Below are 121,896 nucleotides of genomic sequence, written 5' to 3' on the forward strand. Positions count from 1 at the left end.
CGGCACCTGTTAGTGGGTGGGATATATTAGGCAGCAAGTGAACATTTTATCCTCAAATTTGATGTGTTAGAAGCAGGAAAAATGGGCAAGCGTAAGGATTTGAGCGAGTTTGACAAGGGACAAATTGTGATGGCTAGACAACTTGGTCAGAGCATCTCCAAAACTGCAGCTCTTGTGGGGTGTTCCCGGCCTGCAGTGGTGAGTATATATCAATAGTGGTACGAAGAAAGAACAGTAGTAAACCAGCGACAGGGTCATGCGTGGCCGAGGCTTATTGATGCACGTGTGATCCAACAGACGAGCTACTGTAGCTTAGATTGCTGAAGAAGTTAATGCTGGTTCTGATAGAAAGGTGTCAGAATACACAGTGCATCACAGTTTGTTGTGTATGGGGCAGCAAAAGGGGGACCAACACAATATTAGGAAGGTGGTCATAATGTTATGCCTCATCGGTGTAATATCAGATCATGTCTAATATCAACAAATATCTGCAACTATATAATCTATATAAATGCTCTAAGTTACAATAGTAAAAATATGTACTAAAAGAAATTAATCTTTTAAAATATTTTAAATTAACTCACACTCTATCGGCAGCCCAGGCATTTATACAGATAATGATTGGCTTGTCCAAAGGTGGGAAAGACAGGGAACAATGGAGAGTAGTGCTTTACTCTCCGTGCATGATATAATATGAACGCACTTCATGCCGGTGTAAAAAAACAGTCGACTAGTTCACACATGTCAGAGGGGACGTGTGTTAGTTCTCAGCAGAGGAGAAATGTGACTGATCTGAAAGAAAATGAAAAAAGTAAAAAGTTTAAATTCAATTCTAGGAAACAGCACATTAAACTTTACTGAAAGCTCTTGGGAATTAGTTAATAATTACCTATTGTTGTAGCCGCTCAGGTAGTGCAGCGGTAAAATACGCTAGCACACCAGAGCTGGGTTTTCGAATATATCGTATCAAATCTCAGCTCTGCAATCCGGCTAGGCTGGGCGGCTGCATGAACAACGATTGGCTGTTGTTCATAGGGTTAGGGACAAGCCGGATCATGGGTCCTCATAACTGGTGCAATTACGACCCCTGCTGGCTGACTGATGGCGCCACTGATCAGGGTGTGGCTCACCGTGCACAGTGCTGATCGGTATATATGAACTCAACTCGTGCAGGCGAAAAATGCACTCTGTACTGAGCACGTGTCGGAGGGGACGTGTGTCAGTTGAGAAGCATCCTCGGTCAGCGGTGGAGAGTCGAATCAGTGGAGGATGCAACCAGGGTAATTGGACACAACTAGATTAGGGGAGAAAAATTGGGGGAAAAAGGTTGGAAAAATAGAAAATTCATATATAAATAAATAATTACCTATTGTTACTAAAACTAAACTTGTTTAAAATGTTATTTATTATTATTTTATTAAATGTATTTATAAAATGAGGGCAAAATAAAATGAATAAGGTGGTCGGGTACCATGACAAAATGTTTACTGAAATAGCCTCTTATGAATAAATTCTGTTTTATGTTAACAGTTCATGATCATTAGTGTGCCATCCCTCCAAAATCAAATGGCATGTCTTAAAATTTGGTTTAGGTGGAGGATTGCAGCATTTTGTCAATTTGTTTTGCATTTGAATTGTCACAAAAATGCAAAACTTGTGTACTGACTCCACATGTATTTAAAACAGTAAGTATGCAAGTCTAGTATAGCAGAGGAGATATTTCAGTAGTGCACGTACAATAGGTGTAACTTTCAGTGAATATGATCACAAAAATCAAGCATAGCAAAGAGGATAGCACGCTATATCTTGTCCATTTGGCTATAATAAATGCTTTTCATGCTCCATTATCCTCAATCTTCCCAGTGCCTGGTGCTGCATCTGTGGTGCTGTTTTTTATATATGAAAGTGAAGGATGCAGTAACCATGGTGATAAAAGAATGCAGACGTGCTTTAAGTCACCAGGCATCTGATTTTTCATCCTTGATCTTCTTGAACAGGTGGATATGAAAAAAAGCCCTAGTCATAAAGGAGACATATAAAGGAAATATATTTGTTCTTCCTAAAAAGTTTATTCTTGACTTGTCATTTCTACTGAAAGACTTTACAGGTGGTTCATTTTGATTCAATGGTATAATGACTTTAATTTTTATAAAAGGTTATATAATGACAGAGGCAGTAGGGAAAAATAAGTGTTTGATCACATTTGTTTTATTTCGCAATTAGTAAAAAGTAAGACTTAATTCTATTGTTAAAATTTTCAAAATATGGTTTTAAGTAAAATAATAGTAAAATAAATATAATATATACCGATCAGGCATACCATTATAACCACCCTCGTAATATTCTGTTGGTCCCCCTTTTGCTGCCAAAACAGCCCTGACCCATCGAGGCATGTTCTCCACTAGACCCCTGAAGGTGTGCTGTGGTAACTGGCACCAAGATGTTGTGAGGCAGGGCCTCCATGGATCAGACTTGTTTGTCCAGCACATCTTACAGATGCTCGATTGGATTGAGATCTGGAGAATTTGGAGTCCAAGTCAACACCTCAAACTCATTGTTGTGCTCCTCAAACCATTCCTGAAGCATTTTTGCTTTGTGGCAGGGCGCATTATCCTGCTGAAAGAGGCCACAGCCATCAGGGAATACTGTTTCCATGAAAGGATGTACATGGTCTTCAACGATGCTTAGGTAGGTGGTACGTGTCAAAGTAAGATCCACATGGATGGCAGGACCCAAGGTTTCCCAACAGAACATTGCCCAAAACATCACACTGCCTCTGCCGGCTTGCCTTCTTCCCATAGTGCATCCTGGTGCCATGTGTTCCCCAGGGAAGCAACGCACACACACCCGGCCATCCATGTGATGTAAAAAAAAATGTGATTCATCAGACCAGGCCACCTTCTTCCATTGCTCCGTGGTATAGTTCCGATGCTCACGTGCCCAATGTTGGTGCTTTTGGCAGTGGACAGGGGTCAGCATGGGGACCCTGACTGGTCTGCGGCTATGCAGTGTATTCTGACACCTTTCTATCAGAACCAGCATTAACTTCTTCAGCAATTTGAGCCACAGTAGTAGGTCTGTACAGTAGCTCCCCACGTACATTAATGAGCCTTGGCTGCCCATGACCCTGTCGCCGGTTTACCACTGTTCCTTCCTTGGACCACTTTTGATAGATACTGACCACTGCAGACCGGGAACACCCCACAAGAGCTGCAGTTTCGGAGATGATCTGACCCAGTCGTTTAATCATCACAGTTTGGTCCTTGTCAAATTTGCTCAAATCCTTACGTTCCTGCTTCTAACACATCAACTTTAAGGGTAAAATGTTCACCTGCTGCCTAATATATCCCACCCACTAACAGGTGCCGTGATGAAGAGATAATCAGTGTTATTCACTTCACCTGTCAGTGCTCATAATGTTATGCCTGGTCGGTGTATACATGGTCTTAAATTACAGTCCCAGAACGATATATAAAAATGGCCAAATGATTGTGGACACCTGGCCAAAACCTACCCCCTGTAGCTATAAAAGCCTCCACTTTTGTTGCTGAGCTTACCACCAGAACTTGTGTCTGTTGGTATTTGTGCTCATTCAGTCAAAAACACACTTGTGAGGTCAAACGCTGATGTTGGACAATCTCGCCTGGCTTACCATGAAAGTTTCCGTCCATCCCAAAAGGTGTTTAATTGGATTGAGGGCACTGGAGTGTATCCACACCATCTCATCAAACTGTGTTTTTATGGACCGTGCTTAGTGCACAGGGGCACCGTCATGCTTTAACAGGAAAGAACCGTCCTCGGAAGGTCGCCACAAACTCAGAAGAACATCATTTATTTTATAGAACTGATTTTATAAACTATTACCGATGGATGTGGTTGAAACACCTGACCTTATTAATTAGGAAGAGTAAGTACATATACTTAAAAATCATACTTAAGTGCAGTACCTATACACTGATCAGCCATAACATTAAAACCACCTCCTTGTTTCTACACTAACTGTCCATTTTATCAGCTCCACTTACCATATAGAAGCACTACAATTACTGACTGTAGTCCATCTATTTCTCTACATACCTTTTTAGCCTGCTTTTACCCTGTTCTTCAATGGTCAGGACCCCCACAGGACCACCACAGAGCAGGTATTATTTGGGTGGTGGATCATTCTCAGCACTGCAGTGACACTGACATGGTGGTGGTGTGTTAGTGTGTGTTGTGCCAGTATGAGTGGATCAGACACAGCAGTGCTGCTGGAGTTTTTAAATACCGTGTCCACTCACTGTCCACTCTATTATACACTCCTACCTAGTTGGTTCACCTTGTAGATTTAAAATCAGAGACAATCGCTCATCTATTGCTTCTGTTTGAGTTGGTCATCTTCTAGACCTTCATGTGGTCACAGGATGCTGCCCACAGGGCGCTGTTAGAGAAATAGATGGACTACAGTCAGTAATTGTAGAGCTACAAAGTGCTTCTATATTGTAAGTGGAGCTGATAAAATGGACAGTGAGTGTACTGTAGAATCGGTGTATTAGTGTAGTGTAGTTTGAATTGCACTCTTCCTATCCATACAGGAATTTTGCTTTCATCCCCTTTTCCAAGGAACATGCTATTAGTTGTATTGTATTTGCCCCAAGGTCAGAGTGAGTATAACTAAAATTGTAAGTATCGAATACCCTGCAGTGTGCTGTACAGAGGGTCATAAAAAATGGATAAATTTAGGTTGATACAAAAAGCCAGTGATAAAAAATTCAATGCGAGCATGCTCCTGGGAAGGACCTTGAATACACAGAAACCCTGACAAGTGCTAAATAAAAGCAAGAGTAAGTGACTGGTTATAGACTCTCTCAGTTTATCCCATGGATTCCCAATTGTAACCATCTCAATCCACTTCCATCCACCCAATAATTTAAATTCTTTTTTTAATGCATTCACCCCAATCTGTCTGATACAATATAATCAATTTTACTTTCCAGTGATCTCTGTGGTCAAATTGTGGCAAGGTGTTGATCAGGGCAAAAATATAAAACAATATTTGACAGGAGTACAGCACAGTCCTGAACCTTACTAGAGTTGTGTCTGTCCTGTGGAGAGATGGGGAAAGCTGTTAAACAGACAACAGGCCCGCCTGCGATACAGCTCAGCATTATCATCAGGCAGATTTCAGTATTATGCCCACTTACCATTAATGGCCAGCAGAGGGGCATGGAGGCACATATGCCTGACAGGGTTTTTTTCTTTAATCAACAGTCAAGCATTAATTCATTTCAGGTAAAGGAATGTATTTATAATCTGCCATCAGAGGTGCTGTGACAGCACCCCTATGAGCCTACATATGGTTTCACACTGAATGTGGGCAGCATCAGCTGGTGGAGTGGCTACTCTTCTCTATTTATAGCTGCTGCTTGTTTTTACTGAAATCATTTATTCTTTTCTTAGAGAATTCAGGCTGTCACACATTGGTGGACTGAGCAGCTGGCACATTTGTGACAACAGCTCCTATCTTTCCCCATTTCTCTTCTATCTCACTCTGTTTGGGCGTTGAATCATGGTTTGGTTTATTATATTTGATCAGTGTTCCCTCTTTATTTGATGGTTTTTACTTACAGTATTGTTAGTTAACCATCCTGCAGATTGAGTACATAACAAGGTGCCACCCACCCCATTACTGCAGCACTTTCTAAGTCAGGTAAATGGAACTGGTAAGAATTGAGAAATGAATGAATGCAGCCAAATACAGGAACATCCTTAAAAAACGTTGTAGAAAACTCAAGAGCTCAGGTCAGAGGGCCTTGTTGCCCAAAGGGCAACACAAAGTACTGAAAAAAGAATCTGTGTCTCTTCTTTGTGGAGTTTGCATGTTCTCCCTGTGTCTGTGTGGGTTTCCTCCAAAAGCTCCAGTTTTTTCCCACAGTCCAAAGACATGTAGTCAAGTTCCAAAGGATACTAAAAACTGCTCTTAGTGTGTACATGTTAAGGTGTGAATGTGTTTGTGTGTCTGCCCTGCAATGGACTGGTGCCCTGCGTCTATTGTGAGCTGGGATAGGCTCCAGCACCCCCTGGGACCTTGGTTATTATAAGCAGTTTAGAAAGTGAGTATGTGAGATTTTAGTTTATGATTTTAATATAATCATAATTTTTATTCTGTCATTTTAAGTGATCAAATGTGATTGATGTGAACTGCAATTATATCAATTAAAAATCAAAACCACAGCACTAATAAGTGTGAACTACTTTTTGAAGCCACTGTATATCCATTCATTTAGCAACAACAAAAAAACTAGAATGTGTCATTGCAGTTTTTCTTTTATCTGTCTCCATCAATCACACATTACTAGATCTGTGAGCAATTTCTGATGTCTCAGGCAAAAACATTGTGTATTTACTTTACCAATGTTCACTTTGTTGCAACATCTCATTATCTTTAGCAATGAATCACTCTTCTAGACAGAATGATAACCGCAAGAGGAAAATAATGATGCATGCATCATCCTTCTTGTCTTTTATTTTATTGAACTGAAAAACATTCAGTAGTTAATATGTTTTGTTTTTTTTTTTTCTGGTTAACAGTCCTGATTTATTTTCAACTGTTCTAACTGTTTTTTACATTTAATGTAGAATTACACTGATCAGCCATAACATTAAAACCACCTCCTTGTTTCTACACCCACTGTCCATTTTTATCAGCTCCACTTACCATAAAGGAGCACTTTGTAGTTCTACAATTACTGACTGTAGTCCTGCTTTTACTCTGTTCTTCAATGGTCAGGACCCCCACATGACCACTACAGAGCAGGTATTATTTAGGTGGTGGATCATTCTCAGCATTGCAGTGACACTGACATGGTGGTGGTATGTTAGTGTGTGTTCTGCTGGTATGAGTGGATCAGACACAGCAGCGCTGCTGGAGTTTTTAAATACCGTGTCCACTCACTGTCCACTCTATTAGACACTCCTACCTAATTGGTTCACCTTGTAGATGTAAAGTCAGAGACGATCGCTCATCTATTGCTGCTGTTTGAGTTGGTCATCTTGTAGACCTTCATCAGTGGTCACAGGACGCTGCCCATGGGGCGCTGTTGGCTGGATATTTTTGGTTGGTGGACTATTCTCAGTCCAGCAGTGACAGGGAGGTGTTAAACAATTCCATCAGCACTGCTGTATCTTATCCACTCATAACCAGCACAACACACACTAACACACCACCACCATGTCAGTGTCACTGCAGTGCTGAGAATGATCCACCACCCAAATAATACCTACTCTGTAGTGGTCCTGTGGGGGTCCTGACCATTGAGGAACAGGGTGAAAGCAGGCTAAAAAAGTATGCAGAGAAATAGATGGACTACAGTCAGTAATTGTAGAACTACAACGTGCTTCTATATGGTAAGTGGAGCTGATAAAATAGACAGTGGGTGTAGAAACAAGAAGGTGGTTTTAATGTTATGGCTGATCAGTGTATAATAGATGGATTTTAATGAATCCTCAAGCTTAAGATGTATTTTATCTTTTTAATGGAATTTACAATTTATATAATTACAACCCAAGAAGGGATGTTATCTTAGACAAATTTTCGTACAATGCATGAACAGTATATTATTACATATTTTAATCATAGGTTTCATCACTCATTCTAGAAGAGTGAGTAAAAGCAAAAACTAGTCAATGCTTGCAACCATGCATCAAAATACAAGAAGTAAAAGTCTGTTCTGCACTGATCAAAAGATAAAAGATTTGGCCTAACCAAAATATCTCACAATGTTAGTCACAAGCATCTGGTATGGGTACATAGCACACTTTTCATTTGTGGTTGCAACAATGCATATTTTTTATTGCCTAATCTTCAAAAGTAGTAGAAGTAGGTTAATGTCCTGTTTCCTGAGCGGACCCCACCTGTAAAGCCATCTTATGCGCAGGCAGAGCCAGTTGGTGAGGCTGGGGTGCTGCTCGTACATCGCCAGTCAAGTTCTAAGGATTTTTTTTTTTTTCCTCTTTTTCCCCCAATTTTTATCCCCCGGTCTGGTTGTGTCCAATTACCCTAAATGCGTCCTCTATACTGATTTGACCCTTCACCGCTGACTGAGGACGCCTCTCAACTGACTTGCACCTCCGGTACGCACAGTCAGTGCATTTTAGTGCATTTTTCACCTGCACGAGTCGAGTTCATACACTTGACGGGCACTGTGTATGGAGGGCCACACCCCCATCAGCGTTATTCCTCAGCCCTGTGCAGGCGCCATCAGTCAGCCAGCAGGGGCCGCAGTCGCACCGGTTATGAGGACCTATGATCCGACTTTCTTACCCTCTAACTCTGAACAACAGCCAATCGTTGTTCATACAGCCGCCCAGCCCAGTCGGAAAGGCAGAGCTAAGATTCGATACGATGTATTTAAGTTCTAAGGATTCTTTATCTTTCCGACGTTTTCCATAGATAGCTTTCATTTTATACTTTGTTCCCATTATTTTGGCCACATAAATTATTTGCAACTAACCCGTTTTTGTTAGTGACTTTTTAGCCACAGTATTGTTCTACCTTGGTCACACGTCTTGCGCTTGGACTCATTTTTCTGTACTTGCAGGAGCGGGGCTTCAATTCACGCTTCACACTTCACTCATAAGACACGACCTGATCCATCACAGAAGGAGCTTGCCAGGACACTGGCAGAACTTTTCTTCTCTTCGACTGTCTTTGGTTGCACTGATGATGTCGTACTGTGCGTTTCAAGACTGCAAATTATTAATCTTTAATCTGCTATTGCAAGGTTTGTCAAATTATTGCAGTGTAACACTTATTCAGGGTATACTTTAAGGCTGTTATTGTAGTTAATTAGATAAACAAACATAGCCTAATCATGGTTATTGATTGTCTTCTATAAAGAAAGCCTTAAACAGCAGGAGTTAAGATGCTAAGAGTAATTTGTAGGCAAAATACCCTCACAAGAGTCTCATGTATAATCAGTTTTATAGGCTTTGAGTGCCTGAGTATTACTGCTGCCTGATGGATGCAGACTACTTCAGTTTCTATATTAGCAAAGGATTTAAATTCATTCATGGTCTCGTGTTTTTCCATTATTCATGCCTTGCACCCAGTATTTTTAAGTAGTGCTAGACTCAGAACTTAAAGGATTAGTAAAACAGACCATACATTATATCACAGACACTCACCTTGTCCATACATTTATTGACAATTTTATGAGCTACAGCTATTATGTAGAGGCATTTTGTGGGTATATAATTGCTTTAGCCATGCTGTTGCTATGTGCATTTTATCAATGCCCCCTACTGGATCAATCAATAGAAATGGACCCCAAGTGGACTCTCCTATTGATCAGATATTACATGGGCAGTGCACCTTTCTCAGCATTGCAATAATACTATCAAAGCAGTGACTTGGAAGTATGTTTCTATATAGTCTTTTTCCATTTACAATGTGTTTTTCTAGCCTCTTATCAGTGGACATTTTCCGATATGCACTGATCAGCCATAACATTAAAACCACCTCCTTGTTTCTACACTTCATTTTATCAGCTCCACTTACCGTATAGAATCACTTTGTAGTTGTACAATTACTGACTGTAGTCCACCTGTTTCTCTGCATGCTTTGTTAGCCCCCTTTCATGCTGTTCTTCAATGGTCAGGACCACCACAGAGCAGGTATTATTTAGGTGGTGGATCATTCTCAGCACTGCAGTGACAATGACATGGTGGTGGTGTGTTAGTGTGTGTTGTACTGGTATGAGTGGATCAAACACAGCAGCGCTGTCACTGCTGGACTGAGAATAGTCCACCAACCAAAAATATCCAGCCAACAGCGTCTCGTGGGCAGCATCCTGTGACCACTGATGAAAGTCTACAAGATGACCAACTCAAACAGCAGCAAGAGATGAGCGATCGTCTCTGACTTTACATCTACAAGGTGGACCAACTAGGTAGGAGTGTCTAATAGAATGGACAGTGAGTGGACACGGTATTTAAAAACTCCAGCAGCGCTGCTGTGTCTAATCCACTCATACCAGCACAAGACACACTAACACACCACCACCACGTCAGTGTCACTGCAGTTCTGAGAATCATCCACCACCTAAATAAAACCTGCCCTGTGGTGGTCCTGTGGGGGTCCTGACCATTGAAGAACAGGGTGAAAGCAGGTTAAAAAGGTATGTAGAGAAACATATGGACTACAGTCAGTAATTGTAGAACAACAAAGTGCTTAGAAACAAGGAGGTGGTTTTAATGTTATGGCTGATCAGTGTATGTAAAAGAAAGGTAAACCTAATAAAGTGGCAGTTGGGGCTCTTAGGTGGAGCAGCAGTAAAACACACTAGCAGACCAGAAATCGTGAGTTCGAATCTCAGCTCTGCTACCGGCAGACTGGGCACATACACAGACCATGATTGGCTGAAGCAGTTATGACCTGGTGAGGGATAACTGAGATTAGTGCGTGACTCTCCATGTGTGAGACTGACCTCCATATGAACTCATCTCGTGCAGGTAAAAAGATGCAATTGGCTACTGCACATGTGATGGAGGGGTTGTGTGTTAGTTACGACTCTCATTGGTCAGGAGTGGAGGTTAGCAGCAATAGAGAGGGTAATTGGACATGACTCCATTGGGAGGAAACTGGGGAAAAATGCAAAAAACATCGCAGTTGAGACACTTAAAGTCATCCCAAAAGAATGAAGACTTTTATATTTGCGGTGGGACACGTGATTCTATAATAATGTTCATGGTTTTGGAAGTATGTTCAACCTACTCATGGTCAGGTGTCCACACACGTTTGGTCATACAGTATATTTATCTGCAGGTGCTACTTTCTCAAGACTGTGAATTGGCCCGTTTTTAAATGGAGTAACTTCTTGTTTTCCCTAACAAGAGGTTTGTACTGATGAAAACTCTTAGAAATAATTATCTCACCAAGATAAGAACGTTTCCTTTCAATGTAAAGGCTGCAAACAGATGAGAGCTGCTGAATAAAGACAGTCCAGACATGCAGAATAGATCAGTCCAGCTGTTTAAATGAAAGCACTACTGGTTCACAAGGCAGTTCAATAAATGCAGGCAGAAAGAAGAGAAAACTGAACACCTGCATTAATGCATGAAGGCTCAACACTGCCCCCTGGAGTTACAGGGCTGGAATGGGAATTAAAAACACAAATTCAGAAGTGAAAAATGATTTTCATTTGAAGCCTGACAGCATTAGAACAGTACAGTGGCAGAGTAGGAACTGTCGGTGCCTTGCAGCTCCAGTGTCTAGGATCTGATCTCTAATTACTGTCTTTTTAGATCTGGATTGTCCTTTTTTACTTGTCTGTGTGGGTTTCCTGGAGTTCAAAGTTTCTGCACAATGGAAGTTAGTGTTTCATCAAATCAATATTAATATTATATATTTTTACAATGAAAAGCAAGGTTAGATACTCGTATCCATAATTCTATTATTTAGTTTTATATATATATATATATATATATATTTTTTTTTTTTTTTTTTTTTTGTAGGTTTTTTATATATAGTTTTTATAGGTTTTATATATATATATATATATATATATTTCTAGAAAATAGAAACCTGGGGAAACCTCAGCCAATAATATCTGTTCCACACTCACTACAGCCTCTTTCTCCCAGGATCCCTTGTGGTAACTCAACCTACTAACCTGTTTGTTGTCTGATGTGCCTAACCTAAAAAACATAATAGGAAATTCCACTCATTCTTTTGATTTGTAACTCACAGAATGGTGCCCATGTGTTCTGGTGCCTTTGGCAAATGCCCATTCTGCCCTGCCCACAATTGAGGAAATTTCAGTCAGGATTTTTTTTTTGGACTCTGAAATGTTCTGGTTTGAAGTAGCTTACCACTGTTTCCTGGCAGCTGAGGTTATACATGGCAAATAAATCCTTTTTGCATCTTTCTGGCATTTTCCATGATCTCTAATTAACAGCTGAATTGCATTTTTACTTCCATCAATACAGGCCATGTTTTTTTGTTAATTTCACAGATATTACTACACAGAAACAAAACAGTCCAGAATCTCAATATTTTCTTTTAATATATTATAATGTGTGTGTGTGTGTGTGGGGGGGGGGGGGGGGTATTTATTCATTTATTTGAATTTTATCATCATGTTTTACACTTTGGTTACATTCATGACAGAACTGATATTCAATACACAAGATTCATCAGCACACAAGTTTAATATCAAACACAGTCATGGACAATTTAGTTTCTCCATTTCACCTCACTTGCACATCTTTGGACTGTGGGAGGAAACTGGAGTTCCCGGAGGAAACCCACACAGACACGGGGAGAACATGCAAACTCCTCGAACCTAGGACCTTCTTGCTGTGAGGCGACAGTGCTACCCACTGAGCCACCGTGCCGCCCCAGGAAAGTGGGATAAGATGAGCCGATGGGTAAGCTGTCTCTCCATCTGTATCTGAGCAAACATTATTTTTATCTTGCTGTGGAAGTGTGTACCATATGGAAGAAGAGGCAAGCATATTTTTGCACAAAAACTTTTTTTGGCATATCAGGTATCATGTGTTAGATGTGTTGATGAACTGGCAGTGTATCAATATTTGAGTGAATTAAGTGTGCAGCTCTGGGTTGCTAAACTAAGCACTTTTCCCAAAATGGTGATTGTGGTAAAAATGAGCCAGAGCCTTGGCATTAAAAGAGCATGATGAAGTTTTCTATCCACAGAATGACATCATGGAAAAGCTACCTCAGCCTCAAAAAGCAGGAGGATTTTACTGTTTTCAAAGCATTTTTATATCTTATATTAATACACTAAAACACTGTATAAATGTGAAGGCAAAAAAAATCCTAGCACTATATATAGACTTTTGTTTAATGTTAGTATCATGTGATGTTTGTGGAAAAATGACTGAATTGTGTTACTTGCAAATTCCTTCTTTTTGCTATATATTTCATTTATATTACCTTCAAACCCTCAAGCAATTTTAATTTAAATTGCTATATTTTGTGTTCTACGTTTATGACTGTGGCACGCTGTAAATAAATACATTTTTGGCACTTAGCAGACACTTTCATCTAAAGCGACTTACAGTTGTGACAGTATACGGTCTAAGCAATTAAGGGGTTATAGGCTTTGCTCAAAGGCCCACCAGTGGCAACCTGGCAGTGGTGGAGTTTGAACCGGCAACCTTCTAATTACTGGTCCAGTACCTTAACCGCTATGCTACAGATGCCCTATAAATTCACTGAAAAAGTAGGAGGAACTGCAAGGAGGGAGAGACACTTCAAATTCCCTGCAACCTAGAACCAAGAAACAAGTCTGATTGCTGCCATAACCAAGTAAGCCAAATTTTTGTTCATCTCAGATCCCTGAATGCAAATTGCAGTTTGATTACCTCGTTGTGAATAACTTGGAAGCATCACTCTTTGTTTTGCCCTTTTGACTGGCATTTTCCACACGTGACATGTTAGTGTTTGTCATTGGCTACAAAGCTTACAATTATACAGACGATTGTGACGGTGGAGTTTTTAAGCCATGTTTGCTATTATGCCAAACATATAGTTGAGAGTAGTGTCTATACTGAAAATGTAAAAACAAATCATCTGTAAATATTTCTCAAAAGAATAAAAGTTCATTCAATTTAAGACTTCCATGTCTATCTTAGTCCTTGAGACTTGGTAAATCAACTTCAAGTTTTATAAACGTTGAAAAATTGGTTGTAATGTGTATTTAACGAAGAACCAATAAAATGTAGCTTCTAATTATTAGATTTAGAATCACACTTTTAAAATATGTTTAATACAACAGTTACTTTTCCCAGATGGCTCAACAGCTGGATCAAGTTAAGTCATAAGACGTTTTTGGGAGGACCCATATTTTTTTGGGTTAGGGCACACTGCTAAAGTTTCAATTGATGTCACACATCCTGAACTTGTGTTGTATGCATTCATTTTATTTCTGTCTCATATTTTCTTGTGTAAAAGAAAGAAAAAGTCCCTTTCTGCCCCTCTACAATATTATGACACTATACCTTTCCTGCACTGTATAGCATACATAGGCAACGTTTTTGTATAGAATAAACACAGTAAAAAAATATACACACACTATATACACACTATATACACATATACACACACACACACACACACACACACACACACACACACACACACACACACACACACACACACACACACACACACACACAACTCCAAAACAGAAAAAGCTGGGACAGTATGGAAAATGCTAATTAAAATGCCATTTTAATTTGCCCACTTTGTTTCATCAGGCGAATTTGACTTTCTTTGACAATAGAAAAACACAAGTAAACATTTATATTGTTTTCCTAAAAACATGTGAACACACAACAGGTCGTACTAAACTTTAAACTGGTGAAGGTGGACCTTCTGAGAAGCACTAGGGGGCAGTGGTAGCTTGGTGAATAAGGTACCGGACTAGTAATCATAAGGTTGCCAGTACATGCCCCACCATTGCCAAGTTGTCACTGTTGCAAGGCCCTTAACCCTTAATTGCTCGAATTGTATATAGTGATAATTGTAAGTTGCTTTGGATAAAAGCATTTGCTAAATGCTGCACATGTAAACATAATGTAAATGCATTAGTCATTCAAAATCCCCTATTGTATTTCTACTGCTGCTTGCACCACCTCCACTGTGGCCAAAGAGAACTGCAAACTATCACTCACCCCTACAACATATGCTTTTTATTATCAGGTACAAAGAGAGAGCCCTATGAATCTCGCCTGACTCGTGCCAGCACCCAAGCCAGTGATCTTCCCTCCCGCAGTCATGGTCAACTGTCCAACCTGATATCCAGCCAGGTTGGTAGCACTGCTGAGACTAGCACGTGAGCTTAAACACTCATTTAAGGGTCAAGCTGGGACAAAGTGTCTGTGGACTTATACACTGATATGACCCAACTGGACAGTGCTTTTTACTAACACAGACAGACACAGACACACACACTACAAGTACATAACGCCATTTCAAACAAAATCCCTTAAGAGTTACAACAAAAGCCCAAATCAGAATAATTTTACAAACGATCCAGTAATTTACTGTGCTAATTTAACATGGAAGCTTTGACAGAATGCTTGTGTCCCAGCTGTATTCCTCGTGCAGGTGGCGGGCGTGGAACAGCCTGCTTTCGCCGTGACAAATGGATATCTTCTAAACTGGCCTACCTGTTTAATATGCAGATTTATGTAGGATGTAATTAATTTGCCATTATCTCTTGATTGATGAACCGGAGCGTTTTGACGTGAAAATCAGCTATAATTACTTCCCATGTTATGATTCCTGCATTGTTCCATTAGAATAAACAGATGCTCGGTTTTAGCAAGCCAAACGAATAACTGTTCAACAGAATAAGTGGATAAAACAGTGACCAGATGCCACTGACTCACTTTTACATCCATTAAACAGTTACATCTGCTCAACTATAATTATTTCAACTGGCCCTAATACAAATAGTACAAAAAGGAAAGAACACGAGCTATCACAATGTGCTATTAGATGTCATTAACGCAGTCACACTTTGCGCGCTCGTTTTTTTGGCCGCTGGTTGAACGGGGAGGTGCCGATCAGAGAGTCCGGAGAGTGGGAGCCGTAGCTGGCTTCTGAGCTGCCGGGTGACTGAGCCATGCCCGACTCGCTCATGGTAGACATGGGTCCCTCCTCAAAGACGTCACCGCTGAGAACACCGTGCCCTGAAACCTGGCCCTCCTCGCCCTCCTGCGGCTCCATCTTCACCTGCGGTAACTGCCAGAGAGGGGAGCTGGTACCTGCTGCACCTGCTTAAACCAACACAGCAACACCACAGATAGATAGTTAGTCTTTAATGCCAAACACAGTCATGGACAATTTGGTATCTCCAATTCACCTCACTTGCATGTTTTTGGACTGTGGGAGGAAACCGGAGCTCCCAAAGGAAACCCACACAGACACGGGGAGAACATGCAAACTCCACACAGAAAGGACCCGGACAGCTCCACCTGGGACGGCTGGTTATCAGTTTAAAGAGACTGGGTAAGGCGCCCAGGTGGTGCAGTGGGATATTCCGCTAGTACACCAGCGCAGAGATTCTGAACTCCTCGGTTTGAAACTCGGCATTGCCACCGGTCGGCTTGGCGCCATCTAGCAGGCATAATTGGCAGTGCCTGCAGGGAGGGATGCCCGGAATATGTGGGCGGGGTCTTCAAACGCAGTGTAAGGCCCCTGATTGGCGGATAGAGGCGCCTGTGCAGAGTGCATATGTGGTAAAGGGTTACGTTAAGGGCTGCGCACTCCTCGGTTCGAAACTCGGCATTGCCACCGGTCGGCTTGGTGCCATCTAGCGGGCATAATTGGCAGTGCCTGCAGGGAGGGATGACTGGAATATGTGGGCGGGGTCTTCAAACGCAGTGTAAGGACCCTGATTGGTGGATAGAGGCACCTGTGCAGAGTGCATGGGTGGAAAAGGGTTCCGTTAAGGGCTGCGCGCAGGTCAGAAGAAGCGTGAGCAGCAATATACCCTCATTAGTTGTAAAAAAAAAAAAATCGGGGATCCACAGCAGCGGAGGACAAATTGACTGCACTAAATTGGGAGAAAATGGGTGAAAGACGCATAAAATATATATACAAAGAAACTTGTTGATCCCTCTGCAGCACCTGAGGTGTGTGGGGAGTGTCCATCCTCCAGCCCTCCTGCCAGTCTTTCAGTGGTCATGCCCAGCCCAGCAGTGGATGGTGCCTGTTCTCCTGATGCCAGGTCACCCTCACGCTCCTCTTTCATAGGGAAGCCAACATCGCTCACAGGTTCCTCCTTTACTTTAAATGGTTTGGTGTCTTCCTGAGCTTTATCTGGATTTACCAGTCTTTCATATTCCTCTGAGAGCTCTTTACTGACCTGTAAGCAAAAAAAAAGTCTCATGCAGATTTTCATACTATTTTATAAGTGCAAAATTAATATCTATTTCCTTAGTGTAACAATCAAAAAAACAAAATAATGTTCCATCAAGTTCACACTACACAGCTGGATCTCTTGTGTATTTCACACTATATGACTGATCACCGATAGGGGTTCACACACTACACGATCTACCATCTGGAGGAGTCACAGATGAGTCTATCTGGTCTCCCAAAGTATGTTTTGCCTCGAAAACACACACAAGAAGTGACGAGGGGTTTAATAATACCACTTCCAAAAATGCACGTCAATAAGAAGCGAGCGATCAAAGTTGTTTGTGCGCTGATGTGCAGCAGGAAAGCAAGTAGGATTGGGCTACACGGCCAGCAGGGATTGTCTGTTCTGTAGTGAGTAGGAGGTTTTGTTTGGTTTTATTAGGATTTTAACGTCATGTTTAACACTCTTTGGTTACATTCATGTCAGAAACGGAAGTTTTTCATCACACAAGTTTAATGTCAAACACAGTCATGGACAATTTTGTATCTCCAATTCACCTCACTTGCACCATACTGGACTGTAGGAGGAAACCGGAGCTCCCAGAGGAAACCCACGCAGACACGGGGAGAAAATGCAAACTCCACACAGAAAGGATCCGGACGGCTCCACCTGGGGATTAAACCCAGGACCTCCTTGCTGTGAGGGGACAGTGCTACCCACTATGCCACCGTGCCACCCCCGTCTGTGCTTATATCGATCTGAAGATTGTCAGTTTGAATCCAGGCTCTACTATGCAGCCCTACAGGGGCCCTTGTTGGGCCCCTGAGCAAGGCTCTTAACCCTGTCGGCTCCAAAGGCACCGTACGATGGCTGACCCTGTGCTCTGACCCCAGCTATCAGACAAGTTGGGATGTGTGGAAGAATTTCATTGTACTGTACTTGTGTACATGTATAAATGACAATTCTTCTATTCTAGAATTTACCTGTACATATGGGATTTTTACCTGTACATGTGGGATTTTTACCTGTACATATGGGATTTTTACCTGTACATGTGGGATTTTTACCTGTACATATGGGATTTTTACCTGTACATGTGGGATTTTTACCTGTACATATGGGATTTTTACCTGTACATATGGGATTTTTACCTGTACATATAAGATTTTTACCCATACATATGGGATTTTACCTGTACATATAAGATTTTTCCTTGTACATATGGGATTTTTACCCGTACATATAGGATTTTACCCATACATATGGAATTTTTACCTGTACATATGGGATTTTTACCCATACATATGGGATTTTTACCCGTACATATGGCATTTTTACCTGTACATATGGGATTTTTACCTGTACATATGGGATTTTTACCTGTACATATGGGATTTTTACCCGTACATATAGGATTTTACCTGTACATATAAGATTTTTCCTTGTACATATGGCATTTTTACCTGTACATATGGGATTCTTACTTGTACATATGGAATTTTACCTGTACATGTGGGATTTTACCTGTACATTTGAATTTTTACCTGTACATATGGGATTCTTACCTGTACATGTGGGATTTTACCTGTACATTTGGATTTTTACCTGTACATATGGGATTTTTACCTGTACATATGGGATTCTTACCTGTACATATGGGATTCTTACCTGTACATATGGGATTCTTACCTGTACATATGGAATTTTACCTGTACATATGGAATTTTTACCCGTACATATGGCATTTTTACCTGTACATATGGGATTTTTCCTTGTACATATGGGATTTTTACCTGTACATATGGGATTTTTACCCGTACATATAGGATTTTACCTGTACATATAAGATTTTTCCTTGTACATATGGCATTTTTACCTGTACATATGGGATTCTTACTTGTACATATGGAATTTTACCTGTACATGTGGGATTTTACCTGTACATTTGAATTTTTACCTGTACATATGGGATTCTTACCTGTACATGTGGGATTTTACCTGTACATTTGGATTTTTACCTGTACATATGGGATTTTTACCTGTACATATGGGATTCTTACCTGTACATATGGGATTCTTACCTGTACATATGGGATTCTTACCTGTACATATGGAATTTTACCTGTACATATGGAATTTTTACCTGTACATATGGAATTTTTACCTGTACATATGGAATTTTACCTGTACATGTGGGATTTTTACCTGTACATATGGAATTTTTACCTGTACATATGGAATTTTACCTGTACATGTGGGATTTTTACCTGTACATATGAGATTTTTTTGACCAAGGTTTCTATATTTTGCCAGTTCATTCAGCATGTCTTACCTGCAGCATGTAGCTGTGGTAATCCTTGATGCGGACCTGCCAGAAGTGCTGCAGTGCCAGCACACTGCCGATGCCCGCTTCGTGGAAGACCTGCTCCACCACGTCAGGAAAGGGGGTGGAGCCGAGACGAGCCTCGCGATCCACGGCCACGCGCAGGAGCTGAGTCAGGCGCAGGTAGTGCTCATGCACCAAGTCAGTCAGCGTCTCTAACACACTCTCCATCGCCGACTCAAAACCTGCGTGCGCCAACACTGTGGCAACCGACTGGTACAGGAGCTGACGGCATGAGGGATAGCTCAACTCCGTCACTGGCTCGCCTTCTCCCCTGCAGCATAAATAAAGAATATGGTTAAGATGCTATAGCATTCTAAAGCTAAACCAAGACAGTCTGTAAATCATATTACTTGTAGAAGTCGCTCTCTGGGTCACTGTGCCGCAGCTGGAATGGCCCACAGGAAGCCTTGTTATCAAGAGGGAGCAGATCATCCGGTGCTGCTGGTGTGACCGGCCGTGGTGGCAGTGAGTCCCCCTCCTCTGTTTTAAAAAGACCCTGCGATTCAGAACCAGCACTCAGAGTCTGCTGGCCTGGCTGAGCAGCTGTGATTAGGTTTCTGAGGCGCCGTGCATGCTGGGAAAGCTGCACCGTATGAATAGTGAGGCTGCATGGTTCCGAGGGGACATCCAGCATGGTGGTGGGTCGTGGACGGCGAGCTGATGGCTGATGCAGTGGAGGATCTTGCATCTCTACCTGCCGAAATTCACGCTGCAGAAGATCGAAGGAGCTGCGGCCTGGTGGGGCCGAGGCTACCGGGAGCTCGCCCCAGTAACGCATCATTCTTACTAAATAGCTTCAACTGCTGAAGGTCTTTGTAGTATGTTTTAGGAAAATTATAAGGGTAACCTAAAAACAAAAAAAGGTTTTTGCTTTATACGCTGATCAGCCATAACATGAAAACCACCTCCTTGTTCCTACACTCACTGTCCATTTCATCAGCTCCACTTACCATATAGAAGCACTTTGTAGTTCTACAATAACTGACTGTAGTCCATCTGTTTCTCTACATAGCATTTTAGCCTGCTTTCACCCTGTTCTTCAATGGTCATGACCCCCACAGGACCCCCACAGAGCAGGTATTATTTAGGTGGTGGATCATTCTCAGCACTGCAGTGACACTGACATGGTGGTGGTGTGTTAGTGTGTGTTGTGCTGGTATGAGTAGATCAGACACAGCAGCGCTGCTGGAGTTTTTAAATACCGTGTCCACTCACTGTCCACTCTCATTAGACACTCCTACCTGGTTGGTCCACCTTGTAGATGTAAAGTCAGAGACGATCACTCATCTATTGCTGCTGTTTGAGTTGGTCATCTTCTAGACCTTTATCAGTGGTCACAGGACGCTGCCCACGTGGCACTGTTGGCTGGATATTTTTGGTTGGTGGACTATTCTTAGTCCAGCAAGGGCAGTGATGTGTTTAAAAACTCCATCAGCATTGCTGTGTTTTATCCACTTCAGCACAACACACACTAACACACCACCACCATGTCAGTGTCACTGCAGTACGTACGTACTCATTTCCTTTGCTTAGTTTGTCAAAATGACTAAAATACAATAATAATAAGACCTGGCAACAATGCTATGTGATACCATCATACCTACCAACAATTCACACCAGGGTCAGTGCTGTGCTGACAATGGTCTACCACCCAACTAACTGGGCAAGGCCTTTTTTGTATTTATTGTACTGTTGTTTATCTGCACTGTGTACTGTATTGTCTTGCACTTTTGTTCTATGTTGCACTCTGGTCCTGGAGGAACGTTGTTTCGTTTCATCATGTACTTGTATATAGATGAAATGACAATAAAGCCTCTCTTGAACTCTTGTAGTTGTGGTAGCATAGTGGTTCATAAACTAGTATTCAGAGGTTTGCTGAATCAAGCTCCACCACTGTTGGGTCCTTGAGCAAGGCCCCTAAACCTTAATTGCTTGGATAAAGTGACACACTGAATAAAAGCGTCTGATAAATGTCCTTAATATAATAATGCCCACTGTTGGTCCTGTCCTCTTTAATTGATGAACAATGTAAAAGACAGATCAGCAGCCAGTACTTGTAAACAAACAGGCCACGTATAATATATATTTTTATATCAGTAATATGTAATTATTTATAGATATTTCTAAGCTTTGTAAATGAATTTGACATCTGTGTAATCTGGCTAACCTAACTCATCAATTTCTAAATGATTTAGATGTCTTTGACTCATCAGATAAATCAAACAAATGAATACTAGTTATTTTAGTCGAATACATGATCCATAAATAATACGTACCTACTCCAGTAGCGAACAAAATGATGTAAAGATCAGCGATTCAGCACTTAGCTTAGCCTGTACTTTACAAATAAACATGATTATTTAAGTTGAACGTTATACAAATATACTTAATGACGCTGAGAGGAAGCAGTAGACAAATTTCATCCAGTATCTTATATTATTTACATTACTCATATGAACTAAACTGTATTAAACGAAAGTTAAAACTTAACCAGAAAACTCAGAATGAACGCAGTTTACCCGTTGTGTATGTGTACAGCGCTAAATACTTCCGTGTAGCTACTGGAAAATAGTTCCTAGTATCAATTCACTGTATGTATATTAAATTATAAACTCTTTAATAATAATAGAAATAAGTATACGTGTCATATATAGTTTTAATTAATTATTTATTTATTCTTAATTTCTAAAGAAAAGCGTTATTCTCTGAAATTTTACTTAAAATAGGTCTCACAGTGACGTGTGTGTTAAATGTATAATTTAAAAACATTTAATTTGCTAGTGATTCAATAATTGTTTAGCAAATGTACTTTTAACTTTACTTATATTAATACAGCTATTACTAATATAAATCGTATATAAATTTAAAAGCATACAGTCTGTTCGTTATTAATATTGTACAATAAGTCGCGTGTGCACTTGAAGGAAGCATTTGACATTGGCGTTTCGTTTGTATTATGTTTGTGTTATAAATAGTAAATAAGATTAGAGTCTAGATTAGATTAACAATATTAATAAATTTAGTTGAGACTCTAAATGTAAAGACTTTGTAATTACAACTTTGCAGGCCGGAAACAGTGCGATCTATGGGGGAAATGGACATTTGAGGAGCACTTGAAGGTAGCGTTGAACAGGCGGATAGGAAGACTTACACGGACGCACCAAACAGACATGGCGGACACCGTGGCTACAACGATGGAGTCGGAGAGCAGCACAGAAAAGCCTGAAACAAAGACAGAAACGGCAGCAGAGGAGAAAAGTGGAGATACAAAAGATCAAGACACAAGTATGAAGGACTTCAATGCTGATCCGTTTAAGAAACCTGCTGCGTTTGCGGTTCCTTCAATAGCAATGAAGATCAGAAGTGTGCAGATCACACAGGTGTCTGATAGCAGTGTGATCAGTAATAATCAGACTAAACCTGATCCATCAGAAGGTCAGGAACCTGCTTTAAACAAAGATCAGACCAGTAAACCTGGGTCTAATGTACTACCTGAGAGTCAAATCCAAACTGATGGAGCTGAGAAGCCGACAGGAGAGAAGCAGATCCATGAGAAACCCAAGAAACCAGAGATCAAACCTAAAATATTAGCTAGAGTGACTAAAGTGCCACCCAGTGGTAAATTCCCACCCCTGCCATACTCTGAGCCCCCATGGGCAGGGGTGACTACTATCCCATACTCCTTTGAGCTGCTTAAGAATGGTGCCATCCAGGTCACTGTTCCTCTGACTAAGCAGAGTTATTTTGTGGTGGGTCGATTACCTGTTTGTGACATTTCTCTGGAGCATCCTTCCATATCGAGATACCATGCTGTTGTGCAGTATCGTGGGCAGGAAGTGGAGGACGGTGGTGTTGGGGAAGAACTGGGGTTTTATGTGTATGATCTAGGCAGCACTCATGGTACGTTTGTTAACAAGAATAAGATTCCACCCAAAACCTACATAAGGCTACGGGTCGGTCATGTGGTCAAGTTTGGTGGGAGCACCAGGCTGTTCATTCTTCAGGTAAGGAAACAGATGGGCACATACACCGATCAGACATAACATTAAAACCACCTCCTTGTTTCTACACTCACAGCTCCACTTACCATATAGAAGCACTTTGTAGTTCTACAATTACTGACTGTAGTCCATCTGTTTCTCTGCATGCTTTTTTAGCCTGCCCTTACAGAACCACTTAGATGGTGGATCATTCTCAGCACTGCAGTGACACTGACATGGTGGTGGTGTGTTAGTGTGTGTTGTGCTGGTATGAGTGGATCAGACAGCAGTGCTGCTGGAGTTTTTAAATAACGTGCCCACTCACTGTCCACTCTATTAGACACTCGGCCCACTTGGCCCACCTTGTAGATGTAAAGTCAGAGATGATCGCTCATCTCTTGCTGCTGTTTGAGTTGGTCATCTCTGAGATCTTCATCAGTGGACACAGGATGCTGCCCACGGGGTGCTGTTGGCTGGATATTTTTGGTTGGTGGACTATTCTCAGTCCAGCAGAGCCAGTGTGGTGTTTAAAAACTCCAGCAGCACTGCTGTGTCTGATCCACTCATACCAGCACAACACACACTAACACACCACCACCATGTCAGTGTCACTGCAGTGCTGAGAACCACCCACCTAAATAATACCTGCTCTGTAGTGGTCCTGGGAGAGTCCAGCATGAAGAACAGCATGAAAGGGGGCTAACAAAGCATGTAGAGAAACTTGAAAACACTGAGCCTCAGGCTGTGTTACACCCTGTTGGAATTACCAACACATTACAGTACAAAACATTTACTAGCTTTCTTACGTCTAGGGGCAATTTAGTGAAGCCAGTAGACCATTAAAATATAAAAAGAACATGGAGTCGACAATTGAACCCAGGTCCTCAGGACCCATGTCATGCTGCATCTTCTCTACTAGCTGTCTTTGTGCCACCAGATAAATAACATGTATCACTCATTGAGATTTTTGACTATATTGTTTGGCCTTAATGCCAAGTGTCAAGTAAACTGGTGTAAAGAACATGTTGGATCCTAGATCAGTTTAAATCCATTCTCTATACTGATTAATCACATCACCACCTGGCAGGCAGTTGAATTGATGTTTAGCAGATGCCAGCAGAATTTAAATTGTATGAAAATGTAACACCAACTGTAACTTTTATTAACAGAGGAGTAATAATCTAGTACTGTTTTTGATTATTTGGGCAAAACTCAACCCTCCTTCAACCTCATCCAACACCTCTGGAATGAATTAGAACACTGACTGCAAACCAGGCCTTATTGCGAAATGTCAGCGCTTAATCACACTAATCCTTTTGTGGCTGGTTAGACGTGAATCCCTGCAGTCATGTTCCAAAGTCTAGTGAACAGCCATAACAGCAGAGTAAAGGCTGCAGATATTGAAATAGTTCTGTATTAATGCTCATTTTCACTAGTGTTTAATAGTGACCTAGAGGTGCTCGGGGGGCACAGCGCTAAATCACGCTAGCCCACTGAGATCCAGGGTTTGAATATTAGTGGTGCTATGAGCTGTTCGGGCACATGCACAGAATAATAGGAAATCTGACGGGGGATGGTCAAACAGCCTAGCCATTGTGAGGTGCACTTGTTAGGACGCTCTAGGTTCCAGTCCCAGGCCCAGATAAGAATGAGAAAGGTTGTGTCAGTAAGGGTATCCGGCGTAAGAACTGTGCCAAATCAGGTATGCAAACCAGAATTATCCACTCTGGTTACTCCTAAATATGGGAGCAGCTTAAGGAAAAAGCTTTTTTGTAGTGATCTAGTGGTTTAGATTAGTGAAATGATCTGTAACTCCCTAAAAAGCTCAATCTTGTGTTTCGGGTCTCATGCCTCTGGTCATCTCTGCTTTGTCAGGGCCCCGAGTCAGATGAGGAGGCTGAATCCGAGCTGACCGTAACAGAGCTGAGAGAGCGAGCCAGAAAGCAGAAAGAAGAACTCGAGAAGAGGATGATGGGAGACGGTTCAGACGACGATGATGATGATGATGATGAAAAAGAAGAAAAGGATGGAGAGAAGGAATCTTGTGGAAAAAGTTCATCAGAGGACAGAGGCTGCTCTTGGGGAATGGGTAAAAATAAGATATGAGATCTGATGATTGATGTCTTTGCTTGTACTGTAATATCAGATTCCAAACAGGATTATTACAGTGTAAATATCAACCGTGTCTTTCTTTTAATCCCCTCAGGAGAGGATGCAGCGCCAGAGGAGGGGGAAAATGAGGAGAACCCTTTTGCAACAGAGTTTCAGGAGGATCAGGAAGCAGCCTACCTGAAAGATCCTAAAAAGGCTCTGCAGGGTTTCTATGATAGAGAAGGTAGGTTGGGGTGCAGGTCTATAGGTCTAGTTTATAAACCACTTGAACTACAGACAGTGTTCAGAAAAAAGGGCCTGGTTAAGGGCCTTGCTTAGGGGCCTAACAGTGACAACTTCAGTTGAAGTGTTTGAACCAGCAACCTTCTGATTTATAGTCCAGTTCTTTAAAATGCTTCCAAATTCACGAACTCCCTTGGCAAGGCTTTTTACAAGATTTTTGAGTGTGTCTTTGGGAATTTGTGCCCCGTTCAGTAAAAAAATTATAAGAACATGCACTGCTTTTTTACCACAAGGCCCTACTTTCAATCAGGGTTCAGTTTCATCCTAGCAGTGTTCAGTGGTGTTAAGGTCAGGGCTCTGTGCAGCTTGTCGTTATGAACCTTTGTGGGTGGCACAGTGGCTTGGTGTGTAGCACTATCGCCTCACGGCAAGAAGGTCCTGGGTTTGATTCCCAGGTGGAGTCAGGTTCGAGTCTTTTCTGTGTTGTTTGCATGTTCTCCCCGTGTCTGTGTGGGTTTCCTCTAGGAGCTCCGGTTTCCTCCCACAGTCCAAAGACGTGCAAGTGAGGTAAATTGAAGATACAAAATTGACCATGACTCTGGTGACATTAAACTTGTGAACTGATGAATCTTGTGTAACCAGTAATTACCTGTTCTGTTGTGAATGTAACCAAAGTGTGTAAACATGACGTTAAATCTTAATAAATAAATATCCAAGAGGCCTTATTGCCAAACATCAGCGCTCAATCACAGTAATGCTTTTGTGGCTGGTTAGAAGTGAATCCCTGCAGTTATGTTCCAAAGTCAAGTGAACAACTCGAACTCTTGCTTCAAACCAGGCCTTATTGCCAAACGCCAGCGCTCAATCACACTTATGGCAGCTGTAACCTAGTGGTTAAGGTACTGGACCAGTAATCAGAAGGTTGGTTTAAGCCCCACCACTTCAGGGTTGCTACTGTTGGGCCCTTGAGCAAGGCCCTTAAGCCTCAATTACTGCAAGTCGCTTTGGATAAAAGTGTCTGCTAAATGCTGAAAATATAAATGTGGTGAAAAGAATTCCGGCAGTCATGTTCCAAAGTCAAGTGAAAAGGCTTAACAGAATAGTAAAGACCGCAGATATTGCAATGTGCCCAGTATAACTATAATCATTTTGTAATTTCAGGAGAAGAACTGGAGTTTGAATACGATGACAAAGAACACGGCACCTGGCTCTGCAGGATCAAGTACTTATACATGAATTCTCTCTTGCTAAAATTTGGAATTTGGTTTAAATTACACGCTTATGACTATTTTCTGAATGCAGTTAAAAAATATATATTTTAAAGATGCTTTTTTTCTTTTTAAGGTTGCCGGTGGACGATGCCATGGGCCGGCAGCTGGTTGCCGAGGTTACACATTCAGGCAAGAAGAAGGAGGCGGCCGTGCAGTGCTGCCTAGAGGCCTGTCGCATGCTGGAGGCTCGAGGCCTGCTGAGACAAGAAGCAGGTTAGTGACCACCAACAGCTGTCTGATAATAATAACAGCATGTCCTGGGTCAGTGTGATTATCCAGTCTGTATGCAAATACAGCGAGCTGAGCTATCGTGCCTCCAGAACTATGGTGTCATCCACTAGGGCTGCAAGATCATATGCACTTAAATCAGAAGTTCATTAGTTTTATTTTATACATTCGCTGTTCGTGTTCGTTCACCATTCTGGTTCAGTTATCAGTTTAGTCGAGACTAAAACTGATCAGTTAATGTTGCTTGTTGCTGTCTGTTGATCGTAGTCTCCCGTAAGCGTAAAAAGAAAAACTGGGAGGACGACGACTATTACGACAGTGACGATGACTCCTTTCTGGACCGGACGGGTACAGTGGAGAAGAAAAGGACAGAACGAATGAAGAAAGCTGGCAAGATTCAGGAGAGGCCAGAGACTTTTGAATCACTGGTAAAGACGAGTTGCTTACTACATCCACTTCATTATAAAAACTACACGTCTGATTAGTGCTGTAAAAATGTATATTATGTGTGTATGGTGTGATCATTGTACCACCATTATTAACCCATAATTGAAAACAATAAAAAATTTCCAACAGTGGCGGTTCAGCAGTTAAGGTTCTGAACTGTTAATCATAAGGTTCAGGGTTTAAGTCCTATTACTGTCAAGCAGCCACTTAACTCCTAGCTTGAGCTGAATGAAAAGTGTCTGCCAGATGCCTAGATGTATAGTGTTTTTTATGTTTGGACAGGAGAGTCTTTACCACCTTCGCACTTTGTTACATCACAAACACTTGATTATTTCAAACACTGACTAATCCTCTTTTTAAAAAAAACACAATCTCTTGCCATTCTACTTTTATGCAAGTTTTTAGCTGTGCATCCTTAAGGAAGGCAGATATGGACTGCAGGCAATCTAGTTTAGCACCTGCACTCTTGTATTACTCAATCATGCTGTTGTGCTCTGCTGAGTGTGGTGTGGTGTTGTTCAAGAAAACAACACAGTCATTTCAGTTTGATTACACAAAATGTATTTATATAATTGATTTCATATATATCTGGTAGCAAAGGGAGTGTCTAGAATACATAAACTCAATAATTAGGAGGGTTGTCCACATACTTTTGGCTAAATAGTGCAAATACAAATCAAAAGAAATATAGAAGACCCAACAGCTAATAATCTCACATTGTAGGGACAGTGGGTAGAGCTTTTGGCTATCAATCAAAGGGTTGTGAGTTCGATTCCCAGCCCTTGAGCAAGGCCCTTAACCCTCTCGGTTACAGGGTTGTAGTACAATGGCTGACCCTGCGCTCTGACCTCAGAGCCTACCTATGTATATATGACAAATGAAGGTGTTTTGTTACTCCAGCTAGTAATATAATGTAAATATAATGTGTATGATTTATCTTAGGTTTCTAAACTAGCTGAAGTGGAAAAGGAACTGGCAGAAACTGAAAGAACACTACGTTCCTCTGATAAAGGTGAGATAAATCTTTGGTGTCCCTTTCTCATTCTTGTTCTGTTCCCAGAGGTGTAACTCTGTATCTATTTTGTGCTTTAACTTGTACATTTCTGGCCCCACTAGCTGGCTCCAGCTCATCCACGGAGGATTCTCTGGATGCGTTTATGAGTTCGGTCCGGGGTCAGGCAGCTATGGACGGGGTGCAGAGAAAGAAACTGCACCTACATTTATCTGAACTGAAGAAGGAACAAGAGCGACTGAAGAATCTCATCGAGTTAACCAGACCGACACAGTTACCCTCCCTGCAGGGCAGGTAAGAAAATGGAAAAGTCTAATACTTGAGTGGAAAAGCTAACAAATGCTGATGTTTGGACAGGTGTACTGAATGTCACTAATGATGCTAAAGATTCTGAGCAGGTCCACTTGATCTAGATTACCTTTGGATTGGAATCTCACTTAATATGGTGGAATACCCTATGTAGTGCACTTCACAGGAACAGCTGATGTGAACGCTCTTAAAGAATTGGCGCTAATGGTTGAAAGAGCGCTTTCTGAACCAATCAGACCTTCTGATTTAAATTTTTAGTAAGAAATGCTGCTATTTGCATTTATTCAGTTTGCGTCACACAGATGATTTGTCAATAAAACGCTTCATTGGCTTTTTAACGAGTTAGTGTTTTACTTCACAACCTGGAAAAGTTTGGAGGTTTTTAATTATAAGCACATTTACAAAATAACGGATTATGGGAAACACGGTTATAAATTTAATAGCATCTGGAAGAACATAAGATAAGGTAAGCAGTGGTTATGATTTTTTTTGCTGTGTTTTGGATTTTGGCCGCTGTGCTGTGATTTATCGTGCACTTTTGTTTTACAATGAAAACAAAACGTATCAGTTTAAGCTTTTAACTGGTACCTTCTTGTTACGGAAATTACATTCATTTACACAATGACTAGGAAAGTAAAGGCACTAAGTAAAACGGCAAAATACAGTCGCTAATCTGTTTTTACTTGAACCTACATATTATTTGTTTATTTCTACGCTACATTTCCAATATATGTTTTGTGTATATTATATTGACTCGTGACTTGACTCGGACTCTAGCCTAAATACTCATGACTTGACTCGGACTCGTATTTTGTGACTTGTGAACATCTCTGATCTGAAGTCACAAAGGCTGCTCACATGGCTCAGTTGGTTGTTGCTTAACTTAGGAATTCCTTTACCTCTTGTGCTGCACCTTGACCAGACAGTAGGAGTCACTGTTGCAGATGAATTAGGTAGGTCATCTGTAACTCACTGTTGCTTCCTCTGTGCCTCTCTTTCAGATCTGCCGGTGAATCTTCTGATCCAGAAAAGCCCAAAAAGTTAGCTCTGCCTCTGTTTGGTGCAATGAAAGGTGGCAGCAAATTCAAACTGAAGACAGGAACCATTGGGGTGAGACCTCTTTTTTAGAAGACTGACAGACCAGCTGTGATCTCGAATGAGATTCAGTACAATTAAATGATTGTTTGGAAGCTAGGGACAAAGCTTAGGGTCAGCCATTGTATGGCACCTCTGGAGCCAAGAGGGTTAAGGGTCTTGCTCATGGACCCAACAGTGGTCCATGAGCAACCTTCAACAAATCTTCTGATTAATAGGCCAAAGCTCTACTCCATAGGCTACCATTGTCCAACTACACCCTCAAGCCCCTAGGCTACCCCCTCTACTCCCTAGGCTACCACTGTCCCACTACCCAGGCACAGGCTACGGACAACTTATTTTTCCAAAATCCACTGGAGCTCAGGGGATTTTGGAAAAATAAGTTGTCCGTAGCCTGTGCCTGGGTCACTGTGGATTGTAATTGATCCATTTTGGACGCAGCGAGAGCAAATCTGTGGTCAGCGCATGTAGCATCACATGCTGTATAGTATTACACTAGTAATATAGTTATTGTAGAACAAACAGCCACTAATTGTTAAAGAAATTTGTTGCCAACTATTTTGATAATCACTTATAATCGACAGTTTGACAGTTAGTTGTTACAGCTCTACACCAACCCAAGCTTCATCTAGGAAATAAATAGATTGGCATTTAACTTTAACCAAGCTTGCTTTTGCCCTTTAAACCAAAATCCATCACATTTCTCTAGACTTTTGATCCTGTTGAACATAAAGTCTGGCCATACAAACACACTATTCTCAACATACTGTATAGTCATCAGCTTACAAATAAAAGCATTTTCTCACCTATGATCCACCCTCAATTTTCAAATGTCCACTTTGCTGTTCATTAATAGAAGCTTCCTCCAAAGAAGCCCAACCTGCCCTCTGAACTCTTCAACATGAAAGAACTTCCCCCTGGAGAAGAAGAAGAGGAGGAGGAAGAAGAACCAGGTGAAGATACAGAAAAACAGGACCAAGTGGAGGAGAGTGAAGATGCTGTGGAGTTGGAGGAAATGGAGTCTGTCCAGCACGATGAGATGGAAAGCACTGATGCCACTGGTGGTGACCGGCACCCTGAAGGGCCCTGTTTAAAGAGCCCTAAAGGTCAGTGAATGAGCAAACAGCTATAAGATTACAATGCCAGAAAAGAAATAAATTGCCACTGACACAAAAAGCAGTACCTTTAGTATTGTTTAATATCGATTGGTTGTGCATTTGGATGAATGTAGGACAAAACCAGGTGGTCAGTGACCAGACTATTGATGTGTGTCCAGAACACTGCCCCTAAAACACATTGCTCAAGGTTTAGGGATCTAATAACAAATGGGTCCGGAATTACTCTAAGTGATGATCAAAGACCTCTCTGCATTGGGAACTGCGTTCCTTAAACTTGAGCTAAATCTCTTACCCAGTTAGTTAAAAAGGGGACTAAAACTGACTAGCACTCAAAAAAATGTTGGGGGAACTTGGGTGGCGCAGTGGTCTAGCGTGCTAGCACACCACTGCAGAGTGCTTGAACTCATGAGTTTGGATCTCAGCAGAGCCACTGACCTGGCTGGGCATCCGAACAAGCACAACTGGCCGTGTTTGAGGGAGGAAAGGTCGGACGGGGTCTCTTCTTTGCTTCTGTGATATGCAGACTGGTGATGGGAACGTATGTGAACAAAATTAATTTCACTGGTTAATTATTGTGGAAACATTATAAGGAAAGTTTGCTTGTATGAACAGTAGATTCAGAAAGTATCTGGACCTAGGGATGTAACGGTAAACTCTACCCACGATGCAATGCAATTCACGATACTGGGTTTACGATACCTTTTATTATTTCTCTTTAAAAAAAATAAATACTGTATTTGTGCTTATCTTTTATTTATCTAAATAATGAATGCCCTTTTATTTCTGAGGTAGGTACAAACTATGCAAAACAATGCTGCACACAGAAAAAAACTGAAATGAAACAAATCCCACATGAAATAAATAAATTAATAATACAAATAAAGGAAGTATCCTCATTCCGAATCTGGCAACCCTGTAGTGACGTCAACCAGGCGAGGTGAATATCAATTCATTATACATTAGGGATGTCCCGATGTCGATCTTTGGGCCGATCAAGGCATTTTTAACTGATCGGAAATCGGCTTTACTAATGCCGATCATAACCCGATCTTTTGTTTTACGTCAGCATGTCCGCTGTGTGGAAATACTTTAAATTGGAAAGTGAAACGAGTCCAACAGCGGTGTAATGTCTGTAATGCGAGCGTTTCACGAGGCGGTATTTTACTGTTTATATGGCGTGTGAGTCGAGGATCACTCCGGTTTACAAAACAATAACTTTTAATCCGAGTATGAAAACTTCAGGACCATAACATACAGCTTTTACGAGTTTACGTGTTACAAGACTGAACGACATCTCCGTATCAAGCACTCTGATTGGCTTAGTTATGTAACCGAGCGTCGTAGTGATGCACTCGCTTAATAAAGAAATAAAATACACAGTATATTCACAAATAGTCGGGAGCATAACACTTTATTAACTTACTGTTACTGTACTGAATCGTGGACAGCTAGAGCCGAGCACACTATCCCATGCACTATGGAAGCCCCAAAGGGTCAAAAGGGCTTTCCTTCATAACAAAAGAGTGACTTTCCATTTTATTTTGTCAGGTTTATCAGGTTTTACTGTAATGCTGTTAAGTAACTTATTAGTTTTTTTTATATTCAAGTTAAGCTGCTACACCACTTGTGAGTGGAGATTTTTGTTCATTTTTAGTGTATCACTGCATTAAACAGAATTATGTTCTTTGAATATAAAGTTCAAAGTGAAACTGTAATTATCTCACTTCATTTTCACTACAATGCTGCACTAGGTTTGTTTACTTTTATTTTGTAAAAGAACATTAAGCAATAGCTTGGATGCAGGCAATTTTTTTCCTACAGCACTGCAGAGCTATTCAGTTGTTAAACATGTACATTGGATTAATTTGAATAACTGTAATGTACTTGAAGTGTGCACTGTGTGAACAGTATTATCTAGTTCTTATCTAGACAATATCTAGAAAATTTGAGAATCGGTATCGGATCGGGATCAAAATTAAAGATCGGGAACAAAAAAACGTGATCGGGACATCCCTATTATACATGTAAACTGATTTGAATTTGTGTTGTGGTGCATTGTTACATCCCTATCCTATCCAGACCCCTTGTGTTCACCTCATTGTGTAGGTATTTGATTTTCAATTGATATAAAACGTTTCAAAATGTAATTGTATTCTTTTATTTGATTAAGTATTCAGGCCTCTTTGTACCATGTAAGTTTTTTATGCCTTTTCATGCATTGTGCAACCAGAAAAATAAGAATCAGTTGATGGGCGAATTGTTGGCATGCCTGTCAGTATAGTCAGACACTAGGTTGCACATTCATCATTTCCTGCTTCCCATGTATGGTCTCCAGAACCTTTTAGCGAGCTTTATGATTTGCAAGATGAAAATTTTTCTAGTCTGCAACACAGTTATGAATTCACAGTGTATGAGTCGTTAATGAAGTTTAGCTGGGTTAGTTTACAATAAACGATACAGTCTGTGCAAGCTAAGCAGTAATGGTTATTAATGTATCTAATTAACAGTTATAACATTTGTAAAAACAGAGTGATACATATAGTAAAAAGGTGGCTCAGTGGGTAGCACTGTCGCCTTACAGCAAGAAGGTCCTGGGTTCGATCCCCAGGTGGGACGGTCCGGGTCCTTTCTGTGTGGAGTTTGCAAGTGAGGTAAATTGGAGATACAAAATCGTCCATGACTGTGCTTGACATTAAGCTTGTGAACTGATGAATCTTGTGTAATGAGTAACTAACGAATGTAAAGTGAGCAAGTGTGTAAAACATGACCTTAAAATCCTCATAAATAAATATCATATAGTAAAACGTTCCGGTGCTGTTCAAGTGTGTATCAGCCCTCCTCAGATTACTTGGTCTGGAACTAACTGTTGTATAATGTTTGTTTGAATTGCTAGTAGAAAAGAAGTGTCAACTGTTTCATTAAAGAGCCTTGCTGCTGGTTATCCTTGTCCTGAAACATGAATCGAGTTGTGGCTCAAGAAGTAAGAATTACAGATTCTTTAGAAGGAATCTTACAGAATCTTCAACCTTAATTTAGCAACACCCTTAAAATCATGTTTTTTAATCTAAACGCAAGGTGCCTTATGTTTTTCCTCAGACGTTTATCTCATTAAGAGTTAAGAGTTAAGAGTATCAGTTTTCAATTCTCTTTCCTGTAGAAATTGAGCACATGCTGTGTCAGACTCTGACCTCCAGGCTGCAGTGTTTCACACGTTTTCACTTCTCTGCTTCAGCAAGCATTTGATGAAACTTCTGTTATGCATTAGTTCATAACCAGTGGGTAGAGTTTCAATTTTAAAGGTGTGTGTGTGTGTGTGTGTGTGTTTTGTTTTAGCAGTGGAGTCAGAAAGACAAACAGTGAAGAGACCGTCTCCACATGGAAAAGCAAAAGGTAATTCACTTAATGCTAAACAATTCTCCACATGCCTGTTTAATTTTTAAAAAATCATTATCTTAAACAGCGAGAGCTTTTTTAAGTTTAATTAATTCATTCATTCATATTTCTCAGATGAAGACACACCTCCTGTAAAGAAGAGTGGTAAGAAGATAATCGGCCCAAGCAGGGTATGAACTCCACTATTTTACCCCGCATTCACACTAGCAGTGACAAAAAGCAACAAAGCAGCTTATGTGCAGACTAAACAATATTTTAAGAGTTTAGTATTGTACAAAGCGGCACGGTGGCTCAGTGGGTAGCACTGTCGCCTCACAAGCAAGAAGGTCCTGGGTTCAATCCCCAGGTCGGGCGGTCCGGGTCCTTTCTGTGTGGAGTTTGCATGTTCTCCCCATGTCTGCGTGGGTTTCCTCCGGGAGCTCCGGTTTCCTCCCACAGTCCAAAAACATGCAGTCAGGTTCATTGGAGACACAGAATTGCCCTATAGGTGTGTGTGTGTGTGTGTTTGCCCTGCGATGGACTGGCACCCCGTCCAGGGTGTTACTGTGTGCCTTGCGCCCATTGAAAAGCCGTGATAGGCTCCCTGATTGGATTAGCGGTTAAGAGAGTGAGTGAGTGAGTGAGTATTATACAAAGGTGACATGATAGTGAACTATATGGCCAAAAGTATTTGCACACCTGTCCATGAGCTTGTTGGACATCCTATTTACCTCTTATACAGTACCTATGACCCCTGTTTGTTTGTTTTTTAGCTAACAACAACTCTTCTGAAAAGTCTTCTCACAGGACTTTGACATATATCTGTAGGAATTTGTGCCCATTCAGTCGTTCCAGTTTATTCCAAAGCTGTTCAGTCAGGGTCAGAGACTGAGGTCAGGACTGGAGTTTCTTTAAACTCAGCTTTTAATATAGATCTTTATAGGGCTTGCCTTGTGCACAGGGGCACAGTCATGTTGGAACAGGAAAGGGCCTTCCCTAAACTTTTGCTACAAATTTAGAAGCATATAGTTTCCTTTATATCATTGATTTCTTACACCTATTAGCAATTGCTTTGGCTTAAACACATGAGTTTAAGAAGAATGTTTCTCAGTACTTTTACATTACATTACATACATTATAGTGTACAGTATCAGTGTTAATGCTGGGAGGAGAGTATTGCTTCAACCAAAAGTTCATCTGCATTTTGGGTGTAGCATTTGTTAATGAAATAAAAGTAGAGAGAACACATGGCTGATTTAAATTTGGCTTTTTGTTTTCTTTATTGTATTATTATTATTATTTTACCTCCCATTTAATTAGTACCTAAAAGCTTGTGCTGTTGTTCAGAAATAACATATTTCATTGCTTGCTTTTACATAACTCCTAGTGAGTAGCTTCTGAAGCCTGAGTGTATTCTTAGCACTGATGATGCACATATACACACATACTGTAGTTTTATGAAATAAAATGGAGTAAATATTTTAATGCATTGTGTTTGATCTGTATACACTTTTCATGAGCTCGTTTATAAGGTACACCTACCATGTGGTACAAAACTGATTGTAGCTAATTTGTTGGTATGGTCAGTTGTCACAAACTCCCATACATATAAAGAGGGGTGACAAGCCTGGGCATAGCAACAGATAGTCATGACTAAGGTGCGGGTGGCACGGTGGCTAAGTGGGTAGCACTGTCCCCTCACAGCGAGAAGGTCCTGGGTTCGATCCCCAGGTGGGGCGGTCCGGGTCCTTTCTATGTGGAGTTTGCATGTTCTCCCCCTGTCTGCGTGGGTTTCCTTCGAGAGCTCCGGTTTCCTCCCACAGTCCAAAAACATGCAGCCAGGCTAATTGGAGACACTGAATTGTCCTATAGGTACCTAGCCACTAGGAGGCATAAACCAGTGCATTGTAGTGCCGGTCCCAAGCCCGGATAAATAGGGAGGTTTGTGTCAGGAAGGTCATCCGGCTTAAAAACTGTGCCAAATCAATAATGCGGATCACGATGCGCCGGCGACCACTAACGGGAGCAGCCGAGGAAATATAGTCATGAGTGAGGTGCCTTTTTGTGTAGTTTGCATGTTCTCCCCTTGCCTGTGTGAGTTTCCTCCAGGAGTTCCGGTTTCCTCCCACAGTCCAAAGACATTCAAGTGAGCTGAATTGGAGACACTAAATTGTCCATGACTGTGTTTGACATTAAAAACTTGAACTGATGAATCTTGTGTAACCAGTAACTACCTGTGCTGTCATGAATGTAACCAAAGTGTGTAAAACATGACATTAAAATCCTTATAAATTAATATGTAAATGAGTGAGGTGGGTGTAGGTATACCCATAAAATATCAATTCATCTACTTAAGTAAATTATACACTAATTATATACTAACTAATGGATTTCCTCTTGCTATCTTGTTTTATTTTCACCACAGCCTCCAAGCATTGTATCCAAGCAGTACCCAGAAGACGACCCAGATTACTGTGTGTGGGTACCTCCATCAGGTACCATTACCTCTTCTGCTGAGTCTTAATGAAATGTGTTCATTTTTTAGTTTTTCTTGAAGACCTGGAAACAAATGTGTAATCTGTTGGTTCAGGATAGGCGGCATGGTGGCGCAGTGGGCAGGGCTGTCACTTCATAGCGAATAGGGCCTGTGTTTGAGTCTCCAGTCGGAGGGCCAGGGTCTTTTCTGTGTGGAGTTTGCATGTTCTTCCTGTGTCTGTCGAGGTTTCCTTTTGGTGCTTCACTTTTCTCCCACAAGTCTGAAAACATGCAGTAAGGCCAACTGGAGCTAATACAAATTGCCTTGAATGTGTATGTCTGCTCCGTGATGGACTGGTGATCTGTCCGGGGTGTTTCCTGTCTTTCGCCCAATAAATCGGACCCACCATGACCCTGACTAAGATAAATCAGTGGTTAATTAATTAATGAATGAACATTCATTCAGGCTGACAGTCAGTTCAATATGTTGGGATTCTTCTATAATGTTATAAAATCACTTCAAACACAGAGTTTAAACAAATCATGCCCAGCCCTAAAACATTTCCAGCTGAGGTAAATACCTCACCTAATGGACCTGGATGGAAAGAAAAGAATAAAGGATGAATAACACATCTGTAAACCACAGCTATTAGTAGCTTGAGGTGAACACATTTTTCTTTAAAGAATTCCAGTGAAGTCCATGAAGTTACAATCCGACTGTGAACTTACTGAAATAAAAGCTAATAAAGGCCTAATAGTGGTCATTTCATTCTGTGATGTTGCTTAAATGGTCTTTAATGACTTAAATGTAAGCAATCAACAATTAAAATAGCAAAAAGCTATAATGATTGAGCAATCTACATACAATGAACACTGTACTGTTGTGATTTAGGAGTTTCCATCGATAAGATATTAGGATGTGCTTCCAACTAAGACGCAACGTGACACATTTGGACGTATCCATGCATGTAAATAGTTGCCATTCTTAACAGTTCATTCTCCTATGGTCTCCTGTTTTAAATTAAGTGGGCATGTTAAACCTACACTGATCAGCCATAACATTAAAACCACCTCATTGTTTCTACACTCACTGTCTTTTATCAGCTCCACTTACCATTTAGAAGCACTTGTAGTTCTACAATTACTGACTGCAGTCCATCTGTTTCTCTACATACTTTTTTTAGCCTGTTTTCACCCTGACATGGTGGTGGTGTGTTAGTGTCAGCAGTGTTAGCAGCACTGTCACCTACCAAAAATATCCAGCCAACAGTCTCCCATGGGCAGCGTCCTGTGACCACTGATGAAGGTCTAGAAGATGACCAACTCAAACAGCAGCAATAGATGAGCGATCGTCTCTGACTTTACATCTACAAGGTGGACCAACGTGGTAGGAGTGTCTAATAGAGTGGACAGTGAGTGGACACGGTATTTAAAAACTCCAGCAGCGCTGCTGTGTCTGATCCACTCATACCAGCACAACACACACTAACACACCACCACCATGTCATTGTCACTGCAGTGCTGAAAATGATCCACCACCTAAATAATACCTGCTCTATGGGGGTCCTGACCATTGCAGGACACGGTGAAAGCAGGCAAAAAAAGTATGTAGAGAAATAAATGGACTGCAGTCAGTAATTGTAGAATTACAAAGTGCTTCTAAGTGAAGCTGATAAAATGGACAGTGAGTGTAGAAACAAGGAGGTGGTTTTAGTAATGGCTGATCAGTGTAGACAAAACCTAATTAGTGTTCATTTCAAACTAATTGTTCCTCATGTTTATTTCAAACAGGTCAGACTGGTGATGGCCGAACTCATCTTAATGACAAGTACGGCTACTAAGAACAGGACAATCATCAATGTGAAGAGAGAACAGGGGTGGCGGCTCAGCTGAACGTTCAAAAACAGCCCGGGTTTTGTGTTTGGATTGGTTCAGAAGACCCCACATTTTGCGTCTAGAGGAGACGTTGTGAGCCGGACGTCTTAATGGATCTTTTGGCTTGGTGGATGTTTCACGTTGATCTGGATTTGCACTTACTTACATTGTACAGCATGTTCTTGATTCACTGAGGAACTTGGTTTGAAAGAAAGAGCTGGAACATTACACACTGGGACTGTCACTGAGACAGCACAGTAATGAAGACAGATAAATGAACATTTGTGTAGTTTTCTGGATTCGATCGATCACTTACTATGTGTACTTTGTTGTTTCATGCACCGTGTATCTGGTTTGTATTGTAAGATTTTAGCCACATTTAATTTACACACGTTTATAAATTCATGTCTTCAGTTAGCTGGGGTACTCTGCAAATAATCTCTTCATTAAAAATTCCATTTTGTTTTTAAAATCCCTTAAATAGCAACACTGGTAATAATACACACAAATATATTGATAGAGGCTTTGTTTTTTTAGATGGAAATATGGATATACTTACTTACACTTTGGATATCCAATAACATTGGATAAAATGTGTCTCCAGGCCGCTCAGGTTGCACAGCGGTAAAACACGCTAGCACACCAGAGCTGTTATTTTGGATACATCGTATTGAATCTCAGCTCTGCCATCCTGCTGGGCTGGGCGGCTATATGAACAACGTTTGGCTGTTGGGAGCCGGATGGGGACCTCATAACTGATGCAATTATGACCTCTGCTGGCTGGTTGATGGCGTCTGCAGAGTGGAGGAATAATGCTGATCAGGGTGTGGCTCTCCATGCACAGGGCTGATATGCACAGGCATATGAACTCGGCCGGTGTTAGCATAATGCAATTTGGTAAAAATTGGACGTGCTAAAGAAGGCATGTATATATAATTAAATATATATAATTATATTATTATATATATAATTAAAAATGCATTTCATTAAACTGTAGTTAAATGTTAGATTTAAATTAGGTTAAAACATGAGAAACTGAAATATTGCCTCCAAAAACACTAAAATAAACGTACAAAAAATATTTAATTGAACATTCCATCTAGCTCACTTTTCCACAAAGCCTCATAAATAATGAAAAGTAGAGCTTTACACCAAAGACATTCCTAAAAGTTTTTGGGTCAGGGAAGACGTAAATCATTTCCCTCTTCACAAGATTTTATATTTTCATATTATGCCTAATAATAATCAGCAGTAATGTAGATGACAGAAATGCACTCTCATGCAAGCATTTAATTAGCCATGGTTAAATGCAATGTTGTGGGTGGCTCGGTCTCCTCACAGCAAGAAGGTCCTGGGTTCGATCCCCTGGTGGGGTGGGGCGGTCCGGGTCCTTTCGGAGATTGCATGTTCTCCCTGTTTCTGCGTGGGTTTCCTCCTCGTACTCCGGTTTCCTCGCACAGTCCAAAAACATGCAGCCAGGCTAATTGGAGACACTGAATTGTCCTATAGGTACCTAGCCGTGAGGATGCATAAACCAGTGCATTGTAGTGCTGGTCCCAAGCTCAGATAAATAGGGAGGGTCATGTCAGGAAGGGCATCCAGCTTAAAAACTGTGCCAAATCAATAATGCGGATCATGATGTGCCGGCGACCCCTAACGGGAGCAGCCGAGGACATAGAGAGATAGAGTTTAAATGCAATGTTTTGATTATTTTCTAAATGAAAATAATTAAACCAACTTCAGCACAATTTTCAAAAATTTGACAAAAGTTATGGCTTAATTAATATTTCTATTTAATTTTAATATGGTCTTTTTTTTGCAAATAAATAGAAAGAGTGCACTAAAATGCTTAAAAAAAAGTACTTTTATTTGATGTTTTGACCATAAATGACACAAGGTGCATGGTGTATTTATGTTCATCTCCCACAAAAATGAGCTTCAAAACATTTTTTCTAAAACTAGGCAGTAAAATACACTAGCCCACCAGTGCTGACATCTCAAACTCACATGTTCAAATCTCAGTCCTGCTGTCGACCAGACAGGTGCTAAGATACAATAATTGTACAATAATTGGCTTGGAGATTGGAGATCGGTGCTTCATATGAATTCTTCATATGAATCTGTCTGGTGCAGGTAAAAAGAAGTGGTCAGCTACTGCACTCATGTTGGAGGTGCATTCCTCATTCAGGAGTGGAGGTCTGTAGCTGTAAGGGTGAAAATGCTCTTCACCAATGCCGATCCCTGCTCTGATTGAGGAGAACGAAGCTAACCCACGCCCCCTCCGACACGTGGGCAGCATGTCGTATGCATCTTATCACCTACACTGACAAGTGCAGTGCAGCTCAGTGTTGTGTATGGAGAGAGACACCCTGAGAGCACTCTTCTCATCTCTGTGCAGGCGCCATCACTCAGCCAGCAGAGGTTGTAATTGCACCAGAGACCCCATCCGGCTTATTCCCACCCATCTGAACAACAGGTCAATCGTTGTTCATGTGGCTGCTCAGCCTAGCCGGCAGGCAGAGCTGAGATTGGATACAATGTATTCGAGATCCCAGCTCTGGTTCCAGCGTGTGTTTTTACCGCTGCGCCACCTGAGTGGCCCAACTACTATTGGTTTAATTGTTTCGATCTGTTATATACATCTTAGATGCATTTACACCTGCTTTTTTAAGCACACTCTTACTGCATTAAATGACCTAGTATAAACAGAATCATTCAGCGTGTTGGCTTCTGTTATTGTGCTATACATATTATGTATATTGTATACCGGTATCTGTCATTAGTACTCCAACTAGCAACTGCTGCTCTTCTGCTCCTCCATTAATGTAAGTAGGTAATACAGATTCAGCGCTGACTCACTCCACTGTACTGGTCACTCCAGTGTAACACTAGCTGTCCCGGGTGAGCTTATTAAACCTCTCAGCTAGATGCAGCAGTGTTGGGCTGGATCTGCTCGGCTTATGTTACCTTTACAGACAGAGCAGCAGGTACAGGCCGAGTGTATTCACCAGCCATCTGGATACTGACTGAGCTCTGCCATTAAAGCCAAGCAGTTCATGTAACACAGCACAATCTGGGTGTTGGATCGAGGCAGTGTGTTACGTAAATGTGTGTGTGGCTTCTTTAGTTGACGTTGATAATGATGTTGGGGTGAAGGTGGTTAGGCTTTGCATGTTAAAGTTCTTTATTTTGGACAAGTTGTTAAGCAAAGCATATTTTATTACTGTTTATTTGTAAAATAAATGTGTCAATATAAATAATGTTGTTTTGTTCATTTTTACCAACTTTCTGTACCTTTTTTATGTATTTTCTCCCCGTATTCCCAATTTAGCACACTTAATTTGTCTTCCGCTGCTGAGGGATACCCGATTGCATCCGAGGAGAGCATGTCGGTGCCCACGCCTCCTCCGACACGCCCTCCTTTTCTCGCCCCTGCATTCTGCACTGGCGTCTCTTCTGTCAATCAGGGTCCTTACACAGCGTATAAAGATTCCACCCACATAGTCTGGTCGTCCCGCCCTTGCAGATACGGTGGCCAATTAGTATCTTCTGCCAATTATGCCTGCTAGATGGTGCCCAACCGACCGGTAGCAAGCAGAAGTTCAGAATCTCGATGCTGGTGTGCTAGCGGAATATCCCGCTGTGCCACCTGGGCGCCCAACCTTGTGTACTAACAGGGTCTGATGCCACGCAAAATCAGTTATGCGATTTGAGTACATACACGAAGAGCAGAAAAAGTGTTTAACAGACAGTGACTGGAGGTGAGGATTGAACCCACTCTTCCAGCTGCACCGTTATGGCACTACTTTTTTTTCTGGAATATGTAACAAACTACAGTCTAGTCTATAATAATTTAGCCCTGTAAAACAATTACTGGATCTCCTTATGCAAAGTTCACACTACAAGACTTCTGGAGCTGTCAGATCGCTGTACAGTTTACACTACACAACTGGATCTCTTGTAATCGGGAGTCTTTTAAGTCGTGTATTTCACACTACACGACTGATCGGCGATAGTCAAGTCAAGTCAACTTTATTTATATAGCGCTTTTTACAATAGACATTGTCTCAAAGCAACTTTACAAAATCCAGGACCAACAGATACAAAAACCCTTGCACTACACAATCTATCACGGGGAGGAATCACACATGAGTCAGTCTGGTCTCCCAAACTACGTTCTGTCATGAAAACATACGCAAGAAGTGATGAGGGGTTTAATGATACCATGTCCAAAAATGCACATCAACGAGAAGCGAGCGATCAAAGTTGTTTGTGTGCTGATGTGCAGCGTAAAAGCAAGTAGGAATCTGTCTTGTAGTGAGTTGGAGATTAATAATATTTTTTGCAATGCAGCGTGGGTATTATGGTTTGGTGTGGATGATAAAATACTGTAAAGCTTGTGTGTGTGCTGATGTATTCTGATACTCTGAAACTATAATATGCCCCTGTATCATGTTTTTACTACTACTACTCCCCCGGGTCTCCCCTCACCCCGTATCTTGCGTTCTTATTGGCTGTAGTTCAACGCCGCACTCGCTGCCACTCACAACCTGCTCACAGCGCCTTTCACTCTACAGGATTTTGAGTCGGTGACTGGTCCAATTATTTACCATGATAGATATTTTTCTTCAGTCATGGATCGAGTTGTTCAATACTTTACACATAGTGATCGAGAGCAGAGTTTTGATCCCTGAGCAAATGCCGAGTTGCTTCTGAGCTGCCACATCTCGTGGCGACCATTTGGCTAACGAAAATCAGGGCAAAAGTTGTGAAGTGTAAAGTAGGCATTAGGATACTCCAGATTGCTTCCACCTTCCTAACAAGTAGGTGGATTGACTGCTTTAATTTGCCCCATGTGTAGGGTGGCCAGAAGTCCGGTTTTAGGTCGGACAGTTCGGCTTTTCAGCTGCCAGTCCTCCATCCACGCAACGCTAGGATGGACACTTAAAAATCCTCCTTTTGGAGTGAACTGGTTTCATTTTTGATCAATATTATCTGTCATTGGCTTGGGTACACATCAAAACAAATGCTTCGTATTTAATTGGTTTAACAGCCTCATTTGACTGCTTATAGTGCTACCACTGGCCAATCGCAGAAGGTCCGCCCTCTAAATGCTAGTCTGTGATTGGGTGGTTTAATTCCGCCCGCCCGCTCTGTTCTGTATACACCTCTAATAGAGTCAGTTAGTCAGTTCTCATGCTCAGGAACGCTGTGAAAATGCCAAAAAGTTAACTTTTGGTTGACAACGTGGAACGGACTTAAATATCATAAGTAGACACAACATTTAGTGAGTAAAACAGTAATTTGTTATAGAATTCTTGCTTAAATTGGTCAAAAACTCTGTTATATGGGTTCTGGTTTCATTCTGTGTGTTGCAGTATCATGTCCCCCTGTTCCTGGTATGATGTCCTCCTTTTTGGGGTGTAATGTCCTCCTTTTTGTAGCTATGAATGTGGCCACCCTACCCATGTGTCATTTTAAGTTCACGTGTGGGCAAGTCTAAATCGGCAATTGACTGACGCCCTGTTCAAGGTGTTTTTCTTGTGCCCAGTTTTTCTAGTCAAGTCAAGTCAAAAGTGACTTTACAGGATTCAGGACCAACAGACCAAACACCCCTGCTGAGCAAGCCGAGGGCAACAGTGGTGATAAAAATTACAGGAAGAAACCTTGAGAGGAGCCACACTCAGCAGGGACCCATCCTGCATGGGTGGCCTGGAGACTAAGACCCCTAATTAGAGCTTTTGTGATGACTACAGGTGACCATGAGAGTGCATTTGTGTCAGCATTATTTGTCTAATCTAGTCCACCTTTTTATTTTTCGAGTGAGCCACAGTTCTGAGTATCTCTAGATAAAGCATCAGCTAGTCTGAGCCTCTCATGGCTGCCTTCCTCTGGTTTCTCACCACAGCAGCGTATTGACGTCAGCCTCGGTGCTCTCGCACAGCTTATCGCTCTGTTTGGGATTTGGCAAGCACAAGCCTGTGGAATCGGCCCACGCTGAAGCCAGTATGCAGCCCGAGGGTGGGTATCGAACTTCTAGCACTGCCAGGCTCATGCATCATGCATAATACACTGCACACAGTCAGGTCCAAAAACCTGAGGCCACTAGCAGGACGTGTGTTATTTAATTAGTTCTGAAAGTTGTGCTTTATTGTACTCAGCCTGTGCTGCTTATTGTGGAATACATCATTTAAAAGTGAGGTCGATACTTTCGCTGTTTGGGAAATTCCTGAATGAATCTGGACAGTTTTTACTTTATGGCAAACTTTATTGAGACCAGCCTTGACATTTCCATTCCAGCTGGCAGTAGGATTGGTCATATTGAAGAGTTTATTGACTTGGAATTCAGTTAAACCAGGTTAACCAGAACAGTTCGAGCAGGTCAGAAATTTTAAAGCCTGCTGGAAAAGTAGCATACAGGTTTGGCTATGATTCATTTATATTAGGGCTATCGTTAATTGCATTTAACGCATTAACATTGTAATCGCGATAAAAAAAATTAATCAAGAATATAATTTTTAATCAAAGGATTTTTATTGGGCTATGTTTGTGCCACTTTAAACATACGTCACTGTGGTAATTTGCGCTGCTTTAACACAGCAACATTGTGTTTATACTGCATAACCATAACACCGGTCTTTTTCCAGTTTGCAGTCGTGAGAAATTACTTGAGCTGCTGCTGCTACATATTATATATAGACTGCGATATATAGGGTATTTTAAATAATCATTTTTGTTTTCAAAAAGCCTGAGAAATCACTAGACAAAATTACAGTTTTTAATTGACGCACGAATACGCATTACAGGCTAAATGAGCTCAGACTCAGTCTAACTTTATTTCAGATGAATTTGGATAGAAAGCCCATGAACTGTACACGTCGTGGGAACATTACAAACACTGGTGTTAAATGGATCGCAATGGAGTGGGTCTACATGACGTTATACGTGTTGCATCTAGAAATGATTCATTGTAGTACCCTGAGCGCCTGTTTTCAGTGGCAGGATTATGAACAGGAAAAGATCCTCACTTTTGCCAGATAATGTGAACAGACTTGTCATTTTATATAACTGGCTGAAAGATGGGTAGCTGTTAACAACTCTATATAGGCATTGACTGGCTTTCTAAAAATATTTTGAATTTAATAATTGTATCATAATTTTTTTTTTATTGGTAAACATTTTCTTGCAATAAAAATGTGCATAACTGTTCAAATTTTGCTTAGTTATTTTTGCAGGCGATTAATCGTGATTAAACATTTTAATCGTGTGACAGCCCTAATATATATAGCTCTTTTGATCAAGAACATAGCCGTGAATTAAACATAGAGGGGGCAAATCTACAGGGCAAAGGAAGGGGGGTCCTTTGGAAAGTGTGCATTTTAAGCATATTAAGAATATTAGAATGTATATTGTGATTACAACCCTGCTTTTGATGACTTTGTGATGCATCCCAAAATGCTAATTCCCTTGCTCTTTTGTCATTCAGCCCCATGACCTGAAAATCAACTGAAGTTGATTAAGTCCGGCCATCATCTTTAAGGATGTCTAGGAGGTGGAAGTCAAGGTCCATTGCTGTATCGTAGTCCAGGGTTTTTCAAAAAATGGGTTGCAGAGAAAAAATATTAATAATTAAATAAACTAATTTTAACAGGCACATAAACACGAAATAAACTTGTACATATACAGTATGTCCCCATGTGGAGGCTTTAAGTTACATCTTGTAAACCACAGTGGGACCAGATTGCCACAATCTTCACTAATTAAGTATACTTCGTTTTGTGTTTGTTTTGATGCATTGTTTGTTGCCTGGGTCATTGTAAAAATCATGGACGAAATGTGGGTTGCTTGAAAAACCCTGTCCTACTCACACCTAACATGGCCTATAGTGTTCACATCTAGAAGAGTTTGCAAGCAATAATGGGACCAAATCAGTGCAAATATAGGTGCTTGCAATCTAGTAATTTCCAAATACTTATTACAACTCAGATGTCGCTTGCATTACCTCCATTTTGGTAAAGGAGCACTGTAGACAATAATGTGCCAAATCACCAACCGCTTCTTCTCACCCGCCAGTTTGGATTCCCACACAGCCGTAACAAATACAGAGAGCCACGCTGTCCTCCATGTGACTTCCCCACCCCCACTCGAGGCAGGCCCCTGGACCAGTCCCGAGATCGCATATTGCGGCGGCAGCGGGAATAAATCCTGTCCGACCTTCCCTCCCTCAAACATCAGTTACTGACCTCACAAATGCTCATTTAACTAAGTCTGTCCAAATTCCCACAGACCCTCTAAGAGAGGACACTCCATATTACTGCACGTGTTTTGAATAGGAACCCGAACAAGGAATCAGTCTTCATATCTGTGTCCTAATTCCTGTAATTTTTTCTTTCCTTCATGCTCATAGAGAAGAGCTAGAAATCATAGAAAGGAAATGAGAAAGAGTATTATGTTAAGCTGCTCTGCGGTAGACGGTACATCCCATTTCCTTAATCAAGGACAAGACCCCAAATAACCGAGCTCTGAAATGCATGAGGAAGAAACCTCGAGAGAAACCAGGCTCAACAGGGAAACCTTTCTTTAGTTGATGCAGGGCAGTGAGGTCCTGTTATTCACATGCTTGTAGGAATGTTTGTTCTTTCTGAGGGTTCAGAGAGTATTGTGTGAGCTCAGCTTAAGCTCTGGTTTGGTCCAAATCACTAGTCTTCGTTCTTGGTTTTGAGAGATCTTGTGTAGGCAATACAGTGACACAAACTCATAAATAACATCCGGAATGACCATCATGTCCTCTGTGGTTTGCTGCTGGACAAACAGCTCTCATGTTATGAAATCAGGGTACAGTTGTAAGATGAGTTATGTAACGAACTGTGTAACAGGCAAAATGTGACAAACTACTACAAAGTTCAGTTATTTGAGTCAAGAAACATTTACTTGAGTCACTGGAACATAACAAAAGAGAGCTACTGGTTTCTTACATGTTACAAACCTGTAGGTTTTGTCAGACCTGTAGCTACTGTGTACAGCATATTTATTCCACATGGTTATACAATATTTAACAGTGGAATCCATAGAGACATTTTTCTGTAGAATTCTATGTTTAAAAATTACTATTTCCTCTACAAGTGTAGAGTACGTTCAGTAAAAATCTAGGCATGAACACAGTACATAATTCATTAAAACGTAAATGTGATTACTTATGCAGTACCACAGACTTCACTTCTGTATGTCAGAGAAAAAAATAGAAAAGTGCACTTGTCTCTGCAGACCTATTCTTGCGGGGTCTCCTTATATCTTCAACATCAATAATTCTGGTGACCATAACTCAAAAATCTTTCCTGTTTAACACTGGAGAGTAATGCGCAACATAAGCAAAACGACAGCTATTCAGAAATAGGCTTACCATTTAGTTTTAGATTTAGTTCTCTTCCAAGTGAATGAAGTGATTCAGAAGCCATGAATTGGTTTCTTACATTCAAACAAAGTTCAGGCAAACCCCTATAAGACATCATTCACACCAAGTTTTAAGCCACAAACCCTCATAAGTTTCTCCAGACTAACTTAAATCAGAATCAGGTTCATAATAAAACATTAGGCAAAATTAAGATTTCACTTTGGTTCTTGGTCCAAAGTCGAGCCTGGCAAAACAGCTTCTATACTGTAGCTTCAGTATAACTATTTAGGCACATTACATAGAAAATATTGTTTGGATTAACCCTTAACGGACTAATGGATCACACTGATCAGATTTTATCAGCTCCACTTACCATATAGAAGCACTTTGTAGTTCTACAATTACTGACTGTAGTCCATCTGTTTCTCTGCATGCTTTGTTAGCCCCCTTTCATGCTGTTCTTCAATGGTCAGGACTCTCACAGGACCACTACAGAGCAGGTATTATTTAGGTGGTGGATCATTCTGCAGTGACACTGACATGGTGGTGGTGTGTTAGTGTGTGTTGTGCTGGTATGAGTGGATCAGATACAGCAGCGCTGATGGAGTTTTTAAACACCTCACTGTCACTGCTGGACTGAGAATAGTCCACCAACCAAATATTTCCAGCCAACAGTCTCCCATGGGCAGCGTCCTGTGACCACTGACGAAGGTCTAGAAGATGACCAACTGAAACAGCAGCAATAGATGAGCGATCGCATCTGACTTTACATCTACAAGGTGGACCAACTAGGTAGGAGTGTCTAATAGAGTGGACAGTGAGTGGACACGGTATTTAAAAACTTTAGCAGCGCTGCTGTGTCTGATCCACTCATACCAGCACAACACACACTAACACACCACCACCATGTCAGTGTCAGTGCAGTGCTGAGAATGATCCACCACCTAAATTATACCTGCTCTGTAGTGGTCCTGTGGGGGTCCTGACCATTGAAGAACAGCATGAAAGGCGGCAGAGAAACAGGTGGACTGGACACAGGTGGCTATAAGGCGCTTCTTTTAGAAACATTACGGTACAATGTTATTAATTAAAGCTAGACAGGGTATGTTCCTGCATCCAATATTTTAAGGTAGAACTAAATCTGCTGCAATAGTGATTGACTGTTCCATCCTACCCAGCCAGAAACATTGAATTCAAGGCCGGAATACACGCTTTCAGACATTCATTCAGGTCCTCAGGACCCATGTTGATGTCTGGAGCCCACATTCCGGTGACACCACTATTCCAACAAGGTATTTAAAAACAATGTATGTCCAGACATTCAATTTTACCTTTAGTCCTAAAAGGGTTAACCCTTGAACAGATACACATGCTGAGTCTAGTGCTGAACCAGTACCAGGATTCATTTTTTTCCCTTGCTTATTTACTTATTGTCAATGTACAATACACATTAGGCAATCGCTAAGGCAGACACCAAATAACCTGATCTTTATATTATGTAACGTGAAACATCAGATAATAATGACCTTACAATTTACTCAAGCATACAAGCATGGATCTTTATTATTATTCTGTTGCAGCATCTTAATGTGAGGAACCATGGGCTACATTCACACTGCAGGAAGACCTTAAAAGGGAAATTTACAGATATTCTTCTTTATACCTGACAGATTTGTCTGTTATATACCAGAGTAAACCACATAGTGGTCTATGTTTTGTGCTCTTTATAACACGTTATGCGTCTTTACATACAGGGCTTTGATTTAGAAGGTTTCTGAATGGCTTTTTATTTTGTGGCTGTATTTTGGGCACTTTTGGCAACTCCTGTGTAGTTCCCAGCTTGAGCCCAAGCCGTCTAGGTTATTTTTCCCCAAGGAAGCAGTCTCAATGCATTGACAGCCTACATAATTGTATTCCAAAATGACACTAAACCTCAATACTGAACCGTGACTCAACTTCAACCCTCTAACAGCCAAGCAGCCAAGAGTGTCAGCAGCAACCAAAATCAAATTAATTGGCATGACGACCTTTTAAGATTTAAGATTTAAATAACTGACCCTTGATCAGCGCATTACTTAAAAAAACATGTCCATTCTTCTGTCCTTTTGCATGGCTGATGGCAGGTCATGCAACGTATCTTTTGCTTTAAAAATAATCAACAATTCCTTCTCAATTGTAATAAGTTTGGTGTCTTCACAGTGGGTGGAACTTGTCATAAAATTAGCAATAACAAAGCCCTCCCATTTAGAAAAAAGATATGATCAATACAGTCAATTTTACTTTGATCTGAAATTGGTCTTCTATTGAATTACTATTGCTTGGCCCTGTCTACATTTAAAGCTGAACCACTGATCACCAATGTTCTTTCCAGCAACAGCAGAGGCAACAAAGCTCTAATCGAAAGACAAAGGTGCTTCTTTAATGTACACTGATCAGCCATAACATTAAAACCTCTTTGTTTCTACACACATTGTCCATTTTATCAGCTCCACTTACCATATAGAAGCACTTTGGTGGTATGTTAGTGTGTGTTGTGCTGGTATGAGTGGATAAGACACAGCAATGCTGATGGGGTTAAACACCTCACTGTCACTGCTGGACTGAGAATAGTCCACCAACCAAAAATATCCAGCCAACAACGCCAGGTGGGCAGCGTCCTGTGACCACTGATGAAGGTCTAGAAGATGACCAACTCAAACAGCAGCAATAGATGAGCGATCGTCTCTGACTTTACATCTACAAGGTGAACCAACTAGGTAGGAGTGTCTAATAAGAGTGGACAGTGAGTGGACATGGTATTTAAAAACTCCAGCAGCGTTGCTGTGTCTGATCCACTCATACCAGCACAACACACACTAACACACCACCACCATGTCAGTGTCACTGCAGTGCTGAGAATGATCCACCACCCAAATAATACCTGCTCTGTGGTGGTCCTGTGGGGGTCCTGACCATTGAAGAACAGCATGTAAGGGGGCTAACAAAGCATGCAGAGAAACAGATGGACTACAGTCAGTAATTGTAGAACTACAAAGTGCTTTTAATGTAATGGCTGCTCGGTGTATTAATGATTTATTTGCATAGTTTGTATGTGTTGAAATTTTGATTGTCAAATTCTGAGTAGATAAAATTAGAACTGCTTACTTATTATTTAGAAGGCCATGATGGTTCGCCTTTGCTAAACCTATATCTGTTTTTCTTTGTTTATTGTTTCCTGTAATGCCTTCCTGCTTTTACATTATTTGATAACCCCCACCTACATGAACTACAGTGTTTAATGCAAATTATATGTAGATAGTGGAGAAGCTGAAGTGATTCAAGTGCACTCAAATCATAGCTTGTTTGAGCTGGATAGAAGAAATCAGTATGAATCAGTTGCAGTGTGGACACAGACGTAGCTTTTGCTATAATACCTTTGAGCAAAAAACCCTTTCTATTAACTTCATCATTGCTGCACCAATTATGTTTCATCATATTTAATTCTCCTGGTTGCATCTCGGTCATCACACATTAGCCACAGCCTTGTTATTGTAGAAAGGATTTTCCTGAGATACAATTAAAAAGCAAAAGGGGAAGACTGGTCTACTGTTACTGTTACATCTTACTGTTTCTTCTGGAATAACTCGACTTCATGTTTTTCTACATGAGCACTGTGTTCAGGTTCAGATCCAGTGGACGTTGCCTTTAACCTAACATCTTAACATGGAAGTCTGCCTGGTCTAAGCTGTGCTATTTAGTCTCTGAAGGGTTTTTCCGGTGATATCCTCAAGCACATGGAGGCTCGTCGGTTGAGAGCAGGGGGCTGCACGGAGGAGCTGTACTTAGGGAACGGAAGGCAAAGATGGACGGATCATAGGAGTATCTGGGAGGGTGACGACTGCCATTCAGGTTCTGTAGAGAAAAAAGAAATATCAGTAAATTAGAGTGAATGACATACTGTTGATGATGCTAGTCAAGTCAAATTTATTTGTATATTTATATAGCGCTCTTTACAAAAATAGGCTGGAGCCTATTCCAGCTTTTCAATGGGCGCAAGGCGCACACACACACACACACACACACACACACATATATACACATACACACACACACACACACATTCACTTATAGGGCAATTCAGTGTCTCCAATTAACCTGGCTGCATGTTTTTGGACTGTGGGAGGAAACCAGAGCTTCCGGACGAAACCCACGCAGACAAAGGGAGAACATGCAAACTCCACACAGAAAGGACCCGGACCACCCTGCCTGGGGATCGAACCCGGGACCTTCTTGCTGTGAGGCGACCGTGCTACCCACTAAAACACCGTGCCGCCCATGAGTTTTAGGTTTAATAAACTTTAATTAAATAAACTCCAATTAAAGGTTAATTTGAGTTTTAGTTTAATAAACACCCAGGCGACCCAACACCTTGTTATTTTCAAAACCATGCGGAGAGATTGGTTAAACAAGGGGGGGTCTGCCAAATGAACTTATAAAAGATTATATCCAATTTGTGAAGACTGTTTACCATTGAGTCGCATTACACCAAGGCATGACAACATTTTTGGATCATAATGCTTTACAACCAATTTTTAAGTCACCGTCTGAACCTCAGAAACAGCAAAGTCTGAGTTGTGGATGTGACACTGTCAAGTTTGTGGCATGTTAAACATCAATGTATTTGATTGGCCAATCCACTGTTTAATAATGATAACAAATGATCAACAAATATTGACTCAATATATAATACATTATAACAAATAATAAAATAAAAAACAAAAATTATTAATGCAAATAAAACAAATAAGAGAAAGCTGGCAGATATGGGGGTCAGTATGATCTAAGCCAATGTGAGGGTGCGAGTGAACAAACAAAATAATCACAATCAAACTATAAAAGACAGTTTTAGGTGGCACAAGTTACGGGTCATATAACAACAAAATATTAAGTTATAATGGTCTAAAACAGCGATTCTCAACTGGTGGGTCGCGACCCAAAAGTGGGTCGCGGACACGTTCTGGGCGGGTCGCGGACAGCTTGTAAAAAATAAATACATTAAAAAAAAAATAATAATAATTAATGCTCATCTGATTTTGTACTCGTCTTTTATCTGGAAAAAAAAGAGACAGAGAGAGGCACGCATCAGACGCGCACAGCATTCTCGTTGCCATGGTAACCACCATTCGTTTGCCGGTTACCCTTCTCTTTAAATTTGTAATGATGTTCGGAGGCAAGATGGCGAAACGCAAATATAACCCGGAGTATTTGAAATGTGGATTTTCGTTCATTGAGGACAAACACGGACAGAAACCCCGGTGTGTTATTTGTAATGAAGTGCTGGCACATGAGAGCATGAAACCATCCAAACTAATGCGACATTTACAAACGAAACATCCCACATGTAAAGACAAGCCGGTGGAGTTTTTTCAAAGACGACTTCATGAGCTGAAGGTATCACAGAAGTGTCTGACAGAATCTTGCTCCAAACAAGAACATGCACTCCGGGCGTCTTACCTATCTTTGTGAAAGTGGCTTTTCTACCTTGGTCCAGCTCAAGTCAAAGCAGAGAAACAGGTTGAACACTGAGCATGATCTGAGAGTAACTCTGTCTACTGTCACCCCAGACTTTGAAACTCTGATCAGAAGTAAAGTACATGCCCAACTGTCTCACTTCCACAAAAGACAGGTTAGGTAAAAGCATCTTGTTTTGTAGCCTTATTTATTTTATGCAGTTTTGATATTTAAATTTATTGTAGTAACTTTTATACATGCAGTTGGCATGGTCCTCCTCAGTTTCTTTAAAAAATTGCTCTTAAATTCACTTTGCATGCATATGTATGTTTAAATGTGTTTTTGAAGGCTATTTTTCAAAAATAAATTTGTTTGGTTTGTATTCTATAAAAGTGGGTCGCGACTTAATGACCATGAGAAAATTTGGGTCCCGGGCTGAGACCAGTTGAGAACCCCTGGTCTAAAACACACAATATCCTATACAGCGTGCTCAAAATAGTAGCTCTACCATGGGACAAAATCTAAGCACACTATTTCATAGATAAAACACTATTTGGGACACAACAACTCCAAGTGCAGCCTGATTCAGGAGTTTCATGCTTTCTGTAATGCACTCTTCATCCTTTTTATAGTTTTATTTTCCCATGATCAATTTTTTCTCTGTAGCACTACAGTCTTCCCACGCCTATGTTTCCAAACCTACACACTTTATTTATGGCAACTGTATTTGTAAGTGGAAAAAATGATGGAAAAAGTCAGTAAGCTTGTTTTTGGTGCTCTATGTTTCGGTCCATTTACATTATAGTAAGGATCAACATTACTAACAAAGACTGTTTTGAAGGACATGGTCTCATATTCCCATGATTCAATCCACACCACCTGTGTAAACAAGCGTACGTGGACTGAACAACGCATCCCGAATATATGTATACACTCCCACGTAACTGGGATTAGAAAATATTTTATATATTACAGAAATGTGCTATGAAGATCAGTATTTAATGATTGGTTCAGTAAAACATTCTGTATTTTACTGGTTATAATTTCATAAATCAAGTACAATTAACCAGTTTATGCAGGTCAGGATTACAGAACGTCTGCTGCCAACTAGAAAAACCATCAAAAGGCATTATTTACATACACCGACTAGGCATAACATTATGACCACTGACAGAAGGCAAGCCGTGATGCAAGTGTGATGCTTTGGGCAATGTTCTGCTGGGAAAACTTGGGTCCTGCCATCCATGTGGATGTTACTTTGACACGTAGCACCTACCTAAGCATTGTTGCAGACCATGTACACCCTTTCATGGAAACGGTATTCCCTGATGGCTGTGGCCTCTTTCAGCAGGATAATGCACCCTGCCACAAAGCAAAAATGGTTCAGGAATGGTTTGAGGAGCACAACAACGAGTGATCTCAAATTCCCCAGATCTCAATCCAATCGAGCATCTGTGGGATGTGCTGGACAAACAAGTCCGATCCATGGAGGCCCCACCTCACAACTTACAGGAGTTAAAGAATCTGCTGCTAACATCTTGGTGCCAGATACTACAGCACACCTTCAGGGGCCTAGTGGAGTCCATGCCTCAACGGGTCAGGGCTGTTTTGGAAGCAAAAGGAGGACCAACACAATATTAGAATATTCATAATGGTCATAATGTTATGCCTGATCGGTGTATATCAATATTTATTGCATTTATCAAGACACCTTTATTCAGGGTGACTTACAGTTTTAGCTAACTACAGTGCAAGCAATTGAGGGTTAAGGGCCTTGCTCAGGAGCCCAACTGTGACCACTTGGGGGATGATGGTGGGGATCCCAGCGACCTTCTAATTATTAGCCCAGTACCTTAACCACTGAGGCATCCGACAATCAACCATTCACTTACTCACGTATGCTCAGACCAGCACCAATTTTTCGCTCACACGATATGTCACCCGTGCCTTATACATACATTTTTTGGTTTGGGTTTGACTAAAATGTATTAATGTATCATTTTATTGGTTAGTCCAGACCAAGGGAACCAAACTACAAGTATAAACACAGCCTGAAAGTCCAGTTCTTGCTATGTTCTTGCTGCACTCACACTAAATTTACGACAGAGCTTTTTCTAAACCATGTAATACAGTTTCTACAGGCATTGAAAACAAGCTAATATAAAACATCTGCAAGAAGTGATGGAGCGTCAGGTTACAGGCCTGTTGAATGAGTATGAAGCTTAACATGTTTTACATATGAGCACTAAAATACCAGCTAAAATTACCAGCAAATGCAGCAAGCAGGAATAACATAGAGCCAAACTCTTACTAATAGTACCCAGTTATCCTGGTGGGATCAGATCAACACCACCATACAATCTGAGAAGGTTTGTATTTTCTGCACTGTGCTCAGTAATTCAATACTCGTATATCTGTAGGTTTTTATGAGCTGTTATTTAAGATAAGTCTTCAGTCTGTGAATAGTTTAACTGAAGGACCAGATCTAAGTTCAACTGTGCACAGCTGTAGCTACAGAAAAAACATCAACAAATGGATTGTGCTCGCCGTGTACATTTTGGCCCCCGGAAACGTGACCTGTGCTTCTTTCATTAGCAACCATTCCGGTAGCAGTACAAGAAGAAGCTAATGATACTCAGGGGCAGGGTTCACACCTGGTCAGATTCTTGGCGTGTCCTGCACAATGCAGTAACACAGCTCAGACAGGATGCCAATCCATCGCAGGGTCCAACATAGCCAATCATGTCTGTATGTAGATGCCCTACCGACTGATAGCACTGCTGGGGATTCGAACACTGAACCCCAGTGGTAGTTGGCTCATGTGATTTACAGCTGCACCAGCCAAGCACCCAGTTCACACATTTAAAAAAAACATAATCAAAACAATCAAAAACAACCTAACTGATTGCAGCAGGTTAAGCAACAATGGCTGCAGCTGAACATTAATAATTTCATAATTATGTTTTACTGCGGGCGGCACGGTGGCTAAGTGGGAAGCACTGTCGCCTAACAGCAAGAAGGTCCTGGGTTCGATCCCCAGGCGGGGCGGTCCGGGTACTTTCTGTGCGGAGTTTGCATGTTCTCCCCGTGTCTGCGTGGGTTTCCTCCAGGAGCTCCGGTTTCCTCCCACAGTCCAAAAACATGCAGTCAGGTTAATTGGAGACACAGACTTGCCCTATAGGTGAATGGGTGTGTGTATGTGTGTCTGCCTTGCGATGGACTGGCACCCCGTCCAGGGTGTTACTGTGTGCCTTGCGCCCATTCAAAAGCAAGGATACGATCCAGCTGCCCGTGATCCTGATTGGATAAGTGGTTATAAAAGTGAGTGAGTGTTTTACTGCTCTGTGGAAGAATTTTAGGCGACCCATGTTTTGTCCATGATGTTTACAACAATGCAGGCAACACAGACAATGTATCAACACGAAACACAAAACAAAAGAAATAATTAAATACTAAAAAAATAAATAATCAATAAAAACGGTGGCAATCTAGTCCCACTGTGATTTGATGTAATGTAAAGCCTTCACATGGGGGCGTACATAGACAGGTTTAATATGTGTTTATGTACCTGTTAAAAGTCTGGGTTTTTTTTTTCTGCAATCCTTTTTTTGGCTTGCAACCCTGACCCAGGGTTTGAAATACACTGTTTTAGGCCAACCAACTTCAGCTTCAGGTTTGGTTATGTCATCTGTATCAGGTTCCAGTCAGGACTTTGAATGGCCACTCCACAGCCTGCCAGTCGTCCAGGTCCCGACAAAGCAAAGCACCCCCAACCTGTCAATGTACCACTATGTAACAGCTGATAAATTTTTTTTATTCCATATTTATTTCCACATAGTAAGACACTTGCTGTCCAAACGCATTTATGCTTGTTGGACATTACATTATAAAACCAAAGAACTCTTCAAAGAATTTTATTCTGTGTCTGCAAAAATGTGAAAACTTTGTAAAAGAACTGAGGTCAGGCATTGGTATTGTATGATGTACCAATTCATCCCAAAGATGTTCAACTGGGTTGAGGTCAGGACTGTTTACAGTAACCTTAGCTTCCTCACACCAAACTCATCAAAGCATGTCTTAATGGACCTCAAAAACAAAATGTTTAATGTGTGCGACATGGCTTTAATAAAAGATGGAAGTGTGCAACCTTATAAAATGTCTAAAAGGCTGCTATAGTGAAAGATAAAACATTACTAGTAGTAATGTAGCAGGGCAGCACAGTGGCTTGGTGGGTAGCACAGTCACCTCACAGCAAGGCTCCAGCACCCCGCACCCCTGATTATTACATGCTCCCGAGAAGAAGGCCTGCCTAAATTCTTAGATATCTTAAAATGCTGCCTACTAGGGTGCCTTAATTCTAAGTGATAATCTGACTGAATAACGAGGGAGCATCCGATGGTTCCTTAGCAGTGAAGGCAATCCCAGCATTCAATTCAACACAACTTTTCTCTAAAAATGTCAAATATGGCGGACGGGATGCTCAGGTGGCACAGCAGTAAAGTACGCTAGCTCACCAGAGTTGGGGTTTTCGAATACATCGTATCGAACCTCAGCTCTGCCTTTCCGACTAGGCTGGGCGGCAATATGAACAACGATTGGCTGTTGTTCAGGGTTAGGGGTAAGAAAGTCGGATCATAGGTGCGACTGCGGCTCCTGCTGTCAGGGTAATTGGACACAACTAGACTGGGGATAAAAAAAAAAAAAAAAAAAATGCCGGACGGACGTGGAGCAACAAACGGAGTTCTTTCCAAATGTAAATAAATTCTCGTAGTTTTTTTTTTATTTGTATAAAGGTGTACAAGTGTAATTTATTCGCAAATTCGGGCTCGTCAGTGACATTTTAACCGTTTTTGGTACATGGAAGGAGATCCTAGCTGGTATGCTAGTGAGTTGTGCTGTCTCAGCCCATTGGTTTGAATTGCCTGTCTAAGTAGTGTGTCTAAATAACCTGCCTTATGAGTTCGATGTCTACTTAGGCAGCTGCCGAGATAGGCAGTAGGCAGCAAGGCAGCTCACTAGGTTTTTAGACAAGACCCCATGTTATACTGACATACTTTTCCTGTTCTAACTGGTTGTGTTTTCTAATTTGCTGTGGAAATGCCCTACATTTTAACACACAGCACTGTTAATACCTTCTCATGAACATCTAATGCTATAAAGTCGTCCAAAGTCGTATAAAGCTAACCCCGCTACCCTTCACATCTGCCCTGTCAAGCTTAAGCTGATTGTCATCACCAGCAGTGAATTTTGTCCGCTCTGGTTTCAACCACAGATGACTCTTTTCTTCCCTTGTCCTTTCCCCATCTCTCTTTTATTCATTTGGTGCACAACCGTCTTTAACTTTTACCTGGAATAAATCCTGGAAATACAACAGGCAGATGCAGTAAGTGAATCTATCAGATGAGAAAAGAAGCGAGGGGCCCGGCTTCGGTTTGCAGACAGAAAGAAGGACACTAAATCGATAATCCAAAGAGGAGGAGGATGAAGGATGAATGAAATTTAAGTCAAGGTTTCATAGATACTACACTAATCTACTGTGGATAGAGGGACAGAGAGGGAAAAAAGCTAACAGACGATATAAAAAGAAAGTTGAGTAAAATCGAGGAGGCCGAGGAGTAAGATAAACATCCATCCCTCCATGATGTCTGCAGATCATGGAGATCCTGTGACAGAAGGTGCTCTATAAATGGAAAATGACTTCATCCTAACACACGCACACACTCCCAGGCTATCAGCATCACTCATTTCTCTTCTGCTCTTCACCTTAATCCAATAAATGGACATTCAATCCTTTACAGATGAGCTGAAAGTTCTTAAAAGGCTATTATACAACAATTATATTTTAAGCCAATTAGTAGGAATATAACAGGCCCAAGTTACAGGAAAACGGACTGGAAATCCAGACATTCAAGCAAAAGCTTTAGTTCTGCCCTTAATGGTAACAATATTGGCCAAACGAGACTCTATGCAGAAACCTGATCTAATGTTTGAGCCTCCTTGTTTACCCATGTGTGCATGTATTACCACGGTACAGAGCAGATAAGGTTAAAACTACTACATTTTAGGTGAAGTGTTCCCCTGTGGTGTAGTTAAAAGTTTACTATAAGTTATAAGTTTGTTAGCGTTGTATAAACAATTTAATGTTCCAAATTTCAAGGACCAAATCAGGTCCTACATGTACACAAAAAAGGACATCAATGTGAATATTAGAGTGAAATAGAGTAAAGGCAAAATTATAATCTTTTTCTTTTTTAATGTACAGTATACTAACTAATAACATTATGACCACCTGCTTGTTTCTACACTCACTGTCCATTTTATCAGCTCCACTTAGCATATAAAAGCACTTTGTAGTTATACAATTACTGACTGTAGTCCATCTGTTTCTCTACATACTTTTTCAGCCTGCTTTCACCCTGTTCTTCAATGGTCAGGACCTCCACAGGACCACCATAGAGCAGGTATTATTTAGGTGGTGGATGATTCTCAGCACTGCAGTGACACTGACATGGTGGTGGTGTGTTAGTGTGTGTTGTGCTGGTATGAGTGGATAAGACACAGCAGCGCTGCTCACTGTCACTGCTGGACTGAGAATAGTCCATCAACCAAAAATATTTAGCCAACAGCACCCTGTGGGCAGCGTCCTGTGACCACTGATGAAGGTCTAGAAGATGACCAACTCAAACAGCAGCAATAGATGAGCGATCGTCTCTGACTTTACATCTACAAGGTGGACCAACTAGGTAGGAGTGTCTAATAGAGTGGACAGTGAGTGGACACGGTATTTAAAAACTCCAGCAGCGCTGCTGTGTCTGATCCACTCATACCAGCACAACACACACTAACACACCACCACCATGTCAGTGTCACTGCAGTGCTGAAAATGATCCACCACCTAAATAATACCTGCTCTGTAGTGGTCCTGTGGGGGTCCTGACCATTGAAGAACAGGGTGAAAGCAGGATAAAACAGTACGTAGAGAAACAGATGGACTACAGTCAGTAGTTGTAGAACTACAAAGTGCTTCTATATGGTAAGTGGAGCTGATAAAATGGATAGTGTGTGTAGAAACCAGGAGGTGGTTTTAATGTTATGGCTGATTGTGTATAGTATACATTAAAAAAGAAAAAGATTAGAATTTTGCCTTTACTATATTTTACTCTAATATTCACAGTGATGTCCTTATTTGTATGCATTTTTGTTTACATGTACAGAAGGTACATAGCTAACCACCAAAGACAAGACCTGTACGAAGAATCAGACAGGAGAAATACAAGTCATATGGTTGTCAGGAGTCCGAAAAGACTTGATCGCACTTGAAAATAATATTATTAATAAATAATAATACAAGCCCACAAAAAACTGCAGCTTAATAATTACAGTAGTAAAAATAACATGTATTTCTGTGATAAGAAGGCATTTGGCATTTGTAATAATAATAATGTGGGCTAGCCCCACCACTGCCAGGTTCCCTTGAGCAAGGCCCTTAACCCTCAATTGCTCAGTATATGTATGTATACTGTAACTGTAAGTCGCTTTGGATCTGCTAAATGGCGTAAATGTATTAATAATAATAATAATAATAAGAGTTTTAGTAAAGTTATCATCTTTCTAAAGCAAATACTCACCCGGATCTTGATTGTCCTTGTTTTGCCACCGCAGTTCTTTTTCAGGAGCATTTTCTATAAAACAAAACCAGAGCAAAAATATTGACACTGATAAGATTCAGGTTTACATTATATGTTGACAGTCCTACATTGTACTGCATCACACCGGCAATATAGAAATGCTGTGCCCTGAGATTTGCATGCTGCTGTGGTAAAACAAATCTGAGCTCTGAATACTTACAATGTGGAAGCTAATATGCCTAAGCATCATATGCTTTAAATGTGCTCTTATTGTAACACCCCTTCCCAAAAAAGACAGATAAAAACACCACTACATGAAAAGACCACCAGGGAGGTGAGCAGGAACCCAAGGGTCACTCTGTCAGATCTCCAGCGTATCCTTGTAGAGATGGTAGAACCTATCAGAAGGTCAAGCATCCAGGCAGCACTCCACAAATCACACCTTTATGGTAGAGTGGCCAGACGGAAGCTACTCCTTAGTAAAAGGCACATGACAGCCCACTTGGAGTTTGCCAAAAGGACTCTCAAACCATGAGAAACAAGATTCTCTTTTTCTTTTTGGCCTGAATACCAAGCGTCACGTCTGGAGGAAACCATGCACCGCTCATCACCTGGCTAATGCCATCCCTACACTGAAGCATGGCGGTGGCAGCATCATGATGTGAGGATGTTTTGCAGCAGCTGGACCGGGGCGACTAGTCCTGATAGAGGGAAAGATGGATGCAGCTAAGTACACCGATATCCTTGAAGAAAACCTGCTCCAGAGCGCTCTGGGGTGAAGGTTTACCTTCCAACATGACAACCACCCAAAGCACACAGCCAAGAGAACAAAGAAGTGGCTTCGGAGAAAGTCTGTGAATGTCCTTGAGTGGCCCAGCCAGAGCCCAGACCTGAATCCAATCAAACATCTGTGGAAGGAGCTGAAAATGGCTGTGTAAGGGCCAACATGCCAACCCACAGAAGGACAACACATACTCATCCACTCATGAAACAAAATACCCAGATTAAACCCACATGGTCACTAGAAGATCAGATTAAACTCCTCACACACAGTGAATAAAGGCCAGGTGTGAAGACAGGTCTCCAGGACCCTGGTACTGTGTGGCATGCATGAAACCTGCTGCTTAATTCCACTTCTTACTTAAAACTGCACTGCACCACACGTGCCCTGGCATCCTATGCATCCGCACCATGTCACAGGCACTCAAGCAGCGCCTTTCATATTCTGCTCACTCACTTACTCACTCACCCTGGACTGTCCATTCTAGTGTTTATTTTACTCAGTGCACCTGAGCAAACACAGCTCATTAAGCCTTTCATTAGGTTTAAATGAGTTACAGTGCCATTCTGCTAACGATGGGTCAGTGGTCACTTAGGAAATCAGAGAACCTTTTTAATAACTAGCTTACAGTTCTGTCAGAATAAAAGCTGAACCACTGCTTAATAAAAACTGTGCAGAGTTTACTGATCATTAATTTCTGGCTTTTAAAGCAAATAAAAAAATTCAATTTGAAATGTAACCCTGTTGTCATAAAACATTGTTACTGGCACAGTTCAAAATTATAAACCAGCACGCACTGGCACCATGTCGTGAAACAGTTATATTGGTTTGGATCATAGTTAGGGTGGTTACTTGAAAACAAGGAATTTATTACAAACTACCAGTTACAATCCTTGGGATCCTCAGGGATCCTCAGCATTGCTGTGTCTTATCCACTCATACCAGTACAACACACACTAACACACCACCACCATGTCAGTGTCACTGCAGTGCTGAGAATGATCCACCACCTAAATAATACCTGGTCCTGGGAGAGTCCTGACCATTGAAGAACAGGGTGAAAGATGGCTAACAAAGTATGTAGAGCAACAGATGGACTACAGTCAGAACAGTGAGTGAGGTGGTTTTAATGTTATGGTTGACCGGTGTATATTATAATATCCCTGCCTACATTTGAGTGTCCCAAAAACGTCCAGAGAAATACCCCCACCAATCTGGTTTCCGCATCTGTCATCCAAACCATTCATAAAGCCTTAAAAAAAAAAAACCGGACCCCTGAGCGCTGCATATGTGCAACTGCATATGGCTCTGGATTCATTTGTATGGATGACTGTAATAAGAGAATTTGGAAGGGCTAGTATGACCAAACCCAAATGTGGGTCATTATCCTAACACAGACCAGCTGTTCCTATAATGAAACAGCTCCAGTCTGAGTATTAAAACAGGCAAAGTTTGTCGAATTCAGTCATCAGTTTTAAACTGAGTGATATAAAACATGTCATTAGCTGATTTATTAGGTAAAATAAGACGTTTAGAAGTTTTTTGCAGTGATTTTAACAGCGCCCATCCAACAGAGCTTATTCCACATGAGCTGGTCACACTTACAGCCCCTGCTGCCTCATAATCTGCCCTCACCACAGAAACCCGGGGACATATGGAGGCCCTCAGTACCATGCCACCCTCTTTCTCTCACTTCTTACAACCCTCCCTAAATCCCCCTTAACTACATTCTCTACTTAGCCTGTTCTCAGTCATGACAAAACTTTAACTTCATATATTAATGATATTAACGATGTATTAAATGGCCGTTGGACACTTGATTATAAAATGGTTTTTCACTTCCTCTCACATTTGCATGGACGTGTTATTTAGCTTGGCTTCAACTGGATGGAAAGGGGGAACCGGGAGGGGTGAAGTGACATCTGTCATCCGTTCTTTCCCCCTCTCTCTCTGGAGGAGACTGGCACAATGGCCCCATGTGAGACGTGAATGTGTTTCTGACAGCCCTTTTAAATCCAAGCAACAAAGAACAGTGGTGTGAAATGTCAAATTTGTTTAGTGAATATACGGCAGTGATGAACATTCTAGAAATAGTGACGGAGAGAGAACGCACTGCATCAGAAGCTTACATCAATCAAGTCAAACGTGATAAAACTTAATAAGATGATGCATTAAAAATAAACCTATACTGCTACATGGTTTTATTTTTATTTTGTATCCTATTGTTCCCACAGTTTAGATAATTATTTCCAATTTACTGCAGTTTGTACACTGCATACACTACACCAACGAACTAGTGTAGCCATCAAACACTTCTTTTTCACCAGCAAGCAGCAGATTCCAATAGAGAGCCTCAACATGTTAAAAGAACCTTGCTATGCTCTTGGGTCCAGGTATCGGCTTGACTGGTGGAACAATACAGACACTTGATATTGCAGTGGCAAGGAGGTGACTCCCTGTGTGCATGACCAGGCCGGTAGCACTACTGAAACCTGGCTCAGGTGGTGCAGCGGTAAAACACACCAGCACACCAGAGCAGACATTTCGAACTCGTCGGTTTGAAACTCAGCCTTGTCATCCGGCTGGGCTGCGCGGCTACAAGAACAACGATTGGCTGTTGTTCATACAGGGTGGGGAAAGTCGGATAGGGACCTCATAACCGATGCAATTACGACCTCTGCTGGCTGATTGATGCCATCCGCACAGAGGCTCGGGATAATGCGATCAGGGTGTGGCTCTCCAGACACAAAGCTGATCTGCATATAAACTCGCCACGTGCAGGTGAAAAGATGCAGTTGGCTACTGCATAATAGACATAATAGACTTTTTTTTCTTACCTGGACAGGGTGCCAATCCATCACAGGTCTTTAGCCAGTACCCCTACCTTCATCAGACATAGCCAATCATGTCTAGTATTCAAACCTTGATCTCAGTGCTGGTGGGCTAGCATAACAGACTGCTGTTCCACCAAAGCACCACTTTTTTATTATTTTTATACATAATTAGTTTCTCTAACCTTAAGTTGATAAAAGTATTCAGAAACTGTTCCTTTTTATTTATGGTCCTAAATACTAATTTGTACCGGCTTTCATCACCTGTTACTTGTTTGGATATTATATTTCTCAAACCTTTATGAGTTTTAAATGTTTGTTTGTCTAGTGACCTATAAAACCCTATAACAAAACCAGGGATAGAAGTAAGTCTCAAAACCTGTTGCATCTTCTCCAGGTCTAGACTCGGCCGACCAGCTTCTCTCCGGTGCCTCCAGTATGGAACGGCAGGCTGCTCGAAATGGCTGAGGATGATGGGCCTGGCGTGAAGCCGTGTCGGGGTGTGTGTGGGTTTGAGTCCACGAGGTGGAGACGAGCTGAACAGCACCGGGCTGGGCGAGGCGTTGGGTTCACACAGGTCCTTCACCTCCTCGTCGCTGGAGGTGCTGCTGACCTCACCGTGCCGGTGCCATCTGCGCCCACCCTCAGTGCCCGGAGTGCCCGCAATGCCTGCAATGTGCTCCAGCTCTTCCTCTGAGCTATGACGCTCTATGGTGGGCTCTAGACGCAGGCGTACACGCCTCACACGACCCGGGGAGAGGAGACTTTGATTAGGCTGCTGACTGGTGGCCAGGGGGGTCAGAACACAGTTTCTGCGTCGTTCTGGAAGTAAATAGATAAAAAAACAGGTTCATTTACATTTTCAGAATTTAGCAGATGCTTTTATCCAAAGCGATTTACAGTACTGTGGCCCAACAGTGACAACTTGCCAGTGGCGGGGCTTAAACCAGCAACCATTTGAATACTAGTCCAGTACCTCAAGCGCTAGGCTAAAACTGCTTTAAACATTTACATTAGTTCACATTAGAGATTACAATTTTATTGGAATCTCATTCATATCCGTACACACATATACACTGATCAGCCATAACATTAAAACCATCTCCTTGTTTCTACATCTTACTGTCCATTTTATCAGCTCCACTTACCATATAGAAGCACTTGGTAGTTCTACAATTACTGACTGTAGTCCATCTGTTTCTCTGCATGCTGTGTTAGCCCCCTTTCACCCTGTTTTTCAATGGTCAGGACCCCCACAGGACCACTACAGAGCAGGTATTATTTAGGTGGTGGATCATTCTCAGCACTGCAGTGACACTCGCATGGTGGTGGTGTGTTAGTGTGTGTTGTGCTTGTATGAGTGGATCAGACACAGCAGCGCTGATGGAGTTTTTAAACACCTCACTGTGACTGCTGGACTGAGAATAGTCCACCAACCAAAAATATCCAGCCAACAGCGCCCTGTGGGCAGCATCCTGTGACCACTGATGCAGGTCTAGAAGATGACTGACTCAAACAGCAGCAATAGATGAGCGATCGTCTCTGAATTTACATCTACAAGGTGGACCAACTAGGTAGGAGTGTCTAATAGAGTGGACAGTGAGTGGACACGGTATTTAAAAACTCCAGCAGCGCTGCTGTGTCTAATCCACTCATACCAGCACAACACACACTAACACACCACCACCATGTCAGTGTCACTGCAGTGCTGAGAATGATCCACCACCTAAATAATACCTGCGCTCTGTAGTGGTCCTGTGGGGGTCCTGACCATTGAAAAACAGGGTGAAAGGGGGCTAACACAGCATGCAGAGAAACAGATGGACTACAGTCAGTAATTGTAGAACTACCAAGTGCTTCTATATGGTAAGTGGAGCTGATAAAATGGACAGTGAGTGTAGAAACAAGGAGGTGGTTTTAATGTTATGGCTGATCAGTGTATAGTGGAACACACAAGTCAAAGAAATCAAATGTGCAGTTCTGTCCAGTGTCCAGTTATTGCATTTCAATTCCTTTTTATGCACTTTAACATCACTGATCACTCAATGAAGCATTAGTTAAATTGTTTTATAGCAATAAATGTATTGCCTATTTACACCCACTTACCACTCTACCACTTGATTGCTACCAATATGGAAGGTCAGGGGTTAGAATACAGACGCATAAAGCCAGCAACCTCCCCGTTTTTTGCTGCAGATCAGGCAACATCAGTGACTAGATCAACGCTTTGGCATAAGGGTGCTACACGCCCCTTTTAGGACAGGATCTTATTGATACCTGAGCTTGTTTAGTGTCACCTTGATCTTAAGGAAAGACAGTAATACCATCCATCCGTGTCAAAAAATAGAACCAATTGTGCTCCCTTGGATTTTTGAAGACATGAATTTACAAGCCAGCATGCAGATACAGGTCATGTAGCTTTTCCAATACATACAATATCAGCAATATCGCAGCTCATGTTCTTTTCTTTTATTCATTTGCTGCAGAACGTTCAAGTTTTGTAGCTGATTAGTTGCTAGGTTTGGTTTTTAATATGTTATAAATAAAACTGTAGTGAGGTTATGTCAGTCATGTCACTGAACCTAAGCAAACAGTACAAAGTTATATGTTGTGTCCTGTAACCAGACAGACTGCGACTAAAAATACAACAATAATGTTAAATGAAAATACACTTTTAGAAATATTTTAGATGAGTTGTGTGAGATGGATTCGATAATCCACCTCCTGATGCCCAGTCATGGATATGAATCAAATTTGCATGGAATCCCTGACATCTTTAGACAGACATCGTGGCACTCACTTTGGGAACCACTGATTGTTCTGCATGGTCTAATACAGCCTTTCTCAACCGGGGTGCCGTCTGGCTTCGTCAGGGGTGCCGTCAAAAATATTCTGACGTTACTGATATTGAAAATGAAATAAATTTAAAATACAAAAAAGTCAACTTATCATGAAAATGTAGACCATTAGCCGCCTCAAACATCAAAATTTGTCTCACACGCCCCTTTCCCCATGCTACAACGTCAACGCGGGTTGCGTGCGTTGCCTATAGTGATGGCTCGTTCGCGAACGATCCGATTCTATTGAACGGCTCTTTAAAATGAACAAAAGGAACCGAGTCGTGCCTCTGGGAGCCGTTATAATATATATTTATATTTCTGTGCAGTTCTTATCGGCTGTAATTCAACCATTCCGCTTCCATCAGTAGAGGGAATTGATCAGTCATAATAAGAGCCGTTTATTGTCGAAATTCAAATCACTTTCAGTATCGTGGCGAGAGCAAGCGACACACACACACACACAGAGAGAGAGAGAGAGAGAGAGAGAGAGAGAGAGAGAGAGAGAGAGAGAGAGAGAGAGAGGTAATTACCTCATTAATGTACAGTAAATATTATCATTTTTATTGTTATTATTTTGTACTGTTTTTATTCATATTTTATTCTACTTTATATTTTTGCACATGTAACTGTTTTGTATATATTTGTTCTTTTTTATTGTTATTTTTATTATTTCTCGCTAACTTGCTTTGGCAATACGAATGTCCTTATGTCATGCCAATAAAGCTTCTTTTGAGTTTGAGTTTGAGAGCCGTAACCGAGCTATAGAAAAACCATGCAGACAATGAGCAGTGCTAGTGGTATAATGACAAATAATTGAGAAATAAACTATAAACTTGTTTAATGATGTTAAATCTGATTGGTTCATGGCGCGTATGTTTTAAAGCAGAAACAAACACAGGCACATCACTGCAGGAGAGGATTTTTCTGAAACTTAATGCAATGCAACCACAGTACGTCTCTTCCCTGTAGTGTTTTTGTGTGTTAGCAGTCCGAGGGAGGCAGAGTGTAAATTTTTTAATACATTTTAGACTGGGGTGACTTGAGATTTTGAATACTTTTAAAGGGTGGTGTGACTGAGAAACACTGGTCTAATACTTAAAAAAAGTATTAGTATATTTTTTTCTCAGATTTTCTCCCCAATTTTCTCCCCAAATCTAGTCGTATCTAATTACCCTGATTGCGTTATGCTTCACCTCTACCGATACAACCCCTCACTACTGACTGAGGAGCTTCGAAACTGACAAATGCCCCCTCCGACACGTGAGCAGTACTGACTGCATCTTTTCACCTGCACAAGGCGAGTTCATATGCAGATCAGCCTTGTGCACGGAGAACCACACCCTGATCAGCATTATTCCCCAACTCTGCGCAGGCGCCGTCAATCAGCCAGGTCATAATTGCACCAGTTATAAGGGACCCTGGTCCGGCTTGTCCCACCCTCTGAACAACAGCCAATTGTTGTTCAGGTAGCTGCCCAGCCCAGACGGAAAGCAGAGCTGAGATTCGATACAATGTATTTGAGATCCCAGTTCTGGTGTCCTAGCGTATTTTACTGCTGCGCCACCTGAGCGGCTATTAGTATAATTTTTGCTGAATTTAACTAAAACAATTATGGATGGCAGTTAAAAGTGTCAGACTGATGTAAAAAGAGCTAAGAAACCAGTTATTTGGTGTGTTGTGTGTATATTTTTAAACCACCTCCTTGTTTCTACACTCACTGTCCATTTTATCAGCTCCACTTACCATATAGGAGCACTTTGTAGTTCAACAATTACTGACTGTAGTCCATCTGTTTCTCTGCATACTTTGTTAGCCCCCTTTCAAGCTTTTTTTTAATGGTCAGGACTCTCCCAGGACCACCACAGAGCAGGTATTATTTAGGTGGTGGATCATTATCAGCACTGCAGTGACACTGACATGGTGGTGGTGTGTTAGTGTGTGTTGTGCTGGTATGAGTGGATAAGACACAGCAATGCTGTTTTTAAACACCTCACTGTCACTGCTGGACTGAGAACAGCCGACCAACCAAAAATATTCAGCCAACAGCGCTCTGTGGGCAGCGTCCTGTGACCACTGATGAAGGTCTCAAAGATGACCAACTCAAACAGCAGCAATAGATGAGCGATCGTCTCTGACTTTACATCTACAAGGTGAACCAACTAGGTAGGTGTGTCTAATAGAGTGGACAGTGAGTGGACATGGTATTTAAAAACTCCAGCAGTGCTGCTGGGTCTGATCCACTCATACCAGCACAACACACACTAACACTTCTTGTGGTCCAGACAAACCAAGAACATGATACATTAATACATTTCAGTCCTGGTTTGCTTAGCCTCCACACTCACAAAAATACAATCGAACCAAAACTAATAAAACATTACGTGTGACGCACGTATGACGTATTTTGTGAGCCAGTCATCAGACTTTTCTGTAATGTAGTACACTGAGAATGTTCACTGTATGTGCTCACATAGTGAATGCATTTTGTCCCTTGGGGTTTTCCACAATCAATGGATCATCTGTTCTGCAGAACGGGATCATCTATCTCTGTGTATTCTAATTCAGGTTTAGGACACCTTACTTCTTACTATTCTTACTATAAGTTCATAGGAATCCCTAAATGCATTTGGTTACAGTCAGAATAATGCACCACAGGGTTGGGTTGTGTGTACCTGATGGTATATTACCAACTGGATACACAGCAAGAGGTGGTAAAATGGATACATGAGTCAAAATAGTGCCAGAAACTCCACCACTGCACACACCAAATAAGGTTTAGTGTCACAACTTGTGACATCACATCAAGTTTGACTCATTTTGATGCCTTGGGTTTGTATTCTGTTCACACTTGAAACAAAGCATCAGAATTTGTTTAGAAACTGATCGAGACCCCCCCTGCTCAAGTGCTCTCCGTCCACGTATCAGTGCACACCAGAGTTCAGAAGGAAGCATCAGCATTCACTGTAACAAACTGCTCTTACTGCTATCACACCAGGGTTCATTTTAATCAAACTAAAGCTGACAAGTATAAACACGACCTACGAGAAAAAGAAAGTGAAGTTAACAAGTTAAAGTACACACATACACACCTCTATCGATCTGTGCCAGCTCTTGGTTCTCTCCCTCTGAATCTTCACTCTCTCCACCCTCCTCACTGCCATGGTAGGAAATCTGTGAATGGAAAATAACACACAAATTTTATTATCTATCTAAACATATGATAATGCAGAATCACATGCTGTTTGAGCACCCACATGCACTCCTATAACACGTTTTATTAACTATATTCCCTTTATGTAACTTGCAGGCTTGTCCCCCCCACAATGCCCCACAGGCACTCGTGTCACAGCTTCCAGAACTCATGTACTGGCTTTTAATACAGGTACTCCTCTGCTAGTACTCCTCTGATCATAAATACAAGCTACCACTGTTTTTCTTCAGCAAGGCCCTCAACCCTTGGACTGAATTCAGTCACAGTTTGGATAAAAGTGTCTGCTAACTGTAAATGTTCTAGAACTTTCTAACACAGTGACTTTTCTCACAGGCCTAATACATCCTTACTGTATAGTGTACTGTGTCCACTCATATGCAGTATTTTTTATCAGTTCTAGACATACAGTATATTCCTTATATATATATATAATACACACAATCTTCCAACAGCTTAGAGACACTGTATTTACAGGTCATAATACTTTCTTCCGTTATATTGTGTGCCATTTAAATGCACTCTTCTCACAGGTTCTAGAGCTCTCTTGTATAATATAGTATACTGGGTCCATTTAAATGCACTCTTCTCACAGGTTCTAGAGCTCTCTTGTATAATATAGTATACTGAGTCAATTTAAATGCACTCTTTTCACAAGTTCTAGAGCTCTCTTGTATAATATAGTATACTGGGTCAATTTAAATGCACTCTTCTTACAGGTTCTAGAGCTCTCTTGTATAATATTGTATACTGGGTCCATTTAAATGCACTCTTCTTACAGGTTCTAGAGCTCTTTTGTATAATATACAGGAGGTCCTCGACTTACGTCGGAGATCCGTTCCTACGGACGCGACGTAACGCGATTTTCGCCGTAAGTCGGAACCCACCTACATAAGCATCTACGTCACTCACATGGAGCACATACACAGTACAGTAATGAAGTGAAACAGTAAAAATATTCATATTCGTCCGCTCCGCTCGCCAACTAGTTCCCGTGCCAAATTTGTTTTTACGTCTCAAACGGCGTACATCGGAATGACGGAACAAGACTTTCTTAATAAATTTATAGGAGATGGCGACGTAACCACGAAACGCCGTATATCAAGTCTGCCGTAACCCGAGGACTTACTGTAGTATACTGGCTCAATTTAAATGCACTCTTCTCACAGGTTCTAAAACTCTTGTATAATATAGTATACTGGAATCAGTTTAAACGCACTCTTCTCACAGGTTCTAGAACTTTCTTCTTTTATATAGTGTACTGGGTCTATTTAAATACCCTCTTCTTACAGGTTCTAGAACTTTCTTCTATTTTATAGTGTACTGGGTCCATTTAAATGCACTCGTCTCACAGGTTCTACAACTTTCTTCTTTTATATAGTGACCTGGGTACATGTAAATGCAGTCTTTTCACAGGTTCTAGAACTTTCTTCTTTTATACAGTGTACTGGGTTAACATATATGCCCTTTCCTTACAGGTTCTAGAACTTTCTTCTATTATATAGTGTACTGGGTAAATTTAAACGCACTATTCTCACAGGTTCTAGAATGCTCTTGTATTATATAGAGTGCTGGGTCTATTTAAATGCACTATTCTCACATGTTCTAGAACTTTCTTGTATTATACAGTATACTGGGTCAATTCAAATATACTCTACAAGTTCTAGATCATGTACTTTATATAGTGTACTGACTTGGCATAGCTCTTTTTACAGGTCCTAATACTTGTTTGCTTATATACAAGACTAGCTTTACACACAGACATACTTTTAAAAATCCAAATACTTCACAGACAATCTTTTCACAGGTTCTAGAACTTACTTTCTTCATACAGTTTCAGCTTTGCATACAGACATACAGACATTAACTCTTTTAATATGCACACATTTTATTTCTAACAAGATTAAAAGGACTTGTGGGTAAAGGGTCAAATCCCCTAAGAACTTACATGTGTTTTACTATTCAGCAGTATGGAAACACTCCACAACCATGACATGACGAATGGCTGAACTTTTTAGAAACCGAGCAGGAAATGAGCCATCGGATTCTTGCATTTACTATTAAATGACACAGAACGGCTCTGATTTGTAATTTGACCTGTTTTATGCACTCCGATGCTACGTGCATGGCAAAAACAAAACAGTTCCCCAGAAAAATTACTGTTTAACTCACAAAACTGTCCAAAACCTTTTTGCTCAATCGACACAAAGGGTGTAACACAAGATGCTGTGCTAATTTGCCTATTTGGTGGAAAAGAGAACCATACATTTGAAAAGAGGAACTCTGGACCTGACATGAAACTGTGGAGAGTCCCAACCTGCCGATGAACTGCTGTAATACCCAATGTTTTGCAAGTTCTGCTTGGTTCCACAGCCAAAACGACTAAGGTCTTAGTGAAAAGAGGTGTAAAATAGAGTGAAAAACATAAATGGCAATTAAAGAGTTAAGGAAGCCAGTGCATAGTAATTACTTTGTCTTGACCAGGCCAACCAGCTGCCATCTGCTCTCAAGTACACACACCTTTCTTCCAACTCTTACTAAGCAAACACTAAGAGAGAGGGTAGGAAAGAAATAAAGACAGAACACAGCAAAAAGAGAGGCTGAAATTACATAAATGCTTCCTTCATTCTTGAGGATAAAATATGATTGTAAGAAACCGAGTGCAGGGCTCTAAAGTCGTTTTTTAAAAACGGAGTGAAGCATCCATAATTATGCACATGATTTTGAAATGGGGTAGCCAACAAGCTCTTGGTATATACGATTACACATTTATCCACACCAGCAGCCACATACTGATACCTACTGGATTACAGTTTCTTGATTTATAAAGTAAATTCATTACAGATTTTTTTTTTTTTTTTTTTTCATTTCATCAACCATGTTATCATGGTCAGGGTTGAGACAGGTCCGGTTCCATTAGAAGACACTGGGAGGAAGGCAAGAATATCCGGGTCAGGGCACCAATCTATTGGCCTTCTTCCCCCAAGACACAGCCAATCATGTATCGTGTCTGTGTAGATGCCTGGCCGGCCATTAGCATTGCTGGGGTTCAAACCCTGATCTCAGTGGTGGTGGGCTTGCGTAATACATAGCTGCACCACCCAGCTGTTATTAATTCAAAACAGTCTTATAAGGAGTTTATAAAGGAAATCATTTAAATGCAAGCATCCAGCAGCAAGGTGCAAAATTTTGCATTAAATTTTGCAAGTAAACTGTAGGAGGGGGTGGAGGGTTTGGGCAGTTGCTGGAGCCTATCCCAGCTTTTCAATGGGCGCAAAGCACACGGTAACACCCTGGACGGGGAACCAGTCCATTGCAGGGCAGACACACATATATACACACACATACACACATCCATTCACCAATTAACCTTGTTTGTGGACTGTGGGAGGAAACCGGAGCTCCCGGAGGAAATCCACGCAGACACAGGGAGAACATGCAAACTCCACACAGAAAGGACCCGGACCTCCCGCCTGGTGATCAAACCCAGTACCTTCTTGCAGTGAGGCGACAGTGCTACCCACCAAGCCACAGTGTCGCCCACATCTAATTATTATATTTTTATTTTAAAAAAGTATATAAATAAGTGTGTATATATACAGTGTATCACAAAAGTGAGTACACCCCTCACATTTCTGCAGATATTTAAGTATATCTTTTCATGGGACAACACTGACAAAATGACACTTTGACACAATGAAAAGTAGTCTGTGTGCAGCTTATATAACAGTGTAAATTTATTCTTCCCTCAAAATAACTCAATATACAGCCATTAATGTCTAAACCACCGGCAACAAAAGTGAGTACACCCCTTAGTGAAAGTTCCTGAAGTGTCAATATTTTGGGTGGCCACCATTATTTCCCAGAACTGCCTTAACTCTCCTGGGCATGGAGTTTACCAGAGCTTCACAGGTTGCCACTGGAATGCTTTTCCACTCCTCCATGACGACATCACGGAGCTGGCAGATATTCGAGACTTTGCGCTCCTCCACCTTCCGCTTGAGGATGCCCCAAAGATGTTCTATTGGGTTTAGGTCTGGAGACATGCTTGGCCAGTCCATCACCTTTACCCTCAGCCTCTTCAATAAAGCAGTGGTCGTCTTATAGGTGTGTTTGGGGTCATTATCATGCTGGAACACTGCCCTGCGACCCAGTTTCCGGAGGGAGGGGATCATGCTCTGCTTCAGTATTTCACAGTACATATTGGAGTTCATGTGTCCCTCAATGAAATGTAACTCCCCAACACCTGCTGCACTCATGCAGCCCCAGACCATGGCATTCCCACCACCATGCTTGACTGTAGGCATGACACACTTATCTTTGTACTCCTCACCTGATTGCCGCCACACATGCTTGAGACCATCTGAACCAAACAAATTAATCTTGGTCTCATCAGACCATAGGACATGGTTCCAGTAATCCATGTCCTTTGTTGACATGTCTTCAGCAAACTGTTTGCGGGCTTTCTTGTGTAGAGACTTCAGAAGAGGCTTCCTTCTGGGGTGACAGCCATGCAGACCAATTTGATGTAGTGTGCGGCGTATGGTCTGAGCACTGACAGGCTGACCCCCCACCTTTTCAATCTCTGCAGCAATGCTGACAGCGCTCCTGCGCCTATCTTTCAAAGACAGCAGTTGGATGTGACGCTGAGCACGTGCACTCAGCTTCTTTGGACGACCAACGCGAGGTCTGTTCTGAGTGGACCCTGCTCTTTTAAAACGCTGGATGATCTTGGCCACTGTGCTGCAGCTCAGTTTCAGGGTGTTGGCAATCTTCTTGTAGCCTTGGCCATCTTCATGTAGCGCAACAATTCGTCTTTTAAGATCCTCAGAGAGTTCTTTGCCATGAGGTGCCATGTTGGAACTTTCAGTGACCAGTATGAGAGAGTGTGAGAGCTGTACTACTAAATTGAACACACCTGCTCCCTATGCACACCTGAGACCTAGTAACACTAACAAATCACATGACATTTTGGAGGGAAAATGACAAGCAGTGCTCAATTTGGACATTTAGGGGTGTAGTCTCTTAGGGGTGTACTCACTTTTGTTGCCGGTGGTTTAGACATTAATGGCTGTATATTGAGTTATTTTGAGGGAAGAATAAATTTACACTGTTATATAAGCTGCACACAGACTACTTTTCATTGTGTCAAAGTGTCATTTTGTCAGTGTTGTCCCATGAAAAGATATACTTAAATATCTGCAGAAATGTGAGGGGTGTACTCACTTTTGTGATACACTGTATATATATATATATATATATATATATATATATATATATATATATACTGTATATATACTGTATATATACACACACACCGATCAGCCATAACATTAAAACCACCTCCTTGTTTCTACACTCACTGTCCATTTTATCAGCTCCACTTACCATGTAGAAGCACTTTGTAGTTATTACTTACAATTACTGACTGTAGTCCATCTGTTTCTCTGCATGCTTTGTTAGCCCCCTTTCATGCTGTTCTTCAATGGTCAGGACTCTCCCAGGACCACCACAGAGTAGGTATTATTTAGGTGGTGGGTCATTCTCAGCACTGCAGTGACACTGACATGGTGGTGGTGTGTTAGTGTGTGTTGTGCTGGTATGAGTGGATAAAACACAGCAGCACTGCTGGACTGAGAATAGTCCACCAACCAAAAACATCCAGCCAACAGCGCTCCATGGGCAGCGTCCTGTGACCACTGATGAAGATCTAGAAGAAGACCAACTCAAACAGCAGCAATAGATGAGCGATCGTCTCTGACTGTACATCTACAAGGTGGACCAACTAGGTAGGAGTGTCTAATAGAGTGGACAGTGAGTGGACACGGTATTTAAAAACTCCAGCAGCGCTGCTGTGTCTGATCCACTCATACCAGCACAACACACACTAACACACCACCACCATGTCAGTGTCACTGCAGTGCTGAGAATGATCCACCACCTAAATAATACCTGCTCTGTGGGGGTCCTGACCATTGAAGAACAGGGTGAAAGCAGGTTAAAAAAGTATGTAGAGAAACAGATGGACTACAGTAATTGTAGAACTACAAAGTGCTTCTTTATGATAAGTGGAGCAGATTCAAAAAAACTTGGCGATAAGGGCTTTAAATTCCTTCTTGAGAATCAGTAGGGCTCACTGGGTCATAACATGTCTGCAATCCTTGAGGCTTCATTCAGCTGCAAGAAGAATTCAACCCTCCATTCAGGTTAAGAATGGAACACTATCACACACCTACGCAACCTAGCGACAACCAAATACTCTGCCGCTACGCAAGGGCCCGTTTCTCAGGAAACACACCCCAAGCACCTTCAAACAGTACTGCACCGCTGAGACTGTTAGAGTTGTTTATAACAAAACATTATTAATAATTTAATTCAGTGTAAAATCATTCAACAGTACCGATGTATTATTTATTATTACTTTAGATTTGAAAACTAAATCTTGATGCATGTACCAATAAACTAAAACTGCATCATAATACAATAAAAATAAAAGATAAACTTTGTAGGAATAATGAGGTAAAAAAAAACAAAAAAAAACGAAATACCAGCTCCTCTTACCATATAGAAGCAATTTAGAGTTCTACAATTACTGACTGTAGTCCATCTGTTTCTCTGCATACTTTTTAATCTTCTTTCACCCTGTTCTTTAATGGTCAGGACCCCCACAGAACCACCACAGAGTAGGTATTATTTAGGTGGTGGATCATTCTCAGCACTGCAGTGACACTGACATGGTGGTGGTGTGTTAGTGTGTGTTGTGCTGGTATGAGTGGATCAGACACAGCAGCGCTGCTGGAGTTTTTAAATACCGTGTCCACTCACTGTCCACTCTATTAGACACTCCTACCTAGTTGTTCCACCTTGTAGATGTAAAGTCAGAGACAATCGCTCATCTACAGTGGCTTGCAAAAGTATTCATACCCCTTGAACTTTTCCATATTTTGTCACATTACAACCACAAACATAAATATATTTCACTGGAATTTAATGTGAAAGACCAACACAAAGTGGTATACAATTGTGAAGTGGAACGAAAGTTATACATGATTCAAAACATTTTTTACAAATAAAAAACTGAAAAGTGCGGTGTGCAAAAGTATCCAGCCCCCCTGAGTCAATACTTTGTGGAACCACCTTTTGCTGCAATTACAGCTGCAAGTCTTTTAGGGTATGTCTCCACCAGCTTTGCACATCTAGTGACTGACATTTTTGCCCATTCTTCTTTGCAAAACAGCTCAAGCTCAGTCAGATTAGATGGAGAGCGTTTGTGAACAGCAGTTTTCAGATCTTGCCACAAATTCTCGATTGGGTTTAGGTCTGGACTTTGACTGGGCCATTCTAACACATGAATATGTTTTGTTTTAAACCATTCCATTGTAGCCCTGGCTTTATGTTTAGGGTCGTTGTCCTGCTGGAAGGTGAACCTCCGCCCCAGTCTCAAGTCTTTTGCAGACTCCAACAGGTTTTCTTCCAAGATTGCCCTGTATTTGGCTCCATCCATCTTCCCATCAACTTTGACCAACTTCCCTGTCCCTGCTGAAGAGAAGCAGCCCCGGAGCATGATGCTGCCACCACCATATTTGACAGTGGGGATGGTGTGTTCAGAGTGATGTGCAGTGTTAATTCTCCGCCACACATAGCGTTTTGCATTTGGGCCAAAAAGTTCAATTTTGGTCTCATCTGACCAAAGCACCTTGTTCCACATGTTTGCTGTGTCCCAAACATGGCTTCTGGCAAACTGCAAACGGGACTTTTTATGGTTTTCTTTTAACAATTCCTTTCTTCTTGCCACTCTTCCATAAAGACCACATTTGTGCAGTGCACGACTAATAGTTGTCCTGTGGACAGATTCCCCCACCTGAGCTGTGGATCTCTGCATTTCGTCCAGAGTCACCATGGGCCTCTTGGCTGCATCTCTGATCAGTGCTCTCCTTGTTCGGCCTGTAAGTTTAGGTGGACGGCCTTGTCTTGGTAGGTTTACAGTTGTGCCATACTCTTTCCATTTCCGGATAATGGATTGAACAGTGCTCCGTGAGATGTTCAAAGCTTGGGAAATCTTTTTATAGCCTAAGCCTGCTTTAAACTTCTCCACAACCTTATTCCTGACCTGTCTGGTGTGTTCTTTGGACTTCATAATGCTGTTTACTCCCCAATATTCTCTTAACCGACCTCTGAGGCCATCACGGAGCAGCTGTATTTGTACTGAGATTAGATTACACACAGGTGGACTCTTTTTAGTCATTAGCAGTCATCAGGCAACTTCTGAATGCAATTGGTTGCACTCAGAGAAAAGGGGGCTGGATACTTTTGCACATCGCACTTTTCAGTTTTTTATTTGTAAAAAATGTTTTGAATCATGTATAATTTTCCTTCCACTTCACAATTGTATACCACTTTGTGTTGGTCTTTCACATTAAATTCCAGTGAAATATATTTAGGTTTGTGGTTGTAATGTGACAAAATATGGAAAAGTTCAAGGGGTATGAATACTTTTGCAAGCCACTGTATTGCTGCTGTTTGTTTCTAGACCTTCATCAGTGGTCACAGAATGGGATTTTTTGGTTGGTGGACTAATCTCAGTCCAGCAGTGACAGTGAAGTGTTTAAAAACTTCAGCAGCGCTGCTGTGTCTTATCCACTCATACCAGCACAACACACACTAACACACCACCACCATGTCGGTGTCACTGCAGTGCTGAGTGTGATCCACTATGATCCAGAATGATCCACTACCCAAATAGTTGTCCTGACCAGCATGAAAGGGAGCTAACAAAGCATGAAGAGAAATAGATGGACTACAGTCAGTAATTGTAGAACTACAAAGTGCTTCTATATAGCTGATCGGTATATATATATTCTTTTTATTTATGCCTTTTTCTCCCAATTTCAGCATAGTCAATTTGTCTTCCGCTGCTGTGGATCCCTGATTGCATTCGAGGAGGGTATATTCCTGCACACATGACCTCCTAGCGGACCCTTCTTTACGCCTTGGTCTGCTGACCAGGGTCCTTGCACAGTGCTTGTTCGAGTCATTTCCCCAACCCAGCAGACACGGTGGCCAAGTCGTGTTCGCTGAAGGCACTGCTAATTGCGCCCGCTAGATAGCGCCCAGCCGACCGGTAGAAAAACAATACACTGTTCGAGCCGACCAATCTTAGCAGTGCTATCTGCCTGGCCAGACGTCTAACAGGCACAGTTGGCCGTGTCTGAGGGAGGGGGGTTGACAGGGTTTTTTTGCGGCTGCATAATGCAAACTCTGCCTCATTCGAAATAATAAGTGAAAAGTGAAGGGGTCGTATAAGTGGCAAGGTAATTTCAGTAGGGAATTTGCCCCCTTCCCCCTCCCCACCCTATTCCAAATAACAGTGGTTATTTTTAACTGGAAATTCAAGGCATTTAGCAACAATCTTGTAAAGGCTCCTGCCAGTTTTTAGTGTTTCACATCCAATGCCAGGACTTTTGAGAATGCTTTTGTTACTGATGCATCTGCCCACTGTTTAACCTTTTTTAGAACTCAGCTACAATGCTGGTTTCAAACCATTACTGATGCATTAATGAGCACATCCACTGATGGAAACTTACCTGTATACCTATGTTCATTTAGGCAGTTTAGTCACTTCAAGTCAACCGTCTTTTCTGTAATGTGTTTCTACTATTTCTCATGTATCCTAAATCCTGAGATGAATTATAAACATGCTAAGTCTGTATTCTTTTATCACTGTAGAGAAAGACTGCAGTGATGGTGCAGAGAATGGTGGGAGGTGTAAGGTTTCCCAACAGTGAAAATACTCCTCACAAGGTCACTGTGTGTACGTGTTCATGAATTGGATACCTACACTCAGGGCTTATTTACTTTGAAGGCAGCCTTGTAGATACGGACACACATAGGCTGATTATCTAGTTTATAACACTGCATAATCTTTTGTACTAATATGGTGCCATGGTACTGGATTTCGTTGGCTCTGTACTTGTACTCTGCACAATGACAATAAAGTTGAATCTAATCTAATCTAATCGAGATTATAACATTGTGACACATTAGCTTACATGACAGACTGTTTAGCCAACCATCCCAAGATTCCTTTTACTGCAGTATAGCGGTCTTAGTCGTAGTTTTTAAGAAGTAGTTTTTAATATAAACAAAAAAGTATTGTTATAGAAAAAATCAATAATCAATAGTATTAGTACTGTCTGAAAGTTATAATCAGCTCATTTAAGAATCTACTGGAGGACATAAATCATTTTAAAGAACTGTGGTTCAATTTTGACCCATTCCTTATGAAAAACTCTAATGGACCTGCAGTTTCAAAATATTTCATAGACGTTCAACACAGCGCTCAAGTGGCACAACGATAAATTATGCTGTGGTTACAGGGTTCAAATCCCCAGTGGTGCTATCAACTGGTCATGATTGGCTATGTCAGGTGGGGGAAGGGGGTTACAAGGCCTCATGATGGATTGTCATCCCGTCTGGGGGGGGTGTTACTACATCCTACTGAGACCCTGACCAGAATGAACTGGTGGTAAAACATAGACATGAAATGAAAAATGTTTAACACAAATTAAATTAAGAAACTGGCTAGGCTAAAGGACCTTCATCTTTTGACTTTACGTTTGGGTTTGATGTTGAAATCTAAGGTTGCAAAAGTTTTGATTTGTATATGTGTGTTGTGTGCACATTTTAAGTACATCTCTTTGTTTTTTGAGCTTGTGGCATAATGAATTGCTTATTGATTACACTGTACTTCTGTTTTCAGGTCATCCTGCATCTCTTTTTGAGTGACTGCTGGCTTCTCTTATCTTCTTTTATCATAGTTACTTTATTGATTGCATTTTGCACAAGAACACTTTCTTGTTTGTCAAGTCAAAAGACATAATGTTTGTCCCATTGAACTAAACATATACAAGAAGGTGGTACAATTAAGTCTAATAAATAACAAAAACAAAAGTGGTTACATGCTTGTTTTCCCTCAGGGTACATGAAATATTTGCTGGAATGCCCTGGCTCACATTTCATTTAATTACTTATAATTTTTCATGAATTGTACTGAAGTGCTACCAGTGGTTGACAGGTCAAGAAATAGCAAACTGAAAATACAAGTAAGTAAAAATGTTGCATTTATCTTTGTACGTGAAAATAACTGCAAACAAAGGATATTATTTTAATTTGTATCATGCAATTTTAAGAACTAAAGTAAATCCAACTTATACTTCCACTGTCGGTAAAATTGCTGTGCAGCATGTGAAAGTAATTTCATTCTGAAATTATATTTCCCTTTTACTTTACTTTCTACTTGAATTGAGGTCTGTTTATTTGATAAAAACCACAGCCAATATCAATGTCTGTTTCAAATAAAACAATCCACCCCCCATTTTCCATTAAACTGGATAAAATGAATAGACCCAAAGATAAAAACAGAACCACGCTAAACCAATGACTGTGGAGCAGTTGAAATCTGAATAGAAATACTCAGAACAGAAACATCTGACAAGCTTCAAGTTCTCTAGCCCTTCTCAAGTTCACTACTGTACATAGTGGTAGCCTAGTGGGTAGAGCTTTGGGCTATCAACCGGAAGATTGGCGGTTCAAATCCAGGCTCTGCTATGCAGCCACTGTTGGGTCCTTGAGCAAGGCCCTTAACCCTCTCTGCTCCAGGGGCGATGGGATATGCAAAGAAAGAATTTCACTGTACTGTACACCTGTATATGTATATATGACAAAGTATATCTTCTATAGCACAGAAGAGCCTAGCTGTGTTAGCAGCAAATGAGAGCAGATTGACCGTTAGCATGCTTGGCCTGCTGAATTTGCGAAGTGCTTTGTAAGCTTATCTGACCGAATGGGTGATTATGGCTAACAATGACGGTGGTGGATTACAAGTGACAGTGATAGGTTTGTGTATGTGTGTGTGCAGTCGGGGGGACTTTTGAGGACAGTGGGAGTTAATGATGTGACAGTGGCTGTTCACACACACACTAAAACACACAAGCACAGACTTCATCAGTTACTTTACAGCAGGGCCATCTAACAGACAGCTGGCAAGTGCAGCCATAAAAAACTTATTATAGCTAATACGCAACACAGAAGTGAAAGGTATACAATTACCAGTCCATTTAGAGTGCCCCCAATCACTGTAACCTGTTAATAAGTAATCATTAATCACTTCCGAAGGGGGATAATTAAGCAAAAACTGAGTGGGTTTTTTGGGCCGTGTCCCAAAAACAATGCACTACTGACACAGCCAAAATGGTTGTGTGTGAATGTCCAAATACATGGGCATTAATATCTGCTGCCCATTTGCATTATTTGTTGTCACCATTGTGCATGTCATGCAAGGAACACCTTAAATGTTGCACTGATGGTAGCACAACTGTTGAATGCAGCAGGCATGGCCAGATGTAAAGACTTAAATGAATCTGATTAAGACCAAAAACCAGATGATTAAGGTATTTATAAAATAGCAAGCGATACCAACAGTGCTTTGAGAAGGGACAAACTGCAAACCACCTACAGGTTGTTTGGTGGCCCAGACTCTAGACTATGGTGTCTGGTACGGCCCAACAGAAACTAATGTATCTGAAATCACAAAGGATTTTATTACTATTGATGGGATAAAGTTCTCTATGTAAGGAGCTGCCTGTCAGAGCCACATATTAGGTGGTCATGTGAACATTTTAGCTCAGCAGTGCACATTCACATACAGTGTATCACAAAAGTGAGTACACCCCTCACATTTCTGCAGATATTTAAGTATATCTTTTCATGGGACAACACTGACAAAATGACACTTTGACACAATGAAAAGTAGTCTGTGTGCAGCTTATATAACAGTGTAAATTTATTCTTCCCTCAAAATAACTCAATATACAGCCATTAATGTCTAAACCACCGGCAACAAAAGTGAGTACACCCCTAAGAGACTACACCCCTAAATGTCCAAATTGAGCACTGCTTGTCATTTTCCCTCCAAAATGTCATGTGATTTGTTAGTGTTACTAGGTCTCAGGTGTGCATAGGGAGCAGGTGTGTTCAATTTAGTAGTACAGCTCTCACACTCTCTCATACTGGTCACTGAAAGTTCCAACATGGCACCTCATGGCAAAGAACTCTCTGAGGATCTTAAAAGACGAATTGTTGCGCTACATGAAGATGGCCAAGGCTACAAGAAGATTGCCAACACCCTGAAACTGAGCTGCAGCACAGTGGCCAAGATCATCCAGCGTTTTAAAAGAGCAGGGTCCACTCAGAACAGACCTCGCGTTGGTCGTCCAAAGAAGCTGAGTGCACGTGCTCAGCGTCACATCCAACTGCTGTCTTTGAAAGATAGGCGCAGGAGTGCTGTCAGCATTGCTGCAGAGATTGAAAAGGTGGGGGGTCAGCCTGTCAGTGCTCAGACCATACGCCGCACACTACATCAAATTGGTCTGCATGGCTGTCACCCCAGAAGGAAGCCTCTTCTGAAGTCTCTACACAAGAAAGCCCGCAAACAGTTTGCTGAAGACATGTCAACAAAGGACATGGATTACTGGAACCATGTCCTATGGTCTGATGAGACCAAGATTAATTTGTTTGGTTCAGATGGTCTCAAGCATGTGTGGCGGCAATCAGGTGAGGAGTACAAAGATAAGTGTGTCATGCCTACAGTCAAGCATGGTGGTGGGAATGCCATGGTCTGGGGCTGCATGAGTGCAGCAGGTGTTGGGGAGTTACATTTCATTGAGGGACACATGAACTCCAATATGTACTGTGAAATACTGAGCAGAGCATGATCCCCTCCCTCCGGAAACTGGGTCGCAGGGCAGTGTTCCAGCATGATAATGACCCCAAACACACCTCTAAGACGACCACTGCTTTATTGAAGAGGCTGAGGGTAAAGGTGATGGACTGGCCAAGCATGTCTCCAGACCTAAACCCAATAGAACATCTTTGGGGCATCCTCAAGCGGAAGGTGGAGGAGTGCAAAGTCTCGAATATCCGCCAGCTCCGTGATGTCGTCATGGAGGAGTGGAAAAGCATTCCAGTGGCAACCTGTGAAGCTCTGGTAAACTCCATGCCCAGGAGAGTTAAGGCAGTTCTGGGAAATAATGGTGGCCACACAAAATATTGACACTTCAGGAACTTTCACTAAGGGGTGTACTCACTTTTGTTGCCGGTGGTTTAGACATTAATGGATGTATATTGAGTTATTTTGAGGGAAGAATAAATTTACACTGTTATATAAGCTGCACACAGACTACTTTTCATTGTGTCAAAGTGTCATTTTGTCAGTGTTGTCCCATGAAAAGATATACTTAAATATCTGCAGAAATGTGAGGGGTGTACTCACTTTTGTGATACACTGTATATACAGTACAATGAAATTCCTAACTCTGCATATTCCAGCCTGTTTGAAAGCTGGGGTAAAAACACAGGGTCATCCTTAATATGGTGCCCCTAAGGATGAGAGGGTTAAAGGCCTTGCTTTAGAGCCCAAAACAGGCTGCTTGGCCTCAGCCATTCAAGAGTGCTAGCGTTAACTCTTCCATCATCATCGGAAGAGCCAACAATGGGCATGCTTGTGTTGGAATGCAATCTAGGACTGTCCACTTGGCAAAGTAGAGGAGTTAAAGAGTGCTGGTAATGCCCTGATACTAGATACCTGAGAACTGCTTAAAGGTTTTGTAGGGTCTGTGCTTTGGTGCAGCAGAGCTGTTTGGCCACATATTATGACATGCCATGTGGGTTCAGCAGTGCACATTTACATTTATACAGTACAATGAAATTCCTAACTCTGCATATTCCAGCTTGTTTAAAAGCTGGGGTCAGAGCGCAGGGTCATTCATTATATGGTGCCCATGTGGATGAGAGGTTTAAAGGCCTTGCTTAACAGCCCAAAAGAGGCTGCTGGCCTCAGCCAAGAGTGCTAGCGCTAACTCTGTCCATCATCATAAGAGCCAACAATGGGCATGCTTGTGTTGGAATGCAATCTAGGACTGTACACTTGGCAAAGTAGAGGAGTTGGTGCTGGTATGTCCTGATACCAGATACCCCAGAACTGCTTCAAAGGTCTTGTGGAGTCCATGGTTTGGTGGGGCAGAGATGTTTTGCCACACATTAGGACATGTCATGTGGGCTCAGCAGTGCACATTCACATGTATACAGTACAATGAAATTCCTAACTCTGCATATTCCAGCTTGTTTAAAAGCTGGGGTAAAAGCACAGGGTGCTTTAATATGGTGCCCCTAAGGATGAGAGGGTTAAAGGCTATGCTTAAGAACCCAAAAGAGGCTGCTGGCCTCAGCCAAGAGTGCTAGCGCTTACTCTGTCCATCATCATAAGAGCCAACAATGGGCATGCTTGTGTTGGAATGCAATCTAGGACTGTCCACTTGGCACTTGAAACTCTTCTTTAATAGAGAATAAGAATAGTCCTAGATTCCTTTTTGAGACTGTATACAACTGTTCAAATGTATTTTCTAAATTTTCTAAAATTCTTTAATGACTAGAAAAAATATGACTTTAAATTCAATGTGAGCAGAAATTCAATTGGAGCAGCATTGGCTTATCCAACAATGTTATCCAACCAAATTCCATTGCATCTGTTAGTGCATCAATTGATCTTATAGATCATAACACTTTACAGAATAGGCTAGAATATACAGTAGGTTTTAAAGGACGGGCTCTCTCTTGGTTTAAGTCTTATCTGACTGACCACTATCAATTTATCCATGTGGATAATAAATTATCTAAAACTGCACAAGTAAAGTATGGTATTCCACAGGGGTCAATATTGGGACCCCTATTATTTACACTCTACATGCAACCATTAGGAAAAACAAATATTCATAAACATGGCATCAATTTCCACCATCACGCAGACAACACACAGTTGTACATATCAGCACAGCAAAACACTGGATATTTTGTAGCTTTCTTCTACTTAATTCAGATAAAACTCATGTATTATTTGTCGAAGTTGTCTAACCTGGTGCTAAATCTTAAAGCCTTCTCTCTGACACTAGGTTCAGTTGTAAAAAACTTGGATATCACAGCAATAATATTTTAGCTTTTTTTCTAAATCACAGAAAGGGGGAAGAGCATTCTCTTACATAGCACCACAAAGTTTGAATAATTTCCCGGACCTTGTTGTGATTCAGACACTGTCCAGATTAAAACATACTTATATACTGAGGCTTTAGATTAGTATTTCCTAGGGGTCTGGGCAGTCAATTTTATTTGTATAGCGCTTTATACAATGGACATTGTTGGCCCTGGAGTCTGTAAAGTTGCTTTGAGACAGACGAACAAACCCCTGTTGAGCAAGCCAAGGACGACAGTGGCAAGGAAAAACTCCCTTAAACCTTGAGAGGAACCAGACTCGGCAGGGACCCCCATCCTTCTTGGATGTTCTGTCATACCTGTTGGTCTGGTTTTATGATATGTTGTATTATCTGACTATTATGGACCAGGACTGTTCACTCTGACTTAGACTCTGGTCATAGAGATTTGTGGCAGTCAGGGATATTGGGTTGCTGTCGTTCTGCATCTCTCATGTGATCACTCAGGTTTGTTGAACGTGGAGGAGATGGGCACTGATATTCAGAGAGAGTCCTCATGGCTGTGGTAATTCCTAGTTCTCTCATTTAGTTTATGACTATTAATGATTTCATATGACAATTTAAGGTGGTTGAAGGTGATTCCGACATGAACCTTTCTACCCACCTGAGGCTGAACAATGCCACTCCTGCTGAAAGTGTTGAAAATCTGCCATGACTGCACTCACAAACTCCAGAACTCGCAAACAGGCTTTATTCAAACACAGACTGAACACCTAGACGACAAACCTGATTTTGATTCCTTGTGTTTTTCCCTTGTTGAGGCTTTTGTTCTATGTAATTTTATTTAACCATGTTTAGTCTAATTCTAATTCATTCAAATTATCCTCTAGGCCACCCAACGAGGATGGGTCACTGTTGAGTCTGATTCCTTTGAAGGTTTTTTTCTTGTGATATTTTGGTTTTTTCCGTTCCACTGTTGTGCTCGGCTTGCTCATCAGGGAGCTTTTGGTCCTGGCATCTGTAAAGCTGTTTTGAGACAATGTCTGTTGTTAAAAGTGCTATATACACTGATCAGCCATAACATTAACACCACCTCCTTGTTTCTACACTCACTGTCTTTTTTGTCAGCTCCACTTACCATATTGAAGCACTTTGTAGTTCTACAATTACTAACTGTAGTCCATCTGTTTCTCTACATACCGTTTCAGCCTGCTTTCACCCTGTTCTTCAATGGTCAGGGATTACATACAGAGCAGGTATTATTTAGGTGGTGGATCATTCTCAGCACTGCAGTGACAATGACATGGTGGTGGTGTGTTAGTGTGTGTTGTGCTGGTATGAGTGGACCAGACACAGCAGCGCTGCTGGAGTTTTTAAATACCGTGTCCACTCACTGTCCACTCTATTAGACACTCCTACCTAGTTGGTTCACATTGTAGATGTAAAGTCAGAGACGATCGCTCATCTATTGCTGCTTTTTGAGTTGGTCATCTTCTAGACCTTCATCAGTTGTCACAGGACGCTGCCTACAGGGTGCTGTTGGCTGGATATATTTTTGGCTGGTGGACTATTCTCAGTCCAGCAGTGACAGTGAGGTGTTTAAAAACTCCAACAGCATTGCTGTGTCTGATCCACTCATACCAGCACAACACACACTAACACACCACCACCATGTCAGTGTCACTGCAGTGCTGAGAATGATCCACCACCCAAATAATACCTACACTGTGGTGGTCCTGGGAGGGTCCTGACCATTAAAGAACAGGGTGAAAGGGGGTTAAAAAAGCATGTAGAGAAATAGATGGACTACAGTCAGTAATTGTAGAACTACAAAGTGCTCCTATATGGTAAGTGAAGCTGATAAAATGGACAGTGAGAGTAGAAACAAGGTTTTAATGTTACGGTTGATCGGTGTAAATACACTTGAGCTGACTTGATCTGGCTCTGAAGTAGAGCAAACTGGCTGTCTTATGTTTTCTCAACTTTATGTTCTTACTGTGCAGATTGTAAATATTCTTATTTTTATTGCACCCGTAAAGTAAGAAAAATACTGTTGTGAAACATCACAGTGGTTTATTTACTTAAGTTGCACATTCATTTTATTTCATGTTTTCCCAGTGTTTTATCCTGGTCAGGGTTATGAACTCTCCCTGGACAGAACGCCAATCCATTGCAAGGCCTTCACACCACACCACACTTCCCCCACTTCCCCCACCCCACCCCCAGACATAGCCAATCATATCTGCATGTAGATGCCTGACCAGCTGATGGCACCACTGGGGATTCAGTAGTGGGTTAGCATAATTTATTGTGTTGCACCATCCACACACTAGTTTGTTGCCAATTCACATAGACCACAAAGCTATGTCATTTGGCCACAATGACCAAAAACATGTTTGGAGGCAAAAAGGTAAATCATTACAAAACTGTACCTACTGTTAAGCACAGTGGTGGCCTTACTATGATCTACTGATGTTTTGCTGGTAACTTGCAGAGACTGAACCGAATAATTAAGAAAGAAGACACTGAAATGGTTGAATCCTGGACGCAACTGGTTTTTAACCATGACAATGACCCAACAAACATCAACATTGGGTTTGGAATAGCTAAATCAGGTTAAAATTAAACTTTTGGAACTGCCTTTCCAAGTTCTGACCTTAACCCCACGAAGAACTCTACTGAAAACTAACTAAGTCTGTGCCAAAAAATTCCAACCAAATTCTGCCAAATGGTCCAATATCCAACCAGAGTTGTGCCAGAAGCTTGTTGATGCCTATCACGTGCTGCTAATCAAGGTTAAAAAATAAAGCAAAGCAAAAGGTCAATTATTTAGTCACAAAAAAAACAGTAGCAAAAATCACTGAAATCCCAAGACTGCCATAACATACAAGAACTTAATTAGAATTTGATAACCCGTATCTGTATTTATGTGAGCAGACTTCCAGTTTGAAGTTGATGTCTAGAAATACAAACACATTACTATTTACTAGCACTGGGGTGGATCTGTGATGTTGGGAGTGGGGCAAGCTGTGGCCTAGTGGTTAAGGTACTGGACTAGTAATCAGAAGGATGCTGGTTCAAGCCCCACCACTGCCAGGTTGCTGCTGTTGGGCCCTTGAGCAAGGCCCTTAACCCTCAATTGCTCAGACTGTATACTGTAACAGTACTGTAAGTCGCTTCGAATAAAAGCGTCTGCTAAATGCCAAAAATGTAAATGTAAATGAGAGGGGGGTTGATGGCTCTGGACAACTTGTTTGGATACATGTTATCATTGTCTCCATAAAGTACCAGCAAAAATTAACCTCTCTGCTTGAGCCAGGAGACCTAGAGTAAAATGAAATTCTGCCAAGTGGTCAAACATCCAACCAGAGTTGTGCTAGAAGCTTGTTAATGCTAATCAAGGTTAAAAAATAAAAAAGACATAAAGTAAAGCAAAAGTTAGTGAGTTATTTAGTCACAACAACAAACAGTAGCAAATATCACTGAAATCCCAAGACTGCCATAACATACAAGTTATGGCAAAGGAACTTAATTGCCCACAAATTTAGAATTTGATGGCTGTAACTTAACACAAGTTGGCGTGACAGAGGCGTGTTTACTACTGTGGGTGTGTTCGAAAAGCTAGTGAGCTCTCTACATAGACAGCATTTTACGTCATCATGAGGCTGTTTGAAATCCTAGATGCCTTAATAAGCTATCTAGTAAGGTATCTTAAAATTTCAATGTTATTTTGACTCGATTTTGAACGAGTGAGCATCGGAGGCGTCCTTAGTGATCAAGGCAATCCCAGCATTCAGTGCGGCAGCTCTTCTCTCACAGAAAAAAAAACAAAAAAAAAACATGGCTGACGGTGTGTAGAAACGAACGGAGTTATTTTCAAACGTAAATAAATTATTATTGATTTTTAACTTGTATAAACTTTTTGCAAGTTTGGGCTGGTCAGCAAATTTAACCGTTTTTGGTACACGAAGGGAGATGTTAGGTGACATGCTAGCGCGATGTGCCACCACATCGGTTTGAATGGCAAGATGCTAAACCCGATGGAAACACTGTCTAAGTAGCACGTTCGAATAACCTGCCTTATAAGTCAATCACTTATTAGAATCCTCTCTACTGAGGCAGCTGCCTATGTAGGCAGTAACACAGCAAGGCAGCTCCCTAGGTTTTCGAACACACCCAGTGTTCCATCACCTTTTCTATTAATAAGAAGGTCTTGTGAAGTAAGGATACTTACTGTTGCAATTTTGCAAATATTTTGCCCATTCTTGTTAATACAAGACTTACATTTACATTGACATTTTCGGCATTTAGCAGACGCTCTTATCCAGAGCGACTTACAGAAGTGCTTCCATAGTAAACATTTAATTACTCTAGTTTAAGTAAACAACAGTCCAAGAACACAAATCTGTTCAAACCTGTTAGAACCATTTTTTATTTTTTTTTAAATGAATGAGAGTGTTAGTAAGTAAGTAAGTAAGTACTAGTCAGCTGAAGTGCTTAGTAAAAAGGTGGGTTTTTAATCGTTTTTTAAAGATAGCAAGAGACTCAGACTAACTACTAACTAGAAAGACTAACTAGGAACTCCAGTTAGTTCAAAATGCAGCAGCTCGAGTGATAACTAGAACTAGAAAATTTGATCATATTAGTCCTGTTCTATCATCTCTTCACTGGCTGCCAGTTAAATTCCGCATTGATTACAAAATACTTTTACTAACCTATAAAGCACTACATGGTCTGGCTCCACAGTATCTGAGTGAGCTTATTAATCACTACAACCCAACACGTCCACTTCGCTCACAAGATGCAGGGTTACTTATAGTTCCTAGAATTAAAAAGATCACAGCTGGTGGAAGGGCATTTTCTTACAAAGCTCCACAACTTTGGAATAATCTTCCTGCCTCTGTTCGGGATTCGGACACAGTCTCAATGTTTAAGTCTAGACTGAAAACATATTTATTTTCTCAGGCTTTTGATTAGTATAGACAAAGGAGCAGAGCTTGGGGGTTCTTGGTCATAGAAACTTGTGGTGATCAGGGATGTTGGGTTGCTGTCGTTCTGCCTCTCTTGTCTGATCACTCCGGTTTGGGTAGGAGAGGTGGGCGCTGATGTCCTGTGAAAGCCTTCATGACCTTGTTACCTGCTCGCTCTCCCTTTTAGTTATGCTGTAATAACTAGGGCTGCCGGAGTCTAAAACTCTCTGTAAAACTGTTTTACTCAACTAGCATTGTGCATTATTTAACTACATTCTCTGTTGTTTTACCCCGAGGGCATTCTGATGGAAACCTGTTTACCCGCCAAGGTTAAGGATTAAAGTCGAGACTGCCGTGACAACGATGCTGCTTCTGCCGGATGTGACGGGTCTGGCGTAATTGCACCAAGAATGACGAGAACTCACTACAGACTTTATTGAAGACTAGAGCGAATAATAACTCTATTATTATTATTAATTTATTTATTTTTTATTTATATATTTATTGCCAGTTATAACTTTTAGTTCATTTAATTCTGTGTTTGTATGATTTGTGTAAATCCTACTTATTTAAAGTATCCTCTAGGCCACTTAAGAAGGACGGGCCCTGCTGAGTCTGGTTCCTCTCAAGGTTTCTTACTGTAATTTTCAGGGAGTTTTTCCTTGCCACAGTCGCCCTCGGCTTGCTCAACAGGGGTTTTTGTATCTGTTGGTCCTAGACTTTGTAAAGTTGCTTTGAGACAATGTCTATTGTAAAAAAAACGCTATATAAGTAAAGTTGACTTGAATAGGAAGACTTCTACTAACCTCCAAATTCTAAATGTGTTAATATTTACAAACTAGTGATCAGTGAAAACATTGGAAATCTTTTATTTCCACTTTTGACAGTTAAGTAAAGATTCCAGAAAATGAACATATTGCAGATTCTGCTTTTTATTGCATTTTACGTCCCCGAATGTCCCAACTATTCTGAAATGGGCTTTGTATTTGGAAGTTACCCATATCTGTATTCACTGACTTCCATGTTTGAAGTCAATCTCTACAAATATAAACTCACTACTATTTACTAGTAATGGGGTGGATCTGTGATGTTGGGGGATGGGGTGTTGGCTCTGGACAACTTGTTTGGATACATGTTATTATGGACACCATCAAGTACCATTTACATTTACATTTGCAGCATTTATCAGGCGCTTTTATCCAAAGCAACTTACATTTACAACTCACAATGCAAGCAACTAAGGGATAAGGGCCTTGCTCAGGGGCCCAACAATGGCAACCTTCTGATTACTAGTCCAGAACCTTAACTGCTGAGCTACAGTGTATCACAAAAGTGAGTACACCCCTCACATTTCTGCAGATATTTAAGTATAGCTTTTCATGGGACAACACTGACAAAATGACACTTTGACACAATGAAAAGTAGTCTGTGTGCAGCTTATATAACAGTGTAAATTTATTCTTTCCTCAAAATAACTCAATATACAGCCATTAATGTCTAAACCACCGGCAACAAAAGTGAGTACACCCCTAAGAGACTACACCCCTAAATGTCCAAATTGAGCACTGCTTGTCATTTTCCCTCCAAAATGTCATGTGATTTGTTAGTGTTACTAGGTCTCAGGTGTGCATAGGGAGCAGGTGTGTTCAATTTAGTAGTACAGCTCTCACACTCTCTCATACTGGTCACTGAAAGTTCCAACATGGCACCTCATGGCAAAGAACTCTCTGAGGATCTTAAAAGACGAATTGTTGCGCTACATGAAGATGGCCAAGGCTACAAGAAGATCATCCAGCGTTTTAAAAGAGCAGGGTCCACTCAGAACAGACCTCGCGTTGGTCGTCCAAAGAAGCTGAGTGCACGTGCTCAGCGTCACATCCAACTGCTGTCTTTGAAAGATAGGCGCAGGAGTGCTGTAAGCATTGCTGCAGAGATTGAAAAGGTGGGGGGTCAGCCTGTCAGTGCTCAGACCATACGCCGCACACTACATCAAATTGGTCTGCATGGCTGTCACCCCAGAAGGAAGCCTCTTCTGAAGTCTCTACACAAGAAAGCCCGCAAACAGTTTGCTGAAGACGTCAACAAAGGACATGGATTACTGGAACCATGTCCTATGGTCTGATGAGACCAAGATTAATTTGTTTGGTTCAGATGGTCTCAAGCATGTGTGGCGGCAATCAGGTGAGGAGTACAAAGATAAGTGTGTCATGCCTACAGTCAAGCATGGTGGTGGGAATGCCATGGTCTGGGGCTGCATGAGTGCAGCAGGTGTTGGGGAGTTACATTTCATTGAGGGACACATGAACTCCAATATGTACTGTGAAATACTGAAGCAGAGCATGATCCCCTCCCTCCGGAAACTGGGTCGCAGGGCAGTGTTCCAGCATGATAATGACCCCAAACACACCTCTAAGACGACCACTGCTTTATTGAAGAGGTTGAGGGTAAAGGTGATGGACTGGCCAAGCATGTCTCCAGACCTAAACCCAATAGAACATCTTTGGGGCATCCTCAAGCGGAAGGTGGAGGAGCGCAAAGTATCGAATATCCGCCAGCTCCGTGATGTCGTCATGGAGGAGTGGAAAAGCATTCCAGTGGCAACCTGTGAAGCTCTGGTAAACTCCATGCCCAGGAGAGTTAAGGCAGTTCTGGGAAATAATGGTGGCCACACAAAATATTGACACTTCAGGAACTTTCACTAAGGGGTGTACTCACTTTTGTTGCCGGTGGTTTAGACATTAATGGCTGTATATTGAGTTATTTTGAGGGAAGAATAAATGTACACTGTTATATAAGCTGCACACAGACTACTTTTCATTGTGTCAAAGTGTCATTTTGTCAGTGTTGTCCCATGAAAAGATATACTTAAATATCTGCAGAAATGTGAGGGGTGTACTCACTTTTGTGATACACTGTACCTCTGCCCTACCAGCACCAGCAGAAATGAACCTCACTGCTTGTGCCAGGAGGCCTAGTGTGGGCTGGAATTGGATCGCCAAGCAGAACAATGATCCAAACCACACATTAAAATCAACACAAATAAAGATTCACTGATCAGAGAATCAACATTTTGCTATGACCACCACAGTCCTGGTCCACATGGTCCACAGCCTCTGCTCCAACTGTTTATTTATCTCACAATAAATGTCTTTACAAAAGATAGGTCTATATGTATTTACAAATCACTGCTTTCTGATTTTCTGATTGCATTTCACATATTGTTACAATACTTTTCCCCCAATTTTCTCCCTTAACCCTAGTCGTATCCAATCACCGTGATTGTGTTACGCTTTACCTGTACTACCCTATACTACCCTTCGCTGCTGACTGAGGAGCTTCGCAACTGACACACGCCCCCTCCGACACGTGTGCAGAGGCGTGTTTACTACTGTGGGTGTGTTCGAAAAGCTAGTGAGCTCTCTACATAGACAGCATTTTACGTCATCATGAGGCTGTTTGAAATCCTAGATGCCTTAATAAGCTATCTAGTAAGGTATCTTAAAATTTCAATGTTATTTTGACTCGATTTTGAACGAGTGAGCATCGGAGGCGTCCTTAGTGATCAAGGCAATCCCAGCATTCAGTGCGGCAGCTCTTCTCTCACAGAAAAAAAAACAAAAAAAAAACATGGCTGACGGTGTGTAGAAACGAACGGAGTTATTTTCAAACGTAAATAAATTATTATTGATTTTTAACTTGTATAAACTTTTTGCAAGTTTGGGCTGGTCAGCAAATTTAACCGTTTTTGGTACACGAAGGGAGATGTTAGGTGACATGCTAGCGCGATGTGCCACCACATCGGTTTGAATGGCAAGATGCTAAACCCGATGGAAACACTGTCTAAGTAGCACGTTCGAATAACCTGCCTTATAAGTCAATCACTTATTAGAATCCTCTCTACTGAGGCAGCTGCCTATGTAGGCAGTAACACAGCAAGGCAGCTCCCTAGGTTTTCGAACACACCCAGTGTTCCATCACCTTTTCTATTAATAAGAAGGTCTTGTGAAGTAAGGATACTTACTGTTGCAATTTTGCAAATATTTTGCCCATTCTTGTTAATACAAGACTTACATTTACATTGACATTTTCGGCATTTAGCAGACGCTCTTATCCAGAGCGACTTACAGAAGTGCTTCCATAGTAAACATTTAATTACTCTAGTTTAAGTAAACAACAGTCCAAGAACACAAATCTGTTCAAACCTGTTAGAACCATTTTTTATTTTTTTTTAAATGAATGAGAGTGTTAGTAAGTAAGTAAGTAAGTACTAGTCAGCTGAAGTGCTTAGTAAAAAGGTGGGTTTTTAATCGTTTTTTAAAGATAGCAAGAGACTCAGACTAACTACTAACTAGAAAGACTAACTAGGAACTCCAGTTAGTTCAAAATGCAGCAGCTCGAGTGATAACTAGAACTAGAAAATTTGATCATATTAGTCCTGTTCTATCATCTCTTCACTGGCTGCCAGTTAAATTCCGCATTGATTACAAAATACTTTTACTAACCTATAAAGCACTACATGGTCTGGCTCCACAGTATCTGAGTGAGCTTATTAATCACTACAACCCAACACGTCCACTTCGCTCACAAGATGCAGGGTTACTTATAGTTCCTAGAATTAAAAAGATCACAGCTGGTGGAAGGGCATTTTCTTACAAAGCTCCACAACTTTGGAATAATCTTCCTGCCTCTGTTCGGGATTCGGACACAGTCTCAATGTTTAAGTCTAGACTGAAAACATATTTATTTTCTCAGGCTTTTGATTAGTATAGACAAAGGAGCAGAGCTTGGGGGTTCTTGGTCATAGAAACTTGTGGTGATCAGGGATGTTGGGTTGCTGTCGTTCTGCCTCTCTTGTCTGATCACTCCGGTTTGGGTAGGAGAGGTGGGCGCTGATGTCCTGTGAAAGCCTTCATGACCTTGTTACCTGCTCGCTCTCCCTTTTAGTTATGCTGTAATAACTAGGGCTGCCGGAGTCTAAAACTCTCTGTAAAACTGTTTTACTCAACTAGCATTGTGCATTATTTAACTACATTCTCTGTTGTTTTACCCCGAGGGCATTCTGATGGAAACCTGTTTACCCGCCAAGGTTAAGGATTAAAGTCGAGACTGCCGTGACAACGATGCTGCTTCTGCCGGATGTGACGGGTCTGGCGTAATTGCACCAAGAATGACGAGAACTCACTACAGACTTTATTGAAGACTAGAGCGAATAATAACTCTATTATTATTATTAATTTATTTATTTTTTATTTATATATTTATTGCCAGTTATAACTTTTAGTTCATTTAATTCTGTGTTTGTATGATTTGTGTAAATCCTACTTATTTAAAGTATCCTCTAGGCCACTTAAGAAGGACGGGCCCTGCTGAGTCTGGTTCCTCTCAAGGTTTCTTACTGTAATTTTCAGGGAGTTTTTCCTTGCCACAGTCGCCCTCGGCTTGCTCAACAGGGGTTTTTGTATCTGTTGGTCCTAGACTTTGTAAAGTTGCTTTGAGACAATGTCTATTGTAAAAAAAACGCTATATAAGTAAAGTTGACTTGAATAGGAAGACTTCTACTAACCTCCAAATTCTAAATGTGTTAATATTTACAAACTAGTGATCAGTGAAAACATTGGAAATCTTTTATTTCCACTTTTGACAGTTAAGTAAAGATTCCAGAAAATGAACATATTGCAGATTCTGCTTTTTATTGCATTTTACGTCCCCGAATGTCCCAACTATTCTGAAATGGGCTTTGTATTTGGAAGTTACCCATATCTGTATTCACTGACTTCCATGTTTGAAGTCAATCTCTACAAATATAAACTCACTACTATTTACTAGTAATGGGGTGGATCTGTGATGTTGGGGGATGGGGTGTTGGCTCTGGACAACTTGTTTGGATACATGTTATTATGGACACCATCAAGTACCATTTACATTTACATTTGCAGCATTTATCAGGCGCTTTTATCCAAAGCAACTTACATTTACAACTCACAATGCAAGCAACTAAGGGATAAGGGCCTTGCTCAGGGGCCCAACAATGGCAACCTTCTGATTACTAGTCCAGAACCTTAACTGCTGAGCTACAGTGTATCACAAAAGTGAGTACACCCCTCACATTTCTGCAGATATTTAAGTATAGCTTTTCATGGGACAACACTGACAAAATGACACTTTGACACAATGAAAAGTAGTCTGTGTGCAGCTTATATAACAGTGTAAATTTATTCTTTCCTCAAAATAACTCAATATACAGCCATTAATGTCTAAACCACCGGCAACAAAAGTGAGTACACCCCTAAGAGACTACACCCCTAAATGTCCAAATTGAGCACTGCTTGTCATTTTCCCTCCAAAATGTCATGTGATTTGTTAGTGTTACTAGGTCTCAGGTGTGCATAGGGAGCAGGTGTGTTCAATTTAGTAGTACAGCTCTCACACTCTCTCATACTGGTCACTGAAAGTTCCAACATGGCACCTCATGGCAAAGAACTCTCTGAGGATCTTAAAAGACGAATTGTTGCGCTACATGAAGATGGCCAAGGCTACAAGAAGATCATCCAGCGTTTTAAAAGAGCAGGGTCCACTCAGAACAGACCTCGCGTTGGTCGTCCAAAGAAGCTGAGTGCACGTGCTCAGCGTCACATCCAACTGCTGTCTTTGAAAGATAGGCGCAGGAGTGCTGTAAGCATTGCTGCAGAGATTGAAAAGGTGGGGGGTCAGCCTGTCAGTGCTCAGACCATACGCCGCACACTACATCAAATTGGTCTGCATGGCTGTCACCCCAGAAGGAAGCCTCTTCTGAAGTCTCTACACAAGAAAGCCCGCAAACAGTTTGCTGAAGACGTCAACAAAGGACATGGATTACTGGAACCATGTCCTATGGTCTGATGAGACCAAGATTAATTTGTTTGGTTCAGATGGTCTCAAGCATGTGTGGCGGCAATCAGGTGAGGAGTACAAAGATAAGTGTGTCATGCCTACAGTCAAGCATGGTGGTGGGAATGCCATGGTCTGGGGCTGCATGAGTGCAGCAGGTGTTGGGGAGTTACATTTCATTGAGGGACACATGAACTCCAATATGTACTGTGAAATACTGAAGCAGAGCATGATCCCCTCCCTCCGGAAACTGGGTCGCAGGGCAGTGTTCCAGCATGATAATGACCCCAAACACACCTCTAAGACGACCACTGCTTTATTGAAGAGGTTGAGGGTAAAGGTGATGGACTGGCCAAGCATGTCTCCAGACCTAAACCCAATAGAACATCTTTGGGGCATCCTCAAGCGGAAGGTGGAGGAGCGCAAAGTATCGAATATCCGCCAGCTCCGTGATGTCGTCATGGAGGAGTGGAAAAGCATTCCAGTGGCAACCTGTGAAGCTCTGGTAAACTCCATGCCCAGGAGAGTTAAGGCAGTTCTGGGAAATAATGGTGGCCACACAAAATATTGACACTTCAGGAACTTTCACTAAGGGGTGTACTCACTTTTGTTGCCGGTGGTTTAGACATTAATGGCTGTATATTGAGTTATTTTGAGGGAAGAATAAATGTACACTGTTATATAAGCTGCACACAGACTACTTTTCATTGTGTCAAAGTGTCATTTTGTCAGTGTTGTCCCATGAAAAGATATACTTAAATATCTGCAGAAATGTGAGGGGTGTACTCACTTTTGTGATACACTGTACCTCTGCCCTACCAGCACCAGCAGAAATGAACCTCACTGCTTGTGCCAGGAGGCCTAGTGTGGGCTGGAATTGGATCGCCAAGCAGAACAATGATCCAAACCACACATTAAAATCAACACAAATAAAGATTCACTGATCAGAGAATCAACATTTTGCTATGACCACCACAGTCCTGGTCCACATGGTCCACAGCCTCTGCTCCAACTGTTTATTTATCTCACAATAAATGTCTTTACAAAAGATAGGTCTATATGTATTTACAAATCACTGCTTTCTGATTTTCTGATTGCATTTCACATATTGTTACAATACTTTTCCCCCAATTTTCTCCCTTAACCCTAGTCGTATCCAATCACCGTGATTGTGTTACGCTTTACCTGTACTACCCTATACTACCCTTCGCTGCTGACTGAGGAGCTTCGCAACTGACACACGCCCCCTCCGACACGTGTGCAGTAGCCGACTGCATCTTTTCACCTGCACGAGGCGAGATCATATGCCGATCTGCCAAATCTGCGCAGGTGCCATCAATCAGCCAGCAGAGGTCGTAATTGCACCAGTTATGAGGAACCCTGGTCCACCTCATCCCACCCTTGAACAACAGGCCAATCGCTGTTCATGTAGCTGCCCAGCCCAGCCAGATGGCAGAGCTGAGATTCAATAAGATGTATTCGAAATACCAGCTGTGCTCAATACCAGCTCGATATGATGTATTCGAAATCCCAGCTCTGGTGTGCTAGCGTACTTTACCGCTGTGCCACCTGAGCAGGGAGGGGGGGGGAGTTCTCATACATGACCCCACAACTTCGGAATATTTCCCTGTCAGACAGTCTTAATCTTCAAGTCCAGATTAAAAACCTACTTATTTACTCAGGCTTTTAATTAGTCCTTGTAACAAATTGGTGTGTGGCTCTGGTCCAGGGGATTTAAAGTCTGGGCAGTCTGCTGCTCTCACGGTCTGTTCCACCTTCTGGCCTGGTGATATGCTGGGTCATCTGGCTGTTCTGACTGTACCAGGACTTTCCACCCCTGCTATACAGAGAGAAAGATGCAGAGCTTGGGGTTCATGGTCATTGAGATTTGCTCTGATCATGGATGTTGGTTTGTTGTCGTTCTGTCTCTCTCATTTGATTACTCAGGTTTGTTGGTCTTATGCTATTATCTGCATAACTAATGCCTGTAGGTTTGAGGCTGTTATGCCAACAATGCTGTTTGCAGATGTTAAAAAGTCAGACTACAACCACTGACCCGGTCTGTGTGATCACCGTAAACCATAGACTTGAATCATGTGTAAACCTCATTAGAATATTTCTACAGGGTGAAACAGCAGTGTTAGCTTTAGCACATTATAAACACGCCATTTCTTTCCTGATCTAGCCAAACAAAACTGCAAGTGGTTATGACAATGCCATCATGTTCGAATTTTCATGATTAACATTTAAACCAAGTCAACATACGAACGATCCCAGGGTAGAAGATTCCATTCTTATTCCTCCTGAGCCATATAAAAACAAACATTTCATAGACTGGGTTGCATGCCAGTAGGATTTAGGCCTGTGATTCACAGCACAATGAATACAGTCATTTTAAGTAGGAGGCATTGGCAGTTTCTCACAAGCTTCACACCACTCTTTTCCAGCACCTTCTAAACTCTTACACACCCTTCAATGTCAGAGTTAGAGACTTAACATTATACACTGATCAGCCATAACATTAAAACCACCTCCTTTTTTCTACAAACATTGTCCATGTTATCAGCTCCACTTACCATATAGAAGCACTTTGTAGTTCTACAATTACTGACTGTACTCCATCTGTTTCTCTGCATGCTTTGTTAGCCCCCTTTCATGCTGTTCTTCAATGGTCAGGTCCCCCACAGGACCACCACAGAGCAGGTATTATTTGGGTGGTGGATCATTCTCAGCACTGCAGTGACACTGACATGGTGGTGGTGTGTTAGTGTGTGTTGTGCCGGTATGAGTGGATCAGACACAGCAGCACTGATGGAGTTTTTAAACACCTCACTATTACTGCTGGACTGAGAATAGTCCACCAACCAAAAATATTCAGCCAACAGCGCCCCGTAGGCAGCGTCCTGTGACCACTGATGAAGGTCTAGAACAGCGGTGTCAAACTCATTTTCACCGAGGGCCACATCAGCATTATGGTGGCCCTCAAAGGGCCGATTGTAACGTATCCTGCTGTGATTGCAGTCTGTTGTTTTTCTCGGAGGCCGAATTCTGCATTTCTATTGTCCTACTTTACCACAGACATGGCCTCATAACACAAGAGATGCACCGGTTTCTCTTCCTGAAGCACAAACTTGTTTTCACTTTTATTAAATTTCCTCCTTATGCTTAATTTTCTTACTTATCTTCTTGTACATTTTAGGATCATGTGTAAATATGTGTAACATCATCTACTGGCGGGCTGTGTCACTTTGCAGGTCACAAAATCAGCATGCGTTTTAAAAGATTCAGTTTGTTTAGGATTTTACAGTGTATTTTTAAGACAATCATTCTGCCCTCACTAATAGTTTATCCCCCTTTCTCAGCTAGACAGACAGACAGACAGACAGACAGACAGCTCCCTTCAGAATACAGTCAGTTTTATTTGCTTCCCAGCTGTGTGATACACTGTGTGCATCAAAATAAAGTAAAAATACAAACAATAAAAACAATAAAGAACTTAATACAGTAAAAGCACACAGCTGTAGTCAAGTGTTACATCTGGTACAATATGAGATTTAACCAAACGTAAAATAGCGCTAACGAGTTAAAATTTTGTGTAAAGATACTAATTGCTATAGTAACGTAACAACAGTATTTAATTACGGTAAATTTGTAACTAAAGCACTGTGATATACTCACTAAACATTTACAAACAACTGAGAATATAAACGCCACTACTTACAGACGATGCTTTGGTATTATACTGAAAGATAATTATTTGTATTTATTTATTATTGTTTACATTACTGACTACGCTACTTCGCGTTCTCTTTGCCGTAAAAGTCACATGGCTTCTTAGCGAAGGTTAAAGTTAGTTGCCATGACTACGATGTCACGGTTGTCTCTTAAAGGCGCAGGAGTCCCGTTAAATCATAACTGCGTCTCTGTAACGACTCGAACCATCACAACAATCATACAGTCGTTTAAGCTCTCGCGGGCCACATAAAATGACGTGGTGGGTTGGATCTGGCCCGCGGGCCGTGAGTTTGACACCCCTGGTCTAGAAGATGACCAACTCAAACAGTAGCAATAGATGAGCGATCGTCTCTGACTTTACGTCTACAAGGTGAACCAACTAGGTAGGGGTGTCTAATAGAGTGGACAGTGAGTGGACACGGTATTTAAAAACTCCAGCAGCGCTGCTGTGCCTGATCCACTCATACCAGCACAACACACACTAACACACCACCACCATGTCAGTGTCACTGCAGTGCTGAGAATCATCCACCACCTAAATAATACCTGCTCTGTGGTGGTCCTGGGAGAGTTCTGACCATTAAAGAACAGCATGAAAGGGGGCTAACAAACATCCAGAGAAACAGATGGACTACAGTTAGTAATTGTAGAACTACAAAGTGCTTCTATATGGTAAGTGGAGCTGATTTGCTAGTTTAAGCAGTGATGTTGGACTAAAAAGCTTGGCTCACAAATGAGGTGCATTTATTCAATCATGTGGGCACAGGAAGGAGGCCTTACCAAATTGTTGCCACAAGTTTGGAGGCACTTAATTAATTAGATAAATGTTTTATACCATTTTTACCAAACGAAAAAAAGAAAAACACTAGCCCACTATCACTGAGATCTGGGGTTCAAATCTGAGCAATGCCATCAACCCTTACACCTGCCCATTTATTCTTCTTTCAACACATCAGCTTCGAGAAGTGACTGATCAGTGGCTGCACAATGTATACCACCCTTTGACTGCAGCCATTATAATGAGATAATCAATGTTGTTCAGTGTTATTAGTTTACAGTGTCTATTAGTGGCATTTTTAACATTTCTCTTTTTATGAATATAAATACACTTTATTAAATAGATGTAAAAAAAATGTTAAAAAGCACTTTGTTTTTAGATTTCATGACTACCATCATAACTAGTACTTTCTACCTATAGCACAAATTATAATAATATTTAGTAGTTTTACTTATAATAATAATAATAATAATTATTATTATTATTATTGTTATTATTATTGTTTATTTTAATATTGTTTTACTATTATTAAGATCTAGTTCCTCTATTACTATTATTGTTGTTGTTGTTGTTGTTGTTGTTGTTGTTGTTGTTATTATTGTTGTTGTTGTTATTATTATTATTGTTAATATTATTTTTTAATATCATTTTACTATTAGTTCCTCTATTATTATTATTATTATTACTGTTATTATTATTACTGTTATTGTTGTTATTAGTATTATTGTTATCATTGTTATTATTTTTATTATTGTTATTATTATTGTTATTATTATTATTATCATTATTATTTTTTATTATTGTTGTTATTATTATTGTTGTTATTATTATTGTTGTTATTATTATTACTACTGTTATTCTTACTGTTATTACTGTTATTATTATTGTATTATTATTTTACATTTTTGTAATACTATTTTACTATTATTAACATCCAGTTCCTCTGTTATTATTGTTATTATTATTATTGTTGCTGTTATTATTATTATTATTATTATTGTTATTATTATTATTATTATTATTACTGTTATTATTATTATTATTGTAATAATAATAAGTATTATTATCATATTTTAATATTATTTTACTATTATTAAGATCCAGTTCCTCTATCATTATTATTATTATTAGTCTTATTATTTAATTATTTAATATTATTATCAATTAATATTATCATTGTAGAACCCAGTAAATACCTATAATAATAATTATTTTTATTAATATTATTATTACTATTCAATCCAGTATATCTTTATTATTATTACTATTACTATTCTCAAGACATTACTGAGAAACAGTACAGATAAAGTGCAATATAAAGTGCAATATAATGTACAATATGTGCACACAGGCACTCTATTCTTGCTCTGTTCTGAGTTTAAATCTAAATGGTGCTGTCAGTCAGCTGGGCGTCTACACAGCTGGAATTGGCTGTGTCTGGTGGGGGAGGGGGAGATGCCCAAAGCCCTGTGAAGTATTGGCTCACTGTCCAGGGTATTCCTGTTTCGCATTTGGTGTTTCCTACCACAACCTTGACCAGAGTAAGGTGGTTAATGAAATGATGACAAAATGTGTTTATGGGTATGTGTATGTATTGTTGGTTACCCAAGCAGTTTTAACCCACCTGTACCTTTTATTATTGTAGCCTGAGGTTATACATAAATAGATCTGAATGTGGGAATATGAAATAGAAATGTATTAAGTAATAAAGACAAACAATTCCCTTACTGTATATAGAGTGTATGTGCAGGTGTTTGTATGTGTACAAACAGGTGGTACTCAGGAAGAGGTTCGGGGTCTCAAGGGTACGAATTTGTAAAACAAAAAAGGAACCTCTGTTCAAAATTTTCATGCACTGTTCAAATGTTATAAACCATTTACATTTCTTTATATAGATGACACCAAAAATCAACATGAGCAGTTTTTCTTCTTTGAAGGCACACACTGTTTTCTTTAAGAGGGTTTAAATGTTTGGCAAGTCAACCACAGGATGATCTGAGTGTATTATTCTTGGGCATCTTGCTAGCTGAGACTTATAAACCCATTAAAAATAGTTTTCTCTGTATAGACCAGAGTGCACTGGCCCGCACAAACACAGGAAGGTGCATGATAAACAGTCATCTAAGCCTACATAAATAAAGCAGGGTCATCTGGTTTATAGAGAAAAATGTCGGGACAGAAAGAGGACAAGAATGTAGAAACCCAAACATCACATCAATGCATGGTTATCATTTCAAAGCCCTGGACATAGTTATAAAGTTAAAAAGTTGATCCCTGTTTGCTGCTTTCTGCAATACTTTCTATCATTTTTTTGAAAGTCAGCCAGGGATAGAATAGCATATGTTTCCTTTAGAGACAGATGATTTTAAACAATGCTATAAATCCTTCAATATGTGGACTTGTTTTCCAAGCTTGAAAGGTTAACTGAGCTGTTATTGCTACTAAGCTGTTCTACTTTACACTAACAGTACCTGTAGTTGACCAGGGAAGTTCTTTTTGGCAAACTAACTTGTTGACAAGTGACATCCTTGTCCTGCAATACATTAGTTACGTACGTTGGTCCTAAAGATTTGGCTATGCTAGGACAAGTTTTTTCAAACTGTTTTAAAGCGACGCACATTTTGTCCATGATTTTTACCATGACCCAGGCAACACAAACAATGCATCAAAACTAGGGATGTAATGATGCACCACAAGACAGTTAAAAATCGGTGCACATGTGCCACGATTCGAATCGGTTATTCATTTAAGATGAATCGATATTCACTTTAAACAGGAGAGGGCACTAGCGCTATTCACCTCGCCTGGTTGACGGCACTTCACAAAGTTGCCAGGTTTGGAATTTTCCAGCCAAATGTATTTATGTGAGGATACTTTCTTTATTTGTATTATTCATGTATTTATATAATGTTGGATTTGTTTTAAAATTTCATATCAGTTTTTTTACACAATAAGAATTATTTGGCATAGTTTGTACCTACCTCAGAAATAAAAGGGCATTCATTATTTAGATAAATAAAAGATAAGCACAAATACAGTATTTTGTTTTTTAAAGAGAAATAATAAAAGGAAACTTTGCCATAATTTGACTTCAATTTAACTTTGTCCGTGAATCGTATCGCATCATGGGTAGAGTGTATCGTTACAATCCTAATCAAAACCAATATACTTTAAATATACTAACAAAAATGGTGGCAATCTGGTCCTACTGTGGTTTACAACATGTAACGTAAAGCCTCCACAAGAGGGCATTCATGTACAAGTTCATTTCGTGTTTATGTGCCTGTTTAAATTAGCTTGTTTTTTGGGGTTTTTTCTGTGACCCATTCTTTTGGCTCACGACAACCCAAGGGTCGCAAACCAGGGTTTTTCACACTGGTCTAAGGGATGAAGTCACACTAGCCCTATTTAAATAGGCACAGACAATCCACCCACTGTTACAAACTATAATCACCAACAAGGAATTAGAAGGCCGTAAAGAGTTTAATGACCTTACAGAACCCTCTACACTGCTAAACTGGTCATCTAGCTTGTTGGAATGCTTCATGACCCATATTTTGTACAATTTCAGTTAAAGGAAAAGAACAGTTGCAGAAATAATTGAAACATTAAGATTACCCTGGCATGCATGTGTGAAGGTGTTACCCAGCCAATAACAAAACCTACATGTTTACTGACCTTCAGTTGGAAGGGATGGATTTCATTCAGAGATTGTCTTCTAAGCTTTTTAGTCAGAGTCTTCAACATGGTGCCAATCCTGAACTTTACTTTTTGATCAGACTTTTACTTTTCCATGCCTGGAGCTGAACACTGTAAGGATCCAGCTCACCATGATATCAGAGATAAAACAGACTTGGAGAGCAGATCTGATGAACAACATGAACCCGGATCTAGCAAATTCTTCCAGTTTAGACAGTCATACTCAGGCCTTGCACAGTAGTCAAACTAGCCCTATTTATATGGGCACAGACCCATATAAATATATCACCCACTGTTACAAATTATAATCACCAACAAGGAATTAGAAGGCCGTAGGGAGGTTAATGACCTTACAGAACCCTCTACACTGCCAAATTGGTCATCTAGCTTGTTGGAATGTTTTCATGACCCATATTTGCAAAAATTATAACAAATTATAACAAAACCTACATGTTTACTGACCTTCAGTTGGAAAGGATGGATTTCATTGAGAGACTGTCTTCTAAGCTTTTTAGTCAGGGTCTTCAACATGGTGCCAATCCTGAATTTTACTTTTTGATCAGACCTTTACTTTTCCATGCCTGGAGTTAAACACTGTAAGGATCCAGCTCACCATGATATCAGAGAACCCCAAGTTTCCAAGTTAAAAGCAAAACAGACTTGGAGAGCAGATCTGATGAACAACATGAACCCGGATCAAGCAAATTCCTCCTATTTAGACAGTCATACCCAGGCCCTGAACAGCAGCACACAGCACTAATGTGCAGATCCGTTCAGTAATGCATCCTCACCGGATCCGAACCCGCGACACTCCTCCGATCCCAAACTTTTGTCGCAGATACGCAGCCCGACATGCCCGACTCGAGGCGCGCGTGCGTGAGCGCGTGTGTGTGTGTGTGTGTGTGTGCGCAGGAGTGGGCGCGTGTGCGCGCGCGTGCGTGCGTACGCCTTTTTACGCTTATTTAAATAACTTGTGCAGCTTAGATCCTTTATAAAGCTCCACATTACTCAGACTAACTCACAAAAAGGTACCAACATGTTACGAGCACTTTCTATCCATTTTAACACTTAATAACACTCACACATCACACATCACACACACACGGGAACGCGCACACTCACATCACACAAACACATGCACACGCACTACTTACTACACACCAGAGCGGTAGAGAGAACAGAGTGGCGACACTCCCATAGGGAACCGTTGGAAAGGGGGCGGGACATATTTTCTGTGCAGCTTCCGGGTTGTGGAGCTCTGTATAGTTCCAAACAACCCATAGAGCCTCATTCATTTCCACTACTTATCCAGCATTTTTAGCTGTTTGTTGCTTTGTTTTAAAAAAAATAATGAATTTAATGTCATTAATATACTTAATACTGTTATTGTTTAGCATTTGCTCAGCACTAAATGTTACATGTTTATCTTAATTAATAGATATAACTGAATTTAGCTTAGTCAGCTAAGCTAAATTATTGACACGAGTCTTTTCACCTAAAATTGATTAATTAAAAGTTGATTAATCAAGAGTCTTGTTACAGAAATGATAATAAAACATCAGAGCCATAATAAATCATTATACTTTTACTTTCATACTTAAGTACATTTGAAGGTAAATTTAGTTTAGTACTTTAGTGGAGGTATTTTTACTTTTACTACTACTTTTACTGGAGTAATATTTTACCTTGGATATCTCTACTTCAACTCAACTACATGGTTTGTCTACCTTGTCCACCACATACATTAGACAAAATGAACTAGTGCATATTAATTATGAATTAATTCATGTATTACATGTAGAAATAAATTATTACTTACTCATGAAATAGATGAATGAATGCTATGTCATGTACATGCACTATAATGTTAAAGGTACGGTAGTGTGTTTATGAACCTGTTCATTTAGTGCAGGTAAACCTTATGAATCCAGCCACATGGCTTAGTGTTTAACCAAAATGATTATTATTATGAATCCTCAGGAAAGTGAAGGGAGATTAGTTTATGTAAAAAACAAAACATAAAAAACTGTTTAAACTACTTAATGATATCGCATTATGTAATGTATGCTAATATAATGTACTGTGTGTTAACAAGAACGACCTATTAAGTCATTATAAACATCAATCTTCCACTTCATATACCAAATTGACATTAAAGCAGATGCAGTAAATGTAAAGGCAGGTGAAAATACCCAGAAATTGTACAAATGTTTATTATTTACTGTTTAATATTTCATTTACTGCTGCCTGTCCCATATGAGAACATGACAGTGCTGGGTTTGTTTGGAACTATCGGAGTGTTACATGAACCACGTGACCGCGTGGCGGCGAGATCAAGGAGTGTCGCAACTCTCTCTATCTACGGCTCTGCTACACACTACTTTTCTCCAGCTTAGCACATCCTGCTCTGTGATTGGCTCCTGAAACAGTGACATCACTGGGTTGTTTTTAGTGGGGTGGAGTGCATGCTTTCTTAAAGGGCTCATGAGAAATTCCCAGCAGAGCTAGCTAATAGAGGTGGGTTTTAAAGGTACACTGACAATTCATTCATCTGCTGTTTTTCTCAATCAGACATGATGAAACGTTTCATCCTGGACCTGCTGGATCAGGTGGCACCACAGAAACACTGAGAGAAGGGCAGGGACATACCCAGGAGACGCCACCATCAGTCACATGGCACCACACACTCACCCAGGTTCGATCCTGAGCTCTGGTTTCAAGTGTTTCAAGTTTCGTCATGCTCACAACATGTCAGTGTGGGTTTACTCCAAGCACTCTGGTTTCCGGAGCACCCGGAGTAAACCCACGCAGACAAGGGGAGAATGCAAACTCCACACAGAAAGGACCCAGACTGCCCCACCTACGGATCGAACCCAGGACCTTCCTGCTGTGAGGCGACAGTGCTACCCACTGTGCCGCCATCAGTCACATGGCACCACACACTCACCCAGTTTTGATCCTGAGCTCCGGTTTCAAGTGTTAGTTTCAAGTTTTGTCATGCTCACAACATGTCAGTGTGGGTTTACTCCAAGTACTGTACTCTGGTTTCCTTTCACATTCCAAAACATGCAAGTAGGTGTACTGGCTGTTACTCATTACACAAGGTTCATCAGTTCACAAGGTTTTATCAAACACAGTCTTGGACAATTTAGTATCTCCAGTTCACCTTACTTGCATGTCTTTGGACTGTGGGAGGAAACCCACACAGACACGGGAAGAACATGCAAACTCCACACTGGGGATCGAACCCAGGACCTTCCTGCTGTGAGGCGACAGTGCTACCCACTGTGCCGCCGTCAGTCACAGGCCACCACACGCTCACCCAGGTTCGATCCTGAGCTCCGGTTTCAAGTGTTAGTTTCAAGTTTTGTCATGCTCACAACATGTCAGTGTGGGTTTACTCCAAGTACTGTACTCTGTACTGTACTGTTTGAGGGATTAGCACCTTTTTTTTCCTTTGAATTCAAAATCTTCAAAACGTTGCCTTTTGTAGAGAATATATTGTGGAGTCGGCGAAAAGGCAGGAAGCATCTTCGCTTTTAATTGTAGAAGGCAGATCTTTATTATTTGTTTGTTTACTAGGATTTTAACATCATGTTTTACACTTTGGTTACGTTCATGACAGGAACGGTAGTTACTCATTACACAAGGTTCATCAGTTCACAAGGTTATATCAAACACAGTCATGAACAATTTAGTATCTCCAATTCACCTCACTTGCATGTCTTTGGATTGTGGGAGGAAACCGGAGCACCCGGAGGAAACCCACGCGGACACGGGGAGAACATGCAAACTCCACACAGAAAGGACCCGGACCACCCCACCTGGGGAAACCCAGGACCTTCTTGCTGTGAGGCAACAGTGCTACCCACTGAGCCACTGTGCTGCCATCAGTCACAGGCCACCACACACTCACCCAGGTTCGATCCTGAGCTTAAAACATTTTCTATCTATCTATCTATCTATCTATCTATCTATCTATCTATCTATCTATCTATCTATCTATCTATCTATCTATCCATCTATCCATCTATCTATCTATCTATCTATCTATCTATCTATCTATCTATCTATCTATCTATCTAATCTAATCTATCTATCTAAACACTAAAGGCATGTCAGGACTTGTGGAAGGACTCAATAGAAGAACGAGGAAGACCAAGAATGAACTGGATTGACAACATCATGACGTAATAATCAGTGGCTGGTCTGCTATTTCTGACACGACACAGAGGGCACTGGAGAAAATTGACCTAACTGCAGCCAACCATCGTAAATAACAGCTTAGTGACCTGATATGACATGGCATACCATGACCACTAGAGTGCACTGTGACTCTAATTTTTAAATGTGACCACATGAAAGGGAAACTGCAACCATGTGGAATTATTAAATATGTTAATAATAAATATAATTACAGTAACTATAGCAAGATTTTATTATTACATAATTAAAATACATATTAAAAATGCATTTCTTACTGCTGTGCCACCAGAGCGCTCAAACCTGCTGTTTTTTTGACACAGTCATGCCAAGCTCAATTTTCAACCGGTACAGATGCTGGCACTCTTTATATTCTTATTGTGGGAGGAAACCGGAGCTACCGGAGGAAACCCACGCCGACACGGGGAGAACATGCAAACTCCACACAGAAACTTCACATCGATGTCCGTGGTTTTGATCGAATGTACACACATGTTTGGACATAAATTGTGAATCGAGTTAGAGCAGTTGCAATAGAAAGAACAATTAAACAGTGTCCACAGTGCACACAAGTATTTCCCCTTCATGGTGCAATTTGTACTTTCGCTAGATGGCGCTGTGTGATCACACAGTGCAGTTTGCAGTTTGCACAACCAGTGTAAGCGATCCTTTTATCACACTAACACATTATTGCAGAGATGTACTGAATGAATAGCTATATATTTCATATATATTTTTATATATATATCATGGTTATATTTTATTGCCACACCTGACACCCTGTTGACAAAGTGGTTCAGATTCCACACATAATGAAGCAGTATGATGATCAAGAAACTTTCAGTGTGTTTAAGAAATTCTGTGTACTTTTTAATGGTACAATAGAGTCACAAAGCAACCCAAATTGTTCTACAATCCCAAATCAGAGAAAGTTGGGACAGTATGGAAAATACGAATAAAATAAAAATGCAGTGTTCCTTATATTTACTTTGACTTTTATTTGATTGCAGACAGGATGAACCTGAGATATTTCATGTTTTATCTACTTAACTTCATTTCATTTGTTAATACACATTCATTCCTGCATTTCAGCCCTGCAACGCATTCCAAAAAAAGTTGGGACAGTAACGCATTTACCACTTTGTAATGTTGCCATTTCTTTTCACCACACTTAAAAGACGTTCTGGCACCGAGGAGACCAAGTGATTTAGTGTTTCAGTGTTTCAAACGCGTCTTAAGATGTGCAACAGTAAGGGGTCGTCATTTTCGCATTTTTCATTTAAAATTTTCCACACATGCCGCTCAGGTGGCGCAGCGGTAAAAACACACGCTGGAACCAGAGCTGGGATCTTGAATACATCGTATCGAATCTCAGCTCGGCCTGCCGTCTAAGGCTGAGCAGCCACATGAACAACGGTTGGCCTGTTGTTCAGATATGAGCGGGACTAAGCCGGATGGGATCTCTCTCCCATGACTGGTGCAATTACGACCTCTGCTGGCTGATTGATGGAGCCTGCACAGAGATGAGAAAAGAGTGCTCTCAGGGTGTGTCGCTCCATACACAACACTGAGCTGCACTGCACTCGTCAAAGTGTAGGTGATAAGATGCATACGGCATGCTGCCCACGTGTCGGAGGGGGCTGCATATATACGTATATACTGTATATATATATATATATATATATATATATATATAAAAATTCTCCACACATTCTCTTTTGGGGACAGGTCAGCCTCATACCATGACAGACCCTGGCTTTTGGACTTGTCGCTGATAACAGTCTGGATGGTCCTTTTCGCCTTTGGTTCGGAGCACACAGCGTCCATATTTTCTAAAAAAGACCTGGAATGCTGATTCATCTGACCACAATACACGTTTCCACTGTGTGATGGTCCATCCTAGATGCCTCTTAGCCCAGAGAAGTTGACACACTTTCTGGACATGGTTAAGGCTTCTTTTTTGCACAGTAAAGGTTTAAGTGGCATTTGTGCATGTAACTCTGTATTGTGGTTATATCAGCTATTGTTGAGTGGCAGTTCTTGATGCAGTGCCGTCTGAAGGATCGAAGATCACAGGCGTTCAGCTTAAGCTTGCTCCCTTGGCCTTTTTTTGGCCACCAGTGGAGTTGTTGAGCCAGCCGACCAGCTTCATTCCACCTTGATATTGATGATATTGATTCTACGGTTGGGTTGAGATCTAATTACTGTGAAAACCATTTGATTTATATCATGTTTATACTCACCAAACCATTCAGCGAAAGCTAAGATCACTACACACTTCTTGGTTTTGGCTAAAGCACCTAAAAAGACATAAACACCCTTTAGCTTTGAAGCAGGAATAAAAGCTGATGATATTATGAATATGACTTCTTTGCTCTTTCCATGGGTATTAAACTTTTCTTCGGCCCACTTGTCCCAGCGGCCAGTGGCGCTTTAGGTGCTTAGAGCCCACACCGCCTCCTTCATCACTGCCTCTTCATTCTTCTGTTCCTCCCTACAGACCCCCTCCTTTCCCTATCCACTGACCCGATGGTGGAAAGCGTGGGCACAGATCAGTACAGACGCCTCTTTTAGAGTGTCAGATGGCTATTTTTAACCAGAACATCAAAATAAGCAGCAGCTTACATAAAACGAGAACCACACAGGATATACAACTTGGGTACACAGGAAACCAGTGAGAGATAATTTTAGCATCAGGTTTAGTATCAGACACTTAAGACATCAGACAAGGAATTAACATTTAACATTGATAAGTTTTATATAAAGGTTCACTGATCGTGAACCAGTTTGTAACTGTGTGGTCCCTGTGTCTTCACTGGTTCTTCTTAGGTACTCCTATCTTCCAAAACATGCAGAAGGTGGATTAGCTGCTATTTTGAGATACCATGAGATGGAATGGATCCCTGTTCAGGATTTATTTCTGCCATGTGCTCAGTGTTTCTGTAATGGCTATGGACCCACGTCAGCAATGATCAGCTTAAACAAAAATGTGCTATATACACCGATCAGGCATGACATTATGACCACCTCCTTGTTTCTACACTCACTGTTCATTTTATCAGCTCCACTTACCACATAGAAGCACTTTGTAGTTCTACTGTACAATACTGACTGTAGTCCATCTGCTTCTCTACATACTTTTTAGCCTGCTTTTACCCTGTTCTTCAATGGTCAGGACCCCCACAGGACCACTACAGAGCAGGTATTATTTGGGTGGTGGGTCATTCTCAGCACTGCAGTGACACTGACATGGTGGTGGTGTGTTAGTGTGTGTTGTGCTGGTATGAGTGGATAAGACACAGGAATGCTGCTGGAGTTTTTAAATACCTCACTGTCACTGCTGGACTGAGAATAGTCCACCAACCAAAAATATCCAGCCAACAGCGCCCCATGGGCAGCGTCCTGTGACCACTGATGAAGGTCTAGAAGATGGCCAAACAGCAGCAGTAGATGAATGATCGTCTCTGACTTTACATCTACAAGGTGAACCAACTAGGTAGGAGTGTCTAATAGAGTGGACAGTGAGTGGACACGGTATTTAAAAACTCCAGCAGTCCTGTGGGGATCCTGACCATTGAAGTACAGGGTGAAAGCAGGTTAAAAAAGTATGTAGAGAAACAGATGGACTACAGTCAGTAATTGTAGAACTACAAAATGCACCTATATGGTAAGTGGAGCTGATCAAATGGACAATGTGTGTAGAAACCAGGAGATGATTTTAATGTTATGGCTGATTGGTGTAAATAGCATGATAGACTGGGTGCAACCAAGGTCCTGGTCCTGGGCTTAGATTGTGGATGTTCTTGCTATGGCTACGTTTTCTGGTTTGTTCCACCTCCCAAAAGATGCAGTAGGTGAATTGGCTGCACTAGATTCTCCCGAATTGTGAGAAGTGGCTAGTTATTAAATATGTAAGAGTGTGTGTTGTATTTACCTTGCAATTTATAACAGCCTCCCCTTCCCTTCCAGTGAGAATCGCCTTTAAACAGTTTTAAAGTGACCCTTGTGCTCTTTTTTACCCGCCTAACCAAGGTCCTTGTTGCTTAATTGGGTTTAAGTTTGTGCCAAGCTTCTAACATTCATTCATTAATTTACAAACACTTTATCCTCCAGGGTCGCAGTGGGTGTGATTCATTGTGCAAAAGGCAGAAAACAACCTGGACAGGTCACCAGGCCATCACTGAATACACATACACACGTTTACACACTCTACTCATACCTAAGCAAGACTTATTTTAGTATCTTCAGTTAATCTGACTGCATGTTTTTGGACTGTGGGAGGAAAACCACACAGACACATGGAGAACATGCAAACCCCACGCAGACCCGGAGCGCTCCACCTGGGAATCAAACCCAGGACCTTCTTGCTGTAAGGTGACAGTACTATCCACCGAGCCACTGTGCCGCCCAGCTTCTAATATTTTTAAAATATCGAGGACTGTGATCCTGGGAACACTCAGATTTAGATTCTTAGATTTAGTTTTATATCCTTGGCCTGATCTATGCCGTGCTTCAGTTTGATCATGGAGATGAACAGACAGTTTCTTGGACTTTATGGGTTGTTTTTTGTCCAGACAGTGCAGTGTGAATTGTGGACCCTTTACAAACGATGTCTAATAAAGTCAAATTACAACAGGTGGACTCCAAATGAGATGCTCTAGACACATGTGAGACACACCTGTGTTTTTTTTTTTTACTTTTGTGAATAAGAAATGTCTGTTTTTTTATTTTAAATTAACTTTTAAGAAACATGAAAACATGTTTTCACTTCAGCATTATAAGTCATTAAATGTAAACTAATGAGTAAAAACAGGCAATTATATCCATTTAAATCCACAACAACCTATTGGCAAAAGTCAAAGTCAGGGTCTGAATACTTTCGGAATCCAATATGTATGTATGTGTATGTAAGGTGCTAATAAGATGGCCTATGGGTGCTTTATGGAGATTTTCACGTTTTCAGAAGTAGTACTTGTTGTAAAAAGTCTAACTATTGATTTACTTCATATTATTACATCACATATTATATATAATAAATATTTATAGAAATGTAATTCATTTTTGAATTAACTAGATTTTAATTTAGCTTTTTTCTTCACATGGGATGCTTTTTTTTTTATTTCCCAGAACAATCAGCTTTAAAAGTTCCCCAAACATACTAAAATGCCTTGGAATATCTTTACATTTACCTCATTTAATTTTCATATATTTTTAATTTAGAAATATTGAACTGACTTGAACTGACATTGAACTGACTTCAATGCCTATATCTGTCACTGGTTGTCATAAATTTCTATTTAAGTAAACACAAATCTTCTCCAGGTTTAAAATTTCACATGAGTTGCATGGCAACTTTTTGGGTTTTTTATCCTTGGCCTATTCTGTGCCGTATATCAGCTTGGTAACGGAGATGCACAGACACACTACCTGTTTTCTGCAAATATTGATTTACTTCATATAATTACAACACAGATCATATATAATAAATATAGTTTTTTAAAATTTAGTTTAATTTGGTTTTTCATGAAATAATTCTAAATCACATTCTAAGAATGTACAGGATGGGACGCTCAGGTGGCGCATCGGTAAAACACACTAGCACACCAGAGCTGACATTTCAGACTCGTCAGGTCGATACTCCGGCTGGCCGGGCAGCTACATGAACAATGATTGGCTGTTGTTCATACAGGGTGGGAGCCGGATAGGGACTCCTCATAAGTGAGGCAATTACGACCTCGAGGGATAATGCGTTGATCAGGGTGTGGATCTCCGAACACAAAGCTGATCCGCACATATACTAGCCTCGTGCAGGTGAAAAGATGCAGTCGGCTACTGCACACGTGTTGGAGGGGGCGTGTGTCAGTCTCGGCTCTCCTTAGGGTGGAATCGGCATCAGTAGAGAGGAAGCATAATGCAATTGGGGAATTGGATACGCTAAAAGTCGAGGGAAAAAGGGGAAAAATGCATTAACAAAAATATATTTAAAAAAAGAAAGTACAGGATGTATCAGTTTTCCTCCACATTGTGCCATTTCTGTAACTATTATGTGACCTCCTGCAGTAAACAAATGAACAAGACTCATTTTCAGCATCACACTCACAAACCTGCAAGTAAACACATATGACAAATAGATTCACAAGGGAAACTGATCACGTGTGAACTTTACAACACTAGTTTGTCATTGTAGCATGACATGCATGCAATAGGGAGTAAAGTTGTACAAACAGGAAGTGTGGGTGCATAAACCCATGATGGACAAGTTGTTGGGATAGATAAAAACAAAAAGCTGAGGTCATTTTAACTTTGATGGTCAATAGTGAGGTTATGTGAAATGATAGTGAGGGTGATGTGATGTAATTGTGTTAGGAAAGCAACCATTTAGGGTTGAACCTTTTTATCCAGTATATTGGTTAAAAGACATACAAGGGTGGACAAAATATAAAAAACTGGTAAGTATATATTCTTATATACTGTAGCTCTGTCTGGTCCTTGGAGAGATGTTGAGACATTCCATGAAAAGAAAATCATCTGCTCTTTTCAGGATGTATCTGTTAAAAAGTAACACCTACACTGATTATTCAACAGATGAACACAGAAGGGTTACATTGGTCTGACAGTGGTCCAGAAAGAGACAAACCACAAACCACATATACACCACTGGATGCCCAAGACACATTAATGCCAGAAAACAATAGCAGCTTTGGTGTCTGGTATACCAACAGAAGGTTCTACTGTAGCTTCAATAATAGATTCTGTTAATACTGGTAATGAGGTGAATGTCAATACAGCGCATCAAAGCCTACTGTCTACAAGGATGCATAATCACCCAGACCATTCAAATTGCCTGTGGTAAGTCGTGTCCACTGTCGAATGCACTTACAATAGGCACACAGGCTTCGAAACTGGGCATAACAGCAATGGAAGTGGACAAGTGGTCCAACATTTCACGGCAGTCATTAAATAACACTCACAATTAGAAAGATAGAATAAATGGAAGCTACAGCTGCACAGTCTACCTTAATGGTTGAATGTAAACCTAAAACATTCAGCGACGGTGCAGTTCTGTCTTAAATAAAAAAATTCTCATTCGTGTTTTGACACCCCCCTCCCCAAGCCTTTCCAAACTTAGTTAACCGATTGCTAACTGGATTGCCGTAAGATTGCTAGGCCCGCCTCATAGTGCAAATTAACCAGTAAGCGGGGAAAAAAGCTACACTACACTCAAAGGATATTTAAATTATTAGTGGTTGATTGTGTTTAGGGTGCGATTTCCTGTGTAACATCGTCTCTGGTTGCTAGGTGACCAACAGCGTAATAAAAGCAGGTGTGACAAGTTACCTGAGAGGCAGATTTAGAGAATGATCAAATAATTAAGCCTTGTGTCAGGAGACTCGGTGAGCTTTCTAAACATAGCACTGCGAGTCAGTCATACAGACAGAGAGAAACAGTTTATTCCTCACACGGGGCACCAACAAGAAAGTTTTGCTATTTTTAAGTTCTGAGAGCAAATCATCAGCTTAAAAGTTCCCCATATTAAAATGCCTGGGAATATCTTTACATTTAACCCCCTTAAAATGTTTTAATATTCATAAATTGTAAGTTTGGAAATATCGCCATTGCCTTTTGCCATTAAATAAAAGCACACTAGCTAGATGTTGCTTAATGAACTGACTTAAATGCCTTTATTTGTCACTGGTAATTATACATTTAAATTCAAGTCAAAATGGGCGTCCTCCAGTTTTGAGATTTTACATGAGTGGCATGGCAATTTTCAGGGTATTTTAGCCTCTATCTGTTTTTTAGTTGCACCCAAGGGTTTCTTCTTTACCACCCTGTGACAAAAGGACTGTAAACTCTATGTAATAAGAACTCACTCAAGCTTAACCAGGGCAGGGTGCTCATAACTGTGATCTAGTGACCAGGCACCAGCCATTGCACCACTTGAGCAAATTGTCCAGCTCAAAAAGCTTATGCTTTTTCCTAGCCCAAACTGCACACCTAGTCCAGCCTTGCCCCATCCCCTGCTGCCCGATCTGGGGTCCTGGCTTCCACAAGAACATATCACAATGATTCTTTGACAAGATTTGAAATGTTGGAAACTGTTAGAAGGGGTTACTGTAAAGTCCCGACCTGCAATTTCCACACTGGCTGGAAGGTTATACCCTTTAAGGCATTTTCTTTACCTTATTAAACATTACTTAATATACCTGGGCAGCAACACTTTAAAACTGTACCTGAGACTCAGAGTGTCCTCTGACTTCCTGTCACTTACACTAACTTCCTTGCTAGAATTCTTAAGTGCTGGTTTTCGGGAACGCAGTTACTGGAACTTTAAAATTTCATGTAATTTTATACCACACAACAACATACCACACAACAACAAGGGAAGTGGTAGCTTAGCGGTTAGGGTACTTGACAAGTAATTGGAAGATTGCTGGTTCAAGCCTCACATTGGGCCCTTAACCCTCAATTACTTGGAATGTATATGGTCACACAATTGTGAGTCGCTTTGGATAAAAGCATCTGCCAAATGCCCTAAACGCAAATGTAAAAAGTCTTGGGGACCTGGCTTTTTAACCTTGTGTCTGGCCACTGTAATGTGTTCTTCATGTTTATGTAGATTTTATTATAGGAGGATCAGTGTGAAACAGTGTTGTTTTTTTCTTTTAATAATAATAATGCATTATTTTGACCATCTAAATATCTCAAAGATATTTAAAGAGATTAAAGTCTGTATATGTTGTAGGATGTGTGTTGGTATCTAACAATTTGCTTTACTGGTGGTGTCTATCAGTGTGTTTTATTAGCATGTCATTAGCATGATCAAAACTACACTATATTGCTAAAAGTATTCACTCACCCATCCAAATCATTGAATTCAGGTGTTCCAATCACTTCAATGGCCACATGTATATAAAACCGAGCACCTAGGCATGCAGACTGCTTCTACAAACAATTGTGAAAGAATGGGTCGCTCTCAGGAGCTCAGTGAATTCCAGCGTGGTACCGTGATAGGATGCCACCTGTGCAACAAGTCCAGTCATGAAATTTCCTCACTACTAAATATTCCACAGTCTACTGTCAGTGGTATTATAACAAAGTGGAAGCGATTGGGAATGACAGAAACTCAGTCACTAAGTGGTAGGCCACATAAAATGACAGAGCGGGGTCAGTGAATGCTGAAGCGCAGAGTGCGCAGAGGTCGTTAACTTTCTGTAGAGTCAATCGCTACAGACCTCCAAACTTCATGTGGCCTTCAGATTAGCTCAAGAACAGTGTGTAGAGAGCTTCATGGAATGAGTTTCCATGGCCGAGCGTCAGATGCAGTGGTGTAAAGCACGCCGCCACTGGACTCTAGAGCAGAGGAGATGTGTTCTCTGGAGTGACGAATCACGCTTCTCCGTCTGGCAATCCAATGGATGAGTCTGGGTTTGGCGGTTGCCAGGAGAACGGTACTTGTCTGACTGCATTGTGCCGAGTGTAAAGTTTGGTGGAGGTGGGATTATGGTGTGGGGTTGTTTTTCAGGAGTTGGGCTCGGCCCCTTAGTTCCAGTGCTTCAGCATACCAAGAGATTTTGGACAATTTCATGCTCTCAATTTTGAGTCCTGACCTCAACCAGATAGAACACCTTTGGGATGAATTAGAGTGGAAACTGCGAGCCAGGCCTTTTCATCCAACATCAGTGTCTGACCTGACACACTCCTAAACCTTGTGGAAAGCCTTCCCAGAAGAGTTGAAGCTGTTAAAGCTGCAAAGGGTGGGCCGACATCATATTAAACCCTACAGATTTAGAATGGGATGTCACTCACGTTCATATGTGTGTGAAGGCAGACGTGCGAATACTTTTAGCAATATAGTGTACCTTTATAATTTCAGGTCAATCACACAAAACATGCCAAATGACATCAAATAGGTTCAAAAGTAAAATTGCTTTTAGATGATTAAATGTTTAGTCTAACAAAATAGTAAAGTTGACAGTTGTTTGTACCATGTTCCTCCTCTTTTTCCATTCTCTCATTCAAAATAACACAAACATTTTCGAGCTTTTCTTAGCTCTTGACTATTCCTCCTCTTCCCTCATGTCCTTTCCACCTAATTTCTCTCTCTGTCTCTCGGTGGGAGAGTAGGGCATGTTGCTCCCACTCTTTGCGTCACGGAATAGAAAGGCTGCTGAAAGTGGAGGCCAGATGGGCGAACGGCAGCATCACTCCTTTATTTGCTGCTGACAAGCACAGCCTGTAATTCAGGCAGTTACAGAAAAAAACATCAATGAACGTTCATTCAAACCCTAAGCACAGCAGGACATGCACCGTTGTTCTGACTTATTGGATGGAATAGGCTGCCGTGCTGTGTGGCTGGGAAAAAAATATGCAGTGACCTGAAAACGTTTTAGGTCCCCAAATAATATTTTGTTATTTTCTCAGACTGCTCTTTTCAAATACAGAGCAAAAGCAAATCATTCTGCCGACTTCCTTTGTGTCGGTAATCTGTGAATCAGCTTTGTTCCTCAGGTGGCGCAGCGGTAAAAACACACGCTGGAACACCAGAGCTGGGATCTCGAATATCGAGTCTCAGCTCTGCCTGCCGGCTGGGCTGAGTGGCCACATGAACAACGATTGGCCTGTTGTTCAGATAAGGGTGGGATATTAAGCCGG

The 121,896-nt window shown here is 41.0% G+C and overlaps 3 protein-coding genes across 7 annotated transcripts; 1 reads left to right on the top strand and 2 right to left on the bottom strand.

Moving 5' to 3' along the window:
• Positions 1 to 14,682: 14,682 nt before the first annotated feature.
• supt7l (SPT7 like, STAGA complex subunit gamma) lies at positions 14,683 to 20,046 on the bottom strand. Of its 2 annotated transcripts, none has more exons than XM_063007383.1 (4): positions 19,614 to 20,046; positions 19,210 to 19,534; positions 16,643 to 16,880; positions 14,683 to 15,786 (listed from the first exon to the last, which is right to left on the bottom strand). In XM_063007383.1, the coding sequence occupies exons 1-4, from the start codon at positions 20,042 to 20,044 to the stop codon at positions 15,524 to 15,526; spliced, it is 1,257 nt and encodes a 418-aa protein (XP_062863453.1). In that variant the 5' UTR covers positions 20,045 to 20,046; the 3' UTR covers positions 14,683 to 15,523. The 2 variants fall into 2 exon arrangements, with proteins under 2 accessions (XP_062863453.1, XP_062863451.1); XM_063007381.1 differs by having other exon boundaries at positions 14,683 to 15,789.
• A 2,395-nt stretch (positions 20,047 to 22,441) lies between these two features.
• Positions 22,442 to 39,751, top strand: slc4a1ap (solute carrier family 4 member 1 adaptor protein). 2 transcript variants are annotated; one of them, XM_063007274.1, is made up of 14 exons: positions 22,442 to 23,267; positions 25,119 to 25,332; positions 25,450 to 25,578; positions 26,739 to 26,799; positions 26,922 to 27,061; positions 27,344 to 27,504; positions 28,466 to 28,535; positions 28,640 to 28,829; positions 29,846 to 29,954; positions 30,796 to 31,045; positions 34,391 to 34,447; positions 34,565 to 34,620; positions 36,855 to 36,924; positions 38,696 to 39,751. In XM_063007274.1, exons 1-14 carry the CDS (start codon positions 22,458 to 22,460, stop codon positions 38,743 to 38,745), a joined length of 2,367 nt encoding a protein of 788 aa, XP_062863344.1. In that variant the 5' UTR covers positions 22,442 to 22,457; the 3' UTR covers positions 38,746 to 39,751. The 2 variants fall into 2 exon arrangements, with proteins under 2 accessions (XP_062863344.1, XP_062863345.1); XM_063007275.1 differs by having other exon boundaries at positions 34,394 to 34,447.
• Positions 39,752 to 49,715: 9,964 nt separating this feature from the next.
• si:dkey-16j16.4 (uncharacterized) lies at positions 49,716 to 108,100 on the bottom strand. 3 transcript variants are annotated; one of them, XM_063007740.1, is made up of 5 exons: positions 107,488 to 108,100; positions 70,830 to 70,911; positions 65,280 to 65,722; positions 61,289 to 61,342; positions 49,716 to 52,061 (listed from the first exon to the last, which is right to left on the bottom strand). In XM_063007740.1, exons 1-5 carry the CDS (start codon positions 107,566 to 107,568, stop codon positions 51,936 to 51,938), a joined length of 786 nt encoding a protein of 261 aa, XP_062863810.1. In that variant the 5' UTR covers positions 107,569 to 108,100; the 3' UTR covers positions 49,716 to 51,935. The 3 variants fall into 3 exon arrangements, with proteins under 3 accessions (XP_062863810.1, XP_062863811.1, XP_062863812.1); XM_063007741.1 differs by having other exon boundaries at positions 107,500 to 108,097; XM_063007742.1 differs by lacking the exon at positions 107,488 to 108,100 and adding an exon at positions 107,017 to 107,129.
• Positions 108,101 to 121,896: the final 13,796 nt, after the last annotated feature.

This window comes from Trichomycterus rosablanca, chromosome 13 (assembly GCF_030014385.1).
Source record: "Trichomycterus rosablanca isolate fTriRos1 chromosome 13, fTriRos1.hap1, whole genome shotgun sequence".
NCBI classification, from domain to species: Eukaryota; Metazoa; Chordata; class Actinopteri; order Siluriformes; family Trichomycteridae; genus Trichomycterus; species Trichomycterus rosablanca.

Excerpts from the sequence above, each read along its gene's own strand:
- supt7l (XM_063007381.1), bottom strand. The coding sequence starts at position 20,044 with ATGATGCGTTACTGGGGCGAGCTCCCGGTAGCCTCGGCCCCACCAGGC. Across the intron at positions 19,535-19,613 it reads CCAGAGAGCGACTTCTACAA|GGGAGAAGGCGAGCCAGTGA; the intron begins GTAATATGATTT and ends TTTATGCTGCAG. Across the intron at positions 15,790-16,642 it reads ACACTCCCCACACACCTCAG|CAGGTGCAGCAGGTACCAGC; the intron begins GTGCTGCAGAGG and ends TGTTGGTTTAAG.
- slc4a1ap (XM_063007274.1), top strand. The coding sequence starts at position 22,458 with ATGGAGTCGGAGAGCAGCACAGAAAAGCCTGAAACAAAGACAGAAACG. Across the intron at positions 25,579-26,738 it reads GGGTTTCTATGATAGAGAAG|GAGAAGAACTGGAGTTTGAA; the intron begins GTAGGTTGGGGT and ends TTGTAATTTCAG. Across the intron at positions 34,448-34,564 it reads TCCACATGGAAAAGCAAAAG|ATGAAGACACACCTCCTGTA; the intron begins GTAATTCACTTA and ends CATATTTCTCAG.
- si:dkey-16j16.4 (XM_063007740.1), bottom strand. The coding sequence starts at position 107,568 with ATGTTGAAGACCCTGACTAAAAAGCTTAGAAGACAGTCTCTCAATGAA. Across the intron at positions 61,343-65,279 it reads ACCTGGAGAAGATGCAACAG|AAAATGCTCCTGAAAAAGAA; the intron begins GTTTTGAGACTT and ends TTTGTTTTATAG. Across the intron at positions 52,062-61,288 it reads CAAGGACAATCAAGATCCGG|AACCTGAATGGCAGTCGTCA; the intron begins GTGAGTATTTGC and ends TTTTCTCTACAG.